This window comes from Hemitrygon akajei, unplaced genomic scaffold (assembly GCF_048418815.1).
Source record: "Hemitrygon akajei unplaced genomic scaffold, sHemAka1.3 Scf000096, whole genome shotgun sequence".
NCBI lineage: Eukaryota > Metazoa > Chordata > Chondrichthyes > Myliobatiformes > Dasyatidae > Hemitrygon > Hemitrygon akajei.
The window spans coordinates 277,322-421,500 of record NW_027331982.1 but is presented as its reverse complement, the minus strand read 5'-3'; the positions used below and the strand labels follow the sequence as shown (position 1 = coordinate 421,500).

The 144,179-nt window shown below is 44.9% G+C and overlaps 5 protein-coding genes and 1 long non-coding RNA gene across 10 annotated transcripts in view; 5 read left to right on the top strand and 1 right to left on the bottom strand.

Moving 5' to 3' along the window:
- LOC140722996 (NACHT, LRR and PYD domains-containing protein 3-like) overlaps window positions 1-495 on the top strand; it is a 725,328-nt gene extending 724,833 nt beyond the window's left edge. The window contains exons 12-13 of the mRNA XM_073037617.1: window positions 1-46; window positions 195-495. The exon at window positions 1-46 is cut by the window's left edge and continues 122 nt beyond it. Coding sequence (XP_072893718.1) covers window positions 1-46; window positions 195-282 — 134 coding nt within the window. The 3' untranslated portion in view covers window positions 283-495. The remainder of the gene's footprint in view (window positions 47-194) is intronic.
- The window catches only part of LOC140722997 (NACHT, LRR and PYD domains-containing protein 3-like), a 299,766-nt gene extending 261,995 nt beyond the window's left edge, over window positions 1-37,771 (bottom strand). The window contains exons 1-4 of one of the 4 annotated variants that reach the window (XR_012097782.1): window positions 37,538-37,771; window positions 35,565-35,715; window positions 26,702-26,827; window positions 19,722-21,588 (exon numbers count right to left, since the gene is read on the bottom strand). Coding sequence is in view for 1 of the 4 variants with exons in the window: in XM_073037622.1 (XP_072893723.1) it covers window positions 23,290-24,852 (1,563 nt within the window). In the remaining 3 variants the exon portion in view is untranslated. Of the gene's footprint in view, window positions 1-19,721; window positions 21,589-22,235; window positions 25,253-26,701; window positions 26,828-35,564; window positions 35,716-37,537 lie in introns of those variants that run through there. The other 3 variants (XM_073037622.1, XR_012097783.1, XM_073037624.1) reach the window with 3 other exon arrangements.
- Window positions 8,522-15,544, top strand: LOC140723006 (uncharacterized). Of its 2 annotated transcripts, none has more exons than XR_012097788.1 (3): window positions 8,522-8,666; window positions 9,553-9,628; window positions 15,378-15,544. It is a non-coding gene; the product is annotated as an uncharacterized lncRNA (long non-coding RNA). The 2 variants fall into 2 exon arrangements; XR_012097787.1 differs by having other exon boundaries at window positions 9,553-9,650.
- Window positions 37,772-48,920: 11,149 nt separating the features above from the next.
- LOC140722999 (uncharacterized) lies at window positions 48,921-73,566 on the top strand. The gene is given in 4 exon segments (XM_073037625.1): window positions 48,921-48,951; window positions 53,823-54,875; window positions 65,820-65,828; window positions 69,733-73,566. Coding segments are annotated over 3 exon segments (2,484 nt in total). The 5' UTR covers window positions 48,921-48,951; window positions 53,823-54,216; the 3' UTR covers window positions 71,549-73,566.
- Window positions 73,567-92,356: 18,790 nt separating this feature from the next.
- On the top strand, window positions 92,357-102,450 carry LOC140722983 (uncharacterized). The gene is made up of 2 exons (XM_073037608.1): window positions 92,357-92,400; window positions 98,842-102,450. The coding sequence occupies exon 2, from the start codon at window positions 99,226-99,228 to the stop codon at window positions 99,925-99,927; it is 702 nt and encodes a 233-aa protein (XP_072893709.1). The 5' UTR covers window positions 92,357-92,400; window positions 98,842-99,225; the 3' UTR covers window positions 99,928-102,450.
- A 6,703-nt stretch (window positions 102,451-109,153) lies between these two features.
- LOC140722979 (NACHT, LRR and PYD domains-containing protein 3-like) lies at window positions 109,154-141,716 on the top strand. Its single transcript, XM_073037603.1, has 12 exons — window positions 109,154-109,191; window positions 117,135-117,229; window positions 119,303-119,584; window positions 121,396-121,562; window positions 126,924-127,095; window positions 127,196-127,261; window positions 137,149-138,886; window positions 139,921-140,007; window positions 140,163-140,333; window positions 140,489-140,659; window positions 140,815-140,982; window positions 141,125-141,716. Exons 2-12 carry the CDS (start codon window positions 117,220-117,222, stop codon window positions 141,210-141,212), a joined length of 3,120 nt encoding a protein of 1,039 aa, XP_072893704.1. The 5' UTR covers window positions 109,154-109,191; window positions 117,135-117,219; the 3' UTR covers window positions 141,213-141,716.
- Window positions 141,717-144,179: the final 2,463 nt, after the last annotated feature.

The window sequence follows — 144,179 nt, the reverse complement described above, 5'->3', positions numbered from 1 at the left end:
CTCTCCGCCACCTCATACTGACCCACCCAACTCTGGAGCGGATCCAGTGAGTGTTTGTGTTACTGTTCAGTGTAAGAAAATATCAGTGGATCCGTGGGTTTTCTGGTGATATTTGTGAGTGTTGTGGAAACATTAACCCCAGTCCCCTGTTACTAACACTGTTTATTTCATCTTTATTCTTCCATCTGTTTCAGGCTGTGGGGGAATCAGTTCAGTGAGGCCGGGGAGAAGGAACTGAGATCTCTGCAGGAACCCAGACCCGGACTAAGAGTGTTCCTGTGAGCATCCGCGCAGAACGGAACCGGCTCGGGTCTCGCGCTATGTGTCGCTCGGAGCGGTCCCTCAGTGACGTGTTTCCGCCTGTTGTCCGGCGGGGCAGCTTCCGCCGGAAGTGCCTCTTCGAGACCTGCACGCGACACCCCGGAGAATTACCCAGACAGGAAGAGCCCGGGGGCCGGGGCTCAGTCTGGGACACCGGTGTCCCGGGGGGGGGGGGGGGGGGTTATCCCGGAAGAGAATCCTTTTGCTCCCTTTGCTGAGGACGGTGCATTCGGCAGCCTGGCCGATATAATGATGTTAAATGGACAAATCCCTCGGCAGTGACCCTGGATCTGCAGCGATCCCGGACACGGCCCTGAAGTGTGATTTTATAATCATCGGTTCCCCGATGCAGAGTGACGGTGAGAAACGGGACTGATTATTCAACCGGTCACTCGTTGTCGCCGGTCAGTTAATTGTGTGCGACTGTGAGTGAGTCGGGAGCAGCTTATTTATTCCCGCACGTCAGCAGCTCACACATTGTTTAATTTACATTTGTCATGATGAAATCAATAAACCGCTGTAACTTCCTGTCCTGGTGCCGGACTCGAGTTTTATTTGAGGTTTCTGCTGCCCCCCGCACCCTGTGCACTGCAACAGTGGGTCGGAGCTCCTCACACTGACACAGTAGCGTCTCAGCTCCAGGCTGAGGGAGGTCGGACTGGCGGAGACAGGGTGCCCAGGATCTCATCTCCACCAAAGCCCCTTTCTGGCTAACTGATCCCCGCAGACAGATAAAATTGACGATAATATCACACGTGAGACCAATAAACAATAGACAGTAGGTTCCATTCGGCCCTTCTAGCCAGCACCGCCATTCACTGTGATCATGGCTGATCTTACACAATCAGTGCCCCGTTCCGTCCTCCTCCCCTTATCCCTTGACCCCACTATCAATAAGAGCTCTATCTAACTCTCTCTTGAATGTATCCAGAGACTTGGCCTCCATCTCCTTCTGGGGCAGAGCATTCCACATATCTACCACACTCTGGGTGAAAAAGTTTTTCCACATCTCTGTTCTAAATGCCCTACCCCTTATTCTTAAACTGTGGCCTCTAGTTCTGCATTCACCCATCAGCGGGAACATGCTTCCTGCCTCCAGGTGTGTCCAATCCCTTAATAATCTTATATGTTTCAATCAGATCCCTTCTCATCCTTCTAAATTCCAGTGTATACAAGCCCAGTCGCTCCAATCTTTCAACATATGACAGTCTCGCCATTCCGGGAAATAAACTTGTGAACCTACCCTGCACTCCCTCGATATCAAGAATGTCCTTCCTCAAATTTGGAGACAAAAACTGCACACAATACTCCAGGTGGGGTCTCACCAGGGCCCTGTACAGCTGCAGAAGGACCTCTTTACTGCTATACTCAATTCCTGTTGTTATAAAAGCCAGCATTCCATTAGCTTTCTTCACTGCCTGCTGTACCTGCATGCTTGCTTTCACTGACTGATGTACAAGAACACCTAGATCTCGTTGTACTTCCCCTTTTCCTAACTTGACTCCATTTAGATAGTTATCTGCCTTCCTGTTCTTGCCACCAAAGTGAACAACCTCACATTTATCCACATTAAACTGCATCTGCCATACATTTTCCCACTCACGCAACCTGTCCAAGTCACCCTACATTCTCATAACATCCTCCTGACATTTCACACTGCCACCCAGCTTTGTGTCATCAGCAAATTTGCTAATGTTACTTTTAATCCCTTCATCTAAATCATTAAAGTATATTGTAACCCACTGAGGCCCCGAGTACGAGACAGATGGGGGATGGAATACCGACATTACATACGGAGTGAAGCTCCCTCCACCGTATGCCATCACACACTCCCGGGGTCAGACGCAGAGAGAAGCTTCCTCCACACTGTCATATCACACACTCCCGGGGTCAGACACAGAGTGAATCTCCCTCCACATCGTCACATCGCACACTCCCAGGGTCAGACAAAGAGTGAATCTTCCTCCACACCGTCACATCGCACACTCCCGGGGTCAGACACAGAGTGAATCTCCCTCCACACCGTCCCATCACACACTCCCAGGGTCAGACAAAGAGTGAATCTTCCTCCACACCGTCGCATCGCACACTCCCGGGGTCAGACACAGAGTGGAGCTGTTCTGATTGCGCTGGGAGAAATCGAGGAAAAAGTGCTTTATGAAGGTCGTGATTTACTTGGAAATTGGTTTGAAACGTCTCTTGAACATCTAAATGAGTGGCTGGTTTAGAGTGGAAGCTTCGTTTGGAGTTTTTCTGCCAGTTTGGACTGGGTTCGTTGACGGCTGCGAACTGCGTAGCTCCCAGCTGTGGCCGCTGGCAACTCGCCGGGAAGCCGGGTCGCTCCAAAAACCGGAGACAAATGCCGTTGTTCCCCCACTGACATCGGGACAACCTCCTTCCATCTCTATCGTCGTGACTCAACTTCGGTGCAGGCGCCGAAGCATCGTTTGAGACGACTCGACCTCTCACGGCCTGGAAGTTCTGCAGGACTAACGGAGCCTTTCCTGGCGTTGGAATTTCTGGCACTGAGCCAGCAAGGTACTGTCGAGTACCAACTTTTCCCGCCAGTTACTCAACTCGCTCCAGGACTTTATAAGCAGCACCACCACTGTATCATTCTCGATTCGGACACAGAGGTAACATGCCGGACCGGTCTACAGGGAGTTGCAGGCCTTCGGGGAGTTATGCAAAGGCGGCAGCCTCTCCAGCCTCGGACAACGCCCTGTTTCGGTCGGTGAAAGTTGAACGCGGGGTGCAATGTATTTTGCGAACTGGAACTACCCCGGAAAGGTGCGCGGAGGCTATGGAGGACTTTTTGGGGAGAAATGGTGTTTTGGCCACTGAGAAAGAGTTCCGGAAGGCAGTGTTTTATCTGAGGAATGATGAGTTGGTGCATCGGGCCCACAGTACGGGGATCACGTTGGAAAATATCATTTTACAGATGGAGCTGGTGACAGCTCCCACCCAACGCATCGTCCTCGGTCAGGTGAAGCCTTTCATCCCCAACGAGGACCTGCTTCCCGCATTAGCACGCTTGGGGCAAGTACGGTCAGAAATAACTGCCATCAGGCACAAATTCAGGAGACGCTCCCTCCATACCGTAATCTCTTTCCGGCGACAGGTATTCATGAAGCTGGAAAAGGAGGACGACGTTGAGGGCCGGTTTACTGTCTGGTACGAGGGGGTAGATTATCAGGGGTATTGGAGCTCTGAGCGCCCACGGTGCCATACGTGCGGAGAGGGGGGCACTTTCGGAGGGACTGTCCTAGCACCCAAAACCCTGGGAGTCCACTTCGGGAACTAGTGCCCCAGATACCTCTGCCCCGATCCCATTCCTGCTCCTACACCTGTGCTGGCCACTGCTCCTGACCCTGACCCTGTCTCTACCCCTGTCCCTACGTCTGTTCCAGTCTCTGCTCCTGCCCTTGACCCTGTTTCTAACCCTGTCCCTGTCCCTACGTCTGTTCCAGTCTCTGCTCCTGCCCCTGACCCTGTCTCTAATCCTGTCCCTGTTCCTACGTCTGTTCCAGTCTCTGCTCCTGCCCCTGCCCCTGTCTCTACCCCTGTCCCTATTCCTACGCCTGTTCCAGTCTCTGCTCCTGCCCCTGCCCCTGTCTCTACCCCTGTCCCTATTCCTACGTCTGTTCCAGTCTCTGCTCCTGCCCCTGACCCTGTCTCTATCCCTGTCCCTGTTCCTACGTCTGTTCCAGTCTCTGCTCCTACCCCTGACCCTGTCTCTAACCCTGTCCCTGTTCCTACGTCTGTTCCAGTCTCTGCTCCTACCCCTGACCCTGTCTCTAACCCTGTCCCAGTTCCTACGTCTGTTCCAGTCTCTACTCCTACCCCTGATCCTGTCTCTAACCCTGTCCCAGTTCCTACGTCTGTTCCAGTCTCTACTCCTACCCCTGATCCTGTCTCTAACCCTGTCCCTGTTCCTACGTCTGTTCCAGTCTCTGCTCCTACCCCTGACCCTGTCTCTAACCCTGTCCCTGTTCCTACGCCTGTTCCAGTCTCTACTCCTACCCCTGATCCTGTCTCTAACCCTGTCCCAGTTCCTACGTCTGTTCCAGTCTCTACTCCTACCCCTGATCCTGTCTCTAACCCTGTCCCTGTTCCTACGCCTGTTCCAGTCTCTGCTCCTGCCCCTGACCCTGTCTCTAACCCTGTCCCTGTTCCTACGTCTGTTCCAGTCTCTGCTCCTACCCCTGATCCTGTCTCTAACCCTGTCCCTGTTCCTACGCCTGTTCCAGTCTCTGCTCCTGCCCCTGACCCTGTCTCTAACCCTGTCCCTGTTCCTACGCCTGTTCCAGTCTCTACTCCTACCCCTGATCCTGTCTCTAACCCTGTCCCTGTTCCTACGTCTGTTCCAGTCTCTGCTCCTACCCCTGATCCTGTCTCTAACCCTGTCCCTGTTCCTACGCCTGTTCCAGTCTCTGCTCCTGCCCCTGACCCTGTCTCTAACCCTGTCCCTGTTCCTACGCCTGTTCCAGTCTCTACTCCTACCCCTGATCCTGTCTCTAACCCTGTCCCAGTTCCTACGTCTGTTCCAGTCTCTGCTCCTGCCCCTGACCCTGTCTCTATCCCTGTCCCTATTCCTAGGCCTGTTCCAGTCTCTGCTCCTGCCCCTGACCCTGTCTCTAACCCTGTCCCTGTTCCTACGTCTGTTACAGTCTCTACTCCTACCCCTGTGGTTCAGGCGAGTGTTCCTGAGGCTACGTGCAGGGAGGTTCAGGCGAGGGACGGGGTGGAGCCTGTGCGGGGAAGGAAAGTGAGGAAGAAATCTAAACACATGAAGAAGTCGGCCCCCGAGACCGCAGAGCTCACGTCCATTTGCCCTGAAGTGGAGCGGGAGGCTCGGGGAAGTGCACAGTCGGACGGGGTGATGGAAGCGGAGAGTAACGCTCCATCGGTGAATCCCGCACCTGTGTGCTCCTCCGGCTTGAAGAGGAGAAGGGAATGTTCCCCCAAGAAAGCTGGGAATGTAGATGCGGGGGAGTCCCAAAAGGGGTGGGAATCCGGGTGGAAGTTGTGTCTAACCCTGAATCCCCAGATGTAGCCACCAGTCCCGTGGTGGGTGGTGTGGTTGTGCAGGAAGCTACTGCTGGGCCTGTTTGCACAACTAAAACAGACCTGGAGCCCTCCACCCAGGACTAAGCAGAATGTGCCTCCCTGGAGGCAAGTGTATTAAACAGTATGAACGGAGAGGAGACCAGGCTCTCTCACAGTCAACATAAGGCTGCCGGTGAATTCCTTGGACCAGAGCTGCTGGGGTCCCCTTCATACTTGTCTCCTGGGAAGGGTGATATAACCTGCATGCCGACCCCCAACAACTAATGGCCTGCAGGGAGTCACTGGGGATTTTCCTTCCATCGTCGTAACTGTGGATAAGACTGATGCGACGGTGGAGCGGGAAGGTATGAGGGAGCTACCCGCTGTGCAGTGTGGGTTACAGGGGCAGCCACCTTATACACCACATGAGGAGGAAGATGGGGAATCTGTCTGCAGTGAGGGATTGGAGGGAGACTCCTTTCTCACCCCTCCTGAGAAATCCCCATTGATACCTGTGGAGGAGATCAGAGAGTTCATTCAGTCCTCTGTGGGTGCAAAGCATCGGCCTAAACTAGCCTCGCTTCGCTGGCCTAGCATGCCGAGGCTAGTGAAGTCCCTGCGAGTCATCGTCGGACGGAAGGGAAAGGGGAAGGGGAATGTTGTGTCGGGAATGACAGACGGCAGCTGAAATCCTTCCTGGATGACCTGGTGAGGGACATCAGGGTGAAAAGCAGCTTCTCTCCTTCGGGAGACGGTGGGTCACAGGGCGACGTTGGTACCAATCGGGCCAAGTCCAGTCTCTGGCTCGGAGTCCTAGACCAGGTACCGAGTACGAAGTTCCTTATCCTGGTCCCGCTTTCCTTGTCTGACTCCTGGCCCCGGCCCTGAATCCTAGTCTCGTCCAGGGCCTGTGTGTCAATGTCCAGCGTCGTTTCTGCCGTTGCTTTCCTGACAAACCGAGCCCTGTTCCTAGCACCTCCGTGTCTGTGTGTTGCATTTGGCTCCACTACCTGCACCCCCCTTATGACACCCAGAAGGTTCATTTACAGGTCGTTTCTATGGTAAATAAGGCAAGTGCAATGTTAGTGTTTATTTCAAGGGGAATCGAATATATCTGCAAGGAGATAATGCTGAGCCTTTCTAAGACACTAGTCAGGCTGCATTTGGAGAATTGTCTACAGTTTTGGACCCCATATCGCAGAAAGGATGAGTTGTCACTGGAGAGTCCAGAGGAGTTTCACGAGGATTATTCCGGGTATGAAGGGGTTAACATATGATGAGCGTTTGCCGGTTCTGGGCTTGTACTCGCCGCAATTCAGAGGAACGTGTGGGGATCTCACTGAAAGATACCGAATGTTGACAGGACGAGATAGTATGGAGATGATTCCTCTGGCGTGGTTACCCAGAACATCCTGTCCGCCCCCTCTCACACCATCTTCACCCTTTCAATAAAATCCCCCCTGTCTTCTGTCGGGATTTCCACAGATGAGCCCCTCCTGTCCCCCCCGGGACAAACATCCTGTCCGCCCCCTCTCTCACCATCTTCACCCTTTCAATAAAATCCCCCCTGTCTTCTGTCGGGATTTCCACAGATGAGCCCCTCCTGTCCCCCCCGGGACAAACATCCTGTCCGCCCCCTCTCTCACCATCTTTACCCTTTCAATAAAATCCCTCCCCGGGGAACCGGCATCAAACCGACGGGCCGAGCGGTCTCGTCCTACCTCTCGGCGACACATCAGACTCCGGCCACAGGAGACGCTTCACAAACGCCCCAACTTCCCTCGGAGGGAAATGGAAATAAATCAGAAAGAGGACATTTACTTTGAGGTTTTCTCCGCTCTGAGGAGGCGGTCGGCGCTCGAGCGGGAGACGAACTCAGCGGGGTAACGCCCACTCAGCTTGTCCGCCTCCACGACTGGTTGTAACCAGTGATTGACATCGCTTCGCACCAATGAGAATAGCGCAGCTCCTGAATCCTCTGTTGACAGCGGTGGGGGAGGGGCTGGTCACGTGATTATTAGCCCAGCCGTTAAACCGATAAAGCTCGAGCACAGCAGCGCGTGGGTGACGTAAGACACCGCGCACGTGAGGGCAGATCCCGGTGTCGGGAGCCCATGTGTGACGTCAGGCGCGTGGGGAGCCGTGTCTGACGTCACCTGTGGGAGAGCGCTGGCATTTAAAAGCACCTTAATGGACTTTTCAGTGGGACAACAACATTAATCACGGGTTTCATCGCTGAATCCAGTGTTGTGGGATGTAAAGTCCCCTGTTATGTGTCCGGCTGTGCCGTGTTGTTGGTGGAGTGGGCAGCGTGGTGTTTGTCTCGATTCGGGTCACAACACCAGAATTGCCAGCGGGGTCCACACACAGTGTATTAGTCAACAGAAAACCTCTCGTCCCTGCAGTCTTTGTCTCCTGGTAAACTCAACACCCTGACAGTGTGGACCATAGATACCCCTTCCTCTCAGAGTCAGGGAATCACTCAGACAGCTGATCGCTGAGAGGAATTATATTTATTGGTCATTAAAGTTCACCCAGATTCGTTTGGACGGATTTGCTGTGGAGTTCGGGGTATCAGAGTGAAAGGGCCGGACGGTCGATCTCTCTCCATTGTTCAAACATCCTTCCAGGTGAGGCGACACTTCACCTGTGAATCTTCCGGGGTCGCCTCTTGTGTCCGCTGCTCCCGATGTGGCCGCCTCCACACTGGTGATACCGGCTCCTCCGCGGTTGTGCGGGGTAGGAGTGTTTTTTATCGGGGGTCGATATTATTGTTCCCTTTTGTGCGGGAGGTGTGGTTTTTGGGGTTTGAAGATTGGGATCCGGTACTTCTTGATCCGGGGGGGGGGTGGGATAGGTTTGATTTTTCTCTGTGAACGACTTTCATGCTTTCTTTGTTTCGTGGTTCTCTGGAGAAGAAAAAAAACTCAGAGTTGTTTCTGGACACCTGCTTTGACAATAAATTAAGCTTTGAACTATCCGCTCCGAGCGGGACTTCCCAGTGTCCAAACATTTTCATTCCGATTTCCATTCCCGTTGCTACCCGGCCTGCTGTGTTCGGCCAGCATTTTGTTTGTGTTGCTTTGGATTTTCACGATCTGCGGACTTTGTCGTGTTTGTGATTTACCTCTCCGTTGTCCCTCCGGCCTCCGGCCACTGGAGGCGCTGTGCGGATCTCCGGCCGTAGGCAACGATTAGCAGACCTCCGGCCACCGGTGGCGCTGCGGAGGAACACCTGCTGAACGCATGCGCGGTGCGGACTGCCGCTTTTTGGCGGTTCTCCAATCCGAGCAGGGGTGAGTTGGGAATGATCCCGGTGTTGTGTAAATGTGGGCCGGTTGCATTGGGAAAGGGCCGGGTCCGAGCTCTACCGGACGGCTGGAGCAGGGGTGCAGTGGCAATTTTTTAGCTGCCTAAGCTGCACGGGGGGAGTAGATTGGTTGATTGATAAGTTCGTGGCCTAAGTTAGAAGGCCTGAAGTTATACAACTCTCGGTACCTGCACGTGTAGTTCAACTCGTTGAATGATTATGCAGAAAGTTTGAAGTTAATAACGTCTGTGGTATTTCTGTTTCACATAATTGAAAATTGCTGGGTTTTGTAAAATTGACTCCTTCCACCTTGGGCCACGAACTTATCAATCACCTCAAGTTTGTGACACCCAATTTGTGTACCTGCTCATTTCATGTACTGGGCAACTGCCTTGCCCCATTCGTGTAATGGGCAGGTACACAAATTGGGTGTAACAGATATAGGGTTTCCTATAATGTCAAGCAGTAAACCAAGATGAAAGAAATATATGAATTCCAGGGCTCCACAGAAATATAGTGATAGTTAAGACATTAACAAGATTACAGCCTATCACTACATTTCAGTGTATAACTGGTACAATTAAGCATATAATACTTAATAATATGACAAAGTATTGCATGGTTGTACTTAACTGATTATCATAGAATATAATTATCAAGCAAGTAAAATAACTTTGTTTGCTTAGAAGCCAAAGGGTTGTTAGTGAGAAAAATTTACTTTAGGATTAGCGAGTAATCCACGGACCACCACAGATGTAGCCTCACTAATACGACTGAGTCAGAGCAGACGGCAGGGCCCGCAGCGCTTAGCAGTGTTCCTCAGAGGTATAAAAATAACAGAAATAAACCAATTCATTTTTTTACACTTTTAGCCACCTAAATTGGAACCAAGTAATCAAGTATGAAAAAAGAACCTCTGATGAACTATTGCTAAAGCCACGAATATTGGTAAATATTAGTCTCAAAAGTGGTAAGTTGGCAACTCTGCCTCGTACAGTTTCTCTCGAAGAAATGGTTGGACGGGAAGTGTACCTGTGAGTGTTGATACTCACAATATCGTCACACATTGAGTGTTACATGGTTAAACCTTAACAGATCCTGTTTAGTCTTTAAATATATAAAAAGTTAAAGAAGCTTGAATCTTTACATAAATTATTATCGCATTTATACGAATAGAAAATTTGGTATTTTGGAAGTGATAAATGTTAACAGGGGAGGAGAGCAACCATTTGGGAGGTTTGGAAATGTGTTTTGTCTCATTCATTGCCTCACTAAATTACTCTTTTTCCTATCAACACAAAGAGAAAAAGAGCCTCTTTCCCATCAGCTACAGTTAGTGGAGCGAGGCTAAGGGGTTGATCTGCTATTAATGATAGTTGAAATGACATAAAATTAGCTTAAAGCCTAGAAATGTCTTTTTTCCCATTTGGCTTGTAAAACAAAACTAAATTTATCCAGGTGTTGAAGAGGATTTTGGATGATTAGCTTGTGTATTTGATCAAAATCAGGACGAAGATAAGCGAGCAGTGAATTTTTCTTTCATTGTTTTTGAATTTAAAACTTAGGTTTCGATGTTCATTCCTTGCTTAATATAGCTCCGTCCTGAAATCCAATGGTAACCATTGGAAAGAGCAGAAAAATGCTTGCACTTCTGTGCAGGTATTTCCCAGCTTCCTAGGACAACGGATCGAGCGAGAAGGAATTTCACAAATACCTAAATTAAAAACAGTCACAGCTCCAGGATTTCACCAAAAGCGATCAAATATCCTAATGTTAATAGTGGTATTTTTCCCCACCAGCCAACACCCCCGCTTCCGTAAAATTCCCTCTATTTAATATCCGGGGTTGTTAAATTCCGTGCTTGTTTATTTTGACTTTTTTACAGAGGTGTCGGAGCGGCTCTCCGGTGAGCTCTGGTAGCACTGCACCCCTGAATGTATGAGACAGTACAGTGTTAAATGCAAAACCCTGAACAGTGGTCATCTCTCCCTGAAAGAGACTGCACAGATTTATCGGATCGATAAGAAGGCAAATGGCACGGTTGTCTTTATTAGTTGAAGCATTGAGTTCAAAAGTCATGAAGTTGTGTTGCAGCTTTGTAAAACTGGTTAGACCACATCTGGAGTGTTTCATACAGTTCTGGTCGCCCCCATTCTCGGAAGGATGTCGGGGCTTTGGAGAGGGCGCAGAAGAGGTTTACCAGGACACTGCCTGGATTAGAGGGCATGAGCTATAACAAGAGGCTGGACAAACTTGTGTTGTTTTCTCCAGAGCAGCGCAGGCTGGGGTGAGACTGGATGGACGTTTATAAGATTACGAGAGGAATAGAGTGGACAGACGATATACTTTTCCTGGGGGTTTAAATGTCTAATACATTTAAGGTGAGAGGAGGTGTGAGGGGCGTCTGTTTATTTCCACAGAGTGCTGGGAAGCTGGAGACTATGCCTGGGGTGTTAGACCCCCACCGGTCACGTGATCCCATTTGCCCCTCCCATTTAACCGCAGATGTAACGATCTCTTTGTGCATGTTCACAATCTCCAGATGGGCGGTCACGCATCCTCCATGTTCTGTTGGGGAATCTGATGTCGGCCACTGAGTCCCGTTAACTTCCCCCGAACTCGCCTCGCTTCCTGAGGCTCCTCACATTTGTCCTGGAGCTTTATGGCTGTTCTGTCTTCTCCCGGACTGGGGTGGGTGATAAAGGAGAACGTCCCAGGTTGTGGGGATCTTTGATTTCACTGCCTGCTTTACCGAGGGACTGGGAAGTCTAGGGGGGAGAATGGTTTCTGTGATGTGCTGATCTGGATCCAAAGGTCTCTGCCGTTCCTCGCAGTCACGGGCGGAGCAGTTACCATGCAAAGCGTGAAGTGTCCGGATGGGAAACTTCCTGTGGTGTGTTGATAAAAATTTTGCTGAGGGTCAAAGTATATCTGGCAAAGTTCTTGTTATTTTTGCTAATTCTGTCATTTTAGAATCTTTTGTACAATAGTATGTACTATTCATTCAGTACCTATGTGTTGCTGGAGGACCATCAGAGATCATCCTTGATCCCTTCTCCCACCTGGTTCCATCTGCTCATCTTGTTCAACCTCTGTCCGGTCTCCTCACAACCCCCAACCCCGCTTCAGTGATATACATCAACCATCTGGGTCATCCTCAGTCCGCCTTGTATCCCACCACCTCAATGTTATGTATCAGCAAACTGATGATGAGAGGCATTGATCGTGTAGATAGTCAGCGGCTTTTCCTCAGGGCTAAAATGGCTGCCACAGAGGGCACTGGTTTAATGTGCTTGGGAGCAGGTACAGAGGAGATGTCCTGGGTAAGTTTTTTACTCAGAGTTGTGAGTGTGTGGAATGTGCTGCCGGCTGCTGGCGGATACGATAGGGTCTTTTACGAGACTACTGGATAGGTACATGGAGCTTAGAAAAATAGAGGGCTATGGGTAACCCTCGTAAATTCTAATTTAGGGACATGCTCAGCACAACTTTGTGGGCCGAACGGCCTGTATTATGCTGTAGGTTTTCTATGTTTATTTTTTTCTTTTACCCCATTTTTGTGGAATCAACAACCAGAGAGGACTGGTTTAAGGTGAGAGAGGATTGAGTTAATAGGGATCCCAGGGGAAAACTATTAATCCACTCTCCCTTCCGTTTCATTGTTTAACTAACACGATGAGTGCACTTTCAGGTTGGAGGAGCAACAACTCATATTACATCCGGGTAGTTTACACCTCAATGGCATGAACATTGATATCTTTAACTTCTATCTCAACGTTTTCATTTCATCAACCCACACGCCAGTCTCTTCCATTCTGTCTCTTCACTTCTCTCTTCTCCACTGAGGATCGTCTCCCTCTGGTTTCCCTTTACTTCCCCATTGTCCGCTCTCCTCTCCTATCAGATTCCTCCTTTTCAGCCCTTTGCATTTTCCACCTACCACCTCACAGCGTCTCACTTCATCTCCCACCTCCCCCACCCACTCACCTTCACTCTTATCTGGCTTCACCTATCACCTACCAGCTTGGACTCTTTCCACTTCCGGCACCATCTTATTCCGGCCTCTCCCGATTTCCAGTCCTGATGAAGGGTCTCGGCAGGAAATCTCTCTTTGGCTTTACCCCCTCTATAGAAGCTACCTGACCTCCTGACTTCCTCCAACATTTTGTGTATGTTACTCTGCATCTCCAACATCTGCAGAATCGCATCGGGACAGAGTGCAGAATGCAGAGACTACATCGGGTCTCTCTAATGTCGTGGACGCCACACCTGCAAAACTGGAAACAGTAGATGACCCCAACAAGCATGATGTTGAAAAGTTGCCTCATATGGAAGGACTGTTTAGGACCCTGACTAGTGGTGAGGAGAGAGGTTAGGGGCATCTCTGGCACTTCATCCACATGCAGTTGGCGTCCAGCCCCTACACCCATTCTTATCGTGGTGATTTACCACAATAACAGGACCCCCTGATTTGTGGACTCCATTGTCACCAGGTGGCGCTCTGGCGCAATAACGCTGAGAGACAGAAATGTGACGCTGCAGCCTGCTGAAATGTTTCTTCAAGATTCAGGGTTGTTTAATTCCATTTCCAGCAGACACGTGTAAATGAGGTCGAAATAATTATTACTCCGGTTCCAATGCAACACAGAAACACAACGGTAACAACATATATCCACGGTTTATATACTGTGCACGGATTGATTGTATGTTCATAAAGTGACGCTCGGCATAGGATGCCTGCATATAAGATGACAGACAGGAAATGATAGAGGTGTTTGGTGTTGTGGAAGTATGGGTTAGTGGGCAGAGATATTTATCAGCTTTACTGCTTGGAAAAAGTAGCTGTCCCAGAGGCTGGTAGTCCTGGTGAGGATGCTGCGTATCTACCCCCGATGGGAGTGAGACAAATAGTCCATGAGTGGGATGGGTGAAGGTAGATTGTGAAAATAAGATTGGTGCTTGATCTCAGGAGAGGGAATTTGGAAAATACCAATGAGATGCCTTTTAGAACAGCTTGGAATTGTGCAGCCGGCTGGTGGCGTAGTGGCATCAGTAGCGGGAGGTCCTGAGTTTGAATCCAGCCGGCACCCTTGCATGCTCTCCATCTGTGCTGGGTTAAGAGCTGGTGATCTCAATAAAAAAATCTCACCCGGTAGAAGGCAAATACAACAATGGCAAGCCATTGCTGTAACTAACCTCACACACGATTTCCCAATATGTCAGAGGAAATCGCCCGCTAAATTGGAAGTTACGCATGTGACCTACCTTCCCTTTGCAATTGTGCCCACTAGGGAAAAGTTAATTTGGGAATGAACCAGATTTGATTGGGGAGCTTTTGGTAAAGGGAGCATGTGGATACATTGATAATAACATGACTGAATTCACCCTTCACTTTGAGAGGGGAAAGGTAAAACAAGATGCATCATTATTAGTGGAGTGAGGGGAACTACGGAGGCACTGGAGAAGAGCTTACCAAAGTTGATTGGAAGGGGACACTGGCAGGGATGATGGCAGAATAGCAATGGCTGGAGTTGCACCACCTGACACCCTCAGGGTTGAAGAGAAACACATCATATTCCAACTGCATAGCTCCAACCTGAAGGCATGAATATCGATTTCTCCTTCTAGTAAAAAAAAAACACTGCCTATAGCCTTTCCTTCTACTTTCTCCCGAGTAACGTAACTTTACACATTCTGACCACTGACATCTGGGACTTCCATATTCCTGCCGGGGTCTTCGAGAGATAAGAGTGATGTACAGTACTTATTCAGTTCATCAGCCATCACCTTTCACTCTCACCCCATTACAACATCTCCAGCATCATTTTCCATTGTTTTGATATCCGCTTCTGTCTCTCTTTTACACTATATGTACCTGAAGAAAAAATAGTACCCTCTTTAATATTGCTGGCTAGCTCACCTAAGTATTCCAACTTTTCCTTCTTAATGATTTTAGTTGCATTCTGTTTGCTTTTAAAAGCTTCCCAATCCTCCAACTTCTAGTAATTTTTGTTCTGTGCCCTCTCTTTGTTTTATATGTTGTCTTTGGTTTCTCAGCCACGGTTTTGTCACCTTACCTTTAGCATACCACTTCCTCTCTGTGACTTCTGAATTGCTTCTAGAAATTCCAGCCATTGTTGCTCTGTTTTCATTCCTGCCCGTGTTCTTTTCAAATCAATTTTCACAATTTTTTCTCTCATGCCTCTCTAATTCTCTTTATTCCAGATCTGTCTTTAGTTTCTCCTTCTCTAATGTCAGGGTGAATTTGATCATATTAAGATCACTTGTCCCGAAGGGTTCTTTGAACTCAAGTGACCTAATTAATTCCGGTTCATTACAGCACCCAATCCAGAATAGCTGATCCCCAAGTGGGCTCAACCACGAGCTGCTCTTAAAAAAAGCATCTTGTAGGCATTCTAGGAATTCCTCCTCTTGAGACCAACACCATCCTGATTTTCCTAATCACCTGCATGACAATCCTCCATGACTATTGTAACATTGCCCTTTTGGCACGCATTTTCTATCTCTCATTGTAATTTGTGAACCACATACTTACTACTGTTTTGGGGTCACTATACAATTCCCATCAAGGATTTTTTTGTACATTTGCTGTTCCTGAATTCCAGCCACAGATTCTACACTGCCCAACCCTATGCCACCTCTTATCTAATGATTTTATTTAATATTTTACCAACAGAGCCACACAACCCCACGACCAACTTGTTATTTCACTAAACATATAAATATCTGGGAAACAGGAGAACCTGCAGATGCAAGAAATCAAGAGAAATTCACACGAAGTGCTGGAGAAGCTCAGCAGGTCAGGCAGCATCTATGGATGGGAAACAACATTTCCGGCCGTGACCCTTCTTTGGGTCTCGTGATAACCTCGTATCTGAAAAATCAACAAGCAAAAACAACAGAAAGTAGTGGAATATTGGGAAAACCTTTGACAAAATTTATTTCAAGGTTTTAAAAAAACTGCTGAACAGAGCTCAATAGTTAACAAATACAACAAAGGCAATAAACACTTCCATCAATACCGACATTGACTTTTTTTAATGAAAATATCTTAGTCCCATTTCAATCAGTAAAATGTACAAAGATAAGTAAGAACTGAAATGACAAGTTTAGAAAAGAGTATTTACACTCAAACCCACTGAGATTAACACTACCTTGGACAGAAGGAGGAAGAGGAATAACGCACATGAGAAAAAAATCACATAAGACCATAAGACACAGGAGCAGAATCGGCCATTTGGCCCATCGAGTCTGCTCCACCATTTCATCATGAGCTGATCCAATCTGCCCTTTAGTCCCATTCCCCCACCTTCTCACCATAACCTTTGATGCCCTGACTACTCAGATACCTATCAATCTCTGCCTGAAACAAACCCAATGACTTGGCCTCCACTGCTACCCGTGGCAACAAATGCCACAGATTCACCACTCTCTGACTAAAAAGAATTCTCCGCATCTCTGTTCTGAATGGGCGCCCTGTAAACCTTAAGTCATGCCCTCTTGTACTAGACTCCCCCGGTCACTCTCGAAATTGCATTCAGCAATGGGGATGGACAAATATCCAGCCTACAGCTAATTCAAACTTTCTCCCCAATGTGAACCCAGTCGTGTGTTACAAGGTTAGATTACTGAGTGAATCCCTTCCCATATTCACAGCAGGTGAACGGCCTCTCCCCAGTGGAACACAATGATGCAGCCTTGGTGGAGACAGTTGAGAGAATCATTTCCCAAAGTCTGAGCAGACGATCAGCCTCTAACTGGTGTGAACTTGCTGGTGTTTTAGTAGACGAGATGATCATGTAAATACCTTCCCACATTCACAGGCCGAAGGCCTCTCCCCAGTGGAACTCACTGGTGTGTTAGCAGATCAGATGACTGAGTGAATCCCTTCTCACAATCTGAGCGGTTGAAATCTCTCTCTGCTGTGTGAACTGACTGGTGAGTCAGTAGGTGAGATGATGTGGTGAATCCCTGTCCACAGTCTGAGCAGGTGAACGGCTTCTCCCCAGTGTGAACTGGCTGTGTGCTTGTAGGCTAGCTAACTGTGTGAATCCCTTTTCACAGTCTGAGCAGGTGAACAGCCTCTCCCCAGTGTGAACTCGCTGGTGTCTCTGTAGGTTAGATGAATGAGTGAATCTCTTCCCACAGACTGAGCAGGTGAAATCCCTCACTGCAGTGTGAACTGACTGGTGAGTCACTAGGTGAGATGATGTGGTGAATCTCTTCCCACAGTCTGAGCCACACAACCCTATCAGTTCCATTATCCAGATCACTGGCAAACCATGTGAGAAGTAGCGGACCGAATACTGACCCCTGAAGAACACAAGTCACTGCTGGCCAACCAGAAAAGGCCCCTTTTATTCCCACTCGCTGCCTCTTGGCTGTCAGCCATTCCTCTAACCATGCCAGTATTACTTCTGACTTTTATCCTGTTAAGCAGTTTCATGTGTGACACCTTATCAGATGCCTTCTGAAAATCCAAGTAAATGATATCCACCGCCTCTCGTTTGTCCATCCTGCTTATGACTTCCTCGAAGATCTCTAACAGACTTGTCAGGCAAGATTTCCCTGTACAGAACCTATGCTGGCTTTGACTTATTATATCATTAGTCTCCTAGTACCCCAAAACCTCATCTGTTATCAAGTGATTCTTAACGTGTCATTACCAATGCATCTGTTATCTTTCTCAGGACTCTGGGATGTAGTCCATCTGCTCCAGGTTACTTATCCACTTTAAGAACCGAAGTTTGCCTAACACGTTTTCCTTTGTAATAGCAATGGCACTCACTCCTGCTCCCTGACACTCACGGATCTCTGGCACACTGGTGGTGTCTTCCACAGACAAGACGGATGCAAAGTACCTATCAAGTTCATCTACCAGCTCTTCCCCATTTGTACCCCATGAGCATCATTTTCCAGTGGTCCAATATCAATTCTCACCTCCCTTTCCTATTTTTTTTTATAACTGGTTTATATTATTGCATAGTTTGCTGTCATATTTCACCTTTCCCCTTATAGTTTTTATTTTAAATTTGCCTGTTGTTGGATGTTAAAAGCTACCCAATTATCCAACCTACTACTCACTTTTGCTACCTTATGTGCTTTTATACAGTCCTTAACTTCCTTTGTCAGCCACAATAGCCTAGCCCCGCTGTTTGAGAACTACGTCTGTGGGACATATCTATCCTGCACATTATGAACTATTCCCAGAAACGTCAGCCATTTCTGCTCTGGCGTCATCTCCACCAGAATCCTCCAATCCACCTGGGGAATCACCTCTCTCACGCCTCTGAAATTCCCTTTCATTCCATTGAGATACTATGCATCTTGCCTGTGCTTCTCCCTCACAAATTGCAGTAGAAATTCAATCATATTATGATCACTGCCTTCTAATGGTTCCTTTACATTGACCTCTCTATAAGATCTGGGTTATTACACAACACCCAATGTAAGATAGCAGTTCCCCGACTAGGCTCAACCATCAGCTGCTCTAAAAAGCCATTTCGTTTGCATTCAATACATCCCCTCTTTTGCGATCTCACGCCAATCTGACTTTCCCAATCCTCCTGCAGATTGAAGTCACCCACTACAGTTGTGTCATTAAATTTATTACATAAATGCCAAACATTCAGCAGTACCTGGGCCAGAAGTAAGGATACATGCTTTTACCAAGGAGAGAAGGTGTTTTTGAAGCTGAAAGGCCTGAAGGTAGATAAGACACCTCAGAGTTCAGAAAGAGGTAGCTGAAGAGATTGTGAAGGCATTAGAGTCATAAAACACTACAACACAGGAAAATGCCATTCGGCCAGTCTAGTCCGTGCTAAAGCATTAATCTTCCGAGTTCCAACAACTTCCACCTGGACCATAGCCCTCCATATGCTTCTCATCCAGTGACCTAAGCAAACTTCTCTTAAAGATTACAATCGTCCCTGCCACTTGCTCTGGCAGCTCGGTGCACACTCTCCCCACCTCTGAATGAAGAAGTTCCCCCTTAGTTTTCTCTTCAAGTGATGAGTAATGATCTATCAGAAATCACTAGATATTGGAACGGTTCTGGTGGACCAGAAATTTGCAAATGTCACTCCACTCTTTAAGAAGAGAGGGGGCACAAGAAAGAAAATTATTGGACAGTTAGTCTGACCTTAGTGGTCAGGAAGATGTTAGAGTGTACTAAGAGTGTGTGTTTTGGGTACTGTAATTGGGGAAATATGATGAAGTAGGCCAAAGTCAGCCGGATTGTTTCGAGGAAATCTTGACTGACAAATCTCTTGGAATACTTTGCGGAAATAACGGGCAAGATAGATAAAGCAGAGGCAGTGTATGTTGTTTGCTCGGATTTTCAGATGATCTTCAACAAGGTACTCCATGCAAGGCTGATTGAGAAAGTAAGGAGGCATGGGATCCAAGGGCGCATTGCTTTGTGCATCCAGAACTGGCTTGCTCACAGAAGACAAAGAGTGGTTGTAGACTGGTCATATTCTGCATGGAGGTCGGTGACCAGTGGTCTGCCTCCGGGATCGGTTCTGGGACCCCTACCCTTCGTGACTTTTATAAATGACCTGGATGAGGAAGTGGAGGGTTAGTAAATTTGCTGATGACACAAAGGTTGGGTTAGGTTGCAGGGGGATGTTGATAGTCTGCAAACCTGGGCTGAGAAGTGACAAATGGAGTTCAACTCAAAGAAGTGTGATGTGGTTCATTTTCTTCGGTCAAATATGATAGAATATTGGCAGTGTGGAGGAACAGAGGGATCTTGGGGACGGAGTCCATAGGACAGTCAAAGCTGCCATGTAGGTTGACTCTGTGGTTAAGAAGCCATACTGTGCATTGGCCTTAATCAACCGCAGGCTTGAGTTTAAAAGCCGAGATGTAATGTTGCAGCTATATAGGACTCTGGTCAGACCCCACTTGGAGTACTGTGCTCAGTTCTGGTCGCCAAACTACAGGAAGGATGTGGAAGCTATAGAAAGGGTGCTGAGGAGATTTACGAGGATGTTGTCTGGATTGGGGTACATGCCTTTTGAGAATAGGTTGAGTGAACTCAGTCTTTTCTCCTTGGAGTGATGGAGGATGAGAGGTGACCTGATGGAGGTGTACAAGAAAATGAGAGACATTGATCGTGTGGACAGTTCGAGGCTTTTTCCCAGGGCTGAAATTGCTAGCACGAGAGGGCATAGTTTGAAGATGCTTGGAAGTAGGTACAGAGGAGATGTCAGGGGTAAGTTTTTTACACAGAGAGTGGTGAGTGCTTGGAATGGGCTGCCGGCAATGGTGGTGGAGGCGGACACGATAGGGTCTTTTAAGAGACTCCTGGATAGGTACACGGAGCTGAGAAAAATAGAGAACTGTAGGTAACCCTTGGCATTTCTAGAGCAAGGACATGTTCGGCATCGCTTTGTGAGCTAAAGGGCCTGTAACGTGCTGCAGGTTTTCTATGTTTCTAAGGTGCTGCACGTGAGGCTGCTGAACAGGATCACAGCTCATGGAATTACAGGAAAGAAACTTGTACTGACAAGGGAGAAAGAGTCAGAATAATGTGGGCAATTCTGTTTTGCTGTCGGTAACTAATGCTGTTCTGCAGGGGTCAGTATTGAGACCGCATCGTTTCATGTTAAATCTGAATGATATGGATGACGGAATTGATACCTTGGTGACGAACATTGCAGTTGATACAAAGATAGGTACGGGACAGGTAGCTTAGAGCAAAGTGGGAGTCTCCAGAAGGACTTCGATAGGTCTGGAGAATGCCAGCAAAGTATCAGTTGAAATACAGTGTATGCAAGTCATGTACATTTGGTGGAAGTAACTGGGCGTAGAAAAAAAATAAATGGGAGAAACTTGAAAAAATTAGAGGTGCATAAGTGCTTGTGAGTCCTTGAGCAAGAGGCCCTAAAGGTTTGCTTGCAGATTGAGTTGATTAAGGATGACAACTGCAATGTTAGCAATATAAGAGCAAGGATGCGATACTATAGCTTTATAACGCATTGGGCAGATCACTGTTGGTGTATGGTGAGCAGATTCCGACCTGTACTTACGACTTATTATGTGAGCAAAAGATGTGTTCGTATTGGAGTGGGTCCGGAGAAGTGTCAAAGAATGATTCCAGGAAGACCAGAAGTGGATGACCTGGATGAGGAAGTACGTGGGAAGGGATTCACTCAGTCATCCAACCTACAGAAATTTATCAATATCCACTGCTGCTGATTTCCACACACAAATAAATCAAAAGGTATATGCCCAATCAAATCGAAAATTAATCGATCAATAGCCCCCAAACAACACGGCACAGCCGGACACATAACAGGGGACTTTACATCTCACAACACTGGATTCAGCAATGAAACCCGTGATTAATGTTGTTGTCCTTCTGAAATCATAAGAAACGCACATTAAGGTGCATTCAAATGCTAGCGCATCCCACAGGTGACGTCACACAGAACCCCCTCGTGCCTGACGTCACGCATGGGCTTCCCACACCGGGATCTGCCCTTACGTACACAGCGTCTTACGTCATCCATGCGCTGCTGAGCTCGGGCTTTATCAGTTTAATAGCTGGGCTAATAATCACGTGACCAGCCCTCCCCCACCGCTGTCAACAGAGGATTCAGGGGCTGCGCTATTCCCATTGGTGCAAAGCGATGTCAATCACTTGTTACCACTAGTTGCAGAGGTGGACAAGTCCAGAGGGCGTTACCCCCGCTGATTTCGCCTCCCGCTCCAGCCTCAAACCCCACATCACATTGGAGTAAATGTCCGTTTTTTGATTTATTTCCATTTCCCTCCAAGGAAAGTTGGGGCGTTTGTGAAGCGTCTTCTGTGGCCGGAGTCTGATGTGTCGCCGAGAGGTAGGAGGAGACCGCTCGGCCCGTCAGTTTGATGCCAGTTCCCTGGGGAGGGAGAGGAGGGATTTTATTGAAAGGGAAACAATGGTGTGAGAGGGGGCGGACAGGATTTTTGTCCCGGTGGAAATCTGTGGAAATGTCTGAGCCCACGGTGGTGGTGAGTAGAGGGATTCACATTTGGGGGGGAAAAACCGGCAGACGGTTGACCTGCAAGTGGGGCCAGTGACAAGGGTGGGAGGTGAGTGGTTGGGGCAACACGGGGCTGCGGAAGATGGACATTTTTTGCACAGAGGATTAACCAAGTGGTTAGAGAGTATTTGTTATAGAGAGTGCAATGAAGTTTCAACAGACTGTTCCCTGAAATGGTTGGGTCATCATATGAAGAAAGATCAAATGTGATAACCCTTTCATTTGGAGAATCGAGGACTGAGAGGTGGACACATTGAAATGCACATCATTACCGGTTGAACCAGGAATCCCAGTCTCTGAAAAAGGGGGTGGATGCCTATATTTTATAATAAAACCCCTATTGTTTTACCTTTACCTCCTCTCCCAGTTTTATGCTTGCCCTGGTCCTTCACACCCCCTTACCTGCTTAAGATTCAGCCCATTAGAAACAGTCAGCAATTCATTCTTTTTGGCTTTTCCTAATGCCTTAGGGGTTGGCGCTTCCAGAAATTTATAAATGTCCATTGCTGCTGATTTCCACACACAAATAAATCAAAAGGGATTTCCCCAATCAAATCGATCATTCTTCGATCAATAGCCCCCAAATTTGTTCATATCCCAGACGCAGGCCCCAAATTTGTTACGAACCATAGTGCTTTAGAAACAAGCCAGCAACAATAGACTACACCTGGAGTCTGGTTTTGACGTTAAATCTGTCTTTATTAGAATCTACTTGTAATATTGCAACTTAAACAAGATAAACAGAAGTTAACAGTGTTAAGTTTATAAATGTGTGTAAATGTAACTCCCAAACTATTGAGCTCGGGGGAAACAAGGCTTGCGGTCTTGAGATGGTAAAGTATGAAAGTTCAGTTCAACTACAGAATAGGTGATGAGAGAGAGAGATTTGTCATCCAGGGTAAATGGCGAGAGAAGGCAAATATGTAGAATTCCTCAGGTTCCACGGTGGTAAAACGAGAGAACAGTCGCTGTAGATTTTATCTGTCATCATTCCAAATCCACATACAAATTATCACCGAAAGTGACTTGTCACAAGGTGTATCATCTTCAAGTGAACTACCACACCCAGCCAGGCAAGGGTTAACATATAAGTGGTCTCCACAGGATACCCCGAATCAGATCCACTCCTATGGATCAAACAAGGTGACAACCACGCATTCGATGTACATGGATCGATTATTAACCCACCCTTGTGGGCATAGGAAACTTCTAAACAGTGACCCTTGGCCACTAGTTCCCCGGTTTCGATCCTTCCATTTCCCTCCTTTGTTTCTGTCTGACTCTGAGTGTCTTTGTCCTTGGTTAAAACTAAACAAGCTGCAAGTCAGACTGATTTGACTTCCTAATCTCTCTCTCTCTTAAAATGACAGTCCACGGCAAACAAAACCTAGAGATTCATAACAACAGCCAGTCCCCACTTTGAACTGACTGGTGTGCCAGGAGGTTTGATGACTGAGTGAAACTCTTCCCACAGTCTAAGCAGGTGAATGGCTTCACCCCAGTGTGAACTCTCTGATGTACCTTCAGTACAGATGAGCTAGTGAATCCCTTCCCGCACTATGAGCAGGTGACTGGCCTCTCCCCAGTGTGAATTCGCTGGTGGACCAGTAGGTTGGACGACTGAGTGAATCCCTTCCCACAGACTGAGCAGGTGAATGGCCTCTCCCCAGTGTGAACTCGCTGGTGGACCAGTAGGTTGGATGACTGAGTGAATCCCTTCCCACAGACTGAGCAGGTGTATGGCTTCTCACCAGTGTGAAATTGCTGGTGTGCCAGTAGTTGGGATGACCGAGTGAAACTCTTCCCACAGTCTGAGCAGGTGAACGGCTTCTCCCCAGTGTGAACTCGCTGATGATTCTGTAGGTGGGATGACTGAGTGAATCCCTTCCCACAGACTGAGCAGGTGAATGGCCTCTCCCCAGAGTGAACTCTCTGATGACTCTGTAGGTTGGATGGATCAGTGAATCCCTTCCCACAGACTGAGCAGGTGAACGGCCTCTCCCCAGTGTGAACTCTCTGATGACTCTGTAGTTTGGATGACTGAGTGAATCCCTTCCCACATTCTGAGCAGGTGAACGGCTTCTCCCCACTGTGAACTCGCTGATGACTCTGTAGGTTGGATGACAGAGTGAACCTCTTCCCACAGACTGAGCAGCTGAATGGCTTCTCCCCAGTGTGAACTCTCTGATGACTCTGTAGGTTGGATGACTGAGTGAATCCCTTCCCACAGACTGAGCAGGTGAATGGCTTTTCCCCAGTGTGAACTCTCTGATGACTCTGTAGGTTGGATGACTGAGTGAATCCCTTCCCACAGACTGAGCAGGTGAATGGCTTTTCCCCAGTGTGAACTCTCTGATGACTCTGTAAGTTGGATGACTGAGAGAATCCCTTCCCACAGTCTGAGCAGGTGAACGGCTTCTCCCCAGTGTGAACTGACTGGTGTACCAGTAGTTGGGATGACCGAGTGAATCCCTTCCCACAGTCTGAGCAGGTGAACGGCTTCTCCCCAGTGTGAACTCTCTGATGACTCCGTAGGTTGGATGACAGAGAGAATCCCTTCCCACAGACTGAGCAGGTGAATGGCTTCTCCCCAGTGTGAACTCTCTGATGACTCCGTAGGTTGGATGACAGAGTGATTCCCTTCCCACAGACTGAGCAGGTGAATGGTTTTTCCCCAGTGTGAACTCTCTGATGACTCTGTAGGTTGGATGACTGAGTGAATCCCTTCCCACATTCTGAGCAGGAGTATGGCTTCTCCCCAGTGTGAACTCGCTGATGTACCAGTAGGTTGGATGACTGACTGAATCCCTTCCCACAGTCTAAGCAGGTGAACGACTTCTCCCCAGTGTGAACTGACTGGTGTACCAGTAGTTGGGATGACCGAGTGAAACTCTTCCCACAGTCAGAGCAGGTGAAAGGCTTCTCCCCAGTGTGAACTCGCTGATGACTCCGTAGGTTGGATGACCGAGTGAATCCCTTCCCACAGACTGAGCAGGTGAACGGCTTCTCCCCAGTGTGAACTCGCTGATGTCTCTGTAGGTTGGATGACGCAGTGATTCCCTTCCTGCAGACTGTGCAGGTGAATGGCTGCCCCCTGGTGTGAACACGCCAGTGTGCCATTAGGTCAGATGACCGAGAGAATCGCTTCCCCGAAATTCAGCAGATGACCAGCCTCTGCCCAGTGTGATCTGACTGGTGTGTCCACAGGTGGGATGCCCGACTGAACCCCTTCTCACACACAGAACAGATGAATGGCCTTGCCCAGTGTGAACTTGCTGATGTACCTTCAGTTGAAATGACCAAGTGAATCCATTCCTGAGCAGGTGAAAGGCCTTTCTCCTGTGTAAAATGACGGGCTTGCTAGTTGGTCAGATGACCGAGTGAATCCCTCCCCACAGTCTGAGCAGGAAGGATGGTAGATTGAATCCCTTGCTCCACTTCTTAAATATCTAGACAGAGACAACAAAACTGTTGTGCCATGTTTGAGATTCCTGGAGACAAATTCCTTCCCGTTTTTAACCTGTAAAAGATTTACAAATCCATCAATGGGTGTAGGACAACATTTCAGATGAGATTACTTGAGTTGCCAAGGTTTGATCTAGTATCACACTGTTACAGTGAGGTTAAACCCAATTTGGAAGATAAATCATCTCCTGACTGGGCAGAGTGCTGGTATCTGGAACGACCATCAATTCCCATATGCGTTTCAAGTTCCAACTCCTTAAAGTGCAGGGTTACAAGCTGCAGCTGGATGCACTTCTTGTAAGTGAGGGCATCAGGGACATTACAGGTCTCCCCATCTTCCCTCCGATACCCCCTCTATCTTGTAATAACCAGTGTGTACATAAATCTTGCACTGTGCATTTTTTTTAATCCAGTGACAAGATGTGCACAGTGAATTTTTTATAGAGAGGTATTCATTTTCACAGCTAGCAAATCACGGTCAATAGGAACTTTGTTCTCCTCTGGGTTCGCTCCAGTTCATCTGCACTCTCACACAACCTATGTAGCAGGCCTGTAATGGGTAATGAAGAATTTTCTGACTAAAGTTTTAGCATATTGTCCATATGTGGTTTGCTTGCAAATTTATGCTTTAAAAAGTCAGATTTCCAAATATCACTCCACTTCTTCCCACTTGCAAATTCTCCAGCAACTTTTGCAACACCAGAATACACACAAGTATCACCAGTTTCTATATTCTACATAAATATTTCCCCAAGCCCTCCCCCACCCCCCCAATGACTGAGAGTGGTGAACTCAGTTTCTATATTCCCCTGAAGCATCCCCTAATTCTCCAGCAACGTTTACATCGCCACAATACACACATCAGACAAAGACTGACAGTGGTGAACTCAGTGATGACAATGCCAATGAATATGAAGGGAAGGGCAGTAGTCTGTCTCATTGGAGTCTGGCACATTTGTGATGTGAAAGCTACTTGCTGCCCAGGGCAAAGGTGCTTGATATCATTAAGTACCCAGAGAGAATGGGACAAAACACATTATCACCAGTAGAAAAGTCCAGAAAAAGAGGTAGAACAGGCAACAGACACAAAGTGCTGGAGGAACTCAGCAGGCCAGGCAGCATATATGGAAAAGAGTACTAATGCTGAATTCCTCCAGCATTTTGTGAGTGTAGATTGGATTTCCAGCATCTGCAGATTTTCTTGTTAGTGATTGGAGGTAGAACAAAGGTGATTTTCTCAACTGGTGATGTAAAAGATTTTGTTCCCTTTCTCTGAGTTCCTAATCCTTGCATTTAGATAGCTGGAGCTCAGCTCTGTCTGAGAGATCCATCGGTTCCCATTCCCTCAGCAGCCGGAAGCTCCCCGGGGCCCGTGTACGGATCGTGGGGCTGAGAGAGAGGGGGAAGAGGGCAGGACCCGGGATTGCGGGTCACAGTGACCGGATTTCACAGGAATTGTCGCGAAGTCAGTGTTTAATATAAAAACACGGAGAATCGCTCTTACCTGCACCCGAGATTTTCAAGGCCTTCTGTGTACTGCGCGCATGCGTGATACTCGGGGACGTCCTCAGCCTGACGCCTGTGCATTTCATTGGCGCTTCAGCCCCAGCGAAATTTTTAACGCATGGCCCTATGGGTAATCACGGTGCCATTAACCATTTCTGCAAGCAGCGGTTCAATGTCCATATCTCATTTTTTTTATAGTGTGTATGGAAAAAATCTGCAGCTGTTTTAACGCAGAAAGTGGCTCACATAAACAATATACTCAATATCAACGTGTATCTAACGCCAAAGTAAAATGCAGTTATAAAACACAGGAGATTCTGCAGTTGCTGGAAATACAGAGACGCACACACACAAAATGCTGGAGGAACTCTGCAATTCAGAGAGCAACTAAGCAGCGGAGTACACAGGCTAAGCATGCTGAAGGGGCTCGGCCTAAACGTTGTCTTTTTATTCCTCTCCACATTTGCTGCCTGAAATTAACCACCTTTTTTTTCATCCAACCAGTTTCCAAATATTTCTGATCTTTCTTTTGTAGCCACATCCTGCTGGTCTGATTCTTCCTCCTCCTCGTAAACTGCAGACCCCATCTCTCTCTGGAGCCCCAAAGCACTGACTCAGGCTGGCAACACTTTGGTTTCTGACTGTGCACCATCGAAGACGAGAGAGAGAGAGCGAGAGAGAGAGAGAGAGAGAGAGAGAGAGAGAGAGAGAGAGAGAGAGAGACACAAGGTCCCACACAGATTAGTGTGTAAACTTAAAGCACACAGTATTGGGGGTATGGTATTGATGTGGATAGAGAATTGGTTGGCAGACAGGAAGCAAAGAGTGGGAATAACCAGGACCTTTTCAGAATGGCAGGCAGTGACTAGTGGGGTACTGCAAGGCTCAGTGCTGGGACCCCAGTTCTTTACAATATATATTAATGATTTAGATGAGGTAATTAAATGCATCATCTCCAAGTTTGTGGATGACACGAAGCTGGGTGGTGGTGTTAGCTGTGAGGATGCTAAGAAGATGCAGGGTGACTTGGATAGGTTAGGTGAGTGGGCAAATTCATGGCAGATGCAATTTAATGTGGATAAATATAAGGTTATCCATTTTGGTTGCAAGAACAGGAAAACAGATTATTATCTGAATGGTGGCCAATTAGGAAAAGGGGAGGTGCAACGAGACCTGGGTGTCATTGTACACCAGTCATTGAAGGGAGGCATGCAGGTACAGCAGGCGGTGAAAAAGGTGAAAGGTATGCTGGCATTCATAGCAAAAGGGTTTGAGTACAGGAGCAGGGAGGTTCTACTGCAGTTGTACAAGGCCTTGGTGAGACCGCACCTAGAGTATTATGTGCAGTTTTGGTCCCCTAATCTGAGGAAAGGCATTCTTGCCACAGAGGGAGTACAAAGAAGGTTCACCAGATTGATTCCTGGGATGGCAGGACTTTCATATGAAGAAAGACTGGATCGACTAGGCTTATACTCACTGGAATTTAGAAGATTGATGGAGGATCTTATTGAAACGTATAAAATTCTAAAGGGATTGGACAGGCTAGATGCAGGAAGATTGTTTCTGATGTTGTAGAAGTCCAGAACGAGGGGTCACAGTTTAAGGATAAAGGGGAAGACTTTTAGGACCGAGATGAGGAGAAACTTCTTCACACAGAGAGTGGTGAATCTGTGGAATTCTCTGCCACAGGAAACAGTTGAGGCCAGTTCATTGGCTATATTTAAGAGGGAGTTAGATATGGCCCATGTGGCTAAAGTGATCGGGGGTATGGAGAGAAAGCAGGTACAGGGTTCTGAGTTGGATGATCAGCTATGATCATACTGAATGGTGGTGCAGGCTCGAAGGTCCGAATGGCCTACTCCTGCACTTATTTTCTATGTTTCTATCCACTGTCAACCCTTTAAATATCATTAGATATCAATCTTAGCTAATTCACATCTCATATCTTCAAAGTTGCCCTTCTTTAAGTTCAGAACATTTGGTTCTGAATTAACTATGTCACTCTCCATCTTAATGAAGAATTCCAACATATTATGGTCACTCTTACACAAGGGACCTCACATGACAAGATTGCTAATTAACCCTTCCTCATTGCTCAATACCCAGTCTAGAATGGCCTGCTCTCTAGTTGGTTCCTCGACATGTTGGTTCAGAAAACCATCCCACACACATTCTCAGAAATCCTCTTCCTCAGCACCCTTACCAATTTGGTTCACCCAATCTATATGTAGATTGCAGTCACCCATTATAACTGCTGTTCCTTTTTCGCACGCATTTCTAATTTCCTGTTTAATGCCATCCCCAACTTCACTACTACTGTTAGGTGGCCTGTACACAAATCCCACCAGCGTTTTATGCCCCTTAGTGTTACGCAGCTCTACCCATATTGATTCCACATCCTCCAGGCTGATGTCCTTCCTTTCTATTGCGTTAATCTCTTCTCTAACCAGCAACGCCATCCCACCTCCTTTTCTTTCCTGTCTATCCCTCCTGAATATTGAACATCGCTGGATATTGAGCTCCTATCCTTGGTCACCCTGGAGCCATGTCTCTGTGATTCCAACTATATCATATTCATTAATAACTATCTGCACATTCAATTCATCCACCTTATTACGAATGCTCCTTGCATTGACACAGAAAGCCTTCAGGCTTGTTTTTACAACACTCTTAGCCCTTATACAATTATGTTGAAAAGTGGCCCTTTTTGATTTTTGCCTGGATTTGACTGCCTGCCACTTTTACTTTTCAACTTACTACTTTTTGCTTCTACTCTCATTTTGCACCCCTCTGTCTCTCTGCACTTGTTCCTATCCCCCTGCCACATTAGTTTAAATCCTCCTGAACAGCAGTAGCAAACGCTCCCCCTAGGACTAGGAGGAGGGACAGCCCTCAGTGATTCCTGTGTATGCACCCTGGAAGACTCAAGAAATGATAATGATCATGAATCAGGCCCCAGATAGAAAAGAAAAACCAGCACAGTTTGCTCAGTGTGTCCACAGTACTACACAAATGTTTAATGCGACTCTGCAAGATTTATTCAGTTTCTGCTGCATGATTCTCTCAGCTGATGAAGGGCAGAAATGGAAGACAGAATTGAGATACCAAACCTATCAGGAGTTACAAGCGGGAAAACATAATGACAAAGAACAGACAGACCAGATTATTCAAGCCTTGGAAAGGGCTCTCCAGCAAACTGTAAACATCACTAAAGTACCTAATGCAAACCTAAGCCTGGGGAATGGGGACCAGACTACTGATTGTGATTTGTGGCCTGCTACGGCACCTTCGCAGGAGACCAAGCGAATCTGTCCCCCCCAGTTCAATGCCCTACTGCTCCAATGCTCACAAACTAAGTTAGCCAACATGATTAAAACAAATAATATGGATTGGCCTGACAATGACCGAAATCGAATGCGACGAGCTTTGACATATTACTGGGACCCGGCTTTTGAATCCCGATCAACCCTGAAGGGAACTAATATTAAAGGTGAATATGCTCAGCGGGAAGAAGGACGCGAGCGGGCTATATCTGAGGAACAGAAATGGGAACAAAAACTTACCAAGGGACAAGTGGGGACAACAACCTGTTCAGAAACTGACAAGAAGATGCTTCCAACCATGAGTGCCAACCCTCAGGAAGAGCCCAATGTAATATTGCAAGTTGCTGGAATTCCAGTTCGGTTTATGATTGATATGAGGGTAACCACAACCACTCTCGATCAGGAAATAGTATCGGAAAAGGAATTCCAGCTATCAGACGCTACAATCACTCTGTCAGGGTTCAGAGGCACGGAACATACGTATTCACATACCCAGCCACTGCAGGTGGAATTCCAGGGGAAGCAGTGTGAGGTTTCATTTACTGTCACCACCAGACGGGGGTGTAATCTCATAGGGAGAGACTTGCTCTGTCCGTTGGAAGTCGAGATTCTATGCACGGACAAGGATATCATGCTGGAACTGTGAACAACTGATAGATTCCTCAGTTTCTGACCACCCAGTGGTGGGCACTTTATCTGGACTCCAGTACATTTGAATCCCGTCTGCCAGTGGCCAGCTCTCATGTGACTCTCTGCTATGACCCTACGTGGTGCTCAACTGAGGAAAGCTAATATTATGCACCCCTCGAGTGACAGAAATTCCCAGTCATGGTGATTGGAGAGGTTAAAGGAAGAGACGGCATTGCATTTCTTACTGAAGTTCCAGATTTCTTTTGGCGACAGACAGGATTGGTGGTTCCTCATACCACCTTCAGGGTTTGCCCTGGGTTCAAGCCAAAGAGCCCAGGGCTCCTTGCCTACACCCTGACAAAACAGGCCTCCAGCACCGAGGGAGACTGGCAAGACTTTGCCGTGGGCCAACTCCGATACTGGAAGGAGTCTCAGGTGAAGACGGGACATCTGGTAAGACATTCTTTTAATAGTGACCGAACCCAAGACGTTATACCCCATCTCTGGGCAATTTCAGTCCATGAAGTCAGCCCTCCTGTCCGGATCACAGTGAAAGAAGGACAGACTCTCCCATCCACTCTGCAATACCCCATCCAGCCCATCCGGATCACTGTGAAAGAAGGACAGACTCTCCCATCCATTCTGCAATACCCCCTCTAGCCCATCCGGATCACTGTGAAAGAAGGACAGACTCTCCCATCCATTCTGCAATACCCCCTCTAGCCCATCTGGATCACTGTGAAAGAAGGACAGACTCTCCCATCCATTCTGCAATACCCCCTCTAGCCTGTCCGGATCACTGTGAAAGAAGGACAGACTCTCCCATCCATTCTGCAATACCCCCTCTAGCCCGTCTGGATCACTGTGAAAGAAGGACAGACTCTCCCATCCATTCTGCAATACACCCTCTAGCCCGTCCGGATCACTGTGAAAGAAGGACAGACTCTCCCATCCATTCTGCAATACCCCCTCTAGCCCGTCCGGATCACTGTGAAAGAAGGACAGACTCTCCCATCCATTCTGCAATAACCCCTCTAGCCCGTCCGGATCACTGTGAAAGAAGGACAGACTCTCCCATCCATTCTGCAATACCCCCTCTAGCCCGTCCAGATCACTGTGAAAGAAGGACAGACTCTCCCATCCATTCTGCAATACCCCCTCTAGCCCATCCGGATCACTGTGAAAGAAGGACAGTCTCTCCCATCCATTCTGCAATACCCCCTCTAGCCCGTCCGGATCACTGTGAAAGAAGGACAGACTCTCCCATCCATTCTGCAATACCCCCTCTAGCCCGTCCGGATCACTGTGAAAGAAGGACAGACTCTCCCATCCATTCTGCAATACCCCCTCTAGCCCGTCCGGATCACTGTGAAAGAAGGACAGACTCTCCCATCCATTCTGCAATACCCCCTCTAGCCCATCCGGATCACTGTGAAAGAAGGACAGACTCTCCCATCCATTCTGCAATACCCCCTCTAGCCCGTCCAGATCACTGTGAAAGAAGGACAGACTCTCCCATCCATTCTGCAATACCCCCTCTAGCCCGTCCGGATCACTGTGAAAGAAGGACAGACTCTCCCATCCATTCTGCAATACCCCCTCTAGCCTGAGGCAACGTTTTATGAGGATGGAAGCTCTTTTGTGGATCGAGCAGGAAAACGATATTCTGACTATGCGATAGTGATGGACAGTGAAGTAAATGAACAGTAAATGAACATCCTCTACATAGCACCATCCAGAGACAGAGAAGCAGTTTCAGCGACAGGTTACTGTCGATGCAATGCTCCTCAGACAGGATGAAGAGGTCAATACTCCCCAATGCCATTAGGCTTTACAATTCAACTGCCAGGACTTAAGAACTTTTTTAAAGCTATTATTAATGCTTTTTGAGTTAGTGATTTAGATGCATATCATATTATTACTGAGTTAAGTATTGTATGTAATGAGTTTTTGCTACAACAAGTGTATGGGACATTGGAAAAAATGTTGAATTTCCCCATGGGGATGAATAAAGTATCTATCTATCTATCTATCTATCTTTTGAAGCAGCTGTCTCCACCCAGAAGGCTGAGCTGTTTGCTCTGACTCGTGCCTGTATCCCAGCAACAGACTAAAGTGGGAACGTTTACACAGACTCCTGTTATGCATTTGGAATTGTACATGACTACGCGGCTCTCTGGGAATGTGGAGATTCCTGACTTCCTCTGGCCACCCCATTAGTAATGTCACCTTTGTAAACAACTTACTCACCGCTCTACAGCTACCTCGAGTTTTGTTCTTCTCAGGGGGACGCCTCTGAGGAGGAGTGAAAACTGTGGTCCCAGATGGGGTGCTAGAAAGACCACGACCTAGGTTTTTGGATCACACCAGTGGGACAGGTTTGTGTTCCTACACAGTTTTTACCAATATTGGCCGATTATATACATAATTGTACACACCTGGGAAAGGAGGGAATGGTTGGTAACCTGTACCCTGCACACCGGGTATGACTCCCTTGACAGGTGGATCTTTTTTGTGTCTACAAGTTGATTTTATTGAATTGCCTAGAGTACATTGCTATAGATACTGCTTAGTTATTATAGATGTGTTTAGTAGATGGATTGAAGTTATTCCAACTACCATTAATACTGCTGTGACTGTTGTGAAGGTATTATTAAGGGAAATAATTCCCAGGTACAAGCCAGAGATGCTGAGTTCAACAATGGCTCACACTTTATGGTGAAAGTAAATGAAGGAGTATGTAACAAACTAGGTATCAAGCAACAATTCCACTGTGTACACCACCCACGGGCCGCTGGCAGAGTGGAAAGAGCCAATGGCACTCTGAAGAGTAAACTGGCAAAACTAACAGCGGAGACTGGACTCACTTGGTTGAAGGTCCGACCATTAGCCTGATTCCACATGAGGGTTACCCCACAGGGGAAAACAAGGTTGTCACCAGCTGACATCATTTCTGGATGGCCCATGAGGACACCCTGGGAACAAAGTCTCAGGATTAAAGGCAAAGTGAATAAGAATAAGGAACCTTGGTTCTCGATAGATATTGGAATTCTGATAAAGAAGAGAGAGATGTATGACATGTATAAGAAACAGGGAGCAAAGAAGGTACTTGAGTAGTATAAAAAGTGCAAACAAATACTTAAGGAAGAAATCAGGAGGGCTGAAAGAAGACATGAGGTAGTGTTGGCAGTCAAGGTGAAGGATAGTAAGAGCTTCCACAGGTATATTAATAGCAAAAGGATAGTTATGGGATAAAATTGGTCCTCTTGAAGATCAGAGCGGTTGGCTATGTATGGAACCAAAAGAAATTTGGGAGCTGTTAAATGGTTTTTTTGTGTCTGAATTTACTAAGGAAATTGGCATGGAGTCAATGGAAATAAGGCAAACAAGTATTGAGGTCATGGAACCTATACAGATAGAAGAGGAGGAGCTGCTTGCGACCTTGAGGCGAGTAGATAAATCTCCAGGACATGACAGGATATTCCCTCGGACCATGAAGGAGACTAGTGTTGTAATTGCAGGGGCCCTGGCAGATATATTTAAAAGTCGTTATCTATGGGTGAGGTGCCAGAGATTTGGAGGATGGCTCATATTGTTCCGTTGTTTAAAGCAGGCTCTAAAAGTAATCCGGGAAATTATAGGCTGGCAAGTTTGATGTCGGTCATGGGTAAATTATTGGAAGGAGTACTAAGAGATAGGATCGACAATTATTTAGATAGACAGGGACTTATTAGGGAGAGTCAACATGGCTTTGTGCCATGTTTAACAAATATATTAGAGATTTTCGAGGCGGTTACAAGGAAAGTGGATGAAGGCAAGGCAGTGGATGTTGTCTACATGGACTTCAGTACGGCCTTTAACAAGGTCCCGCATGGGAGGTTAGTAAGGAAGGTTCAGTCACTAGGAATACATGGTGAGGTAGTAAATTTGATTGGGAATTGAGAATGGGAGAAGTCAGAGAGTGGTAGTGGAGGATTGCTACTCTGAGTGGAGGCCTGTGACTAGTGGTGTGCCACAGGGATCAGTGCTGGGTCCATGGTTATTTGTCATCTATATCAATGATCTGGATAATAATTTGGTAAATTGGATCAGCAAATTTGTTGATGATACAAAGATTGGAGGTGTAGTGCACAGTGAAGAAGGTTTTCAAAGCTTGCAGAGGGATCTGGACCAGCTGAAAAAATGGCAGATGGAGTTTAATACAGACAAGTGTGAGGTATTGTACTTTGGAAGGTCAAACCAAGGTAGAACATACAAGGTAAATGGCAGGGCACTGAGGAGTGCACTAGAACAGAGGGATCTAGGAATACTGATACAAAATTCCCTAAAAGTTGCATCACATGTAGATAGGGCAGTAAAGAGAGCTTTTGGTACATTGGCCTTTATAAGTTGGAATGTAATAGTGAGGTTGTATATTGCATTAGTGGGGGGGGGGGGGGGGAATTTGGAGTAGTGTGTGCAATTTTGGTCACCGAATTACAGGAAGGATATTAATAAGGTTGAAAGAGTGCAGAGAAGGTTTACAAGGATGTTGCCAGGACTTGAGAAACTGAGTTACAGAGAAAGGTTGAATAGGTTAGGACTTTATTCTCTGGAGCGTAGGAGAATGACGGGTGATTTGATAGAGGTGTATAAAATTATGATGGGTATAGATAGAGTGAATGCAAGCAGGCTTTATCCACTGAGGCTAGGGGAGAAAAAAAACCAGAGGACATGGGTTAAGGGTGAAGGGTGAAAAGTTTAAAGGGAATATTGGGGGGGGGGGAGCTTCTTCACAACTGGGTCTGACTGGTACTGGCATAACTGGTTCTTCTGAGCACATTCTGTCTCACTCCCAACTATTTCCTACCTTCCTTTGTACAGGTATGTAATGTCTAAAGGACCAGTGTTTGAGTAAATGAGACTCACCAAACTTTCTCCCGACTGTATCACTGGAATCTCCGAGTCAAATGGGTTTTCTCCAGTTGATGCTCTCAATCCTCAGGCTGGTTCACTTGTTGCTGTTCCCTCGTCTTCAGTCGTGGTTTTTCTTCCAATAAATCTCTCACTGCAGGTCTAACTTTAATATGAAAGATAATGAAGCACGTCAACAATGAAAAGGAGGACCAAACATTTCTGCTTAATGTTACTAGGAACAAAACTCACTGAAATTTAAACGTTGGCAAATATAATGATCTCAGTGAACAATCTTTTATTGTCCCTCACACATCACAAAACAATACGGGATAAGAAGGAGCCATCATTCAGTCATGGTAAGACATGAGACACAGGAACAGAATCAGGTGATTCAATCCATCTAGTCTGTCCCACCACTCAACCTTTCAACCAGGGCTGATTTTTATTCCAACATCATATTCCTGCCTTCCTCCTGTAACCCTGAAGCTACTCAGCAATCATCAGTATATTAATCTTCACAAATATACCCAAATGGCAGCCTCAAACAAATTCTGCGGCAACAAATTCCACATATCAGACAGCTTTTGGCCCAAAATTTTTCCTTATCTCAGTTTTAAAGGGAAGCAAATTTATTCTGAGACCTTGCTGTCAGATCACAGACTCTCTGTCTAATGCAGGGGTGTCAAACTCATTTTAGGTCACGGGCCGGATTGAGCAAAATGCAGCTTCATGCGGGCCGGATCAGTTGGACGCGTGCCAACGCAGCTTTCGTTGCCTCCGTTTTTTCAGCCTGCTCTCATGTGTCTCAGACTCTGCTGTAACTACAAAGTGTTTCACTTTACAAATTCCGTTTCTTATGAAGAAGCCTGCCGAGCAAGACTGCCGAATAAACACAAAAAACCCTGAAAACCTGGTACCTGAATAAACTCAGCATTAGCCATACCATACGCCATAGGCGCTTCGATTACTGGGACCAGCTTTAATAGTAATTAGATATTATCTCGCGGGCCAAAGATAATTCCACCACGGGCTGGATTTGGCCCGCGGGCCTTGAGTTTGACATATATGGTCTAATGGAAACATCCTCTCCATGTCCACTGTATCCAGACTTTTCAGTATTCGGTAGGTTTACTTAACCATACATCCCCCCACCACCCCCACCGTCCCTCTGAACTCCATTGAGCACAGGTCCAGAGCCATCAAATGCTCCTCATACATAAAGCCGATCATTCATGAGATTATTCTTGTAAGCCTTGTTAGGAACAACTGTACTGAACACATTTCCAGGAATAACAGACAAATTGGTTCCAGGATAATTTACAGGGAAAAGTTGTGCTTTCTTTACTGTTATACTATCACTCCATTTCCAGGTTAAAACAGGTCAATTTCAGGAAATTTGCATTACAGATACTAGGATACAGATCCTGTCTTGTACATACTGGACCGACCGCCGTCGCTGGGCTATAAACGTGCAGGAGCAATGTGTGGCTAAATGCCTTGTTCAAGGACACAGCACGCTGCCTGGAGCTGAGGCTCGAACCATTATCTCCCTTGACTTTCCAGTCCCTCGGTAAAGCAGGCAGTGAAATCAAAGATCCCCACAACCTGGGACAATCCGGAAGAAGACACAACAGCCATAAAGTTCCAGGACAAATGTGAGGAGCCTCAGGAAACGAGGCGAGTTCGGGGAAGTTAATGGGCCTCATTGGCCAAAATCACATCACGTGATCTGGCGTCTCAAAGCGGAGGGCGGGGCGAATCTGCGGCACACAGCCTCACGTGACCTGTCGGCGGGACTACCATTTCAACTCTGCGGAAGCAGACAGCCTGGGCTCCTGGTTTTGGATCGTTCAATGCAGATTAAGTGAAGTCGACACATTTCTGACGAGCCCAGATAGTTTGGAAACAAATGAATTCCTGGCCCTCAGTTCGGGGCTCACGGCCAACATCGGATCTCCCCGCTCGGGATCGGTCTCAATACTCACCGATGGGAAAGTGATATCTTCGGCCCGCAGACTCTGACCCGACGCAAGAGACGAAAGTCTTTCCCGTACACAGAGCCGACCCACTTCAGCTCTGAGCGGAGAGGATTACACCGTCCATCCGGAGACTGTGAACATGCGCGAAGAGATTGTTACATCATCGGGAGGCGGGGCCTCGGAAACAGACGCGCAGGTGCTGCCCATCTCCGGTTAAATGGGAGGGGCAAACGGGATCACGTGACATGATTGGTGATCACCCCCCCCCCCCCCCCCCCCCCGGCCCCAGGCAGAGACTCTAGCTACTCATTAGTCTCTGGATAGAAGCAAACTTGCCGCTCACATCTCCTCTCACCTTAAATGTATTAGACATTTCAACCCCCAGGAAAAATATATCGTCTGTCCACTCTATCTATTCCTCTCGTAGTCTTATAAACGTCCATCCAGTCTCGCCCCAGCCTGCGCCGCTCTGGAGAAAACAACACAAGTTTGTCCAGCCTCTCGTTATAGCTCATGCCCTCTAATCTAGGCAGTGTCCTGGTAAACCTCTTCTGCGCCCTCTCCAAAGCCCCGTCATCCTTCCGAGAATGGGGGCGACCAGAACTGCATGAAACACTCCAGATGTGGTCTAACTTGTTTTATAAAACTGTGTTACGAACTGTAACGTTTTAGAAACGAACCAGCAGCAATAGGGTTCACACTGGAGTCTGGTTTTGATGTTAAAACCACTCTCTTTATTAGTATCTACTTATAATATAGTCACTTAACGAAATAAAGGAAAGTTAGCATTGTTATGTGTATATATGTGTAAATATAACTCCCAGACCATCGAGCCTGAGGGAACAAAGCTCAGAGTCTTGAGATGGTAAAGTAGGAAAGTTCAGTAATCCACGGAATAAATGATGGGAGAGAGATATTTGTAATTCAGAGTGAAACGTAGAGAAAAGGCCGTTACTTTAAAATAACCGTCGATGAAGCTCTTATCCGTCGAATCCGTCCACGTACGAGTTATCAGCGAAAATGACCTGTCACAGGAATACCGTCTTCCAGGGGTTACCACACAACATACCCAGGCAAGGATTAACACAAGATATTCCAAAACCCACTCCTATGGATTATACGAAGTGACAGCCACACACGTTCGTTGTGGTTCCGTGTACCGATGATCAACCCACTCTTGTGGGCATAGGAGAGTTCCAAGCCTCAGCTGCGACTAACTGAAGCGATCAGCTTTTCCAGTCTCTCTCTCTCTCTTTAGACTGGCCGACTGCCTGTCTGCAGATCGCTCTCTCTCTCTCTCTTATGGTTCAGTCCACAGTCAGCGCTGTCAGCCTGTGACTGACGTCATAGTCCCGCCTCCTCACGCCGGCGCTCTTAAAGAAACAGTGACAGTACGACCGCAGGCTCGTAACAGCCGCAACATAACTTCCCGACTTTTGAAGTCAATGCTTCAACTAATAAAGACAACCATGCCATTTGCCTTCTTAACCACCCGATCAATCTGTGCTGTCTCTTTCAGGGAGCGATGAACTTGGAGTCTAAGATCCCTCTGATCATCGACACTGTTCAGGGTTTTGCATTTAACAGTGTTCTGTCGCATACATTCGACCTACCGAGCTGCCAAGATGATCATCACTAATCAAATCTCACTGAGATTTCTCAGGTCCTGTTGAATTTATTGCCAAGTGCACAAGTACGGGAAGGTACAGGTACAGAGAAACACTGACTTGTGGCAGCATCACGGGCAAATACATTCAGATAACACACGGAACACAAAATATACGATTCTCTGTCAGTAACAATCTATAAATATGTATTATGTCATTAACAATATATAAAACACATTGTATCATGATCAATACCAAAATGTGTATTTTGTGTCAATAACAGAGTTGGAAATGTTGAATTTGGTCCCTGTCTCCATTCCTCCTGAAATCCACAACCAGCTCCTTTGTTTTCGTCACAATGAGGGAGAGGTTGTTTTCTTGTCGGGGTGATGACTTCTTCTCTGTAGGCTGCCTCGTTATTATTTGAGATCAGACCAGTCAGTGTAGTGTCGTCATCAAATTAAATTAGCAGACTGGAGCTGTGGGTGGCAACAAAATTCATGGGTGCACAGAAGGTAAAGGAGGGGGCAAGGAGACACCCCTGTGGGGTATGTGTGCTGAGGGTCAGAGAAACAGAGGAGATGGAGCCCACTCTTACCACCTGCCGGCGATCTGACAGGAAGTCCAGGATCCAGCTACACAAGGCAGGGTGAAGGCCGACGTCTCTGAGCTCCTTGTCGATACTTCACGCCTTCGTCCGGCTACTGCTCTGCCCATGACTGCAAGGAACTGCAGATAACTTTGGAGAACAGAGAACATCAGAGAAACAAGCCTCCCCTCCATGGACTCTTCCCACACTTCCCCTGTCTCGGAAAAGCAGGCCATGTACTCAAAGATCCTCACAACATGGACATTCTCGCTGCAAATGCGCTCCCCCATCGGGGAAGAGATACAAAAGCCTTAAAGCGCGAACCACCCGGCTCAAGGACGACTTCCTGTCTGTGGTTATAAGCCAAATGAATGATAAAATGGACTCGGCCTCACAATGTAACTCGACGTGACCATGCACCATATGTCTATCTGCACTGCACTTTCTCTGCAGCTATAATGCTTTGTCGCAGTTATTGTTTTGTCGTTTTCATTTTTTTTTTCATTCTTAGAATCTTTTTTTGTTGGTACAGAATCTTCTACAGCTATAAAATGATACAAAACTTCAATAGATTAATACGTATGCAATTAATAAAGGTGAAAATAACTGACCGTAAAATATAAAATCGGAAATATATATATATAGAAGGGAAAAAAAGAACCCCATCTAACTTGGAAAAAAACCCACTAACTACATAAGAAACACACATTTGACCATCATCTAAATATGAAAATAAGAAACATCAAACCGCCATTTCATATTTATAAAAAAAATAAAATTGGAAGGAAACCATATAGCGTAATTCAATTTAAATGATAATATTTGGCAAAAGAACCCCCTCTTCTCAGAAAATCGAATCGAGGATCCAAAGTTCTACTATTTTTTTCCAAACTAAGACATAACATTCCTTGAGAAAACCATTCAATTAATGTAGGGGAAGAAATATCTTTCCATTTTAATAAAATAGCCCTTCTTGTCAGTAGTGTAACAAATGCAATTACATGTTGATCTGAAGATGAAACACCCTGAATATGATATGGAACTATTCCAAATAGAACAGTCAATCTATTAGGTTGTAAATTAATTTTCAGAGTTTTAGAAATTGTAGAAAATAAAGATTTTCAAATCGATTTTAATGAAAAATATGACCAGAACATATGTGACAAAGTAGCTACTTCAGTTTCACATCTATCACTGCATTTGTCTATAGTAGGAAATATTTTAGATAGTCTCTCCTTTGTTAAATAATAACGGGGAACAATTTTAAATTGAATTAAACAATGGTTGGCACATAAAGAAGAAGAATTTACGTTTTACAAAAGTCGAAGCTGATCTTCATTAACAGGGGTCATTTTAAGTTCTCTCTCCCAATCTTGTTTAATCTTTCGTGATAGGTTCGCGTTTCGTAACAAAAATAAATTATAAATTCTGCTAATGGAACCTTTCATTGAGGGATTCAATTTCAAAATGGTATCCAACAAATCAGATTCTTGTAAATATGGAAACTTAGGTAAACATTGTTGTAAAAAATGTTTCACCTGAACATACTGCAAAAATTGTGTATGAGCGAGAGAAAATTTGTTAATTAACTCTTCAAAGTTCATCAATCGACCATCACAAAATAAATCTGTAAAAGAATGGATCCCTTTATTTTTCCATAGAAGAAAAATTGGGTCAGTTGTTGAAGGTTTAAATGAAAAGTTTCGATTTAAAAAACTAGACAACTTAAATTGTTTAAAATTAAAATAAACGAAACTTAACCCAAATCCATAGGGATTGTTTAATAACCGGGTAATGATTTAAATTTGGAATTTTAGAGAGCTGTAAGGGTAATGGAGATCCTAAAATTGAAGTAAAATAAAATTGTTTAACAGCTTTTAATTCCAAATCAACCCATAATGGTTTTTGGATCTTATCATGCCAATATAACCAAAAACGTAATTGTCTAATATTCACAGCCCAATAATAGTCTTAAAATAGGAAGTGCAAGTCCACCATCTTTTGTAGATTTGTGTAAATGATACATTAATTCCTGGTCTCTTATTGTTCCAAATAAAAGAAGAAATAGAGAGTCAATTTGATCGATTTTTTTTTTAGTTAGAAAGATAGGTATATTTTGGAAAATATATAAAAATCTAGGTAGAATCATCATTTCCACAGCACGAATACGACCTATTCAAGAAAAAAATAAGTGGATTTCATCTAGAAAACTGTTGTTTCATGGAGTCCATTAAAGGAACTATATTCGCTTTATAGAGATCTTTGTATTTTTTAGTAATTATAATACCTAAATATCTAAATGTATGAACAATTCTAAAAGGAATATCATCATATATACTAACAGGGACATTTAATGGAAACAATTCACTTTTTTTAAAGTTAAGTTTATATCCTGAAAATTTACCAAAATCTTTAAGTGCTTCCAAAAGATTAGGAATTGATTCCTCAAGACTTGAAATAAAATCAAAAGATCATCCACATAAAGAGAGATCTTATGTATGGTTCTATTCATAGAGATACCATAAATATTTTTAGCTTCACGGAGTGTTATAGCTAAAGGCTCCAATACAAGATTAAACAATAAACGGCTTAGAGGACATCCCTGTCTAGTGCCACGAGAAAGTGAGAAAAAAAGAAGACCTGCAGTTATTTGTAATGACAAGCTCAAGGGCGGCTTTCTGTCTGTGTTTATCAGCCAAATGAATGATAAAATGTTCTCGACCTCACAATGTAACTCGACGTGACCCTGCACCATATGTCTATCTGCACTGCACTTTCTCTGCAGCCATTATGCTTTGTTACAGTGATTGTTCTGTCGTAAATCAGCTCAATGTACTGTTGCAATGTATCTATCTGTGTGGATGGTACGTCAGGCAAAGTTATCACTGTAGCTCAGTACATGATGATAATAAACAAATTCCCCATTTTAATTCTGCGGCAATGTTAGACAGACTGAGTTTCTGCTCTGGAACCACCGAAGGAAACTGAACTGTTTTCATTTCTGAACTGAACTGAACTGTTGTCCAGCCTTTCGTTATAGCTCATGCCCTCTAATCCAGGCAGTGTCTTGGTAAACCTCTTCTGCGCCCTGTCCAAAGCCCCGACATCCTTCCGAGAATGGGGGCGACCAGAACTGTATGAAACACTCCAGATGTGGTCTAACTAGTTTTATAAAACTGTGTTACGAACGGAAACGTTTTAGAAACGAACCAGCAGCAAAAGAGTTCACAGTGGAGTCTGGTTTTGATGTTAAAACCACTCTCTTTATTAGTGTCTACTTATAATATAGTAACTTAACGAAGTAAAGGGAAGTTTACAGTGGTATGTGCATATATGTGTAAATATAATCCCAGACTAACGAGCCTGAGGGAACAAAGCTCAGAGTCTTGAGATGGTAAAGCAGGAAAGTTCAGTAATTCACGGAATAAAGGACGGGAGAGAAATATTTGTAATCCAGGGTGAAACATAGAGAAAAGGCCGTTACTTCAAAATAACCGTCGACGAAGTTCTTATCCGTTGAATTTGTCCACATACGAGTTATCAGCGAAAGTGACCTGTCACAGGAATACCGTCTTCCAGGGGTTACCACACAACATACCCAGGTAAGGGTTAACACAAGATATTCCACAATCCACTCCTATGGATTATACGAAGTGACAGCCACACACATTCGTTGTGGTTCCGTGTACCGATGATCAACCCACTCTTGTGGGCATAGGAGAGTTCCAAGCCTCAGCTGCGACTAACTGAAGCTGCTCTCACTCTCTCAATTTAGACTGGCCGACTGCCTGTCTGCAGATCGCTCTCTCTCTCTGATGGTTCAGTCCACAGTCAGCGTTGTCAGCCTGTGACTGACGTCATAGTCCCGCCTCCTCACGCCGGCGCTCCTAAAGAAACAGTCACAGTAAGACCGCAGGCTCGTAACAGATGCAACACAACTTCCCGACTTTTGAACTCAATGCTTCAACTACTAAATACAACCATGCCATTTGCCTTCTTAACCACCCGATCAATCTGTGCAGTCTCTTTCAGGGAGCGATGAACTTGGAGTCTAAGATCCCTCTGATCATCAACACTGTTCAGGGTTTTGCATTTAACAGTGTACTGTCGCATACATTCGACCTACCGAGCTGCCAAGATGATAATCACTAATCAAATCTCACTGAGATTTCTCAGGTCCTGTTGAATTTATTGCCAAGTGCTCAAGTACGGGAAGGTACAGGGACAGAGAAACACTGACTTGTGGCAGCATCACAGGCAAGTACATTCAGATAACACATGGAGCATAAATTGTACAATTCTCTGTCAGTAACAATCTGTAAATATGTTTTATGTCATTGACGATATTTAAAATACATTGTGTCATGATCAATATTAAAATGTGCATTTGTGTGAATAACAGACTTGGAAATGTTGAATTTGGTCCCTGTCTCCATTCCTCCTGTAATCCACAACCAGCTCCTTTGTTTTTGTCACAATGAGGGAGAGGTTGTTTTCTTGACACCACTGTGTCGGGGTGATGACTTCTCTATACGCTCCCTCGTTATTTGGGATTCGGTCGATTAATGTAGTGCCGTCAGCAAATCTAATTAGCAGATTGGAACCCGCCACTGCAGCCCCACTGTGCACTATGTACTGATTGCAAAGCTACGAAATTGCATGTGAATAGCCTCCCCTCCCCCAACTCCACTCTTTCTGCGTCACCAGCAGACTGGGGCATCTCACATCTCGCTGCCTCCGCCAGGACATTAAACTGTGAACAACTGTGGTCAGGGACTGATCTCTGGGGTACTCCAAACGCTACCTCCTTCCAGTCTGAAAACGACCCACTCATCCAGACACACACTAGCGGCAGTTTATCGATCTCCAACGAAAAAGCCTAGTCACCTACTCCCGATGTTCAATACCATTGCTGACTCTGAGTTTACCACCGTCAAATGCCAGGAGGAACATAATAATCAGAAAGTCTCTAGTCACAGCCGTGTAAATACAATGTGATCTCAGTAGGTGTGTGGCGCATGCTCAGATTGCGAAGGAGACAGACAAACTGAGCCAAGTTACAGACTGATGAAGGGGAGGAATGATCCATTTTGATACAGAGAGGGAAGCAGAGAGTTTGATATTGTGCCTGATTCCGGAACTGTGGCCAGTTAGAAGATGAAATCTTGTTCCTCTAAGTTGTTTTGAGTTGTGACTGTGTTTTTATCAGAAGGCACCATGAAGATTAAAATTATCTCAGCTGACCTATTGTCCTTTACCCACTGAAGTGTTTTGTAAACTTTCAACAGTGTAGAAAATTTAAAGGATTTGTGTACGGGAATCACAAACACAACAACACGTTAGTTCCGCTGTATCTGTCAGTTCACCAGCGCTTGAATGCCGCCGATCCTCAAACGTGGAGGCGGAGATGCTGGAGAAGACAACGCTCCCTCTTGCTACAAGGAGAGCCCGAACACGTGTCCATGTCCGTGACCTGATTGGATACATCACCATGACGTTATAGCAGTGTGATGTCATTCACTGGCTCTCATTTTGGAAGGGATTCAGTCAGCCATCGCAGATACACCAACAGCTTCGCTCTGGGAAGCGGCCGTTCACCTGCTCCGTGTGCGCGAAGAGACTCATTCAGTTAACCCACCTTGTGATGCCCCGGTGAGTTCACAATAAATAGAGGCCACATTTCTGTCCGGAGTGAGCAAAGAGTTTTACTCAATCATCCCAGCTGCTGCAACACCAGCAACTTCACATCAGGGAGGAAGTTCAAATCAGCTCCGTGTTAAATGTTTAACCATCACGGTGACTGAAGGCAGCTGCAGGTTCATGAGGGACTGTTACTGTCAGATTCTGCAGTTCTTGCGGCTGCTCATCGCACCCAGGACTGAACCCTGGTCACTGAACATTGGAGGAGTCTGTTCTGCTGATGATAGCCTTAAACTAGACTGGCGTTTAATATTGTGGATCTGTGAAAGGTAAATCAGTTTGTATCAAATCCCGTGTCTCGCTTGAGAGGTCACTCGGCCCATTGGTCCCTGCCCATGTTTCTGTTCCATATCAGTATATGAAAATCTACCCCTGCCGTTCCCCTCTCCCCCTCCCTGAGATGACAGGTTGCAACTAGTCAGCACTCCGTCGGATAGGAGATTTCTCTTGAATTTCATAGAATCACAGAAATCTACAACATATTACCGATGCTTTGGCCCACAATGTTGTATCGACCATGTAACTTACTCTAGAAACTGCTTAGAATTACCCTACCGCATACCCACCTATTTTCCTAAGCTCCATGTACCTATCTAAGAGTCTCTTAAAAGACCCTATTGTATCCGCCTCTACCACCGTCGCTGGCGGTGCATTCCACACACACACCACTCTTTGCTTATAAAATCTTAGCTCTGACATCTCCTCTGTACCTACTTCCAAGCAGCTTAAACCTATTCTCCCTCGTGTTAGCCATTTCAGCCCTGGGAAAAAGCCTCTGGCTATCCACACGACCAATGCCTCTCATCATCTTATACACCTGCATGAATTTCCTGCATGATTTTCTCCAGGCTGAATAAGACGATGAGCTCACTGTGGTTGTGACGTTCTTCAGGGCTCTGGACGAAGTTGGTTAAACTCCTTCTTCCCTGCTCTTTTCAATGTTTTGGGTCATTTTCACCAATTTTAAAGGACTGTGCCTCAGACAGCTGGGTTGTTGCAATTGTTACGTACCAGCAGCAATAGATCACGAACGGAGTCTGGTTTCGAAGTTAAAACCACTCTCTTCATTAGTATTGTAACGGGGTCCTGAATTACCCCTATGAACTGTGTTTTTGAAAAGAGAGAGGGAGTTGTTGTTCAACACCGAACACCTTGTTGGAGAGAGGGAGAGGTGGGGGGGAGGGAGGGAGGGAGGGAGAGAGAGAGAGAGAGAGAGGAGAGAGAGAGAGAGAGAGAGAGAGAGAGAGAGAGAGAGAGAGAGAGAGAGAGAGAGAGAGAGAGAGAGAGAGAGAGAGAGAGAGAGAGAGAGAGAGAGAGAGAGAGAGAGAGAGAGAGAGAGAGAGTGTTATGGTTTCTCTGCAAGCTTCTTTACACTTTTACAAGGACACTGTCAGCTTCTGTGTTCTTACAGAGAGAGAAGGGAGGAACTGTTTGATAGACAGCTGGGGCTCAGCGCGGTGAGATAAGTAGGAGGTCCGCTGATAGACCTCCAGACACATGGTTTTGGACACTGAATGAGCTTTGTTGTGTCCACAGAAAAAGATGGGTTTTGGAAGATCGATCAGGAGCATCGATCAGTGGCTCTCGCAGTGTGAAAAGGCTGTGACCGGTGGGGATTTATTCGTGTGTCCATCCCTCGCCTGGGTTAATAACTCCACCACAGAAGAACGGTCCCGTTTGTAGTGTCACAGTCGGTGACTTCCAAAGGATTTCGGAGGACGATGGGACTATCGACGGTGTCAGCTTACCTGAAGACTCAAAACTCTCCCTCTCTCTCTCTCCATCACTACTCGACTCAATCCCACGAACTGAACTGAACTTCACTCATCACCGTAAGACGGTATCCATTCACCCCGAGGCGTGAAGAAGCTTGGCTTTCCTATTTCTACACAGACACACAGACACAGACACACACACACACACACACACACACACACACACACACACACACACACACACACACACACACACACACACACACACACACACACACACACGATCATTGCTAACCTGTTTGATATATCTGCATTTATATTGCTGTATCGCGTAGTTACTAATAAATAGCATTAGTTTATAGCAATACCAGACCCCACGGTGTTTTCTATTTCTGCTGGTTCTTTGACCCGTCACGGGGTACGTAACAGTATCTACTCCAAATATAAAAGGTTAAAGGAAATAAACAGAAGTTAACAGTGTACTGCGTATATACAGCTCCCAAACTATCTGGCTTGGGAAACAATGCTTAAAGTCTTCAGATGGTAAAGTGAAAAAGTTCAGTAATCCACGGAATAAGTGAGTGAGAAGAGAGATTTGTAAATCCACACGAAAGTGTAGAGAGAAGGCAATTACGAAGAATTCCACTCACATTCCACGCTGGGTAAACGAAATAACAGTCGCCGAAGATCTTATCCGTCGATTAGTTCCGAAATCCACTTAGAAATATCACCAGGTGACAGTCACAGGAATATCGTCTTCAAGTGGTTACCACAGAACACCCCGATTCCACGTAAGGGCCAACAAAAGTGATACCACAGCATACTCCAGCAAATCCACACATATGGATGATACGAAGTGATAGTCACACATCCGTTGTGCACTGCGTGCCGATGATCAGATCAACCCAACCTTTTGGGCATGGAAGAGTTGCAGCCTATAGCAGTCACACGCTGAAGTTCCAACAGCTTGTCTCCCTCTCCCTCTCCCGCTCCCGCTCCCTCAGGCTGCGGCAGCTTGTGTCTGACGTCACAGTCCCGCCTCACTCAGGCACTTAAAGCGACATTCACAGTAAACGAACCTGCGGTCTCGTAACACAATGCACCTCTAAAGTCTGACAGCAGACTAGCGAGTGAATCTTCGATGGTGCAGAGTCAGAAACCGAAGATTTGCCAGCCTGAGTCAGGGGCTCCAGAGAGAGATGGGGTCCAGAGGAGGAGGACGAATAAGACCAGCAGGATGTGGTCAAAAGTGAAAGATTAGAAGCATTTGGAAACTGGTTGATCCAAAAAAAAGGTGGTTTCTTTCTGCAAAACACAGGTGGAAATAAACAGATCAGGCAGAAATTTTGGAGAGGAATAAATAGAAAACGTTTAGGCAGAACCCCTTCAGCATGCCTAGCCTGTGTACTCCGCTGCTTAGTTGCTCTCTGAATTGCAGAGTTCCTCCAGCGTTTTGTGTGTGTGCGTCTCTGTATTTCCAGCAACTGCAGAATCTCCTGTGTTTTAGCTCTGCATTTTACTTTGGCATTAGATACACGTTGATATTGAGTATATTTCTTATGGGAGCCGCTTTCTGCGTTAAAACAGCTGCAGATTTTTCTAAACACACGATTAAAAAAAATGAGGTATGGACATTGAACTGGTGCTTGCAGAAATGTTTAATGGCACCGTGATTACCCATAGGGCCATGCGTTATGAATTTCGCCGGCGCTGAAGCGCCGATGAAATGCGCAGGCGTCAGTCTGAGGACGTCCCTGAGTTTCACGCATGCGCGCAGTACACTGAAGGCCTTGAAAATGTCGGCTGCTGGTAAGAGCGTTTCTCTGTGTTTTTATCTTAAACACCGACTCCGGTCACCGTGGCCAGCAAACCCGGGACAGTCCTGCTCTCTTCCCTCTCTCTCAGCCCCACGATCCGTGCACGGGCCCCGGGGAGCTTCCGGCTGATGAGGGAATGGGAACCGATGGATCTCTCAGACAGAGCTGAGCTCCAGCTATCTAAATGCAAGGATTAGGAACTCGGAGAAAGGGAACAAAATCGGGTCTTTTACATCAGCAGTTGAGAAAATCGGCATTAGTACTCTTTTCCGTAGATGCTGCCTAGCCTGCTAAGCTCCTCCAGTATTTTGTGTGTGTTGCTTCCTCTACCTCCTCTTGCTCTGGACTTTTCTACCGGTGAGAACATGTTTTGACCCATTCTCTCTGGGTACGTAATGATATCAAACTCCTTTGCCCTGGACAACAAGCAGCTTTCACATCACAAATGTGCCAGACTCCAGTGAGACAGACTACTGCACTTCCCTTCATGTTCATTAGGATTTCATTCACTGAGTTCACCACCGTCAGTCATTGGGGGAGGGTTCAGAGGAAATATTTATGTAGAGTACAGAAACTGGGGATGCCTGTTTGCATTTTGGTGATGCAAGAGTTGCTGGAGAATTTGCAAGTGGGAAGAAGTGGAGTGATATTTGGAAATCTGACTTTTTAAAGTGTAATTTAGCAAGGAAACCACATATGGACAATGTGCAAAAGCTTTGGTGAGAAAATCCTCCATTTCCTGTTACAGGCCTGCTACATAGGTTGTGTGAGTGTGCAGATGAACTCGATCAAACCCAGAGGAGATCAAAGTTCCTATTGACAGTGATTTGCTAGCTGTGAAAATGAATACCTCTCTATATAAAATTCACTGTGCACATCTTGTCACTGGGTAAAAAATACACAGTACAAGATTTATCTTCACACTGGTTATGATAAATTAGAGGGGAGATTATTACAAATTAGAGAGGTATTGGAGGGAAGGAGGGGAGACCTCCAGTATCCCTGATGCCCTCACCTACAAGATGTGCATCCAGCTGCAGCTTGTAACCCTGCACTTCAATGAGCTGCTTGAAATGGGTGAATTCCAGATCATCCAGCAGTTGGAGGGGGTGATAGATATGACATGAAGAGAGGTGAGTTACTCCCAAGGTGCAGGACACATGAAACTGGGTGAGAATCAGGAAGGGGAATGAGGTTAAGTAGGCATCGCAGAGTACTCTTGTGGCCATCCCCCACAACAACAGGTGGACCACTTTAGAAGCTGTTGGGGGGAATTACCTGGCAGAGGAAAGTCAAAAGGCTGATAGGGGATTCGTTAGTTAGAGGAACAGAACAAGAGGGGACGAATATCCTAGTGGTAAGGCTTGCTAGTGGTTGTGAACAGGGGAGGGGGTGATGTGGTTAAAATAATTTGTAGGGGGAATGGGAGCCAGAATGACAGAACAGATAGTGGAAAGGGTGAATTGAATTGACTTTATTAGATACATACTTCATAAACATGAGGAGTAGAAATATTTACGTTACATCTCCATCTGAATGTGCAATGTGTAATTTATATAGATAGTTTGCACATAGGACAGTCAATATAACATTGAAATGCAATTGTATCAGCATGAATTAATCAGTCTGATGGCCTGGTAGAAGATGATGTCCTGGAGTCTGTTGCTCCTTTTGCTGTGGTACCCTTTCCTGGATGGTAGCAGCAGGAACAGTTTGTGGTTCTGGTGAATTGGGCCTATTTGTCCCCGATATTCTTTGGGCCCTTTTTACACACCTGTCTGTGTAAATGTACTGAATCGTGCAATGTATAATTTCCTTGTTTATATTTAGAGACATTTTTAGGTGTATAAAATGATGAGGGGTATTGAGCGTGTGGGTGGCCAGCGGTTTTTTCCCAGGGTTGAAATGGTTAACACGAAGGGGGCATAGTTTTAAGGTGCTTGGAAATAGATACTGAGGGATGTCAGGGGTAAGATTTTTACACAGAGAGTGGTGCGTGTGTGGAATGCACTGCCAGCTGTGGTGGTCCAGACAGATACAATGGGGTCTTTTAACAGCCTCTTAGATAGGTACATGGAGCTTAGAAAAACAGAGGGCTGTGTGCTAGGGAAATTCTAGGCTGTTACTAGAGTAGGTTACATGGTTGGCACAACATTTTAGTCTGAATGGCCTGGAATATGCTGTAGATTTCTATCTTCTATTTTGAACAGTGAAGTAACTTCTCCTCTTTAATCTGTACAGGGTCCACGATTTAAATGCCACTTTTCCACACTCCCATAGACCCTTTGTCCATCTCCTGAGTAAATAGAGATGGAAAAATATTTAAGATATCCACCATCTGCTTTCGCTCCACACGTGGATTGCCATTCCGGTCTTCCAGAGGACCAACTTTGTGCCTTGCAATCGTTTCACTCTTAAACTATCTCTAGAAATCCAAGGTTCCCTACAGTTTCTGTCTTTACCTTTTATTCTGACACACACATACCCACTTTGTACTTTCAAAATTTCGCTTTGAAGGCCTCCCATTTACCAAGCACACCTTTGCCATAAAGCAGCCTGTCCCAATCCACAGTTGCCAGATCCTAGTGTTGATTCCAGGTGTTGATCCATGCCCTGAACACATCCACCTTTCCTACGCTGCTCCTTGTATTGAAATATACAGGGCTCAGCATATTCACTGCACCATGTTCAACTTTTTCATTCCTGACTTTGTCTGAGGCCTGAACAACATCTGTCTCCACAATCCCTCCACTATCTATTCTGTTATTCAGGCTCCCATTCCCCCTGCAACTTTCGATTAACCCCTCTACCCCCACCTCCCACCATGCAGATCTATCACCCCTTTGGCTTTCCTCTCCCAGATCAATAAAAAGGAGGTGCATACCAGGTACAGGCAGATAGGAACAAATGGGGTACTTATGAGATACAGGAAATTCAAGTGAACACTGATGAAAGAAGGCATGAGGTTGCCCCAGCAGACAAGGTGAAGGAGAATCCTCAGGGATTCTGCAGATATGTTAAGAGCAAAAAGATTACATGGGAAAAAATTAATCCTCTGCAAGATCAGAATGGTAATCCATATGAGGAGACAAAATAGATGGGGAGATTATTTTTATTATTATTATTATTAAAGTCAAGTCAAGTCAACTTTTATTGTCATTTTGACCATAACTGCTGGTACAGTGCACAGTAAAAATGAGACAACGTTTTTCAGAACCATGGTTTACATGACACAGAACAAAAAACTAGACTGAACTACGTAATATAAAAAACACAGAGAAAGCTACACTAGACTACAGACTTACACTGGACTGCACAAAGTGCACAAAACAGTACTGGCATTACAATAAGTAATAAACAGGACAGTAGGGCAAGGTGTCAGTCCAGGCTCTGGGTATTGAGGAGTCGGATAGCTTGGGGGAAGAAACAGTTACATTGTCTGGTCATGAGAGCCCGAATGCTTCGGAGCCTTTTCCCAGATGGCAGGAGGGAGAAGAGATTTTATGACGGGTGCATGGGGTCCTTCATAATGCTGTTTCCTTTTCGGATGCAGCGTGTAGAGTAAATGTCCGTGATGGCGGGAAGAGAGACCCCGATGATCTTCTCAGCTGACCTCACTATCCGCTGCAGGGTCTTGCGATCCGAGATGGTGCAATTTCCGAACCAGGCAGTGATGCAGCTGCTCCGGATGCTCTCAATACAACCCCTGTAGAATGTGAGATGACAGAGGTGGAGGTGTTGGCTGTCTTAAGGCAAATTAGCGTGGATAAATCCCCAGGGCCTGACAGGGCTTGGACCCTGCGGAGGACAGGTGCAGAAATTTTCGGGGCCCAAGCACAGATATTGATATCACCCTTAGTGACAGGTGACGGACTGGAGGACAGCCAGTGTTGTTCCGCTGTGTAAGAAAGGCTCAAAAAATAAACTAGGAAATTATATGTTGGTGAGCTTGACATCAGTAGTGGGAAAGTTATTGGAACGTATGAGCAGGAACCGGATATATAAGGATTTGGATCGATGTGGACTGATTAAGTATAAACAGCATGGCTTTGTGCATGGTAGGTCATGTCTAACCAATCTTATAGAGTCTCTCGAGGAAGTTATCAGGAAAGTTGATGAAGGCAAGGCAGCAGGTGTTGTCTACATGGACGTTATCAAGGCAGTTGACAAAGTCTCATATGGGAGTTTGGTTAAGTCATTCAGCATTCAAGATTAGACAGTAAATCAGATGAGACACTGTCTTTGGGAGAAACCAGAGTGTGGTAGCAGATGGTTGCCTCTCTGACTGGAGGCCTGTGTCTAGTGGTTGCCACAGGGATCAGTGCTGGATCTGTTGTTGTTTGTCATCTATATCAGTAATCTGGATGATAGTGTGGTTAACTGGATCAGCAAATTTTTGGATGACACCAAAATTGGGGTGTAATGAACAGCGAGGAGGACTGTCATGCCTTGCAGTGCGATCTGGATCAGCTGGAAAAATGGGTTAAGAAATGCAAAATGGAATTTAATGGAGACAAGTGTGGGGTGTTGCATTTTGGTAGGAACTAGGTCTTAAACAGTGACTGGTCGGGCACTGAGGAGTGCTGTAGAAGAAAGGAATCTGGGAATACAGGTCAATAATTCACTGAAAGTGGTGTCACAGTTCGATAGGGACAGAAAGAAAGATTTTGACATATTGGCCTTCATGAACCAACGTATCATTCCAGATACCAGCACTGTGCCCAGTTAGAAGGTGATTTCTCTCTCCAACTTGTGTTGAAGTTCACTGTGACAGTGTGATGTCAGTTCACAGCTTGACAACTCAGTGATCTCATCTGAAATGGTGTCCTACACCCACTGATGGATTTTTAAATCTTTTTACAGGTTGAAAACGACAAGGAATTTGTCTATGGGAATTCAAACACACCACACCAGTTGTGCTGTCTCTGTCTAGATATTTAAGGAGCAAGGGATTCAATCAACCATCCTTCCTGCTCGGACTGTGGGGAGGGATTCACTCGGTCATCTGACCAACTGGCACGTCCGTCATTTTACACAGGGGAGAGGCCGTTCACCTGCTCAGACAGTGGGAATGGATTCACTCGGTCATCTCAACTGAAGGTACATCAGCAAGATCACACTGGGCAAGGCCATTCACCTGTTCTGTGTGTGAGAAGGGATTCAGTCGGTCATCCCACCTGTGGACACACCAGTCAGATCACTCTGGCAGGTCATCTGCTGAATTTGTGGAGAAGGATTCACTCGGTCATCTGACCTAATGGCTCACCAGCGAGTTCACACCGGGGAGCGGCCGTTCACCTGCTCAGACTGTGGGAAGGGATTCACTCAGTCATCCCAACTGAAGGTACATCAGCGAGTTCACACTGGGGAGAGGCCGTTCACGTGCTCAGACTGTGGGAAGGGATTCATGTTGTCATCTCACCTAATGAGACACCAGTCAGTTCACACCGGGGAGCGACTGTTCACCTGCTCAGAATGTGGGAAAGGGTTCACTCAGTCATCCGAACTACTGGCACACCAGTCTGTTCACACTGGGGAGAGGCCGTTTACCTGCGGTGAATGTGGGAAGGGATTCACTCGGTCATCTCACCTACTGGCACACCAGCGAGTTCACACCGGGGAGAAGCCATTCACCTGCTCAGACTGTGGGAAGGGATTCTCTTGGTCATCTGATCTTCAAAAACACCAGCGAGTTCACAGTGGGGAGAGGCTGTTCACCTGCTCAGTCTGTGGGAAGGGATTCACTCAGTTATCCAACCTACAGAGTCACCAACGAGTTCACACTGGGGAGAAGCCGTTCATCTGCTCAGACTGTGGGAAGGGTTTCAGTCAGTCAGCCACACTACAAAGACACCAGAGAGTTCACACTGGGGAGAGGCCGTTCACCTGCTCAATCTGTGGGAAGGGATTCACTCAGTCATCTGATATGCTGGCACACCAGCGATTTCACACTGGGGAAAGGCCGTTCACTTGCTCAAACTGTGGGAAGAGATTCAGTCAGTCATCCACCCTACAGAGACACCAGTCAGTTCACACTGGGGAGAGGCCATTCACCTGCTCAGTCTGTGGAAAGGGATTCACACGGTCATCCACCCTATTGGCACACCAGTCACTTCACACTGGGGAGAGGCCGTTCACCTGCAGTGAATGTGGGAAAGGATTCACTCAGTCATCCAAACTACTGGCACATCAGTCAGTTCACACTGGGGAGAGGCCGTTCACCTGCGGTGAATGTGGGAAGGGATTCACACAGTTATCTCATCTACAGAGACACCAGCGAGTTCACACTGGGTAGAGGCCATTCACTTGCTCAGACTTTGAGAAGAGATTCTCTCAGCGATCTCCACCAAATGTCTGTCATTGAGTTCACACGGGGAGTGACTGTTCACCTGCTGTGAATGTGGGGAAGGATTCACTCAGTAATCAAACCTTCTGACACACTACGGGGTTCACACTGGGGAGGAAGTTTCAATGAGCTGCATGCTGGATATTTGTCAATCCCCATTGCTGAATGCAATTTCTAGAGTGACTGTCGGTGCTGAACTCTGCAATTATTGCTGCTGCTCACCACACCCAGTTCTGCACCCTGGTCACTGGGCATGGGAGGAGTTTCTTCTGCTGCACATTCACCTTTAATGGGACTGGAGTTTAATATTCTGCATCTGAGACAAATAAATCAGTTCTATTTTAAACTCTGTCTCCAGTACTTAGTGAATTTATAATACGCCTAGTGCACAGTAGAGAGTCAACTCAGGCCAGCTGGACCCGGCCAGTGATTCTGTTCCAAGACAGTCCTTTTAAATCCTCCCCTGTTGTTCCCCTCTCACTGTCCCTGTGGTGATGGGTTCCAAACAGTCACCACTCTGTGGGTGAAGAGGTTTCCATTGAATTCTCTGCAGACTGAAGAAGTTGAGCTGACTGCAGTTCTGTCTGAGATGTTCTTCACCATTCAAATCTCTGGGCTGAGGAAGAATGACTTTGGTAGTTAACCTCCTCAATCATGACTCATTTCCACATTATGGGTCATTTTCCCTGCTTCTAAAGGGTTGTTGAAAACACCACTGTTCTCTAAAGACTGAAAACAGAATGGGAAACCATTTGTTGGATGTTCAACAAAGCAGGGTCAGAAACCAGAGGCGGGTCCGCACAGAGCAGAGTTTGGGGCTCTGGACGATGGTCGGGGTAAGAAAGTACGATGAGGAGAAGGAAATCAGTAGCGGGGCGTGGCAACGAATGGCAGAGTAGCAACATTTGGAAGCTGATTGATGGAGAAAATCTTTTGTTTGTCTGACTGATGACACAACAATACCTGTGGTGAGGTGCACCACTGGTCGAGGAACGTGTGTGTTGGGAATGGTTTTATCTATTGAGGGAGTTGTTCCTGCTTGTTTATCCTGTAATATTATTAATGGCCTTCTAGGTTCCTCCAGCATTTTGTGTATGTGTTGCTTGGACTTCCAGCATCCACAGATTCTCTCCTGTTTTTGATAAGAGCAAAAGCTGGGTCATATAATATAGCAAGAAAACAGTGGGAAGTGAGAGGATTGGAAAGTATTTACATAACCAACAGGAGACAACTAAAAAAAAAACACTGGAGAGAAAAGATGAAAAATTAAGGTAAGTGAGCCAATAATATCAAGTATCAAAAGTTGTTCACATACATAAAGAGTAAAGGAGAGGCAAGAGTTGATACTGTACCGCTGGAAGATGATGCTGACGAGTTAGTAACAGAGCAAAGAAATCGCGGCCGAATGTAATAAGTATTTTGTGTCAATCTTCACTGTGTCAGACACTCGCAGTATAAGACTATCAGACATAGGAGCAGAATTAGGCCATTCAGCCCCATCAAGTCTGCTCCGCCGTTCTATCATGGCTGATCCTGGTTCTCACTCACCTGCCTCCTCGGCATATCCTGTAGTGCCCTGACTGATCAGCAAACTATTAGCTTCTGCCCAAAATATACCCACAGACTTGTCCCCCACCGCCGTCTGTGTCAGAGAATTCCACAGATTCACCGTTCTCTGACTAAATAAAATCCTCCTTAACTACTCTGCAAGGTCACTCCTCAGTTTGGAGGCTGTGCCCTCCGTTATGGCTACCCCGACCATACGAAAAGTCCTCTCCTCATCCACACTATCCAGACCTTTCCACATTCGGTGGGATTCAGTGAGATTTTACACCCTACCCCCACATTTATTAAACACAGGTCAGTGCAGGAGTACAGGCCCAAGGCTGGAAAACGCTTCTCATATCTTAACCCCTTTATTACCGGAATCATCTTCTTGAACACCCTCTGGACTCTCTCCAACGACAACACACCTTTTCTGAGATATGCATCCCAAATACTCTCAGTGCGGCCTAAGTAGTGTCTTATAAAATATTAGCATCATCTCCTTGCTCATAGATTCTACTTCACTTTAAATAAATGCCAGCATTGCATTTGCCTTCTTTACACAGGCTCAACCTGTAAATTAACCTTCTGGGAGTCTTGCCCGAGGATTCATATTTCCTTCAGTACTTCTGTTGTATGAACCTTTTCCCCAATCAGATAATAGTTCACTATTGATCCTTTTGCCAAAATGCATTATCGTACATTTCCCAGTATTGTATTCCATCTGCCACTTTTTTGCCCGTTCTTGAAATTTTTCCATGTCCTGCTGCAATCGGATTACTTCCTCAGCACTACCAACACCTCCACCAATCTTTGTATCATCCGCAAACCTTGCCACAAAGCCATCAGTTCCATTATCCAACTCATTGACAAACTATTTGAAAAGTAGCAGTCCGAATACTGACCCCTGTAGACCACTAGTCACTGCTAGCCAACCAAAGAAGGCCCCTTTTATTCCCACTCGCTGCCTCTTGGCTGTTAGCCATTCCTCTGTCCATGCTAGTATTTCCTCTGACTTTTATCCTGTCAAGCAGTCTCATGTGTGACACCTTATCAGATGCTTTCTGAAAATCCAAGTAAATGATATCCACTGCCTCTCATTTGTCCATCCTCCTTATGACTTCCTCAAAGATCTGTAACAGACTTGTCAGGCAAGGTTTCCCTGTACAGAAGCTATGCTGGCTTTGACTTATTATATCACTAGTCTCCTAGTACCCCAAAACCTCAACTGTTATATTAGACTCAAATGCTTTCCCAGCCACTGAGGTTAGGCTAACTGGACTATAATTTGCTTTTTTTTTCAGTTGCCTGTTGCTGGATTTTAAAAGAAACCCAATTATCTAACTTCCCACTCACTTTTGCTACATTATATGCACTTTCCTTGGCTTTTATACAGTCCTTAACTTCCTTTGTCAGCCGTGGTAGTCTAGCCCTGCTGTTTGAGAACTACTTCTGCCGGACATATCTATTCTGTACGTTATGAACTATTCTCAGAGACGTCAGCCACCTGGGGAATCACCTCTCTCATGCCTCTGTAATACACTTTATTCCATTGCCATACTCCGCATGTGACCTATGCTTCTCCCTCACAAGTTGCAGTGGGAATTCAATCAAATTAAGATCACTGCCTTCTAATGGTTCCTTTACATTATCCTCCCTAATAAGATCTGGGTTATTAAAAAACACAAAACTAAGATAGCAGTTCCCTGCATATTCTCAACCATCAGCTGCTTTAAAAAGCCATTTTGTACACATTCCATCTCTTGCGATCGGACACAAATCTGACTTTCCCCATTCTCCTGCAGATTGAAGTCACCCACTACAATTGTGTCATTAAATTTATTGCATAAATGCCAAACATTCAGCAGTATCTGGGACAGAAGTGAGGATACATGCTTTTACCAAGGAGAGAAGGTGTTTTTGAAGCTGAAAGGCCTGAAGGTAGATAAGACTCCTGGACCAGAAGGTGTACACCCCAGGGTTCAGAAAGAGGTAGCTGAAGAGATTGTGAAGGCATTAGAGTCAAAGAACACTACAACACAGGCAAACCCCTTTCAGCCAAACTAGTCCGTGCCAAAACATTAATCTACCGAGTTCCAACAACTTCCACCTGGACCATAGACCTCCATATCCTTCTCATCCAGTGACCTAAGCAAATTTCTCTTAAAGATTACAATCGTCCCTGCCACTTGCTCTGGCAGCTCGGTGCACACTCTCCCCGCCTCTGAATGAAGAAGTTCCCCCTTAGTTTTCTCTTCAAGTGATGAGTAATGATCTATCAGAAATCACTAGATGTTGGAATGGTTCTGGCGGACTAGAAACTTGCCAATGTCACTCCACTCTTTAAGAAGAGAAGGAGGCAGAAGAAAAAAAACAATGGACAACAAAGGTTTTGCTTCCTGAAAACCTTTAGGTGTATCTTATGAATTTTGGGCTACTGATCATGAAAATCACCATGGAATTTCCCTATCACGCGCCATTTTTTGAAATCACTTATGTTTATTATTTCAATTCATAATTCAGGTCAATTAAAATGTTGCCAGGAATGTAAGCTGGAAAGTTTCCTATCTTGTTCAGGCATGCTTGGGCATACTTAGCCGGCGCGGCTGCTGCAAGGCAGGACAGGTTTCAGTAATAATTATTGGGTTCAGGACTGTAAGGATGGAATTTGCTATTACCAGGCAGAGGAAAAAAAATCTATGAAAGATTTTTCCCAAAATAACTGATGCCAAGGTTAAGGAAAGCATTGTTATTGGTCTACAAATCAAACAGGTCATCAATGACAGGCAATTTGAAGAATTTCTAGTGGGACTGGAGAAAACGACATGGAAGGCATTCAAGGAAGTTGTTGAAATTTTTCTCGGCATCAACAGAGCACCAAGCTTCATGCAGCTGGTTGAAACCATGCTTCAAGCATATAAAACCATGAAATGCAATATGTCACTAAAGATTCATTTTCTGCATTCACATTTGGACTTCCTCCCTGCAAATCTTGGTGCTGTTAGTGACGAGCATGGTGAAAGGTTTCACCAGGACACTGCGGTCATGGAGAAAAGATACCAGGGCAACTGAATCCAGCAATGCTGCAAATTAGTGTTGGGCACTTAAGCGAGAAGCCTCAGACACTGAGTATGAATGAAAATCATTAACAAAATATTTTTTACTTGGTTGCACTATTGCAAAGCAGCAGCACCATTATGCAATTAAAGACAATATGTTCAATAAAAGTTAATTTGTCGTTTTTCCAAATTCCTGCCTGATACAGGTAGTCTTAAATTATATTCGTGTTAATCTTCAAGCAGTTTATCATAAACAAAAAAATTCTGAGGAAGCAACACTTTTGAAAAAACAAAATTGTTGTCCAGTGAAATTATAGGACAGTTAGTCTGATCTCAGTGGTCAGGAATATGTTCGGGTGTATTAAGGGTGAGTTTTTTGGGTACTGTAATTGTGGAGGCATGATGAAGTAGGACAAAGTCAGCAGAATTCCTTTGCAGGGAATCGTGTGTGACAAATCACTTGCAATAATTTGAGGAAATAACAGGCAAGATAGATAAAGCAGAGGCAGTGGATGTTGTTTGCTTGGATTTTCAGATGAGCTTCAACAAGGTACCCCATGCAAGGCCGATTGAGAAAGTAAGGAGGCAACGGATCCAAGAGGACATTGCTTTGTGGGTCCAGAACTGGCTTGACACCGAGGACAAAGAATAGTTGTAGTCGGGTCATATTCTGCATGGAGGTCGGTGACTAGTGGTCTATTACTGGTGGACTAGTGGATGACTTCCATCCACTCCATAAAGTACTGGTTAGGCACAGAAGTGCATTCAGCCAGAGACTCATTCCACCGAGATGCAACACTGAGCGTCAAAGGAAGTCATTCCTGCCTGTGGCCATCGAACTTTACAACTCCTCCCTCGGAGTGTTATTCCACTTGGAATAATTTATTTATTATTATTTAATTATGGTTTTATATTGCTATATTTCTACACTATTATTGGTTGGTGTGACTGTAACAAAACCCAATTTCCCTCGGGATCAATAAAGGATATCTGTCTGTATGTCTGGTGTGCCTCAGGGAACTGTTCTGGGACCTCTACTCCTCGTGATTTTTATAAATGACCTGGATAAGGAAGTGGAGGGATGGGATAGTAAGTTTGCTGATGACACAAAGTTTGGGGGGGTGTTGTTGATAGTGTGGAGGGCTGTCAGGGGTTACAGCAGGACATTGATAAGATGCAAAACTGGACTGAGAAGTGACAAATGGAGTTCAACACTGATAAGTGTGAGGTCATTCATTTTGTTAGGTCAAATATGATGGCAGAATATAGTATTAATGGTAAAACTCTTGGCAGTGTAGAGGATCCGCGGGATCTTGGGGTCCGAGTCCGTAGGACTCTCAAAGCTGTTACGCAGGTTGACTGTGTAGTTAAAAAGGCATAAGGTGCATTGGCTTTCATCAACCGTGCGATTGAGTTTAAGAGCCAAGAGGTAATGTTGCAGCTATATAGGACCCTGTTCAGAGTCCACTTGGAGTACTGTGCTCATTTCTGGTCGCCTCAATACAGGAAAGATGTGGAAACCATTGAAAGGGTGCAGAGGAGATTTACAAGAATGTTGCCTGGATTGGGGAGTGTGCATTATGAGAATAGGTTGAGTGAATTCGGCCTTTTCTCTTTGGAGCGATGGAGGACGAGAGGTGACCAGATAGAGGTGTATAAGGTGATGAGAGGAATTGATCGTGTGGATAGTCAGAGGCTTTTCCCAGGGCTGAAATGACTAACATCAGAGGGAAAGTGTTTATTACACAGAGAGTGGTGAGTGTGTGGAATGGGCTGCCGGGGGCGGTGTTGGAGGCTGAACCGATAGGGTGTTTTAAGAGACTCCTGGACAGGTAGATGGACCTTAGAAAACTAGAGGGCTATGGGTAACACTAGGTAATTTCTAAGTTAAGGACATGTTCGGCACAGAATTGTGGGCTGAAGTGCCTGAATTGTGCTGTACGGTTTCTATGAAGATGCATTTTGTGTCAATAACTGATTTGGAAATGTTGGATTTGGTCTCTTAGCCAAATAGTGGACACAGTTTGGGAACAACTGGGTTCCAAGTATTGGTCCCTACAACACCCACTGGGACATCTTACAGGCCCAGGAAGGGTCTTTAAACAGACCGACTACCAGAACAGACGAAGACCACTCGGCCCCTCCAAACCGTCCTGTCATTCAATAAGTCCTTGGACTGGTCCATTCGCCCCCCACTTTGCTCGGACCATTGGCCCCACTTGTAGATCAATAGACTGCCGGTTTGACCCCCAATGTGGTGAATCCCTCTGCTCGCCACCACTCCAACTTTCCAATAAAATGCACCCCCTTCCTTCCCCTGCTGGGTTCATTTCCTCCGTCCCCGGGGATTCGGCCAGTGTTCTCCTCCTACCTCTCAGCGATACATCAGACTCCGGCCGCAGGGGACGCTTCAGAAGCGGGAAGAAATGAAAAGAAATCAAAAAGCGGGACATTTACTTTGAGGTTTATCCCGCCGAGGAAGCGGGGGAGACGATCTCTCGGCTGTTTCGCCTGTACTATTGGGTGTAATGAGTAATTGACATCGCTTCGCACCAATGGAAATAACGCAGCACCTGAATCCTCTGTTTCTCTGGGGGCCTTAATTATAACCGTTGCTCTACAGATCCCACTGAATAAAGTTGAAATTTCAAAGTTTAAGTCTGAAAAGGGAGAGATTAATGGCGGACAGAAATCGACTGTGTCTTACATGTCCATGAGCGAGAGGCGGAGTCCTGTGTTAAATGTTTAACCATCACGGCGACTGAAGGCAGCTGCAGGTTCATGAGGGACTGTTACTGTCAGATTCTGCAGTTCTTGCGGCTGCTCATCGCACCCAGGACTGAACCCTGGTCACTGAGCATTGGAGGAGTCTGTTCTGCTGATGTTAGCCTTAAACTAGACTGGTGTTTAATATTGTGGATCTGTGAAAGATAAATCAGTTCTGTATCAAGTCCCGTGTCTCAGGTACTTACTGTCTCTACCACACTCACGATGCAAACTAGGGAGGCCACTCGGCCCATCTGGCCCCTGCCCATATTTCTGTTCCATATCAGTATATCAAAATCTACCCGTGCCGTTCCCCTCTCACTCTCCCTGAGATGACAGGTTGCCAACCATGTAACCTACTCTAGAAAATGCTTAGAATTACCCGACTGCATAGCCACCTATTTTCCTAAGCTCCATGTACCTATCTAAGAGTCTCTTAAAAGACTCTATTGTATCCGCCTCTACCACCGTCGCGGGCAGTGTGTTCCACACACACACCACTCTTTGCTTAAAAAAGTTAGCTCTGACATCTCCTCTGTACCTACTTCCAAGCAGCTTAAACCTATTCCCCCTCGTGTTAGCTGTTTCTGCCCTCGGAAAAGCCTCTGACTATCCACACGACCAATGCCTCTCATCATCTTATACACCTGCATGAATTCCCTGCATGATTTTCTCCGGGCTGAATAAGACGATGAGCTCACTGTGGTTGTGACGTTCTTCAGGGCTCCGGACGAAGTTGGTTAAACTCCTTCTTCCCCGCTCATTTCAACGTTTTGAGTCATTTTCACCTATTTCAAAGGACTGTGCCTCAGACAGCTGGGTTGTTGCAATTGTTACATACCAGCAGCAACAGATCACTAATGGTTTCGATGTTAAAACCACTCTCTTCATTAGTACCTGCTCCAGATATAAAAGATTAAACGAAATAAACTGAAGTTAACAGTGTTATGCGTATATATAGCTCCCAAACTATCAAGCTCGGGAAACAATGCTTAAAGTCTTCAGATGTAAAGTGGAAAAGTTCAGTAATCCACGGAATAAGTGAGTGAGAGGAGAGATTTGTAAATCCACACGAACATGTAGAGAGAAGGCAATTACGAAGAATTCCACACACATTCCGCGCTGGGTAAACGAAATAACAGTCGCTGAATATCTTATCCATCGATTAGTTCCAAAATCCACTTAGAAATATCACCAGGTGACAGTGACAGGAATATCGTCTTCAAGTGGTTACCACAGAACACCCCGATTCCAGGTAAGGGCCAACAAAAGTGATACCACAGGATACTCCAGCAAATCCACACATATGGATTATACGAAGTGACACTCAAACATTGCGTGCTGATAATCAACCCAATCTTTTGTGCATGGAAGAGCTTCAACAGTTTGTCCCTCTCTCTCTCTCTCTTTCTCAGTCCGAAGCAGTCTGAGTCTCAGTCCCGCCTCATTCAGGCACATCAAGCGACACCCACAGTAAGCAAACCTGCGGTCTCGTAACACAATGCGCCTCTAAAGTCTGACAGCAGACTAGCGAGTGAATCTTCGATGGAGCAGAGTCAGAAACCGAAGAGTTGCCAGCCTGAGTCAGCGCTTTGGGGCTGCAAAGAGAGATGGGGTCTAGAGTTTACGCGGAGGAGGAGGAGGAGTAGGAGGAATCAGACCAGCAGGATATGGCTACAAAAAAAAGATCAGAAACATTTGGAAACTGGTTGACCGGAAAAAAAGGGGTTAATTTCTGCAAAACACTAGTGGAAATCAACAGATGAGGCAGAAAATGTGAAGAGGAATAAATAGACAAGGTTTAGGCCGAGCCCCTTCTGCATGTCTAGACGGTGTACTCCTCTGCTTAGTTGCTGCCTGAACTGCAGAGTTCCTCCAGCATCTTGTGTGTGTGCATCTCTGTATTTCCAACAACTGCAGAATCTCCCGTGTTTTATAACTGCATTTTACTTTGGCATTAGATACATGTTGATATTGAGTATGGTGTTTATGGGAGCCGCTTTCTGCGTTAAAACAGCTGCTGATTTTTCTATGCACAGGAAAAAAAAAATGAGGTATGGACAATGAACCGGTGCTTGCAACAAATGTTTAATGGCACCCTAATTACCCATAATGCGGTGCGTTAAAAATTTCGCCGGCCCGAAAGCACCGATGAAATGCGCAGGCGTCAGGCTGATGATGTCCCCCGAGTATCACGCATGCGCGCTGTACCCTGAAGGCCTTGAAAATGTCGCGTGCAGGTAAGATCGATTCTCTCCGTTTTTATATTAAACACCGACTTCGGGACGATTCCTGTGAAATCTGAACACCGTGGCCAACAATCACGGGACAGTCCTGCTCTCTTCCCTCTCTCTCAGCCCCACGATCCGTACACGGGCGCTGGGAAGCTTCCGGCTGCTGAGGGAATGGGAACCGATGGATCTCTCAGACAGAGCTGAGCTCCAGCTATCTAAATGCAAGGATTAGGAACTCAGAGGAAGGGAACAAAATCTTTTGCATCAGCAGTAGAGAAAATTACCTTTGTTCTGCCTCCAATCACAAAGAGGAAATCAGCAGATGCTGGAAATCCAAGCAACACACACAAAATGCCGGCGGAACTCAGCATTAGTACTCTTTTCCATAGATGCTGCCCGGCCTGCTGAGTTCATCCAGCATTTTGTGTGTGTGTTGCTTGTTCTGCCTCCTCTTGTTCTGGACTAGAAAAGGTCCATGTTTTGACCCATTCTGTCAGGGTACATGATAATATCAAAAACCTTTGCCCTGGGCAACAAGTAGCTTTCACATCACAAATGTGCCAGACTCCAATGAGACAGACTACTGCCCTTCCTTTCATATTCATTGGCATTACCATCACTGAGTTCATCACCGTCCGTCATCTGGAGAGGGTTCAGGGGAAATATTTATGTACAATACAGAAACTGCTGTTACCTGTCTGTATTGTGGTGATGCAAAAGTTGCTGGAGAATTTGCAAATGGGAAGAAGTGGAGTGAAATTTGGAAATCTGACTTTTTAAAGCGTCATTTAGCAATCAAGTCACATATGGACAGTGTGCAAAAGCTCTGGCAAGAAAATCATTCATAACCCACTATAGGCCTGCTACATAGGTTGTGTGAGAGTGCAGATGAACTCGATCGAACCCAGAGGAGATCAAAGTTTTTATCAACAGTGATTTGCTAGCTGTGAAAATGAATACCTCTCTATATAAAATTCACTGTGCACATGTTGTCACTGGGTAAAAAAAATACACGGTACATGATTTATGTGCACACTTGTCATTACAAATTCGAGGGGACATTGGTGGGAAGGTGGGGAGACCTCCAGTGTCCCTGATGTCCTCACCTACAAGATGTGCATCCAGCTGCAGCTTGTATCCCATCACTTTAAGGAGTTGGAACTGGAAATGGATGAATTCCGGATCATCCAGGAGTTGGAGGGGGTGATAGATATGACATGAAGAGAGGTGAGTTACTCCCAAGGTGCAGGACACAGGAAACTGGGTGAGAGTCAGGAAGGGGAATGAGGTTACATACCCATCGCAGAGCACTCTTGTGGCCATCCCACACAATAACAGGTGGAACACTTTAGAAAGTATTGGGGGGATTACCTGGCAGAGGGAAGTCAAAGGAGTGATAGGGGATTCATTAGTTAGGGGAACAGAACAGGAAGGGGACTAATATCCTCGTGGTAAGGCTGCGAGAGCAAGTGTGGTGGAGGGGGGTGCTGATGTGGTTAAAATGATTTGTAGGGGGAATGGGAGCCAGAATGACAGGACAGATAGTGGAGAGGGTGATTTGAATTGAATTGACTTTCTTACATACATATACATGAGGAGTAGAAGTCTTTACGTTACATCTCCATCTAAATGTGCAATGTGTAATTTATAGTAATTTATAATAAATAGTTTGTGCATAGAACAGTCAGTATAACATAAAGTATTAGCATGAATTAATCAGTCTGATGGCCTGGTAAAAGATGATGTCCTGGAGCTTGTTGGTCCTTTTGCTGTGGTACTGTTTACTGGATGGTAGCAGCAGGAACAGTTTGTGGTTGTGGTGAATTGGGTCCCCAATATCTTTTGGGCCCTTTTTCCACACCTGTCTCTGTAAATGTCCTGAATAGTGGGAAGTTCACATCTACAGATGCTCTGGGCTGTCCGCACCACTCTCTGCAGGTTCCTGAGATTAAGGGAAGTACAGTTCCCATACCAGGCAGTGATGCAGCCAGTCAGGATGCTCTCAATTGTGTCCCTGTAGAAAGTTCTCAGGATTTCGGGCCCCATTCCCAACTTCTTCAACTATTTGAGGTGAAAGAGGTGCTGCTGTGCTCTTTTCACAACACATCCGGTATGTACAGACCATGTGAGATGCTTGGTGATGTTTATGCCGAGGATCTTAAAGCTGTTCACCCTCTCAGCCCCAGATCCTTTGATGTCAACAGGGGTTAGAGTCTCCATTCCTCCTGCAGTCCACAATCAGCTCCTTTGTTTTTGTGACAATGAGGGAGAGTTTGTTTTCTTTACACCAGTCAAATATTGTTCAGACCTCAGATAGTGTCAGCAATCAAATGGTTGAGCATGGTGCGATGAAAGTGCTGAGCTGTGTATATCACAATGCAAGAAGCATCGTAGGAAAGCCCGATGAGCTCAGGACAGGGAATTATGATATTGTAGCCATTATTGGGACTTGTTTACACCCAACAGTCTGAGGGATTTAGAGGAACAAAGTTGTAGGTAGATTGTAGGCCATGTCAATAAACAAAGGTTGATTCAGTAAGTGATTTTAACTTTACATATATTGACTGGAACTCCCATAATGTAAAAGGACTAGATGGGGTAAAGTTTGTCAAATGTGCCCTTAATCAGTACGTAGATTTCCCAACATAGAAGTGAGCAATAAGCTGTTAGGAAATGATCCAGGGTGGTGACAGAAATTAGTGATCATAATGCCATGAGATTCAAAGTAAATATGGAAAAAGAGAGGTCTGGACCACGGGTTGAGATTCTAAATTGCAGAAAGGTCAATTTTGATGTTATCAAAAAGGATCTGACAAGTGTGGTTTGGGACAGGTTGTTTCCTGGCAAAGGAGTACCTGTAAGTGGGAAGCCTTCAGATGTGAATTTTTGAGGATGCAGAGTTTGTATGTGCCTGCCAAAATGAAAGTTGAAAGGTAACTGGTCCAGGGAACCTTGCTTTTGAAGAGAAATTGAAGCCTCGTATATTTTGTTCCTCTAAATGCCTCAGACTGTTGGGTGCTACCGAGACCCATTAATGACTACAAGTCATGATTCCACGCACTGAGCTCATCTGAATTTTTTTTTGTCTTCTTTTGGCTTCTCAAAGCTTCCGAATAGTTTTTGTTCTTTTGTTTGCCCTCTCTTTGACATTTATGTTGGCTTTGGCTTCTCATTTTAGCCACAGTTGTGTCCTCCTGTCTTTCTAATGCTTCCACTTCTGTGGAATCACTCAGCTCCCGAATTGCTCCAGAAACTCCAGCCACTGCTGCTCAATTGTCACTCCTACGCTTTCCCTTCCAAACAAGTTTGGCCAGCTTCTCTGCCATAGAAACACGGAGAAGTTCAGTAAAGAAACAGGCTCTTTGGCCCATCTAGTCAATGCCAAAAAAGCATTTAAACTTGCAGTGTGATCTGGACCACACTGGTTTGAGAAATGGAAAATGGTTTGAGAAATGGAAAATGGAATTTAATGCAGACAAGTGTGAGTTGTTGCACTTTGGTATGAACTTTATTCCTTGGAATGTAGGAGATTGACGGGAGATTTGATTGTGATAGAGGGGCATAGATAGTGTAAATGCAAGTTGGCTTTCTCCACTGAGATTGGGTGGAACTACAACCAGAGGCCATGGGTTAAGGGTGAAAGGTAAAATGTTAAGGGTAACATGAGGGGCAACTTCTTCACACAGACAGTCATCAGGGTGTGGAATGAGCAGCCAGCACAAGCGGTGCATGCAAGCTCGATTTCAACATTTTGTGTAGGTACCTGGATGGTAGGGGTATGGGAGTGGGCAGATTAAATAGTTCAGCACAGACTAGATGGCCCAAAGTGCCTGTTTCTGTGTTGTAATTTTCTATGACTGTGACAATAATACAAAAATTCACTCTAAGTCCTTTTAACAGCTGTGCGGACCAACCAATCATCTCAGCAGGAATTTTTTATATGGCGTTAAAACTGTGGCACTTTAAGTTAATAATACATAAAAGAAAATCCCAGATGCACATCAAGAAAGACTATTTGCGTGAGACTGTTTCAGTTACTGTGGGGCCAGGCACCCATGCAGTTCAGCAGGAGGGGGGAATAATACCAATGGAGAGATTCAAACTAAGGCTCAAATTGGAGATGGCAGAAATGCTCCTTTCTGATAGAGACAGGAAGAGCATCAGGGAATTGATGGTCATTCCAGAAACCAGCACTCTGCCCAGTCAGGAGATGATATCTCTTCTAACTTGTGTTGAACCTCACTGTATCAGTGTGATACCAGATCAAACCTTGTAATCTCATCTGAAATGTTGTCCTAAACCCATTGATGGATTTTGTAAATTTTTTTACAGGTTAAAAATGAGAAGGAATTTGTCTCCAGGAAGCACAAACACGGCACACCAGTTTTGTTGTCTCTGTCTAGATATTTAAGAAGTGGAACAAGGGATCCTATCGACCATCCTTCCTGCTCAGACTGTGGGGAAGGATTCACTCGGTCATTTGACCAACTGGCAACCCATCATTTTACACAGGAGAAAGGCCTTTCACCTGCTCAGACAGTGGGAAATAATTCACTCGGTCATCTCAACTGAAGGTACATCAGCAAGTTCACACTGGGCAAGGCCATTCACCTGTTCTGTGTGTGAGAAAGGATTCAGTTGGTCTTCCCACCTGTGGACACACCAGTCAGTTCACACCACACTGGGCAGAGGCTGATCATCTGTTGAATTTCTGGGAAAGGATTCACTCAGTCATCTGACCTAATGCATCACCAGCGAGTTCGCACAAAGGAGCAGCCGTTCATCTGCTTGGTCTGTGGGAAGAGATTCACTCAGTTATCCAGCCTACAGAGACATAAGCGAGTTCACACTGGGGAGAAGCCGTTCATCTGCTCAGAATGTGGGAAGGAATTTACTCAGTCATCCCAACTACACAGTCATCAGCGAGTTCACACTGGGGAGAAGCCATTCACCTGCTTAGTCTGTGGGAAGGGATTCACTGATCCATCCAACCTACAGGGTCATCAGCGAGTTCACACTGGGGAGAAGCCGTTCACCTGTTCAGAATGTGGGAAGAGATTTACTCAGTCATCCCAACTACAGTGTCATCAGCGAGTTCACACTGGGGAGAGGCCATTCACCTGCTCAGTCTGTGGGAAGAGATTCACTCATTCATCCACCCTACAGAGACACCAGCGAGTTCACACTGGGCAGAAGCCGTTCACCTGCTCAGTCTGTGGGAAGAGATTCTCTGAGTTATCCCAAGTACAGAGTCATCTGCGAGTTCACACTGGGGAGAGGCCATTCAGCTGCTCAGACTGTGGGAGCAGATTCGCTCAGTTATCCAGCCTACAGAGACATCAGCGAGTTCACACTGGGGAGAAGCCGTTCATCTGCTCAGAATGTGGGAAGGGATTCACTCAGTCATCCCAACTACAAAGTCATCAGCGAGTTCACACTGGGGAGAAGCCATTCACCTGCTCAGTCTGTGGGAAGGGATTCACTGATCCATCCAACCTACAGAGTCATCAGCGAGTTCACACTGGGGAGAAGCCGTTCACCTGTTCAGAATGTGGGAAGAGATTTACTCAGTCATCCCAGCTACAGAGACATCAGCGAGTTCACACTGGGGAGAGGCCATTCACCTGCTCAGTCTGTGGGAAGAGATTCACTCTGTCATGCAACCTACAGAGACATCAGCGAGTTCACACTGGGGAGAAGCTATTCACCTGCTCAGTCTGTGGGAAGGGATTCACTCACTCATCCAACCTTCAGAGTCATCAGCGAGTTCACACTGGGGAGAAGCCGTTCACCTGTTCAGAATGTGGGAAGAGATTTACTCAGTCATCCCAACTACAGAGTCATCAGCGAGTTCACACTGGGGAGAAGCCGTTCACCTGCTCAGTCTGTGGGAAGAGATTCACTCATTCATCCACCCTACAGAGACACCAGCGAGTTCATACTGGGGAGTAGCCGTTCATCTGCTCAGAATGTGGGAAGGGATTCACTCAGTCATCCCAACTCCAGAGTCATCAGCGAGTTCACACTGGGGAGAGGCCGTTCACCTGCTCAGTCTGTGGGAAGAGATTCACTCATTCATCCACCCTACAGAGACAACAGCGAGTTCACACTGGGGAGAAGCCATTCATCTGCTCAGAATGTGGGAAGGGATTCACTCAGTCATCCCAACTACAGAGTGATCAGCGAGTTCACACTGGGGAGAAGCTATTCACCTGCTCAGTCTGTGGGAAGCGATTCACTGATCCATCCAACCTACAGAGTCATCAGCGAATTCACACTGGGGAGAAGCCATTCACCTGCGCAGTCTGTGGGAAGAGATTCACTGATCCATCCAACCTGCAGAGTCATCAGCGAGTTCACACTGGGGAGAAGCCATTCACCTGCTCAGTCTGTGGGAAGGGATTCACTGATCCATCCAACCTACAGAGTCATCAGCGAGTTCACACTGGGGAGAAGCTATTCACCTGCTCAGTCTGTGGGGAGAGATTCACTCGGTCATCTGACCTACGGAGTCATCAACAAATTCACACTGGGAAGAAGCTGTTCACTTGCTCAGAATGTGGGAAGAGATACATTCGCTCTTCCACACTACAGAGACATCAGCAAGTTCACACTGGGGAGAAGCCGTTCACCTGCTGAGAATGTGGGTAAGGATTCACTCTGTCATCTCAACTACTGGCATACCAGTCATTTCACAATGGGGAGTGGCCGTTGTTATGAATCCCTAGGTTTTGTTTGCTGTGGACTGTTATTTCGAGAGAGAGGGAGAGATAGAGATTAAGAAGGTGAATCAGTCTGACTTGCAGCTTGTTTACATCGCTCGCAGTTTGTTTTGTTTTAACTGAGGACACAGACACTCAGAGTCAGACGTAGACGAAGGAGGAAAGATGGAAGGATCGAAACCAGGGAACTAGTGGCCAAGGGTCTCTGTTTGGAATTCTCCTATGCCCAGAAGGGTGGGTTAATTATCAATTCAGCATACATCAAATGTGTGGTTGTTACCTTGTTTGAGCTATAGGAGTGGATCTGATTTGGGGTATCCTGTGAAGACCACTGATGTGTCAACCCTTGCCTGGGTGTGGTGTGGTAATTCATCTGAAGACGATACCCCTTGTGACAAGTCACTTTGGGTGATAATTAGTATGTGAATTTGGAAAGATGACAGATAAAATCTACAGTGACTGTTCTCTTGTTTTACGACCATGGAACCTGTGGAATTCGACATAATTGCCTTCTCTTGACATTTACCCTGGATTACAAATCTCTCTCTCATCACCTATTCTGTGGTTGAACTGAACATTCATACTTTACCACCTCAAGACTCCAAGCCTTGTTTCCCCCGAGCTCAATAGTTTCGGAGTTTTATTTACACACATATATACACATAATACTGTTAACTTCTGTTTATCTTGTTTAAGTTACTATTGTTACGAAGGATGAACAGCTCTGATGGGCAGAAGGGTGCAGGGTTGCCCATGTCCCCCTCCCTTGGGAGAATTACAAACCGTTACTCTTGCCAGGCTGCTAATGAGAGAGAAAGAGATGGAACTAAAACATACTTGGACTGGAATATTTGCTTCAGATAAGGGAGAGATAACCCAGGGAGGAAGAGACTTGTTGTTCCACCATATTATGACTCCTGTAAAACTTATGGCTCCGGAGAGGGCTGTTTACTTGGTACTATTCTGTTCATTAAAATTCCTCAGTGGACAGCCGGAGTGGGCTGGTTTGATGGGCTAAGCCATTCAAAACTGATTGACACCTGAGACCCAGTGAGTAGGGATAAAAGAGAGGTCTGGGGAGACACCCCTCAGACGCACCAAGAGACACACTAGTGAGCGCTGCTTAAGTGTTGGAACCCACGAGAAAGTGTGGGGCATCGGAGACCGAATGAAGGATCGGTCAATTTTAACTCATAGTGTTTATAGCGAGGCCGGTGGGGCCTTGTGTGTGTGTCCACCCTTGCCTGGGTGACGAATCCACCATAGAAGAACGGTCTAGCTAAAGGACAGAGGGGTCATACCTGAATGGCCACAACAACGCATCGACTGATCAAGATTGTAAAGGAAGTTTTGACTGGCTGTCACTGTTTGCTCACTCTCTCTCTCTCCAACAATTACAACACATCGACCAACAACTACCTCAGTACGTATGAACTGAACTGAACTTTATATTCACATATGACAATTCATTATCCCCGGACATCGATAGAGCTTGTTTATTATTGATTATTATTATACCCACACTTTTAGGTTTAGTATTGCTAACGTGTATTATCTGTATATTTGCATTGTTGATATTGATTTGTATATTTTACTAATAAACACTGTTTTGATAATAGTACCAGACTCCAACGGATACTTCTATCTTTGCTGGTAAGACACCCAGTTACGGGTACGTAACAAATTGGGGCCTCGTCTCGAGATTTGATACCAAATTGGGGGGCCAGTGAATCGGGCTTTAAGTCCATTATTTGTTCTGGTTGCGTGGGTAACCAGATGGGAAACCAGCAAAGATGGATATAGATGAATTTATAGAAAACTCGACTTTGAAGGCGCTAGAGAGTGCCAAAAAGACGGACTTGGTGAATATTGTGAAATGTTTAAATCTCCCAGAGGTGAAGTCGTCAATGAAAAAGTAGGAGATACAGAGGGCCATAGCCCTGTATTATATATCCGAGGGTGTGTTCACGCCAGGGGTATTGGAACTTATCCCTGTAAAGAAACCAGTTGTTGGGGTGGTTCAGTTAGAGTTGGAAAAATTAAGGTTGGATGCGGAACAGAAGAAAAGGGAGAATGAGCTCCAGCTAAAGGAGTTAGAGGCGCAAAGGGAGCGGGAAAGAGCTGCCTGGGAGGCACAAAGGGAGAAGGAAAAGGCTGAAAGGGAGATGGAGGGAAGGGAAAAGGAGAGAGATAGGCAGCATGCGCTGGACATGGAGAGGTTAAAGCAACAGGGAAAAGACCGAGGGGAAGGCTCAAGAGAGGAGATTAATATTAGTAGGGAGTTTAGGTTAGTACCTCCGTTCGAGGAGACAGATGTTGATAGTTACTTCTTGCATTTTGAAAAGGTGGCAGTGAATCAGAAGTGGCCCAGAGATCAGTGGGTGGCGTTGTTACAAAGTGCATTAAAAAGTAAGGTTCAACGGGCATATGCGGCATTGTCCATGGACGAGTCTGAGGATTATAAGCAAGTAAAGGAGGCTATCCTTCGGGCCTATGAGTTGGTACCTGAAGCGTATAGACAAAAGTTCAGAGATTTAAAGAAACTGTGGAATCAGACGTATGCAGAGTTTGCCTATGAAAAGGGTGTGCTCTTGGATCGCTGGTGTGCTGCAGAAAAGGTGGAGGAGGACTTCTCTCGTTTCAGAGAGTTAATTCTGATTGCGGAATTTAAAGGTTGTGTTTTGGATAATATCAGGATGTATCTGAACGAGAAGACGAATAAGTCTATATCAGAATTTGCCAGGTTCGCAGATGAATATGCCCTAACCCACAAGACAAAGTTTTCCTCAAATAATTAACAGAAAGGCAGTAGGGACGGTAAAGAAAGTCCACCGGCTAAGGTCGAGAATAAGCCGGGAGCTAGTGGTAAAGGTAAGGAGGAGGACAAGCAGGCTGGCAGGAAAGTTCCTGGCTTGACCTGTTATAATTGTGGAAAGGTTGGTCATATTGCATCTAAGTGCTTTGCTCCGAATAAGGAGACAGGAAAAGGGAAAACGGCAGTCCCTACAGGGTGTATTGAGTCGATCGGCAAATCGACGAGGAAGGCAAAGGTAGATAGAGTACGAGACGGGCGTGAGAAATCTATTTCAGAAGGGACGGTGTCTGTGAAAGAAGGAGTGACCCCAGTTCCAGTGAGAATCTGGAGAGATACTGGGGCTGATCAGTCATTGATCCTAAGTAAGGTGCTAGATTTTGGTCCTGAGACTGGAGAGGTAGTTTTAAGAGGTATAGGAAAAGGGACAGAAGCTGTGCCTTTGCATGGGATCATTTTAAAATGTGACCTGGTATCTGGACAGTCGAAGTAGGGGTGCGGTCAGAATTACCGGGAGACGGCGTGGACGTCCTTCTTGGTAATGATTTAGCAGCTGGTGACGTGTGTTCAGCAATGAAACTGACAAGCAAGCCTGTGAGGTCTGAGGACACGCTCCTGGATTCTAAGATCTATCCCACATGCGCATCACTCGCAGCATGTCGAGAAAGGCGGCTGAGAATGAGGACAGTTTAAATGAGTCCTGTGTTGATTTGGCTGAGACGTTTTTACCGACCCTGTACCAAGAGGGGTTAGGGGATGGTAAAGCGGAGAATAGGGAGGTGAAGGATAATAAAGGAGAGGAGGTGGACCTACCCTTAGCAAGAAAATAATTTATAAAGGAGCAAGGACGTGACGAGGAGCTTGTGGCATTGAGAGAGTCAGTTCTTTCTGAGACAGAGCTGGATAAAGAACCTGAAGGACGGAGTGTTGATGAGGAAGTGGAGGCCGACCACGGTGCTGGTCGATGATGACTGGGCGGTAGAACATCAGGTAGTAGTACCGAAGGTGTATCGGGATGAAATTTTGAACTTAGTTCACAAGGGACATCTAGGTGGACATTTGGGAGTAAGGAAGACAGTGGATAGGGTTATGAAAGATTTCTATTGACCAAAAATGAGGAATGATATAGCTGATTATTGTAAAAGGTGCCATGCGTGTCAGGTGGTAGGAAAGCCGAACCAGGTAATCCCTAAGGCACCTCTCAGACCGATACCCGCTTTTGAGGAGCCTTTCTCCCGAATCATTGTGGATTTTGTGGGGCCTTTGCCTAGAACAGCGAATGGGCGGCAGTACATCATGACCATGATGTGTGCCGCTACACGATTTCCAGAGGCTGTGCCCCTGGGGAATATTAGGACCCCTGCGGTGGTGAAGGACCTCATTAAATTCTCTACCACAGTGGGGCTACCTAAGGAAATACAATCGGATCAGGGGAGTACATTTACATCCAGAGCATTTCAGCAAATGATGACACAGATGGGAGTTAAACAAATTTTAGCTTCTGCATACCATCCGGAATCTCAAGGAGCGTTGGAAAGATTCCACGCTACATTAAAGACTATGATTAAAACTTACTGTCAGGAAGACGTTCGAGACTGGGATGATGCATTACCACTTCTGTTATTTGCAGTGAGGACACGGTTCAGGAATCTCTGGGGTTCAGTCCGTTTGAGCTCGTTTTTGGTCACAGACCCAGAGGACCTTTAACCCTACTTAAAAGAAGTGGTCTAGCCCGAACGTTCAAGTCAGTGTGATTGACTATGTTTTAAAATTCTGGGAAAGACTCCATAAAGTATGCACCTTGGCAAAGGAAAATTTAAAAGACTCCCAGATGAGAATGAAACAATGGTATGACAAATGTACCCGAGAGCAAGAATTTCACGTGGGCGATAAGGTCTTGGTCCTAATCCCTGTAGTTACCAACCCCCTACAGGCGAGGTTTCAAGGACCATACAAAGTAGTTAAGAAAATAGACTCGCTGAACTATGTGATTGAAACCTCTGATAGACGCAAGCCGAACCAGTTGGTTCATGTAAACATGCTGAAAGGTTATCATGAAACGACCCCCGCGGAGGTCGGAGCAGTCACAAAAACTGATGAGGCAGAGAAGAGTGTTGAGGAGGACCCAGAGCGTTTTGAAAAGATAAGTATAATACCCACCAGACTAGAGAACTCAGTTATTCTAGCCAACCTTGCTGATAAAGTCAATCACTTAGAGCCTGAACAAAGAGAGCAGGTAACACAGCTCATTAAACGGCATACAGATTTATGTCCAGACGTTCCAAGGAGGTGTAAAGGAACAGAGCATGATGTCATCGTTACCTCGAACCAGCCTATTAAACAATCCCCTTACCGGATGAATTTGGAAAAGAGCAAGCCAGTAGAAAAAGCAATTGAGCATATGCTAGCTGCTGGTATAATTCGTGAATCCTTTTCTGCGTGGGCCTCTCCCTGCGTGGTAGTACCGAAACCGGACGGTACCATAAGATTCTGTACCGATTACAGAAAGGTGAATGCTGTCACGCAGACAGATGCTTACCCTATCCCTAGGGTGGAGGATTGCATTGATAAAATGGGGAAAGCGAGGTACATCACTAAGATTGACTTGTTAAAGGGATACTGGTGCGTTCCTTTAACGGACAGGGCTCGAGAAATTCCAGACTTTGTCACCCCATCCCAGCTTTACGAGTACAACGTCTTGCCGTTCGGAATGAAAAATGCACCAGGGACATTCCAGAGGATGATTGACATGGTGATAAAAGGGTTAACAAATATCAAGGCTTATATTGACGAATTGGTAGTTTGGAATGACACCTGGGAGGAGCGCATTGAGGCTGTAGAAAACCTGTTCAAAAGAATGTCTGCAGCACAACTTACAGTGAACCTTGCAAAGAGTGAATTTGGGCATGCCACAATCACCTACTTGGGGTATGTGGTAGGACAGGGGCAGTTGACTCCTGTGCAGGCAAAAGTATAGGCTATTTCTGAGGTTCCTCTACCAACAAATAAGAGAGCCTTCAGAAGATTTTTGGGCATGGTGGGGTACTATCGAAAATTTTGTAAGAACTTTGCTGATATCGCCCTCCCGCTTACAAAACTCCTACAGAAGGAAGAAAAATTTGAGTGGAACAATTCTTGTCAGGATGCTTTTGACAAGTTAAGAACCATACTGTGCCATCACCCTGTGTTAAAGGCACCTGACTTGTTAGAACCTTTCTCCCTGGCGACTGATGCAAGTGATGAGGCTGCAGGGGCAGTCCTATTGCAGAAAGCAGGGGATGGGGTGGAACACCCGGTAGTATATTTCTCTCGGAAGTTCAATGTGCACCAGAGGAATTACTCTACCATAGAAAAAGAATTGTTGGCACTTGTTTTGGCAATGCAACACTTTGAAGTGTACATTTGTTCAGCACAAAGACCTTTAATTGTTTATACAGATCACCACCATTTGGTATTCCTGGCTAACATGAAAAATAAAAACAGGAGATTATTAAATTGGAGTCTGATGCTACAAGAGTTTGATATTCAGATGCAACATATTAAAGGAAGTGACAACGTAATCGCTGACTGTTTATCTAGATGCTAAGTGAAGGTATATCTGTATTGCTTTATAGTTAAGAACACTTCTGTATTTTTTTTTGCTAAACTCTGTAATCCTGTAAAACGCTGTACTAGTTAATGTTCCCCTTTGGTGAAAATTCCTAGAAGGTTGGGAGTGTTACGAAGGATGAACAGCTTTGATGGGCAGAAGAGTGCAGGGTTGTCCATGTTCCCCTCCCCTGGGAGAATTACAAACCGTTACCTTTGCCAGGCTGCAAATGAGAGAGAAAGAGATGGAACAAAAACATACTTGGTCTGGAACATTTGCTTCAGATAAGGGAGAGATAACACCGGGTGGAGAGAGACTTGTTGACCCACCATATTATGACTCCTGTAAGACTTATGGCTCCGGAGAGGGCTGTTTACTTGGTACTATTCTGATCATTAAAATTCCTCAGTGGACAGCCGGAGTGGGCTGGTTTGATGGGCTAAGCCATTCAAAACTGATTGACACCTGAGACCCAGTGAGTAGGGATAAAAGTGAGGTCTGGGGAGACACCCCTCAGACGCACCAAGAGACACACTAGTGAGCACTGCTTAAGTGTTGGAACCCACGAGAAAGTGTGGGGCATCGGAGACCGAACGAAGGATCGGTCAATTTTAACTCATAGTGTTTATAGCGAGGCCGGTGGGGGCTTGTGTGTGTGTCCACACTTGCCTGCGTGACGAGTCCACCATAGAAGAACGGTCTAGCTAAAGGACAGAGGGGTCATACCTGAATGGCCAGAACAACACATCGACGGATCAAGAACGTAAAGGAAGGTTTGACTGGCTGTCACTGTTTGCTCGCTCTCTCTCTTTCCCTCTCTCTCTCCAACCATTACAACACATCGACCAACAACTACCTCAGCCTGTATGAACAGAACTGAACTTTATATTCACATATGACAATTCATTATCCCCTAGACATCGATAGAGCTTGTTTATTATTGATTATTATTATACCCACACTTTTAGGTTTAGTATTGCTAACGTGTATTATCTGTATATTTGCATTGTTGATATTGATTTGTATATTTTACTAATAAACACTGTTTTGATAATAGTACCAGACTCCAACGGATACTTCTATCTTTTCTGGTAAGACACTCAGTTACGGGGTACGTAACTCTATATTATAAGTAGATCCTAATAAAGGTAGTTTTAACATCAAAAACAGACTCCAAGTGTAGTTTATTGCTGCTGGTTCGTGTCTAAAGCGTTGCGATTCATAACAAAACTGCGGCCTGCGTCCGGGATATGAACAAATTTGGGGACGTATTGATTTATTATTGATTTCATTGGGGAAATCCCTTTTGATTGATTTGTGTGTGGAAAATCAGCAGCAATGGATGCTGACAGATGTCTGGAAGCACCAACCTCTGAGGCATTAGAGGACGCCAGAACTTTTGAGTTGTTGAGTATTGCCAAAAGGTTAAAACTTAATAAGGTGACATTGACAATCAGGAGGGCACAGATGTGTTTAAAGTGGAGGAGTTGGAGGTGTTTCCTGCAAGTAAACCTAGTGAGCTTGAGCTCCAGTACAAGTGAGAAAAATTAAAGATGGAGGCTGCGGAAAGGCAGAGGCAGTTTGAGGCTAGAGAGGCACAAAAGCAGAGAGAAGAGGCAAAAAAAGCAGAGGGAGGAAGCAGAAAGACAGAGGCTGTTCGAGCAGGAAAAGATAGAGGGATTTCAGCAAAGGGGTCGAGTGTTAGACTCTGGTGATAAGTTTGAGGCTAGCCAGGAAGTTAAATTGGTACCTCCATTTGACGAGGCAGAGGTTGATAAATACTTCCAGCATCATCTTTCGAGAAGTTTCTGTCCCTCTCTCTTTCTCTCTCTCATCGCTCTGGACGCCTCCCCCTCTCTCTCATAATAGCAGCAGAGTTCATGGGGTCTATTTTGGACCCCGTTACTAAGTAGGGTTACCCCTAACACCCCGAATAAGAGCTTCCAAAAGAGTAGCAGGGATCACCAGGGTAAACCAGAAATTAAAGCTGGGACTAGTGCAAGAGTAAGGATGAAGGGAAACAGTTGAAGGAGAAATATTCTAATCTTACTTGTTACTGTTGCCAGAAAGCTGGTCATAAGATGGCTATTTGTTCCATCCTGAAGAGGAAAAACGAAAAGAAGGCAGTCCCAAATGCCGGTGTTCAGTATGTTGAAGCACCTATAAACCCATAGTGTTTTGAACATTCTGTTAAGGCTCAGATAAGGACTGAGAGGTCTGACCGAGTTAAGAAGCGATTCGACCATTTTATGTCAGATGGATTTGTATTAGTAAAGGAGGGGTCAACCCCGGTACCAGTGAAAATTCTTCGAGTTACTGGGGCTTCTCAGTCACTTATATTAGACAGTGTTCTAAAGTTTGGTGATGCATTGGGCTTCTCAGTCACTTATATTAGACAGTGTTCTAAAGTTTGGTGATGCATTGATGCAGCATGGTTTCTGTGCCATTGTACAAGGTAACTTTACTGTCAGGGTTGGTTTCGGGACCTGTTAAAATCGGATTGTGCTCCAGTTTACCGGTGGAAGATGCTACTTTGCTGTTAGGGAATGACCTGGCAGATGGTAACGTTGTTCCTGCAGTGCAGTTGACAACTAAGCCAACCACTGACGACCCACAGATGGATTTTAACATTTATCCTTCCTGCCCAGTAACTCGAAGTATGGCTAAAAAGTCTGCCGACGCAGACGGTCTGTGCAGCTTGATTCTGATACCCATGATAGCCATTGAGAGTTAGGGGGCAAAAGTTTAAGGGAAACACGAGGGGGTATTTCTTTACTCAGAGAGTGATAGCTGTGTGGAATGAGCTTCCTGTAGAAGTAGTAGAGGCCAATTCAGTTGTGTCATTTAAGGTAAAATTGGATAGGTATATGGACAAGAAAGGAGTGGAGGGTTATGGGCTGAGTGCGGGTAGGTGGGACTAGGTGAGATTAAGAGTTCGGCACGGACTAGGAGGGCCGGAATGGCCTGTTTCCGTGCTGTGATTGTTATATGTTATAGCCAAAATCGGGATTCAGGTTATGATGACTTGTCAGGGACTTTACTGCCTTCATTGTTTCAACAGGATTCCGGTAGTAAGTCTGATGAGAAAGATTTATCCCTGTCAAGGAAGGAGTTTATAGCAGAACAGAACCCAGACCCTGAGATTGAAGCTTTGAAAATCAGCTCTCTCAGATGATGAGATCAAGAAAATGCCAGTAGGGTATTATCTCAAGGATGGAGTGTTAATGAGGAAGTGGAGGCCACCTGCTATAGAAGTGAGTGAGGCATGGACAATTGTTCACCAAGTTGTAGTTCCTACAGTTTATAGGACTGAAATTTTAACCATGGCCCACAGTATGGCTTTAGGTCGACATTTTGGAGTGAATAAAACTGTAAACAAGATTATGAAATAATTTTACTGGCCGAATTTGAGGAAAGATGTTGTGACCCTCTGCAGAACCTGTCACATTTATCAAGTTGTGGGTAAACCTAATCAGGTCACCCCAGTGGCCCCACTCTGGCCTATACCTGCATTCGGTGAACCCTTTTCAAAATTTATAGTGGATTGTGTTGGCCCATTGCCAAAGACTAAAGCTGGCCATCAGTATCTGCTAACTATTATGTGTACTGCATCCAGATTCCCAGAGGCAATACCTCTCAGCAATATTAAAGCTAAAACTGTGGCGAAGGCTCTTACCAAGCTTTATACTTTATTTGGTTTGCCTAAAGAAATCCAGTCTGAACAAGGAAGTAACTTTACATCTGGATTATTCCAGGAGGTAGTTTATGAACTGGGAGCTAAACAAGTTATATTGTCTGCATACCATCCGGAATCACAGGGTGCTGTAGAAAATTTTCATTCTACCCACAAAACAATGATTAGGACATACTGTGTTGAAAATGGAAAAGACTGGAATGAAGGAATACATTTGTTTTTGTTCGCAGTCAGAGAGTTGGTCCAGGAATCACTGGACTTTAGTCCATTTGAACTGGTATTTGGTCATAGAGTGAGAGGACCTTTGACCTTGTTAATGGAACAGTGGATTGATGGAGATGTACATATTAACTTGTTAGGCTATGTTTTGAATTTCAAAAATATATTACACCAATCCTGTAGAGAAAACTTAATGATTTCTCAAGACAAAATGAAGTGTTGGTTTGATAAACAGGCTCGCGAAAGAAAATACCAGGTGGGAGATAAGGTGCTAGCCTTATCTCCAATGTTGACAAATCCACTTCAGGTGAAATTCAATAGACCGCATGAAATAATATCTCAAATTAATAATCTGAATTATGTTATTAAAACACCCGACCAACGTAAACTAACACAGGTGGTACACATAAATATAATAAAGCCTTAATTTGACAAGCAGGCACCATCTGTGAGTGTTGTTAAAACATATGAAGCTGGCAACCCTGAGAATGAAGGATTTGACTCGTCTGAGAATTTTCACAAGCCAAACGTGGTCCCAGTTAGGCTAATGAACTCGGTTGTTCCAGAAAACATTGATAACAAGTTGGCCCATCTGCAGCCAAAGCAACAACAACAGCTGAAGGAATTAATTCTGAAGTTTAAAGATTTATTTCCGGATATTCCCAAGCAAACCACGGTCGCAGTACATGATGTAGATATTGGTCAAGCGAAACCTATTAAACATAACCTATATCGCATGAACGTAGAAAAGTGTAAATTGGCTGAGCAAGAAATTGAATATATGCTGGAAAATGGTATTATTAGTCCTTCAGCATCAGATTGGTGTCACCATGCGTTATTGTGCCTAAACCTAATGGTAGTGTTAGATTTTGCACTGATTATAGGAAGGAAAATGCAGTAACAAAAACAACGATAAGGTTGGAATAGCTAATTTCTTACAAAGATAGATCTGTTGAAAGGGTATTGGTGTGTTCCATTGACGGACAGAGGTAGAGAAATTTCTGCATTTGTGACACCATCTGGTTTGTGTGAATACAATATCTTAATTAAAAAATGCTCCAGGAACATTCCAGAGAATGATTGATTTTGTAATTCGAAGATTAGAACACACAGATGCCTATATTGATGACTTAGTCACAGGGAGTGACACTTGGGAAGAGCATATCTCTGCAGTAGAGAAGCTGTTTGACAGGCTTTCCCAGGCCAGCCTTACAGTTAACTTGGCTGAGAGTGAATTTGGCAATGACACTGTGACCTGTCTTGGCTATGTTGTTGGGCAAAGCAATTTGGCTCCTGTTCGGGCAAAAGTCCAGGCAATTTCTCAAGTTCCTATTCTGACTGCTGAGAAGGCTCTTAGAAGGTTTCTGGGAATGGATGGATATTATCGTAAGTTCTGTAAGAACTTTGCTGCTATCGCTCTGCCTCTGACCAATCTCCTGAAGAAGGGTGAAAAGTTTGTTTGGACCGAGCCTTGTCAGGAGGCATTTGATCGATTGTTATCAGTATTTCAGATTAGGCCAATCAATGTAGTGCTGTCAGCAAATTTAATTAGCAGATTGGAGCTGTGGGTGGCAACACAAGTCATGTGTGCACAGAGAGTAAAGGAGGGGGCAAAAGAGACAACCCTGTGGGTTATGTGTGCTGAGAGTCAGAGAGACAGAGGAGATGGAGCCCACTCTTACTACCTGCCGGCTATCTGACAGGAAGTCCAGGATCCAGCTACACAAGGCAGGGTGAAGGCCGAGGACTCTGAGCTTCTTGTCGATACTTCATGCCTTTGTATGGCTACTGCTCTGCCATATATGTATGGAACTGCAGAGAACTTTGGAGAACAGAGAACATCAGAGAAACAAGCCTCCACTCCATAGACTCTTCCTACACTTCCCCTCCCTCGGAAAAGCAGGCCATGTACTCAAAGATCCTCACAACCTGGACATTTTTGCAGCAAACCCGCTCCCACATTGGCGGAGAGATGCAAAAGCCTTAAAGTGCGTAACACCAGGCTGAAGGACGGCTTCCTGTCTGCAGTTATAAGCCAAATGAATGATAAAATGGACTCGCACTCACAATGTAACTCGACGTGACCCTGCACCATATGTCTATCTGCACTGCACTTTCTCTGCAGCCATAATGCTTTGTTACAGTGAGTGTTTTGTCGTATATCAGCTCAATGTACTGTTGTAATGTATCGATCTGTGTGGATGGTACGTCAGACAAGATTTTCACTGTGTCTCAGTACGTAATAAGAATAAACAAATACCCCGTTTTAATTGTGTGGAAATGTTAGACACACTGAGCTTCTGCTCTGGAACCGCAGAAGGAAACAGAACTGTTGTCATTTCTGAGGAATGCAAAAAAATAGAAAAGGCTTCAATCTCACATTACGATCTGCAGTAACTGGGATCAGGTGACCGGTGGTGGGTCTCCCATATCAATATCAGAATCAGGTTTAATAGCACCGGCATATGTCATGAAATTCGTTGTCTCTGCGGCAGCAGTAGAACCTAATTCATAACCATAGATTTTAACAATTGTGATTTAATATAATAATATGAATATTACATAGTTAAATTATATAAATAGTACGAAATGAAAAAAAAAAACGATGTAATAAACTATTTTTATTGTGTGGAACTATTTGACTGACTGGGTTGTTGCTTTGGAAGTAGTGGAGTGAAGCTTAACTAAACTGTACATATTTATGAGAAGCGCAGAGAAATGGAAGAGACTAAATTCTCACATAAATGGGTCAGACACCCAGAAACATTGGCAGCACTTCAGCAGATAAAAACAATGAAATGAAACATGCTGAAAATATTGCAGAAAAAAAACATACTGTCCACCCACAACGAGAGGACGTGACCGATCCGGATCTCACTGCCTTGTCTGAACGGGCGAAAGATGTAGAGCAGTGACCCGCAGATGCTGCAAATCTGTGAAAAACGTGAACAGGAAACGGGATCACGTGACAGGATTGTTACCCCACCCCAGGCAATGACTCCAGCTACCCACTACACTGTGGAAAGAAGCAAACTTGCCTCTCAGATCTCCTCTCACCTTAAATGCATCAGACATTTCAACTCCCAGGACAAATATATCGTCTGTCCACTCTATCTATTCCTCCCGTAATCTGATAAACGTCCATCCAGTCTCACCCCAGCCTGCTCCGCTCTGGAGAAAACAACACAAGATTGTCCAGCCTCTCGTTATAGCTCATGCCCTCTAATACAGGCAGTATCTGGTAAACCTCTTCTGCGCCCTCTCCAAAGCCCCGCCATCCCTCCGAGAATGGGGACGACCAGAACTGTATGAAACACTCCAGATGTGGTCTAACTAGCTTTATAAAACTGTGTTACGAACGATAACGTTTTAGAAACGAACCAGCAGCAATAGAGTTCACACTGGAGTCTGGTTTTGATGTTAAAACCACTCTCTTTATTAGTATCTACTTATAATATAGAAACTTAAACGAAATAAAGTTAACAGTGTTAAGTGTATATATGTGTAAATATAACTCCCAGACTATCGAGCTTGAGGGAACAAAGCTCAGAATCTTGAGATGGTAAAGTAGGAAAGTTCAGTAATCCACGGAATAAATGATCGTCGGGAGATATTTGTGATCCAGGGTGGAACGTAGAGAAAAGGCCGTTACTTCAAAATAACCGTCGACGAAGTTCTTATCCGTTGAATCGTCCACATACGAGTTTTCAGCGAAAGTGACCTGTCACAGGAATACCGTCTTCCAGCGGTTACCACACAACCTTCCCAGGCAAGGGTTAATACAAGATATTCCGAAACCCACTCCTATGGATTATACGAAGTGACAGCCACACACATTCGTTGTGGTTCCATGTACCGATGATCAACCCACTCTTGTGGGCATAGGAGAGTTCCAAGCCTCAGATGCGACTAACTGAAGCGATCAGCTTTTCCAGTCTCTCTCTCTCTCTCTCTCTCTCTCTCTCTCTCTCTCTCTCTCTCTCTCTCTCTCTCTCTCTCTCTCTCTCTCTCTCTCTCTCTCTCTCTCTCACACACACACACACACACACACACACACACACACACACCACACACACACACACACACACACACACACACACACACACCTGGCTGACTGCCTGTCTGCAGATCGCTCTCTCTCTCTTATGGTTCAGTCCACAGTCAGCGCTGTCAGCCTGTGACTGACGTCATAGTCCCGCCTCCTCACGCCGGCGCTCTTAAAGAAACAGGCACAGTACGACCGCAGGCTCGTCACAGCCGCAACACAACTTCCCGACTTTTGAACTCAATGCTTCAACTAATAAAGACAACCATGCCCTTTGCCCTCTTAACCTCCCAGTCAATCTGTGCAGTCTCTTTCAGGGAGCGATGAACTTGGAGTCTAAGATCCCTCTGATCATCAACACTGTTCAGGGTTTTGCATTTAACAGTATACTGTCTCATACATTCGACCTACCGAGCTGCCAAGATGATCATCACTAATCAAATCTCAATGAGATTTCTCAGGTCCTGTTGAATTTATTGCCAAGTGCACAAGTACGGGAAGGTACAGGTACAGAGAAACACTGAGTTGTGACAGCATCACAGGCAAGTACATTCAGATAACACACGGAACACAAATTATACGATTCTCTGTCAGTAACAATCTATAAATATGTTTATGTTAATAACGATATATAAAATACATTGTGTCATGATCAATATTAAAATGTGCATTTTGTGTCAATAACAGTCTTGGAAATGTTGAATTTGGTCCCTGTCTCCATTCCTCCTGAAATCCACAACCAGCTCCTGTGTTTTTGTCACAATGAGGGAGAGGTTGTTTTCTTGACACCACTGTGATGACTTCTTCTCTGCAGGCTGCCTCGTTATTATTTGAGATCAGGCCAGTCAGTGTAGTGTCGTCAGCAAATTTAATTAGCAGATTGGAGCTGTGGGTGGCAACGGAAGTCATGGGTGCACAGAGAGTAAAGGAGGGGGCAAGGAGACACCCCTGTGGGGTATGTGTGCTGAGGGTCAGAGAGACAGAGGTGAGGGAGCCCACTCTTACCACCTGCCGCCGATCTGACAGGAAATCCAGGATCCAGCTACACAAAGCAGGGTGAAGGCCGAGGACTCTGAGCTTCTTGTCGATACTTCACGGCTTCGTACGGCCACTGCTCTGTCAATGACTGCAAGGAACTGCAGAGAACATCAGAGAAACAAGCCTCCCCTCCATGGACTCTTCCTACACTTCCCTTCCCCCAGAAAAGCAGGCCATGTACTCAAAGATCCTCACAACATGGACATTCTTGCTGCAAACACGCTCCCCCATCGGGGAAGAGATACAAAAGCCTTAAAGCGCGAACCACCCGGCTCAAGGACGGCTTCCTGTCTGTGATTATTAGCCAAATGAATGATAAAATGTACTCGGCCTCACAATGTAACTCGACGTGACCCTGCACCATATGTCTATCTTCACTGCACATTCTCTGCAGCCATAATGCTTTGTTACTGTTATTGTTTTGTCGTTTTCAGTTTTTTTCATTTTTATAAATTTTTTATAGGTACATAATCTTCTACAGATATAAATTTATACAAAACTTCAATAGATTAATATGTATACAATTAATAAAGCTGAAAGAACTGATCGTAAAATATAATATTGGAAATATATATATAAAAGTGAAAAAAAGAACCCCTTCTAACTAGGAAAAAAAACCACTAACTACATAAGTAACACACATTTGACCATCATCTAAATATGAAAATAAGAAACATCAACCGTCATTTCATATTTATAAAAAAATAAAATTGGAAGGAAACCATATAACGTAATTCAAATTAAATGATAATATTTGGCAAAAGAACCCCAACTTCCCTCAAAATCAAATAGATGATCAAAAGTTCTACTTCTAATTTTTTCCAAACTAAGACATAACATTCCTTGCGAAAACCATTCAATTAATGTAGGAGAAGAAATATCTTTCCATTTTAATGAAATAGCCGTTCTTGTCAGTAGTGTAACAAATGAAATTACAGGTAGATCTGAAGATGAAATACCCTGAATATGATGTGGAACTATTCCAAATAGATAGAGTAGGAAATATTTCAGATAGTCTCTCCTTTGTTAAATAATAATCGTGAACAATTTTAAATTGAATGAAACAATGGTTGGCACATACAGAAGAAGAATTTACGTTTTTCAAAACTCGAAGCCAATCTTCATTAACAAAGGTTAAGTTCTCTCTCACAATATTGTTTAATATTTAGTGATACGTTCTCTTTTTGTAATAAAAATAAATTATAAATTCTGCTAATGGAATCTTTCACTAAGGGATTCAATTTCAAAATGATATCGAACAAATCAGATTCTTGTAAATATGGAAACTTAGGTAAACATTGTTGTAAAAAATGTTTCACCTGAACGTATTGCAAAAAATGTGTATGAGCAAGAGAAAATTTATTAGTTAACTCTTCAAAGGATCCTTTTATTTTTCCATAGGAGAAAAAATGGGGTCAGTTGTTGAAGGTTTAAATGAAAAGTTTCGATATAAAAACTAGACAACTTAAATTGTTTAAAATTTTTTAAAAAACGAAACTGAACCCAAATCCGTAGGGGTTGTTTAATAACCGGGTAAAGATTTAAATTTGGAATTTTAGAGAGCTGTAAAGGTAATGGAGCTCCTAAAATTTAAGTTAAATAAAATTGTTTCAGAACTTTTAATTCCAAATCAACCCATAATGATTTTTGGTTATTATCAACCCAATATAACCAAAAACATAATTGTCTAATATTCACAGCCCACTAATACCGTCTTAAATTAGGAAGTTCAAGTCAACCATTTTTTTAGATTTTTGTAAATGATACTTATTAATTCTTGGACTTTTATTGTTCCAAATAAAGGAAGAAATAAGAGAGTCAATTTGATCGAAAAAATTTAGTTAAAAAGATAGGTATATTTTGGAAAATATATAAAAATCTAGGTAAAATCATCATTTTCACAGCGTGAATACGACCTATTAAAGAAAAAATACGTGGATTCCATCTAGAAAATAGTTGTTTCATGGAGTCCATTAAAGGAACTACATTCGCTTCGTAGAGATCTTTATGTTTTTTAGTAATTATAATACCTAAATATCTAAAGGTATTAACAATTCTAAAAGGAATATCATTATATATACTAACAGTGACATTTAATGGAAACAATTCACTTTTATTCAAGTTAAGTTTATATCCTGAAAGTTTACTAAAATCTTTAAGTGCTTCCAAAAGATTAGGAATTGATTCCTCAAGATTTGAAATAAAAACCAAAAGATCATCTGCATAAAGAGAAATCTTTATGGTTTATGGTTCCATTCATAGAGATACCGAGAATATTTTTAGCTTCACGTAGTGTTATAGCTAAAGGCTCCAATACAAGATTAAATAATAAAGGGGTTAATGGACATCCCTGTCTAGTGCCACGAGAAACTGAGAAAAAAGAAGAGCTGCAGTTATTAGTAATGACAAGCTCAAGGACGGCTTCCTGTCTGGTTTATAATCCAAATGAATGATAAAATGGTCTCGGCCTCACAATGTAACTCGACGTGACCCTGCACCATATGTCTATCTGCACTGCACTTTCTCTGCAGCCATAATGCTTTGTTACAGTTATTGTTTTGTCGTATTTCAGCTCAATGTACTGTTGCAATGTATCGATTTGTGTGGATGGTACGTCAGGGAAGATTTTCACTGTAGCTCAGTACGTGATGATAATAAACAAATTCCCCATTTTAATTGTGTGGAAATATTAGACAGACTGAGCTTCTGCTCTGGAACCACAGAAGAAAACTGAACTGTTGTCATTTCTGAGGAATGCAAGTAAATAGAAAAGGCTTCAATCTCTCATTATGATCTGCGGTAACTGGGATCAGGTGACCGGTGGTGGGTCTCCCATATCAATATCAGAATCAGGTTTAATAGCACCGGCATATGTCATGAAATTCGTTGTCTCTGCGGCAGCAGTAAAACCTAAATGATAACCATAGATTTTAACAATTATGTTTTAATATAAGAATATAAATATTACATAGTTAAATTATATAAATAGTACAAAATTTAAAAAACGATGTAATAATCTATTTTAATTGTGTGGAACTATTTGACTGACTGGGTTGTTGCTTTGGAAGTAGTGGAGTGAAGCTTAACTAAACCGTACACATTTATGAGAAGCTCAGAGAAATAGAAAAGGCTAAATTCTCACATAAATGGGTCAGACACCTAGAAACATTGGCAGCACTTCAGCAGGTAAAAACAGTGAAATGAAACATGCTGAAAATATTGCAGAAAAAAAAACATATTGTCCACTACAACGAGAGGACGTGACAGATCCGGATCTCACTGCCTTGTCTGAACGGGGAAAGATGAAGCTACACGTACACTTAGAGCAGTGAGTGACCCGCAGATGCTGCAGATCTGCGGAAAATGTGTACAGGAAACGGGATCACGTGGCCGCTTTCTTCTCCCACCCCCAGACAGATGTCCAGTTACCCACTACTCCGTGGAAAGAAGCAAAATTCCCGCTCACATCTCCTCTCACCTTAAATGTATTAGACATTTCAACCCCCATGAAAAATATATCGTCTGTCCACTCGATCTATTCCTCTCTTAATCTTATAAACGTCCATCCAGTCTCACCCCAGCCTGCGCCGCTCTGGAGAAAACAACACAAGTTTGTCCAGCCTCTCGTTATAGCTCATGCCCTCTAATCCAGGCAGTATCCTGGTAAACCTCTTCTGCGCCCTGTCCAAAGCCTCGACATCCCTCCGAGAATGGGGGCGACCAGAACTGTATGAAACACTCCAGATGTGGTCTAACTAGTTTTATAAAACTGTGTTTCGAACTTAAACTTTTTAGAAACGAACCAGCAGCAATAGAGTTCACACTGGAGTCTGGTTTTGATGTTAAAACCACTCTCTTTATTAGTATCTACTTATAATATAGTAACTTAACGAATTAAAGGAAAGTTAACAGTGTTAAGTGTATATATGTGTAAATATAATTCCCAAACTATCCAGACTGAGGGAACAAAGCTTAGAGTCTTGAGATGGCAAAGTAGGAAAGTTCAGTAATCCACGGAATAAATGATGGGAGAGAGATATTTGTGATCCAGGGTGAAACGTAGAGAAAAGGCCGTTACTTCAAAATAACCGTCGACGAAGTTCTTATCCGTTGAATCCGTCCACATACGAGTTATCAGCGAAAGTGACCTGTCATGGAATACCGTCTTCCAGGGGTTATCACACAGACATACCCAGGCAAGGGTTAACACAAAATATTCCAAAACCCACTCCTATGGATTATACGAAGTGACAGCCACACACATTCGTTGTGGTTCCGTGTACCGATGATCAACCCACTCTTGTGGGCATAGGAGAGTTCCAAGCCTCAGCTGCGACTAACTAAAGCTATCAGCTTTTCCAGTCTCTCTCTCTCTCTCTCTCTCTCTCTCTCTCTCTCTCTCTCTCTCTCTCTCTCTCTCTCTCTCTCTCTCTCTCTCTCTCTCTCTCTCTCTCTCTCTCTCTCTCTCCCTCCCTCCCTCCCCCTCCCTCCCCCGACTGCCTGTCTGCAGATCGCTCTCTCTCTCTCTCTTATGGTTCAGTCTACAGTCAGCGCTGTCAGCTTGTGACTGACGTCATAGTCCCGCCTCCTCACGCCGGCGCTCTTAAAGAAACAGTCACAGTACGACCGCGGGCTCGTAACAGCTGCAACACAACTTCCCGACTTTTGAACTCAATGCTTCAACTAATAAAGACAACCACGCCATTTGCCTTCTTAACCACCTGATCAATCTGTGCAGTCTCTTTCGAGTTACGAGCAGGAGGAGGAAGAGGAACCAAACCAGCAGGATGTGGCTATAAATGAAAGATGAGAAACATTTGGAAACTGGTTAATTGAAAAACAAAATGGTTAATTTCTACAAAACATTGCAGGTAATCAGCAGATCAGGCAGCAAATGTGGAGAGGAATAAATGGGCAGCATTTAATCCGAGCCCCTTCAGCATGTCTAGGCTGTGTACTCCTCTGCTTAGTTGCTGCCTGAACTGCAGAGCTCCTTCAGTATTGTGTGTGTGTGCGTCTTTGTATTTCCAGCAACTGCAGAATCTCTTTTGATTCACATCTGCATTTGTAAGAGGATTGTACTTTGGCATTAGATACACGAAATGCCTGTTGATATTTAGTGTATCGTTTATGGGAGCTGCTTTCTGCGTTAAGAAAGCTGCTGAGTTTTCTACACACAAAAAAAACTAAGATATGGACATGGAACAGGTGCTTGCAGAAATTTTTAATGGCACCATGATTACCCATAAAGCCGCGCGATTAAAATTTCTCTGCCGTTTGAAGCACCGATCAAATGCGCAGGCGCAGGGTTGCTGCCGTCTCCGATAACTACGCATGCGCGCAGTATACAAAATGTCGGGAGGAGCGGAAAGGTAAGGGCTTTTTCGACTCTAATTGAGTGACAATTGCTGTGAGAACCGGAGACTGTAGCCCGCAAACTCGGCACAGGCAGGTCTTTTTCCTCTCTCTCAGCCCCACGATCCGTACGCGGGCCCCGGGGAGCTTCCGGCTAATCAGGGAACGGGAGCAGATAGATCTCACAGACAGAGCTGAGCTCCAGCTATCTGAATGCAAGGATTAGGAATTCGGAAAAAAGAGAACAAAATCTTTCTATCAGCTGTTGAGAAAATCACCTTTCCTCTATCTCCAACCGCAGCAAGAGAATATCTGCAGCTGCTGTACATCCAAGCAACACAGACAAAATGACGGAGGAACTCAGCATTAGTACTCTTTCCCATAGATGCTGTCCGGCCTGCAGAGTTCCTCCAGCATTTTGTGTGTGTTGCTTGCTCCGCCTGCTCTTGCTCTGGACTTTTCTGCCCATGAGAACATGTTCTGTCCAATTCTCTCTGGGCACATAATGATATCAAACACTGGGCTTTCACATCACAAATGTGCCAGACTCCAATGAGACAGAGTACTGCCCTTCCCTTCATATTCGTTGGCATTGTCATCACCGAGTTCTTCACTGTCCGTAACTTGAGGGAGGGTTCAGGGGAAATATTTATGTACAGTACAGAAACTGGTGTTACCTGTGTGTATTGTGGTAATGCAAAAGTTGTTCGATAATTTGCAAGTGGGAAGAAGAGGAGTGATATTTGGAAGTACAACTTTTTGAAGCACCATTTAGCAAGAAAATTGCATACAGTGATATGCAAAAGTTTGGGCACCCCTGGTCAAAATTTCTGTTCCTGTGAATAGCTAAACGAGTAAAATGATGACTTGATTTCCATCCTCTTTTCATCTTCAGCTTTTTTACAGATGGTGCGATGTGTGCTTCAAGAACTTGCTGGTATTGAATTGAATTAATTTTTCCCTCTACCAGTGAAACGTTCCCCGTCCCACTGGCTGCAACACAAGCCCAAAGCATGGTCGATCCATCCCCGTGGTTAACAGTTAGAGAGGTGTTCTTTTCATGAAATTCTGCACCCTTTTTTTTCTCCAAACATACTTTGCTCATTGTGGCTAAAAAGTTCTTTTTTTAACTTCATCAGTCCACAGGACTTGTTTCCAAAATGCATAAGGCTTGTTTGGATAACACACACAAAATGCTGGTGGAACACAGCAGGCCAGGCAGCATCTATAGGGAGAAGCACTGTCAACATTTCAGGCCGAGGCCCTTCGTCATTTCGCTTGTTTAGATGTTCCTTTGCAAACTTCTGACGCTGAATTTTGTGGCAAGGGCACAGTTAAGGTTTTCTTCTGATGACTCTTCCATGAAGGTCATATTTGTACAGGTGTCCCTGCACAATAGATCAGTGCACCACCACTTCAGAGTCTGCTGAATATTACTGAAGGTCTTTTGCAGTCAAACAGGGGTTTTGATTTCCCTTTCTAGCAATCCTACGAGCAGTTCTCGCAGAAGGATTTCTTGGTCTTCTAGACCTCAACTTGACCTCCACTGTACCTGTTAACTGCCATTTCTTAACTACATTACGAACTGACGTAATGGCTACCTGAAAATGCTTTGCTATCTTCTTATAGTCTTCTCCTGCATCATGCATTTTAATTTTCAGAGTGCTAGGCAGGGGCTTAGAGGAGTCCATGGCTGCTGATTGTTGGGACAAGGTTTGTGAAGTCAGGGTATTTATAAAGTTTTGAAATTTGCAACACCTGGCTTTTTCTGATGAAGATTGTGAACTAGCCATAGCCCTAACAAGCTAATTAAGGTCTGAGACCTTGGTAAAAATTATCTGACAGCTCAAATCTCTTGGGGTTCCCAAACTTTTATAGGGTGCTCCTTTCCTTTTTTTCCACTCTGAAATTGTAAAAACAAAAATAATACACTAATCTTGCTTAATATGTTGAAAAGAATGTTTCATCTTTAACTTTATGACTTTTGGAGATCAGTTCATCTTCCACTCAGTTAACTATTAAGAATAACAGAAATTTTGACCGGGGTGCCCAAACTTTTGCCTACCAATGTATATACGGTGTGCAAAAGCACTGGCGAGAAAATCCTTCAGTACTGCTACAGGCCTGTTACATAGGCTGTGTGAGAGTGAAGATGAAGTCGATGAAACCCAGAGGAGATCAAAGTGCTTATTGACAGTGACTTGCTAGCTGTAGAAATCAATACCTCTCTATATAAAATTCAGTGTGCACATGTTGTTCTCACTGGGCAAAAATTTGCACAGCACAAGGTTTTTGTGCACACGGGTGATTACAAATTGGAGGGGACATTGGTGGGAAGGTGGGGAGACCTCCAGTGTCCCTGATGTCCTCACCTACAAGATGTGCATCCAGCTGTGGCTTGTAACCCTACACGTTAAGGAGCTGGAACTTGAAATGGATGAATTCTGGATCAGCCGGGAGTGGGAGGGGGTGATAGATATGACATGAAAGAGAGGTGTGTTACATCGAGGTGCAGGACACAGGAAACTGGGTGAGAGTCAGGAAGGGGAATGAGGTTAAACAGCCATCGTAGAATACTCCTGTGGCCATCCCCCACAACAACAGGTGGACCACTTTCGAAACTGTTGGGGGAGGGATTATCTGGCAGAGGTAAGTCAAAGATGTGATAGGGGATTCGATAGTTAGGGGAACAGAACTAGAAGGGGACTAATATCCTAGTGGTAAGGCTTGCAAGTGCTAGTGGGGGATTTAAAGTTGCAGGCAGGGAGGGAGCCAGAATGACAGAACAGATAATGGAGGGGGTGAATGGAATTGAATTGACTTTAATACTTATATCCTTCATATACATGAGCAGTAGAAATATTTACATTATGTCTCTGTCTAAATGTGCAATGTGCAATTTATGGTAATTTATAATAAACAGTATGTACAACAGGACAGTCAACATAACATAGAAATACAGTTGTATCAGCATGAATTAATCAGTCTGATGGCCTGGTGGAAGAAGCTGTCCCAGAGCCTGCTGGTTCTGGCTTTTATGCTGCGGTACCATTTCCCAGATGGTAGCAGCTGGAGCAGTTGGTAGTTGGGTTGACTGGGATCCCCAATGACCCTTCGGGTCCTCTTTACAGCCCTAAATAGTGGGAAGTTCACATTTACAGATGCACTGGGCTGTCCGCACCACTCTCTGCCGAGTCCTGCAATTGAGGGAAGTACAGTCCCCATTCCAGGCAGTGTCACAGCCAGTCACAATGCTCTCAATTGTGACCCTGTAGAAAGTTCTTAGGATTTAGGTCCCCATTTCAAACTTTTCAATGCTCTGAGGTGAAAGAGGCACTGTTGTGTTTTTTCCCACCACACAACCAGTATCTATGGACCATATATTATGATATTGTAGCCATTGCTGGGACTTGGTTCCAGCCAACAGTCTGAGGAATATAGAGGACAAATCTTTCTCCAGTGATCACAGACCATGCCAAGAAACAAAGGTTGATATATTAAGTGATTTTAATTTTCCATATATTGACTGAGACTCCCATACCATAAAAAGACTGTTGGGGTAGAGTTTGTCAAATGTGCCCTTAATCGGGACGTAGAATTCCCAATGTAGAAGTTGCATATGCAATTGCGTGTGCAATAAACTATCAGGAAATGATCCGGGGCTGTTGACAGAAATTAGTGATCATAATGCCATGAGATTCAAAGTAAATATGGAAAAAGAGAGATCTGGACCATGGGTTGAGATTCTAAATTGGAGAAAGGTCAATTTTGATGGCGTCAGAAAAGATCTGCCAAGTGTGGATTGGGACAAGCTGTTTTCTGGCAAATTATGATAATTTGCTAATTTATAATTTTACTAATTTGATAATTTATGATAACTACCATAATTAGTTGGTGAGTGGGAGTTCTTCAGAAGTGAAATTTTGATGATGTAGAGTTTGTAATTGCCTGCAAAACTAAAAGTTGAAAGATAACTGGTGCAGGGAACCTTGGTTTTCAAGAGATATCGAGGCCCTGGATATTTTGCTCCTCTCAATGCCTCAGACTGTTGGGTGCTACAATATCATAATTCCACACCGTGAGCTCATCCGACAATTTTTTCAGTTGTCTTCTCTTGGTTTCTAAAAGCTTCCCAATAGTTTCTGCTCTTTTGGTTGCCCTCTCTTTGACTTTTATGTTGGCTTTGGCTTCTCATTTCAGCCATGGTTGTGTCCTTCTGCTTTTCCAATGCTTCCAGTTCTTTGGGATATATCTACCACGCACCTCCTGAGTTGCTCCCAGAAACTCCAGCCATTACTGCTCCGTCGTCATTCCTACCAGATTCCCCTTCCTGTCAAGTTTGGCCAGCTTCTCTGTCACAGAAACATGGAGAAGGTCAGAACAGAAACAAGCCCACTCTGTACGATCAGAATGGTAATCTATACGGGAGACAAAATAGATGGGGGAGGTTTAAAATAGTAGTTTAGCATCTGTATTTGCTCAGGAGATGGACACAGGTGAGGCACGGCAGCATCAACTTCATGGACCCTGTACACATTACAGAGGTGGAGGTGTTTGCTGTCTTTAGGCAAATTAGCATGGATAAATCCCCAGGGCCTGACAAGTTGTTCCCTAGGACCCTGCGGAGGACAAGTGCAGAAATTATCGGGGCCCAAGCACAAATATTTAAATCATCCTTAGTGACAGGTGAGGTACTGGAGGATTGGAGGACAGCCGATGTTGTTCCACTGTTCGAGAAGGGCTCTAAGGAGAAACGAGTAAATGTTACGTTAGTGAGCTTGAGATCAGTAGTGGTAAAGTTATTAGAACATATGTGCAGGAACCGGATATATAAGTATTTGGATTGATTTGGACTGATTAAGGATAGACAGCATGGCTTTGTGCATGGTAGGTCATGTCTAACCAGTCTTATAGAGTCTCTCGAGGAAGTTATCAGGAAAGTAGATGAAGACAAGGCAGTGGACGTTGTCTACATGGACGTTAGCAAGGCACTTGACAAAGTCTCATATGGGAGGTTGATCAGGAAGGTTCAGTCATTCAGCATTCAAGATGAGACAGTAAATTGGATGAGACACTGTCTTTGGGAGAAGCCAGAACGTGGTAGCAGATGGTTGCCTCTCCGACTGGAGGCCTGTGACTAGTGGTTGCCACAGGGATCAGAGCTGGATCTGTTGTTGTTTGTCATCTATATCAGTAGTCTGGATGATAAGATGGTTAGGGATCAGCAAATTTGTGGATGAAACCGAGACTGGGAATTCAGCGGACTGCGAGAAGACTATCATGGCTTGCAGTGCGAACTGGACCAGGTGGAAATATGGCTTGAGAAATGGAAAACAGAATTCAATGCAGACAAGTGCGAGGTGTTGCATGTTGGTGAGACCTACCAGGGTGGGTGTTACACAGTGACTGGTAGGACATGGAGGAGTGTTGTTGAGGAAAGGGATCTGGGAATACAGGTCTATATTTCACTAAAAGTGGTGTCACAGTTTGATAGGGACAGAAAGAAAGATTTTGGCACATAGTCCTTCATAAACCAAAGTACTGAATGGTATGTTATGTTGACTTTGTACAAGACATTGGTGAGGCCTAATTTGGAGTATTGAGTGCAGTTTTGGTCACCAACCTACAGGAAAGATGTCAAGACTTTGAAAGAGTTCAGAGAAAATTCACAAGGATGTTGTCAGGTCTGGAGGACTTGGGTTATAAGGAGAGATTGAACAGGCCAGGACTTTATTCCTTGGAATGTAGAAGATTGAGGGGAGATTTGATGGAGTTATATGACTATTTAGAGGTTTATAGATAGGGTAAAAGCAAGCTGGCTTTTACCACTGAGATGGGGTGGGACTACAACCAGGGGCCATGGGTTAAGGGTGAAAGGTGAAATGTTAAGGGAAACATGAGGGGAAACTTCTGCCGGGTGAGTTTCCAAAGAGATCACCAGCTCGTAACCCAGCACGGATGGAAAGCGTGTACGGGAACCGGCTGGATTCGAACTCAGGAGCTTTCGTCCCGAAGTCTGGCACTGATGCCACTACGCCACCAGCCAGGTCAGGAGATATTGACATGGCATTGAAACTGTGGCACTTTAAATTAACATTACATAAAGGAAAACCCTAGCTGCACATCAACAAAGGCTATTTACGTGAGAGGGTTTCTGTTACTGTGGGGCCAGACACCCTTTCAGCTCAATGGGAAGAGGGAATAATTCAAATGGAGAGAGTCAAACAGTGCCAAGTCACAGATTGGAGATGGCATAAGTGCCCCATTCTTACAGAACATCAGAGGGTTTGAGGATCGTTCCAGATACCAGCACTGTGCCCAGTTAGAAGGATAATTCACTCTCCAATGTGTTGAACTTCACTGTAACAGTGTGATGTCAGATCACATCTGGCAACTCAAGTGATCTCATCTCAAATGTTGTCCTTCACCCACTGATGGATTTTTAAATCTTTTTACAGGTTAAAATCGACAAGGAATTTGTCTATGGGAATTCAAACACAACACACCAGTTGTGCTGTCTCTGTCTAGATATTTAAGGAGCAAGAGATTCAACCAGCCATCCTTCCTGCTCAGACTGTGGGGAGGGATTCACTCGGTCATCTGACCAACTGACACGCCCTTTACACAGGGGAGAGGCCGTTCACCTGCTCAGACTGTGAGAATGGATTCACTCGGTAATCTCAACTGAAGGTTCACGCTGGGCAAGGCCATTCATCTGTTCTGTGTGTGGGAAGGGGTTCAGTCGGTTTTCCCACCTGTGGGCACACCAATCAGTTCACACTGGGCAGAGGCTGGTCATCTGCTGAATTTCTGGGGATGGATTCACTCGGTCATCTGGCCTAATGGCTCACCAGCGAGTTCACAACGGGCAGCAGCTGTTCGCCTGCTCAGAATGTGGGAAGGGATTCACTTGCTCATCTAAACTGAAGGTACATCAGCGTGTTCACACTGGGGAGAGGCCGTTCACCTGCTCAGACTGTGGGAAGGGATTCACTTGCTCATCCACACTGAAGGCACACCAGCGAGTTCACACTGGGGTGTGGCCGTTCACCTGCTCAGAATGTGGGAAGGGATTCAGTCAGTCATCTGATCTACAAAAACACCACCGAGTTCACACTGGGGAGAGGCCGTTCATCTGCTCAGACTGTGGGAAGGGATTCAGTCATTCATCCACCCTACACAGTCACCAACGAGTTCACACTGGGGAGAGGCCATTCGCCTGCTCAGAATGTGGGAAAGGATTCAGTCATTCATCGACCCTACACAGACACCAGCGAGTTCACAATGGGGAGAAGCCATTCACCTGCTCAGAATGTGGGAAGGGATTCACTCAGTCGTCTGATCTACAAAACCACCAGCGAGTTCACACTGGGGAGAGGCCATTCACCTGCTCAGTCTGTGGGAAGGGATTCACACAGTCGTCCAAACTATTGGCACACCAGTCAGTTCACACTGGGGAGCGGCCGTTCACCTGCTCAGACTGTGGGAAGGGATTCACGCTGTCATCTAATCTACTGAGACACCAGCGAGTTCACACTGGGTAGAGGCTGATCACCTGCTCAGACTTTGGGAAGAGATTCTCTCGGCCACCTCCACCAAATGTGCATCATTGTCAACTCAAACTGGAGTTTCAGGAAGGTATTAAGAAAGAGCAAGAATTCACTGGCAGAGAGGACGGAACCTACTGCCTGAGGGTGGTTTCCGCCCAGAACATTTGGGCAGAACCCGCAGCGTCACAGGGACAGTCCGAGAGCGGCATCACAACCCGCGGTAAGATGCCGAACTTTAAATAATTGTTGAGACTTTCAGGGAAAGGAGCACTGCTGTCACTGCGTTTGGGTTAACTCCGCCATCGGGATCATCGCACACAGGCACTTCTTGAAAACGGCACGAGGCTTAAGAAGAGCTCGCAAACGTTTGAGAGAGTTCACCCAGTTTGGAGCCATAACGATCCAGTAGAGAAACGGAGGTGCAGCTCCGAAATCGTCTACGAAGTCCGACAGGCAGCCAGTTTTTCATCTAATCCTAATGCTAAGGTGGATGCTAATGCTACTGCCTTATGACTAACCTTGACTAGACTAATAACTGACATGACTGATTATTTATGTCTACTGACTAATAACTAAGAACTATGAGCTGCCACACTTGCAAAAATAAAAATAAAAAAGGAAAAAGAAGGAAAGTTGTTTGGTCATTGAATGTAATCCGGTTAACCTGGAGTCCTGAAAAAGGAAGGAAATCAAGTTCAGATAAAACAACATCAAAGCATCACCAAAAAGTTGTTCTCTCACCTGTGAACAGCCTGCAGAGAGAATCAAACATGTCTGATCAAGCTATTGGGAAATTGGTTGAGCAACTCAAGCTGGAGAGAATGACAGCAAAAAAGATTGTTTTCTCGTCTGGCCAGCAGCATTACCAGGACCTATGAAGACATGTCTGAAGAGGAGCTCAGAGTGAGTTTCCATAAACTCACAATGGAAGCCGAGAGAGTCATGGAAGCCAATGATGATGCGGAGGCCGGACTCACTGCAGAACGGGAGGCGGAGCTGAACACAGAGAAAGTAACTGAACAGCAAAAAGCCGAGCTGGCAAAGACGGCAAATGAGTGAGAGTTGAAACTAAAGGAAATCAGAAGGCTGATCCAGGAGACTCTTTGGACCAACTTTGGAAATGTTGAGTTGCTCACAGTACTACAAGCAGCAGAGGATGAATGTGAAGACGTCGCTGCTGTACAACCCGATGGCCACCAGGAGGCGTATGACTTCATGCTTAACCACCTGCAAGGACTGGTAAAGACAGCAAAGGAGGTTCATGGTCGGTAGGAATGATGGATCCCGCCAGGGGATTGGAAGGACCTTCAGAGTCACCTAAAGGGGCTCGAACTCCACGTCCCCAAGTTGGTTTCCAAGAAGGCCCACTTCGTACAGGCAAGGAGAAAGGAGGATGCTGAAAGACTAACACCGACGGCGTTGGGCTTTTCCTCCAATTTTCCCACACCAGCCATCAGACTGAAACCGACGGCCCTTCCCAAGTTTACTGGCAGCAGACGTGATTTTCACAGGTGGAGAAAGGACTGGGAAACACTCCAGAGGCAGGGAGAGCCGACCGGTTCAAGAGAGGTGAAAAAGGTTCAACTGCTGGACAGTCTTAACGACAAATTCAGAAGAGACCTTCGCCTCAAAACTTATAAAACTGCAGATGACATCTTCCGTGTTCTAGAAAACCGCTATGGAAATCAAACGTGCATTGCTAATGCAACAGTAGAAGAGTTACAGAAAATGCCAGCTGTCAGCAATCATCAGCCACGGAAAATAGTGGAATTAATTCAAACTGTGGAGAAGGCACTTCAAGACTTGAGTGACCTTGGAGACATGGGTGCGATCAAAAATCCGCTGGTGACGAGATCAATTGAAAGTAAACTTCCAGAACTCTCAAAAAGGAATGGCCGGTCTATGTCGCTGACAGGGGAAATGCTGTGGCAGCAGATAATCGGTTTGACGGTCTCTTGGGATTCCTCAAAGAGCAAGAGAACATAGATGAGCAGCTCGAGCAACTGAGGGATGAAGAGCCGAGTAGAAGAGAAACCAGGGCTGAGCCAAAACATGACAGAACCAAGTCTACCAAGTCGGGCGACGACCATGCAGGGTGTGTAGTCTGCGCTAGTTGGCGTTGGGGTTCTATGCCACTGTGTTGAATTGACTCATGTGGAGTTGGGAACGATGGCGACTGCTGAGTACATCTTGTTGGGAGTTGGAGCTAATCGATGTTGAACAAGAGTTACTCTTATTGAAATTACTGCAGCACAGAAAAGAGAGAAGCTTTTCCATTTCTTTGTGCAGTCCGTGACGTCCAAACTGATGTTTGTGGAAATTTATTTGCACGAATTTCGTGCCATTTGCACGTCTTTATAGTATACCAATGAAGAGTCGTACAAATGTACATATTTTCTGACTTCCTGACTTAACCTCTCCTCGATTTGGTCCATTTTCCAACATCGAAGCAACAGGGAATCCCTAGGACGAATGTGCTGCTACCAAGCAGACCGATCACAGTTCTCACGGTCTGTGACGCACAGTTACATTTTTGTAAGGTGCGCATTAGGCTACGGCGTACGGTATGGCCTAGGGTGCCGCGTCAGGTACGCGGCTACGCGGAGCGTACGGCGTAGCTTCCATGGTGAAGCATAATTCAGGCTTCAGTGTGTGGGAAGGGATTCACTCGGACATCTCAACTGCAGAGACACCAGCGAGTTCACACTGGGGAGAGGCCGATCTCATGCTCAGACTTTGGGAAGAGATTCTCTCAGCGAAATCAACCTAATGTGCATGACTGAGTTCACACTGGGGAGAGACCGTTCACCTGCTGTGTATTTTGGAAGCGATTCACTCAGTAATCTAACCCTATGCAACTCTTTCTTCGGCTAACAGCTTAATACAGGGGGTGATATCCCCCCAGCCCGGCCAAACTTAAGAAATCTTGTTTGGGTGGATGCTGTGTGATGTGTCCCCTGTTACAATTCAGTACCTTGAAATAACAAACAGTACACAATATGTGATTAAATGACTGAGATGTATAATTCTTACTTCGACTATATGGTTAGTGAAGTAATCAAAAAGAAAGAAAAAGGGCCCACTCTCTCTTCTTCTCATCTCTCCCCGCAAAAGACCACGGAAATCTCTCTTCCAGACTCACAAGAAAGAACATTTCTGTCATTGGATAGTCCCACACTCCAAAACCCTGTTATCTCTAGTCGTACCATAAACATTGCTGCAACAGGGAAGCAAATAACTCAGCAGTGAAACATTGCCGAGAGTCCATTACATCAGCAGTGAAACCTACTTACGGCACACTACCGGGTTCAAACTGGGGAGAAAGTTTCAATGAGCTGCATGCTGGATATTTGTCCACCACTGTTGCTGAATGCAATTTCGAGAGTGACTGTCGGTGCTGAACTCTGCAGTTATTGCTGCTGCTCACCACACCCAAGTCTGCACCCTGGTCACTGGGCATGGGAGGAGTTATTCTGCTGCATATTCACCTTTAATGGGACTAGCTCTGTGACAAATAAATCAGTCCTATTTTAATCACTGTCTCTGGTACTTAGTGAATTTATAACACACCTAGTGTACAGTAGAGAGTCAACTCAGGCCGGCTGGACCTGATTCTGTTCCACAACAGATCTTTCAAATCCTCACCTGTTGTTCACCTCTCGCTCTCCCTGTGGTGATGGGTTCCAAATTGCCATCAATCTGGGTGAAGAGGTTTCCCTTGAATTTCCTGCAGACTGAAGAAGTCGAGCTGACTGCAGTTCAGTCTGAGATGTTCTTCGCCCCTCAGATCTCTGGCTGAGGAAGAATGACATTGGGAGTTAACGTCCTTATTCAGGGCTCATTTGTCACCATCTCGTCTGCTCAGATTGTTGGGATGTCTCCCATGGAAGGTCATACTCATTCCACTCGTTCATGTTTTCTTCCAGAGTGGTGATTCATTTTTCTGAGCTGGCCTCTCATTTACGTTTTCTGTTCTGTATTTCTTATCACGATTGCATGTACACATATGGAGTGCTGAATCCTCTTCACTTTGGATGAAAATTTATATGAGGGGTGATTGATATATTCGTGGCCTCAGGTGGAAGGGGTCAATTTCGGAAAACCTAGCGCATTTATTTTTCAACCTGGTCCCGTCCTACATTTACACACTTAGTCCAGCAGTGGCTTGCAAAGGTCTGGGCACCCCTGGTCAAAATTTCTGTTACTGTGAATAGCTCAGTGAGTAAAAGATGACCTGATTTCGAAAAGGCATAAAGTCAAAGATGACACATTTCTTTAATATTTTAAGCAAGATTACATTTTGATTTCCATCTTTTACAGTTTCAAAATAAGAAAAAAGGAAAAGGGCCCGAAGCAAAAGTTTGGGCGCCCTGCATGGTCGGTACTTAGTAACAACCCATTTGGCAAGAAACACAGCTTGTAAACGCCTTTTGTAGCCAGCCAAGACTCTTACAATTCTTGTTTGGGTAAATGTCTGGGTTCAGTCATAAACAGCAAAGTACTGACTGTGGAAATTACAGATTACTATATTATTAGAGTCACAGAGAGCAGCAGCAATGTAACAGGCCCTTCGGCCCTTGCAGTCAATGCCGACCTGTTTTTGTTTTTACTGCCTAGTTCCAACTACCTGCACCAGAGCCTCCATACACCTCCCATCCACGTCCTCACCCAAATTCCTCTTCAGTGTCTAAATCAAACCCACATCCTCCACTTCCACTGGCAGCTCATTCCACACTCTCACCAACCTCTGAGTGAAGAATTCACCTTCAGATTCCCCGAAAATAATTCACTTTCACCCTGAACGTATGTCCAATGTCAGGGTGAGCGGGAGGACGGGGCAGAGAGGGAAGACAGTAAGGGGAGGGGGTGGTCAAATGCAGAGAGGGAAACAGAGCAGAGAGATTATACTGAATATCTTTCAGAAAAAGTAATTGTTTGAATTTGCTGCAAACCTACTCTCCATACCCTGTACATTCTTAATCAAATTATTGATCTAGATGACAAGTAGCAATGCGTGATGTTCAAAGTAAATTTTATTATCAGAGTACATATATGTCACCACATACAACCCTGAGATTGTTTTTCCTACAGGAACACTTAGCAAATCTATAGAATAGTAACAGGATCAATGAAAGATCAAGTGGAGCATAGAATTCAACAAACTGTGCAAATGGAAATATCATTAAACATCAATGAATAATGAGAGCAATGGGGTGTAACCCTGGGGAACCTCAATAGGTCCGGGCCTCGAGTCCAATAAACAGCCTCCCGCCATCACTCTCTGCTTCCTACCATCAAGACAACTGTGCATCCAGTGAGCCAGCTCTCCCTGGATCCCGTGTGATCTGACTTTCCACAGCAACTTACCATGTGAACCTTATGAAAGGCCTCACTGATGCCCATATCGGCCCCGATCCTGGGACAGAGGTGTCACCGATCAGAGGGCATAGATTCAAGCAAAGGATGAAGAGGTTTAGAGGGATCTGAGGAAGAGACTTTTCACTCAGAGGGTAGCTGAAATCTGGAACACACTGCCCGAGGTGGTGGTGGAGGCAGGTCCCTTCACAACATTTACGAAGAGGATAAGCATTGAAACTGCCGATATACAGTCGGCTGTGAACCAAGTGCTGATAAATGGGACCAGTGTAGACAGTGAGTGGATGGTCAGAACAGGTATGGCCGGCCAAAGGCCTTTTTCCGTGCTGTGTGATCCACCACTCCGGACATGCTAAATTAATGATGCTGGCACTGCAAGACATTGATTTCAAAACTCCACACCCCTCTCTAACCTGAAATAAACAAGACTGCACCCCTTTGTCACCACTGGGAATATCTGTTTCTGTCAAGGTAACATACAAATTGTTCACTTTTGCTAAACAACTGACAATTGATGAAATTTCTGTGTCTTCTTCCATTAATGTTGCTGCCTTACAGCAAAACTAACCCTCTCACTGTGTCAGAATCAGTGATTAAATCAGACCCCAAACATTGTGCTTTCATCCCTGCACGTTATAACTGGAACCATCTCACTGAGTGTCTGACGGAGACATGGGATCACATCTCCCCTGCTTCTGACATTTCAAATACCCTCAGAATGGTTTTCTGATTCAGTCTGAAGGTTATGGTACATTCAGCTCGTCGTCAGACCTGACAAACCATGTCTTCCCGCAGCTGGTTCCACCTGTTGGTGTGTCCTCTTTCCTCCACCTCCAGGGAAGCTGCATCTCCACACAAACTCCTCACTTGAGACGACTGTCTGTACCCGTGACACAGGAAATCACATCACTGTCACTCTCCTGATACCGTGTCTGACCTGCTCACCCCCGGGTATCCTCCCTCAACAAGCTTCTCCCTCAGTCACTATCTGTGAGATTATATAAAAATACAATAACTGTAAAACGATCTATCAGACAGCTCCTGTACCCCTCCATCCCGGACGATGGTTTGCTGATTAAAACTCTCTCTCCTCAGACCCTTCACTATTCCCTTTCCCTTTGCAAACTCCAGATATGCCAGCTGATCCGAACCCACTGTGAGGACATTTATATCTCAGAGGAGGATGTAGAAACCCGTGTTGTTCTCTGATACAGAGGTCACTGACGCCCCACCGCCATCCCAATCTGCAGCAACAGCCCATGACGGTAACAGCTCTTCCAGACACTGGGGCTTTGTAACAAACAGCATGTTAACAGCAAGATTAAACAGCAATTCATTTGAAGAGAGAATTGCTGCTTCCTGAAAGGACGCGCGAGCGTCCGATACAACGGAGCAGATCCTCCCCCGTTCACAACTTTATTTGACCCGGGTCACGGAACGTCCGATCATCCAACTTTCTCACAACAGCAACCCCAACCCCCAACCCCCCCCCCCCCCCCGACTACGGTTCCACACCTTCCTTCCCTTCACCCCACACCCAGAGTCCACCCATAACCTCTACCCATACACACAAACAGATCCCCCTTCACCCCAAACAACTCCCAGCCTGGGAACCACAGCTAACTGATCCCACAGCCCGGGCTCGGGCGCAAAGCTAAAACCGGGGCTGCGGGACCGGAGAGCCCGGAGCCTCCAGCCGTCCGGCAGAGCTCGTTCCCGACACTTTTCATAGAAACATAGAAAACCTACAGCACGATACAGGCCCTTCCGCCCACAATGTTGTGCTTCCACGCCAACCGGCCCCTGATTTCCACAAACCCGTGATCAGACCCTTCTTCACAGACGCCTGAACAGAATAATAGCTACGGTCGGCACTGCGCCTGCGTTTAGCAGGAGGTTCTGGGCTGCTCCAGCCGTGGCCGGAGGTCCCTACAGAGGGACCAGTGGCAGGCGGCGGGAGGGACAACGGAGAGGTAAATCACAAACACGACAAAGTCTGCAGATGCTTGAAATTCAGAGCAACACAAACAAAATGCTGGAGGAACTCAGCAGGCCGGGCAGCATCTATCGGAAAGAATCAACAGTCGACGTTTCCAGTTGAACCCTCCTTCAGGACTGAGATCGAATGGGAGAAATATCTGAATAAAATCGGGGCGGGCGAGGAAATGTCTGGCTGGAAGGTGACAGGTGAAGCCAGGTAGGTGGGAAAGCTCGAGCAGAAGAAAATAGAGCCTATTAGGAGAGGAGAGTGCAGAATAGGAGAAAGGGATGGAGCAGCGGACCCAGAGAGAAGTGATAAGCAGGTGAGAGGACGTGAAAAGTCAGAGGAAGAGAGGGAGTGGGAGGGAGGGGTGTGAGGGAAATTTGTTCACCGGAAGGAGAAATCTATATTTAAGCTATCAGGTTGTGGGGGTGGGGGTGCCCAGACGGAGTATAAGTTGCTGATCCTGGACCCTGAGGGTGGCTTCATCTTGGCACAGGATGAGCTGACACGTCGGAACGGGAATGGGAATCGGAACTTAAATGTTTGGACACCGGGAAGTCCCGCTCGGAGCGGATAGTTCAAAGGGTAATTTATTATCAAAGCAGGTATCCATAAATAACGCTGAGTTTTTTCTTCTCCAGAGAGCCACGAAACAAAAAAAGCATGAAAGTCGTTCAGATAGAAAAATCAAACACCCACCCCAGCCCCCGCATAAAAAAGGACAGCATCCCGATCATCAACCCCCAAAACCCACCCTTCCGCACAAAAGGGAACAATAATATCGACCCCCGATAAAGAAAACAACCCAGTGTACGTATTCTAAGATAACAACCCTACCCCGCACAACTGCGGAGGAGCCGGTGTCACTAATGTAGAGGCGGCCGCATCGGGAGCAGCGGACACAATGGGCGACCTCGGAAGATTCACAGGTGAAGTGTCGCCTCACCTGGAAGGATGTTTGGACAACGGAGAGAGTTCGGCCGTCCGGCCCTTTCACTGTGACACCCCGAACTCCACATCAAATCCGTCCAAACGAATCTGGGCGAACTTTAATGACCAATAAATATAATTCCTCTCAGCGATCAGCTGTCTGAGTGATTCCCAAACTGTCAGGGTGTTGAGTTTACCACGAGACAAAGACTGCAGGGACGAGAGGTTTTCTGTTGACTAATACACTGTGTGTGGACCCCGCTGGCAATTCTGGTGTTGTGACCCGAATCGAGACAAACACCACGCTGCCCACTCCACCAACAACACGGCACAGCCGGACACATAACAGGAGACTTTACATCCCACAACTTTGGATTCAGTGATGAAACCCGTGATTAATTTTGTTGTGCCACCGAAAAGTCCATTAAGGTGCTGTTGAATGCCAGCGGTCTCCCACATGTGACGTCACACAGCTCCTCCCCCCACGCGCCTGACGTCACACATGGAGTCCCCACACCGGGATCTGCCCTCATGTGCGTGGTGTCCTACGTCACCCATGCGCTGCTGTGCTCGAGCTTTATGGGTTGAACGGCTGGGATAATAATCACGTGACCAGCCCCTTCCCCCACTGCTGTCAACAGAGAATTCAGGCGCTGCGCTATTTCCATTGGTGCGAAGCGATGTCAATGTGAAGAGTGAGGAGCGGAGTCACCGGGTCACGTGAGAGGCTCTCAACCCGTCACGTGACCCGTTTTGCCGCGGATCCGCACCATCTACGAGTTTGTTTCTGAGGCCCCGCCCACCGTCCTGATGACTCGCTGACGACATCGCGCATGCTCAGTCCTGCATGAGCATCGTTTCTTCGTACTTTGTTCAAGCGGGTGGGATCGGGTTCAGGAGGGGGTCCTTGCCTCCTGCGGTGGGGAGCCGGAGACGGATTATTCTCAGCGGGACAACACCAACATTCGGTGAGTATTGAAGTCAGTCCCAAGCGGTGAGGTCTGATGTTGGGCAGTGAGTCCCTTTACCTTTCCCGAACTCAAACAAGAGAAAATCTGCAGTTGCTGGAAATGCGAGCGACGTGCACAAAATGCTGGAGGAACTCAGCAGACCGGGCAGCATCTAGGGGAAAAATACAGTCGAAATTAGCGGCGGAAACCCTTCGGCAGGACTGGAGAATAAAAGGTGGGGGTGGGGAGGGAGAGAGAAACACAAGGTGATCGGTGAAACCTGAAGGGGGAGGGGATGAACTTTCCCGAACTGGCGGCCTCGCCTCGCTTCCTTCACAGAATCTGCCGGGGTCGGTCCGGGTTGTGAGACCTTCACACCGAACCGTCTGAGATGAGCCGCCGCTCGGCCCCTGTTGTTCTGGTCCTATTAGTAGGATGACGTACAACATGTTTCTATTTTGTTACTGACAGAGAATGGCTGAAATGGTTGCCACAAGAGGACACGTGTTTAAGGTGCTGGGGAGTAAGTACAGAGGAGATGTTAGGGGTAAGTTTTTCACTCAGAGAGTGGTGAGTGTGTGGAATGGGCTGCCGGCAGCGGGGGTGGAGGCGGATACAATAGGGTCTTTTAAGCGACTGTTGGATAGGTACATGGAGCTTAGAAAAATAGAGGGCTGTAGGTAAGCCTAGTAATTTCTAAGGTAGGGACATTTTCAGCACAATTTTGTGGGCCGAAGGGCCTGTATTGCGCTGTAGGTTTTCTATGTTTCTATGTTAATGACATAAATATATTTCTATATTGTTAATCACACAGAATCGTAGAATTTCTGTTCCGGGTGTTATCTGACTGTACTTGCCTGTGATGCTGCCACAAGTCAGTGTTTCTCTGTACCTGTACCTTCCCGTACTTGTACACTTGGCAATAAATTCAACAGGAACTGGGAAAACTCATCAAATTTGAGAGGTGATGATTGTATTGGCACCTCGGCAGGTCAAATGTAAATAAACCCTTAACAGTATGGATGAACAGAGGGATCTTGGAGTCCATCTTCATCACTCCCTGAAAGTGGCTACACAGTTTGGTCAGATAGTCAAGAAGGCAAATAGCATGGTTGCCTTTAGTAGTCGAGGCATTGAGTTCAAAAAATCAGGAGCTTCATAAAACTGCATTTTGTCAACATCTGGAATATGTCATGCAGTTCTGGTTGCCTCATTCTGGAAAGGGTTCGATGGCTTTGCAGAGAGCACAGAAGAGGTTTACCAGGATACTGCCTGGATTAGAGGGCATGAGCTATAACGAGAGGCTGGACAAACTTGTGTTGTTTTCTCCAGAGCGGCGCAGGCTGGGGCAAGACTGGATGGATGCTTATAAGATTGCAAGAAGCATAGATAGAGTAGATAAACAATATTTTTCCCCAGAAGGTTGAAATATCTAACACCAGAGGCCTTGAGTTTAAAGTGAGAGGGGATAATTTTCATTGAGATGTGAGAAGCAAGGTCTTTTATGCAGAGTGTGTTAAGTTCCTGGAATGCGCTGCTTGCGGTAGTGGTAGCGGCAGATGCATTGGAGACTTTTAAGGGACTTTTAGATAGGCACATGTTTAGATAGGCACTTTATCCCTCTCCCCACAACTGTCCCTTAACTGCTCGGTAATTCCCGTGCTTTTTAAAAAAATTACATTCACCCTGGAATGATTTTAGTCTCCTGGAAATTGGCCTGTGCACAGGCGCTTGTTTCGTGCTAGTTAGCAGAACAGTAAAGAAACCACAGTTTCCCCCCCCCCCCCCCACTAATTTATTCTGATACCAATTTGCCTCTTATTCCCGGGAATTTGTGCAGCATCGTGTTGCTAACAATGTTCACAAGGAGTTTGCAAGTGGAGTTCAGAATGCTGGTCGTATCTTAAACCCAACAAATGCTGAAAAACTTGGAGACAGTGGACATGGAGAGGATGTTTCCATTAGACGTAGAGTCTGGGGTCTGACAGTAGAGGCTCAGAATAAAGATGCTTCGCTTTAAAACTGAGATGAGAAAAATATCTTAAGATAATAGACGGTTAATCTGTGGAATTCGTTGGCACAGATGGCGGTGGAGGCTGTCATTGAGTATATTTATGCAGAGATTAATTTCTTATTGCTAAGTACCATCAGTTACAGGACGAGGGCAGGGATATGGCATTGGGGGAAAAATCAGTCATGGTTGAATGGTGGAGCAAACTCGATAGACCAAAGCACATAATTCTGCTCCGATATCTTATATCTTACCATGACTGAACGATGATTCCTTCATATCCCATATGAGGTTTGGTGAAGTGCGAGGGACAATTACAGATTTATTCACAGAGATATTTGCCTTCAACATTGAAATTTCAGTGAGTTTAGTTTTTAGGGACATCGTGCAGAAATGTTCTGTTCTTCTTTGTATTTTTAACCTGCTTCATCAACTCTCTGGTTAATGTTAAACCTGTGGTGAGATATTAATTGGAAGAAAAGCACATAACTAAAATAGAACCACAACTGAAGATGAGGGAACAGCAACAAGTGAACCGACCAGAGGACTGAGAGCATCAACTGTACTTCCTTAGAAGGTTGGCGTCATTCAATGTCTGCAGTGAGATGCTGAAGATGTTCTATAGGTCAGTTGTGGAGAGCGCCCTCTTCTTTGTGGTCTTCTATTATTAATGCTTTTTGAGAGAGTGATTTAGATGCATATCATATTTTTACTGAGTTAAGTATTGTATGTAATTAGTTTTGCTACAACAAGTGTATGGGACATTGGAAAAAATGTTGAATTTCCCCATGGGGATGAATAAAGTATCTATCTATCTATCTCTATCTAACTGGAGAGAACCCATCTGACTCTGAGATTCCAGTGAATCAGTCAGGAGAAAGTTTGGTGAGTCTCATTTACTCAAACACTGGTCCTTTAGACAGCACATGTCTGTACAAGGGAAGGTACGAAATAGTTGGAGTGAGACTAAATATGCCCAGAAGTACCAGTTATACCTCTGTCAGACCCAGTTGCAATCACCCCCGAACTGCTAATGTGCTGTCAGCAGCCCGGCTCTTAAAAGCCACTCCAACTCCTTCAGTGCTTGCTCATTTCAAGATTTTGCATCTTCTGCAGCAGCTTTTGGTCAGTTTTGATGTTTCTTTGCTTAGCTGTGTTATGTCACAATCATCTCAAAATGCATTGACAATTTGTCCCTTTATAAGATGCCTGAAATGCTTCGAGCTGTCCTGGTTTCAGAAATGTGGAATTACCATGAAGTACAGCAACATGCTATTGTTTCATCCGACTGTTGCAAGCTGCAATGATTTACTTACCTTCGAGTATATCATTCTGCAAGCCTCTGCTGAGAACCAACCATTTTCAGCAAAGTGTTGAACAGCGAACAGTTAGAAAATATAATTACTTTAAAATATTCAGCAGTTGGTTTTCTTTTCTTGAAGGGTCAGTTATAATGCCACCACAATCTCTACAGCTAACACTTGCAGAACCCTGAGATGTAGTACACCTGGCCCAGGTGAGATACATAAATGTGAACCTTCTAAAGCCAAGTACCTTCTCTTTAGAACCTCTTTACAGGGAAGAGATGGGAATTTGATTGGTAAAAGAGATACATGGCTGTGGAAGGTCAATGGGAAGAAATTGTTCGACTATTGAATAGTGGAATTGTGGCAAATTCACTCTTGAAGGGATTAACTATTTCCTTCAGATATCTGAAGCAACTTTCTGAGCAGTTCCATCGGGAACCCGGTACTATTGGCCACACCGCACTTTCTGTACAGTTCCGAATACAGTGCAAAGGAAGTGGAGGTGGATTCTATCCATATTGCTGATATAAGGAGTTGATGTGTTCATTTCATTGCCTGTTTCTCAGACCTGATGGGGGTCACCGCACGCCATGATGTTTTATTTCTTTTTTCAGAATGAATGCCGTAGTTCAAAGAAGAGTTAGTACATTGATAGCTGGTTTGTGTGAATTCCTTTGTCAGGAAGTATCTCTGAGTTTTCGTTTGTTTTCACTGAATTGGAAGAATTAGAGTTGACTCTAACTGATGTACTATTAGTGGATGAATGGAGAAAATGCCTGTATTTGTGGTATTAGGTAAATATGGAGACTTGGCTGTATTTGATGATAATTGGATAAACGAGTTGAGCGCTTGCTTGGAACACACAACATCAAGCGGGATCTTGACAGGAATGTGGAGAATATGTTTGCTACTGCAGGGGGAGATGAAACAGTTTTTTGTCAATGTGATTAATTCCACTGAGCACAGATCCTTGACAAGAAATGTTCTTGCAGGCGAAAGCAGGGTCTGGCAGCTGAGCTGACAGTTCAGCATATAGAATGATGGAACAGGATCGAGCGGCCGAATGTCCTGCTACTAATCCAATATTGCAGCATCAGGCTCAGACAAAAAGGAGACAAAGTGAATTTAAATTACAGCCATTTCCCATAACTGACTGATGAGAACCAGTTGAAGTATCTGTAAAATAAAGACGATGTAAGGCAAATTCAAAGTAATTTCATGATTGCTGCTCTGCCATGATAACCTGTTTCCAGTAATTGAGCAATAAACTGAAGGAGAAGGGCACATTTCTCCTGCTGTCGACTTTGACCGGTTGTTATCCCTGGGAGATGGTAATCTCAACACAGCTGTTCCCCAACTGGCCCATTTCTCTTATGATCCAACGGCAGACGACTGTTGGAAATGACTTTCTAAAAAAGCTGAACTTGAGGTGACAGCATCTCCAGGCAGCTGCTGCACAGTTAAATCTGGAGAAAGGAAGTGTGCAGTGTTAAATGCAAAAGATTATCCCAAATATATAACTTTTCGCCAGAGTTCACAGCGCCCTTCCTTCTACTATCTATGTGCCATAAACCCACAGCGACCTTTGCCCTTAGCTGGTGCTGCGGTTTATAGTCTGGCGATAAACTGATTCTAAGGTGAACAATGAATCAGACTGGACAGATAAACTGAACCTGGATGCGGGATATGATTCCACTCTGGAGCAGAACAAATTTTAGAGAGGAAGGTAACCATTGCAAAGGTGTACTGAAGTAGTAATTCTGGCCTGATCCACATGTTAGGAAGACATTTGAGCAAAATGAGTCCCTGTGTGGTTTAACACAAGCATTGTGGAACAAGGTGTGGCGTTACATGCAGAATAGACAAGTTCAGGATTATGAGCGTGTTATCAACTGAACATTGCTCAGGGTGTGTTCACTTACTGTTAGGGCCAATAAAATTCAGATGCTCGGATTCGCTGAGAACAGAGTCAGGAGTCCGGCACCAGGTGAGAACAGGGTTTGGTGTTTTAATAAGCCCACCTGTCACGGCAACCATAGCATTGCAACCATATCAATATTGACTTTAAAATCACGCGGCTTTAGGGTCTGTGTGCTTCATTATTCACTGCACATTTTTTTAGTAAAGACAAGGTAGATCAGACAGTGATATTTATATTAAAAAATATTGTGGTTATTCTCACTGGCCGAAGACAAAAAAAAAGCCAATTCTATACTCATTGGCCACTTTAGTGTGTACCCCCTGTACCTAATAATGTGGCCACTGAGTGCATGTCCGGGGGCTTCTGCTGCTGTTCCCCATCCACTTCAATGCTGACCACTGACTACCGTCCGCTTCAATGCTGACCACTGACTACCGTCCGCGTCAATGCTGACCACTGTGTTACAGTCCGATTCAATGGTGATCACTGACTACTGGCCGCTTCAATTCTGACCACTGACCACCGTCCACTTCAATGCTGACCACTGGCTACCGTCCACTTCAATGCTGATTACTGACTACCGTCAGCTTCAATGCTGAGCACTACACTACCGTCTGCTTCAGTGCTGACCACTGCACTAACTCCAGCTTCAATGCTGACCACTGCGTTACCGTCCGGTTCAATGCTGATCACTGCACTACTGTCCACTTCAATGCTGATCAACGCGCTACCGTCCGCTTCAATGCTGACCACTGCACTACCGTCCACTTCAATGCTGATCAACGCGCTACCGTCTGCTTCAATGCTGACCACTGCACTACCGTCCGCTTCAATGCCGACCACTGACTACCATCCGCTTCAATGCCGACCACTGCACTACCGTCCACTTCCGTGCCGACCACTGACTACTGTCCGCTTCAATGCTAACCATTGCGCTACCGTCCGCTTCAATGCCGACCGTTGCACTACCTTCCACTTCAATGCCGACCACTGACTACCATCCGCTTCAATGCTGACCACTGCGCTACCGTCCGGTTCAATGCTGACAGTTGCACTACCGTCCGCTTCAGAGCTGACCACTGACTACCATCCGCTTCAATGCTGACCACTGCGCTACCGTCTGCTTCAATGCTGGCCACTACGATACCGCACCACCACATTTATCAACCTCAGCGTGTTTTCATTGACTTAGTAGAAATACAGGTAGAATGATTTTACCCTCGGGTACTGGATGGATGGGGGCATTTGACTGTATTCGCTGGTATTGAAAGGAGATTTACTAGAATGTTACCTGGGTTTCAGCACCTAAGTTACAGAGAAAGGTTGAACAAGTTAGGTCTTTATACTTTGGAGCGTAGAAGGTTGAGGGGGGACGATAGAGGTATTTAAAATTATGAGGAGGATGGATAGAGTTGACGTGGATAGGCTTTTTCCATTGAGAGTAGGGGAAATTCAAACAAGAGGATATGAGTTGTGAGTTAAGGGGCAAAAGTTTAGGGGTAACATGAGAGGGAACTTCTTTACTCAGGGAGTGGTAGCTGTGTGGAACGAGCTTCCAGTAGAAGTGGTAGAGGCAGGTTCGGTATTGTTATTTAAAATAAAATTGGATAGGTATATGGACAGGAAAGGAATGGAGGGTTACGGGCTGTGTGCAGGTCAGTGGGACTAATTGAGAGTAAGCGTTCGGCATGGACTAGAAGGGCCGAGATGGCCTGTTTCTGTGCTGTAATTGTTATATGGTTATTAAAAAATCACGGGAGTTGAATGTAGTCACTATTATTTAGATGGAGAGGAGATTTTATAAATATATATATTATAAATGAATTGAGCCCTTGCTGGATACATTGAATAATAAGTGGAGTCCGGGCAGGAATGTGGAGAACAAGTTTGCTGCTGTAGGGATAGCTGAAACTGGCGAAGATACATGAGGTTATTGTTATGAGGTGGAAATTCCGTGCATTTGGAATTCTCGTCCTCAAAGGGAAAGAGAAGGAGAGTTTTTTTTTCAATGTGTTTAATTCTGCAGACACAGATTCTCTACAGACAAGGGAGTGAAGTGTTGCAGCCGGTCGCAGGGATGTGCCACTGAGATCACGGTCCAGCTGTGATCATAGAGAATGGTGGATCAGGAATGTCCTGTTAATCATTCAACACTCTAACAAATAAGAGACCCAGTGAATTTAATGTCTGGTGTTTTTGCATCATTCTCTTGCGAGTGCACAACGCTTGGCCAGTAAGTTCGCGGATGACACAAAATTAGTAGACGGTGCTCACCGTGAAGATTATCGGAGCTTATAGGTGATCTAAGTGGGCAGGAGTGGTAAATAGATTGCAAAACCCACTACGGTTTCATGCAGATGTTAGTGATTATGTAGAGGGAACTGCCAGGGGAAGTATATGAGGCAGGCACAATTGTCTAATTACAGAAGTAGTTGGGATGTGTGGATGGAGTGAGGAAGCCAAGAGAAAAAATGGACCCATCATAGGAAACTGGGGCCATCTCGGTGGTCACTGTGGTCAGCATTGTCTCATTGGGCTGAAGGGTTTGTATCAGTGCTCTGTTGATCTGTGACTCTATCGATAGGAAGCGTCAGATATCACTGGAACGGGGAAGGGTTGGCCTCCTAAGCCAACTGCTGCTCTGATACAGGGGATAGACCTATTGCCATATTTTTAGTCATACTCTCTCTGACTCACCGTCTGCTTGTTGTGTAATTCACAGAATCACCAACAGGTGGAGCTTCCCTGCACTGGAAACAAAGTGTAAACAAGTCGATGACTATTAGCAATCTTCAGTCAGAATCAGAATGGCTACAGGTATGTTCACTCGGATCTTTATAATTAACCTTATGTCCTGTTAGTTAAGATGAAGAAACTTGCACAGTTGTTAACAGGGCACAGAAAAGTATCATCCTGCAGGGCCATTGATCCTACTGGTATTGCGGCCTTGAGTAATTGATCAACGTAACACTTGCAGCTCAGGGACCTGTCACCAGAAATGGTGAAATCACTCCGCTCGCCATGCAAAGCTTCAGTTGTGTAAAAGGAGCAGGACGTCCTGAATTAGGTGGTGGTGAGTGAAACACAGTAATGCAACAGTAGGCTTTTAGGTTATATAAAAGTCAAGAGTCAGGGTCTGTTTTGCCTCCAGAGAGGTACTGATGTGTGAGACATCTCCAACTTTCATCAATAAAACTCAGTGCCAGCTGATAGGAACTTTTCCACAATTTCAGAAATTGTGTGATAACACAGCATTTCATGTTTTGGACAGGCAGCTATCATACCCCCCACCCCCGGTTTTCTTGGCTGCTGTGGAAAGGAGATGAGGGGAGTTTACGAAATGTATTTTTTGTAGCCAAGCCGAGAACATTGCCAGCGTTGGGAATGGCAAAGGATCAGGAGACGACTTACTGTAGATATGTAGATATACTTGTGGTTTGTTTCAGTGTTTTACTACCCCAATGAATGTCTGCGCTGTTGACAAATGGTGAATTTGGTTTCTCAAAAAAAAAGTTTTTACGACGTTGAATGCTGAAATGCCACAGGAAAAATAAAACAGCTGGAGACAAACATAGAATCAAATAAGGAATCGGGTCAATATAATGTTATCGGTGTGTAGGAATAAAATGAATCCCACTGCATTTCAAGATGGGATCTAGAGCGGGTAACACACACACACACACACACACACACACACACAATGATGGAAGAACTCAGCAGGTCAGGCAGCAACTATGGAGGGAAATGAATAATCTAAGTCTGAGCTGAGACTCTGAATCAGAAAATGTGCTCATCCAATCCAATCTCTTGTCATTGAAATGTTCAATTTGCAATCTCTCGGGTGCTAATACATCCTTCCTCAGGTATTATTACAAGATCCTATTATTACAAGATCCGCACACGCTATTCCAACTGATCCAACCAATAGTTTATAACCTTGTCACAAGATCTCCCTGCACCTATATTCTGCGCTGCAGCTAATAACAGCAAACATTCTGTCGACTCCACACATTGTATACCTGGAAACTTTGGGGTTCAAAGTTAATTGAATTTATTATCAATGTACATATAGACACCACAAAAAATACTGAGGTTATTTTCTTGCGGGCAAGCCAGCCACCTGGATACAAAACTGGCTAGGAGGAAGAAATACAAAGGTTAATAATTGGCGGGCTATTCAGTTTGGAGGCTTATGACCTGTAGTGTGGATGGGCACAAGGTCTACTGTTTGCTCCTTATTTTAAAGATTAGGTAGGTAAAGTTGTTAATATTGTTTGGAAGTTTGCAGGTGTCAGCAATATTGGTGGTAGAACGGACAGTGAAGGGGGTTATGTAAATTTACAAGGGGCCTGAGATGAACGTGAAAAGTGCACCAAAGAATAGGTTCATTTTGTAAAGTTAAAGAGAGCAGGAGATGCATAGCAAATAGTTGTTTTAAACCCAGTGGTGTGGGCAGTTTGTTGCACAGTGAATGAAGTATGTGTGATCAAACGGATAGGACAGTCTGTAATCCAGTGACTCATCTGTGTGTGACACAGGCGATTGGACAGCGTGTAACCCAGGGATTTTTCTGCTTGTGGAAAATGCACTCAGTAATATTACCCGGTATCACCTGACGCTGTTCCCTTTAGATTCCCTGGTCATCAGCACCAAGTTAGTGATCAGTATTACTGTGTCTATCCTGTTCTTTTTCTGGGAGTGCATGTGTCCTGTCACCGGCTTATCAGAATCAGTAACTAGTAGGACGTGCAGTTCACGTTCACCAGCTCAGTCCCAATCCAAATCTGGTCAGCCAGAGTTTCGGCTCAGTTGTACCCACCCATTGTGAATCCTTGTTCTGCTCAGCTCTAAATCACTCCAGTATAACCTGCAATTCATCATTTATTTCAGGTGGGAAATGGTTCTGGACAGCAGTCAAGAGATTCTTCCCAGGCAATGCATCGCTGGAAGATAATCAGGACACGGGAAGCAAGGTACCAAAGCAGCGTCGGATTGAGAGCGGTGTCCCAGGCGGATGCAGTCCGGCCGCAGAGAAAGCCGAACAAAATCAGCCCAGACACAGAGGTATCAGGGACACTGATCCGTACTCTGGAACCAGCACAAGTGGGGTCACTGTCTGTGATCTTGGAAGCTCATTAAAGACGGAATTGTCAAATCCCCAACAAGGAGCGGGTGAGTGAAATATGAGGGTGATGTGTTCGCAGAATGTGGCAGGGAGGAGAACATAAAAACATAAGAGCATAAGAAATAGGAGCGGGGTAAGGCCATCCAGCCCATCGAGCCTGCCCCGACATTCTATTAGATCATTGCTGATCTGTCTGTAAACTCAGCTCCATCAACCTGCGTTTTCCCCTGAACACTTAATTCCCTTACTATGTAAAAATCTATCTAACTCTATCTTAAATATATTTAGTGAGGAAGCCTCAACTGCTTCACTGGGCAGAGAATTCCACAGATTCACCACTCTTTGGGAAAAGCAGTTTCTCCTCATTTCTTTCCTAAATCTTCCCCCTGAATCTTAAGGCAATGTCCCCTAGTTCTAGTCTCACCGACAAATGGAAACAACTTTCCTACTTCTGTCTTATTTATCCCTTTCAAAATTTTGTATGTTCCGATAAGATCCCCTCTCATTCTTCTGAATTCCAGAATATAGTCCCAGGCAACTCAATCTCTCCTCATAGGTTAACCCCTTCATTTCTGGAATCAACCTGGAGAACCTCCTCTGCACTGCCTCCAAAGCCAGTATATCCTTCCTCAAGTATGGAGAGCAGAACTGCACGCAGTACTCCAGGTACGGCCTCACCGGTACCCTGTATAGTTGTAGCATGAGTTCCCTGCTCTTGAATTCAATCCCTCCAGCAATGAAGAACAACATTCTGTTTGCTTTCTTAATAACCTGTTGTACCTGCAAGCCAACTTTTTGTGATTCATGAACAAGCACTCCCAAGTCCCTCTGCACAACAGCATGCTGTAATCTTTCACCATTTAAATAATATCTGCTCTTCTATTATTCCTTCCAAAGTGGATGATATTGCATTCAGCATTGTTATATTCCATCTGCCAGACATTGACCTACTCTCTTAACCTATCTATATCCCTCTGCAGACTCTCCACATCCTCTGTACAATTTGCTTTTCCACTCAGTTTAGTGTCATCAGCAAATTTTGCTACTCTACACTCAGTCCACTCTTTCAAAACATCAATGTGAATGGTAAACATCTGCGGGCCCAGTACCGACCCCTGCGGCACCCCACTCACCACAGACTGCCGACCGGAGAAACACCCATTTATACCAACTCTCTGCCTTCTATTCGTTAACCAATCCACTATCCATGCCAATACACTTCCTCCAACTCCATGCATCCATATTTTATTCTTAAGTCTCTTGTGCGGCAACTTATCGAACGCCTTCTGGAAATCCAAGTATACGACATCCACCTGTTCCCCGTCTTTTGCTACATCCTTTTTTCAAAAAGTGATGTGACATTTGCTGTCTTCCAATCGGGAGGGTAAATGTGAAGTCTTATTGGAGGGTAGGTCAGAGGGGAGGGGAAATGTGTGGGACTGGTACATGTGATGTAGTGGTGCACCTGTTACCCCACTACTGGAAATGTGTATTAGAAAATATGGAGCTGTACAAATGAAGAGTGCATTTCCGGTATGAGAATTAAGGGACACCTGCATGGATAGAGTATCTCTGGGAAGTGAATAGCATTGGCAGCCCCATCATTTATTGCCCATCCTAAATTGAACCGAATGAGGGGGTGGCGTGGGGAGGTTGATTTCTCGCAAATGTGGTCCTTCTGGTAAAGTAACTCCCAGAGCGTTGTTGGGTTGGCTTAAAGGCTAGTGTTGGAGTTTGGGAGAAAATCTGTGTTTGTAGCTGAATGCAGGAGTTTCGAGACATGATGTGAGTGCTGTAAAAGCGGTGGAGAAGAGGCATATTTGGGTTGGTGCCCACTTGCTCCTTTTTATATTTGCAGACTCAGAGTCTACAATCTCTGACCTCCTGGCAGAGGGGGCTGAATATCGACTATACCAACTGACAAAATTCTACAGGGACAGACTGAAACAAGCGATAGAAGAAGGTGTTGAAGGACTCAGTTGGATGTTGAGACAGGAGGGGCATTTCACTGCGCAGGAACATGGGGTGAGTCTATTTAATGTATCGTCACTGGTATCAGAGGGAAAAGTGATATAAATTAATCTCTGACATGTTCTAACATTTCTACGTGGCCAACGAGATCCCTGAATTGTCTGCAGAAGATCTGGCCTCAGCTGTAAAACCTGGTAAGGTGTGGAGCGTTGGGAACTACAGTTTCAGTGTCACATTTTCCTCTCGCACCGGTATTTATCAGTGGGGTTTAAGAACAGTGGCTGTATATCTGGACTGTTGGAAAGGCACTCAGACTACAATTCAATCCTCATCTCGTCAGGGCTGTCAGTCAAAATCAGTTGACCCTCTGGCTTCACTGCAGTCAGTGAGGGAAGGAGGGAGGGAAAGCTGCCAATCACTCCTGCTCTGCTGTCCATCTGAGTTCCCAAACAAATGGGTGGCTGACCATTCAAAGAGTCATAGAGGAGTACTGCGCCAGCTATATCATGCCGAACCATTTAAACTGCCTACTCCCATCAACCTCCAAACAGACCACAGCCCTCCATACCACTACCATCCATATCCGTATCGAAACTTCCCTTAAACGTCGAGATCCACTTGGCTTGCTCCACTTTCATTGACCGCTTGTTCCACACTTTCACGACCATCTGAGTGAAAAGGTACCTCCTCGTGTTCCCCTTGAACATTTTGTTTTAACCCATGACCTCTAGTCGTAGTCTAACCGAACGTTAGTGGTAAAAGCCTGCTTGCGTTTATCGTATCTGTAAACATCTATCAAATCTCCCCTCAGTCCTCTACACTCCAAAGTATTCTGTGCGAATTCATTTAGTATTTCCTTATAATTCATGCCCTCCAGTCCCAGTAATATCTTGGTCAAATTTCCCTATGCACCTTCACTCTTATTTGCATCTTTCCTGCAGATAGATGACCTAAACTGCACACAGTCCTCCAAATTAGGCCTTACTGGCATCTTATACAACTTCAATATAGCATCCCAACTCTGTAATCAATATTTTGATTTATGATGCCAGAGTTCCAAAAGATGATTTACGAACTATCTACCTGTGCCGCCTCTTTCAATGATTTATGTACCTCTATTTCCAGATCCCTTTCTTCTACCACACTCTTCAGTGCCTGGCCATTCAGTGTGCAAGACTTACCCTGGCTGGTCCTTACAAAGTGCAACACCACAATTGTCTGCATTAAATTCCATCTGCCATTACTCAGCCCATGTTTTGAGCTGGTCCAGATGCCACTGAAAGCTCTAGTGTTCCTCGGTGTCCACTGTAGTACCAGTCTTTGTGTCCTCCGCAAAATCTGCAGAACCAGTTAACTGCGTTATTACACAGATCATTGATATTGTCTGCAAACAATAACAGACCCAGTACCAATCACTGCGGCACTCCACTCGTCACAGGTCTCCGGTCAGAGAGGCAAATATCTGCTACCGCTCTCTGGCTTCCCCCATGAAGCCAGAATCTTATCCATTTTATTAACACATCTTGAATGCTGAGTGAATGAACTTCCTTGACCGACCTCCTATGTGGGACCTTGTCATGTGCATTGCTAAAGTTCATGTGGACAACATCAATGTCTTGCCTTCAGCAACTCTCCGGGTAACTTGCTTGAAAAAATCTATGTTTTTTTTTCTAAGAACCCTACACTTTGTGATTTTTTATAAATGACCTGGAATATGAAGTGGAGGGATGGGTTAGTAAGTTTGCTGATGACACAAAGGTTGGGAGTTTTGTGAATAGTGTGCAGGGCTGTCAGAGGTTACACAGGACATTAATAGGATGCAAAACTGGGCTGAAAAGTGGCAGATGGAGTTCAACCCAGATAAGTGTGAGCTGGTTCATTTTGGTAGGTCAATAATGATGGCAAAATATAGCTTTAAGGGTAAGACTCCTGGCAGTGTGGAGGATCAGAGGGATCTTGGTGTCTGAGTCCATAGGTCTCCCAAAGCTGCTAAGCAGGTTGACTCTGTGCCTCTGTGAAGGCATACAGTGCATTGACCTTCAAACTGATTTTAAGAGCCGAGAGTTAATGCTGCAGCTATACAGGACCCTGGTCAGACCCCACTTGGAGTACTGTGGTCAATTCTGTTCGCCTCACTAGGCGAGGGACGTGGAATCCATAGAAAAGGTGCAGAGAAGGTTTACAAGGACACTGCCTGGATTGGGGAGCATGTCTTAAGAGAATAGGTTGAGTGAACTCGGCCGTTTCTCTTAGAGTAATAGAGGATGAGAGGTGACCTGATAGGGATGTACAAGACAATGAGAAGCTTTGATCGTGTGGGTAGTCAAAGGCTTTTCCCCAGGGCTGAAACGGCTAGCACGAAAGGGCATAGTTTTAAGGTGCTTGGAAGTAGGTACAGAGGTGTCAGTGGTAAGTTTTTTTTTTACACGGACAGTGGTGAGTGTGTGGGATGGGCTGCCAGCGGCTTTGGGGGAGGCGGAAGTGATAGGGTCCCTTAAGAAACTCCTGGATGACTACATGGAGCTTAGAAAAATAGAGTGTTATAGGTAAAGCCTAGGTAGTTCTAAGGTAGGAATGTGTTCGGCACAGCTTTGCAGGCCGAAGGGCCTGTATTGTGCTGTATGTTTACTATGTTTCTATCCGTTAGACATGACCTGCCACACATGAAGCCATGCTGACTACTCCCAATCACTCCACGTCTATCTAAGTACCAATATATTCCATCCCTTGGAATACCTTCCAGTAACTTTCCCACGACTGGTGTCAGGCTCATCAACCTATAATTCCCTGGGTTATTTTTAGATCCTTTCTGAAACAGCAGAACAACTTTTTTAGGTTATGAGGACACTCAGTCCTCGTTTATTGTCATTTAGAAATGCACGCACATATTAAGAAATGATACAATGTTCCTCCAGAGTGATACCACAAAAAAACAGACAAAACAAAGACTCACACTGTCAAAACCACATAATTATAACATATAGCTACAGCAGTGCAAAGCAATACCATAATTTGATAAAAGCAGACCATGGGCACTGTTAAAAAAAAGTCTCAAGTCCCGATCGACTCCAATAGTCCCGATATCAGGCAGCAGAAAGGGAGAAACTCTCCCTGCTATAAACCTCCAGGCACCAACAACTGATGCATTGGAAGCACCCGACCCCAGCAGACTCTGAGTCTGTCCGAAAACATCGAGCCTCCGACCAGCCCCTCTGATAGAGCCTCCCAAGTGCCATCCTCTGCCGAGGGCCTTCGACCTCGTCCTGGCCGCCGAAACAAGCAAAGCCGAGGTCTCAGAGGCCTTCTCCTCTGGAGATTCTGGACCGCACAGTAGCAGCAGCAGTGAAGCGGGCATTTCAGAAGTTTCTCCAGATGTTCCTCCACGCTCTCACGTCTGTCTCTATCAAATCAGAATTGTGCACGGTAATCTACTTAACAAATAACAGATATCGTTCACCGGAGAGACCACACGCGCTGCGTCGCAGCACCATCTTCTCCTCCCTCCAACTTTGATTATCCTCTAATCCTTTGCTTCTTCTGCTATCTCTAAGGATGATTTTATTATCTCTGCCCAGGCCGTGGCAATGTGTACACTTGCCTCCCACAAGCAACACCTAGTCAGGCTTTCGGGATTCACCTCAAAATAGCAGACACCTTATCTATAATGTGTATAGATCTTATGAAGTTGATGCAGTTTGGGCTCACTTCAAAATACTTTGTCCGTCTCCTGAGTATATATAAATGCAAAGAATGCATTTAAAATCTCCCCCATCTCCTTTGGTTCCATGCATGAATACCCTTCTGGTATTCCAAAGGACCAATTTTGACCCCTGCAATCCTTTTGCTCTTAACATGTATGAGGAATCCCTTGATATTTGGAATCACCTTGTCTGCTCAAGGAACCTCGTGCCTTATTTTGGCCCTCGTAGTATCCTGATTAAGTGCAATCTTGTATTTTTTCATGCTGACACAACTGTATTTCCATGTTGTATTGACTGTTGTACATATACTTATTATGACAACAAACACCAGAAAATCTGCAGATGCTGGAAATTCAAGCAACACACACAAAATGCTGGTGGAACGCAGCAGGCCAGGCAGCATCTATAGGGAGAAGTACAGTCAACGTTCAGGTCCAGACCCTTTGGCAGGACTAAGAGTCTCGACCCGAAACATCGACAGCGCTTCTCCCTATAGATGCTGTCTGTCCTGCTGCGTTCCACCAGCATTTGGTGTGTGTTGCTACTTATTATCAATTACTTCAAACTACACATTGCACATTTAGATGGATACGTAACGCAAAGATTTTTACTCCTCTAATATATTAAGAATGTAAGTGGTAAAGTCAATTCATTCGATTCATGTCATGGATGCCACACAAAACATGACTGTAAGGGCAGGACAGGGGCTGCATGTCTCTCGTTTAAGTGAATCCTTTCATTACTTTGAAGATGTGAGTTAGGAGTGCGATGGTGCCGCCGGCATTTGCCTCGGCATGTTACCCCTGCAACAGCTGAAACTGAGCATCACGCGGAGTAGATGGTTCTGGCATCAAGTTAATGAATATTATGTATCCTTTTGCTCCGTCAGGAACTGTCTGCAGTTTGTGCAGAAGTTCAGCAGCACTGATTGCATCTCCCAAACCTGCAAATCCATCAAATCACGGCTAGGCAGTGGAAATGTTGCTCACTGCCACCTGGCGCATCCACTTCAAGTCTCAGCTCACCCTGACTTTGGGAAATCTCACCGTTCCTTCATCAGCACCGGGAATTCATCCTGGAGATCCCCACTCATGGCTGCGTGATTTATCTTCATTAGCAGTTATAAACAGTTACTCCTCAACGGACAAATAGGGATGAAGAGTCAACAGTGGGTTTGTAATGGTAGTTATTTAACATGCATTTTCAGATATGATTCCCACCCGTATCTGTTCCAGGCCATGCTGAATGCCTGTTAATCTGAATGTGGCTGTTCTGATTACCTGCATTGCAGCTTCTGAGAATTCAATTTTCTCCCAATGTGTCTGAGATTCGGTCCCAAAATCCATTTTTTTTTGCTCCCTCAGTCCCCCCTCTCTTTTGCTTTTGTTGTTACATGCTGGTTTACTCTGCTTTGTTTCCGCATAATTGTGTTAATGCAGACCCTATCAGGAACGTCCCTGGAAATTTTTTCTTTGGATGAAAAATAACATTCATAGAATTCTTTGCTGCACTAATCCTCAAACCTATGTCTAAATATGTGGTGTAGGTTTTATATCAGCAGTTGTTGTGCCAGAAGAAAACATCTAACATGTCAGACATAAATTCTTAAATGTATTCAATTCTTATTAAAGCAACAGGAGCTGACAGGATCATGTGAAAACTCTTTATGATTTTCTATCTGCTCCACAATAAATTCATTGTTTTCCTTTTGTAGAAAGTCACTGAACTGACAGAGAAGGGAAACCGGACAGAGAGTTCCAGACTCTTCCTCAGTTTGGTGATGGGCAAAGGCTCCCGGGCCCGGAGGGCGATGTGGGAATCCTTTGTGACGTGGAGGACTGAGTTACCGAAGTTGGACAGAATACTGAGGGAAATACAGGAGCTCGGTATGTTAAAGCCAAGCACTGAACATAAATGCACATTGAAATAAACAGTTTACATTATTTTAGTTCTGTTTTCAAGGACGTTCTTCTTTGAATTAAACAGACCCTGATCCACAGGAGTACATTAACATCGCCCGAGGGTTATCTGAATTACCCACTCAACTGATAGGTGAGCGATGACATTCCCAGTCTTGGGTCACTTCTCTATACGTTATCTGTCTTTTTTAATCATTCAAAATAATGCAAGGGCAAGTGAAGCGATCATTCCTCAGGCCATCATTGCTGTGAGTGGGTCAGAGTGTGATGTAGTTTTTCTCTTCAGGCTTGGACTATGGGAAGTTTCTGGTAAGATTCCATTTTTGTTCTTAATACTTCATTCCTTATCTGATAGGGCATAGGAGTGGAGTGTGGAGTGACAGTACCTCCAGGGGCAGTCTTTTGTACTGTGCTGAGATGTGCGAGTTCTTGGAGACCTCCAGTCTCCTGGACAACAACAACAGCGGCAGGAGCACCCAGCTACAGCACTGGAGTAGCAGCTCGAGGACCTTTTGCTCATACGGGAGAATGAGGAGGTGATAGATAGGAGCTGCAGGGAAGGGGCAAGAGACAGGGAGCTTTGTGACTGTCAGGAGAAGGAAAAGAAATGCACAATCAGTGCAGAGTATACTTGTGGCCGTTTCCCTCTATAATAAGTATACCACTTTAGATACTGTTGAAGAGAATGTCTAACCAGGGGAGAGCTGCAGTCACAGGGTTTCTGGGACTAAGTCTGGTGTTGTGGCTTAGAAGATACGAGAGGTGAATAGGATGGCAGTGGTGATAGGAAATTCCATAGTTGGAGGATAAGCGACGAGGTTCTGTGGGCACGATAGAGATACACAGATGGTATGTTGCTTCCCAGGTGTCAGTGTCATGGATGTCTCAGAATGGATCCATAGCATTCTAAAGCAGCCAGAGGTCTTGAAACAAATTGGCACAAATGACACAAGTAGGAAATGTGATTAGGTCCTGAAGAGAGATTTTATGGAGTTACGTAGAAAGTTGAAAATCGGGACATCTAGGTTAGTTATCTCAGAGTAAGAGTACAATGAATTGAAAGGTAAATTTCAGAGGAACTCACGGAAGGGGCAGGGGATTGTCTTGCTGCTTGATCCTAATCCAACTCACATACTTTCACTTCTTCATTGGGCAGAAGATACATAAACCTGAAAGTATCAAGGACAACTTTAATTCTGCATTTCTAAGACTATTAAAAGGTCACATTCTATGTTAAGATGAGCTCTTATTTACAACACATATAATAATATCAAAGTAAAAAGTAAGTTTATTGTCACCACTTATATGTCACCATATGCGACCCAGAGATTCATTTTGTTCCTGGCCTACTCAATAAGTACAATAACCATAATAGGGCCAGTGAAGGACTGTACCGAACAGGTTGAACAACCAGTCTGCAAGATACAAAAGACTGCAAATACAGAAGAAATACATAATAATAAATAAAAAAGCGGATTCATAGGATGTGGGAACAATCCTATGGGGCAAGTTTAGTTTCCGCTCTGTTTGAAGAATTATTTGTTGAGGGATAATAACTGTTCCTGAACCTCTTGGCATGAGTCCTGAAGAGGTTCAGTGTTTTAAATGTAATGTAAAGCAAAGTCTCAGTTCTTTTCTCCATAAATGTGATATGATGCTTTGTTGAAGAAGAGCTGAGAGGTTCTTGCAACGTCAGCACCACTAATCCTTCAGCAGCACTTGTAAAAAAACTGACCATCTGATCAATTGATTCATGCATCTGTTATTTAAATTACACTTCTTGCAGAGTGTTGGATTCCATCGAATTGTATTGTCCGTGTTGTTGATGGGTTTTCTTTCCCTGATTTGCAATTGATGCAAATTGATTCAGGAGCAGCTTCTTCTTCTAAGTTAGTCCTCTGAACAGTCCATGAACATGACCTTGCTAATCCTGCTTTGCGGTATATAGTTCTTTCATTTCTTATTGTCAATTATACTAGTTTTTATGTCCTGCGCTCTACTGTGCCAAAAAGCAACACATTTCATAACGTTTCTTAGATATAATAAGGCGTATTCTGCGAGTTGTAAGCCACTGACATAAAACAACAGAGCAAATGACCTATTCTGGAGTTTTATTCACATGATTTATGAAGGAAGACTGAGTTTATACTTGTTGGAGCTTAGACATTTAAGATTAGATTTCAGTGAAACATAAGATCCTCAGACATTTTATTAGGGTGCATCTGAGGGGAGTGGGGAGGACGTCCCCTCCTGTGGGGTTATCCAGAAGAAACATCTGCTCTTTAATATTAATAAAGTCCATATTTGAAAGAGGTAAGATAATAATAATTACTTTTGAATAATAAGATAAAACGGATCTTTTGCCTAAAGGAGAAATCACAAATAACCCATCAAAATAGCCTCCTATTGTTTTACAAACTAAATATGAAATTGTAACATCATGCATCTCACTAATAATCACCGCTCATTTAGGTAACCACAGTATACTTGCGAAGAGCAGAAAGTGTGCAGTAAGGGTATGAAAAGCTGTAAGGAACAACTGAGAAAAGCCAATTCAAGCCAACAGGAAAAGCAAAAAGTCATTCACTTTGTTACATTGACTATCAAAAACATTCGATTCTGTCCCACACTCATTGTTAATAGAAGTTCATAATGTACACAAATACACCCAACACTTGCGAAATTCGCACAATATATGATGAAGCATTGGCGTGCTCTAATCGCTCTGTCTATTCTCAATCAAAAAAGAACAACCACCAATAAATAAAACGAGATATTTCTCAGTGCGACTCTTTAAATCCACAGTGGTTTTGCCTGGTTTTAAATTTTCTCACTAATTTACTGAATTGTATAAAGATAGGGTAACAAATTAGCAAAATGAAACATACAAACAAATTATACCTTGGCATACCTTCTATACATGGATACATGGATGAATTAAAATTATACTCTCCATCCATAAAAGGTAAAACAATTAATTCAAATAGTAGAGCTATTTTGAAAAGATAGAAACATCACCTTTGGTCTTGATAAGTGCAGAACATACAACAGATTTTGTAGTACCATTAAGAAGGCCACTCATGCAAGCAGCCCTGATGGAAATAAATCAAATATTCTCATGTTAGATTTCCAGAGCTGGAATCCACAACTAAACACTTAAATAATGCAGCAAGCAACATCATGTTAAGGCGGTTAAAATCTCTATTGCTACACTATTGCTACTCAAAGCTGATAAATATCGGATGGTGGTCTCCAGACGCTAGAGCGTTTCCCCTTTACGGAAAGCAGAAAGCAGAAACTGGGCTGGATTAAAAGTTTGTTTACGGAGAAGAGGTTTCTTACTTGCATATGCTATTTTGCTGACAGATATACAGTTTCTGGAAAATATAATCGAAGTTTGCAGAGGATGATTGTTGTTCAGAGGGATATTCCGGATTGTTGTGTTCTTCTGCTTTCGGGAGACCTGGATATCCCCGTCACTCTAGATGCAGTTTTACAGATCGCGGACATCACATTTACTATCAAGATGGGACTGATGAATATTTCAAAGGCAGAGGAGTAGGAGCATGCTTCATTATCCACTGCTGGTGGTGTACAAACATGGCAGTTCTATTCCAGTCCTGCTCTCTGAACCTGGAAGATCTTGGGAACAACTATACTCCACTTTATCTCTCATGGGAGTTTTCAGCCATCATCTTGGTGGCGGGGTATAGCCCACCACAGGCCCGAGTCCAACAGTCTCTATTGAGCGGGGCGACAGGCATCAATAAACAGCACACCCTGATGTTTTCCCCGTCATCTTGGGGAATTTTAACCGAGCTAGCGTGAAACAGTCTCTAAATAGTTATTAACAACATATCACTTGTGGAACCAGAGGAGTAACACATAGGACCACTGTGATGCAACAATCATCTCACTTACTGTGCCATTCTACACCTGTAATTTGGAAAGTCTGATCTATGGATAGATATTGAAGACCACAGCAACAGTAGAGGGGACCAATTAGGTTTAGATACAGGAGACACAGGAGCACTTACAAAACAACTTTGAGTTCATAGACTGGACTGTTCAGCATTTTTATTCAAATCTGAATGAATACTCCCCAGTTATTACTGACTCTAAAAACCTGTGTGGATGTGTCTATGCCTACCAGAATATATTATACATAGCTGAATCAAAATCCGTACATGAACCAAGAGATTTGTAAACGTCTGGGGAAGGACAATATCGGTGCATTAAAGTCTGGTGATCCAGGACTGGGCAAGAAGGCCAGGTATGACGTACGGAGGATTATCTCAAGAGTAAAATAACCATTCTGATTGAGGTTGGAGGCGTAATTGGATGCACGTCAACTCTGGCAGTGCTTGCAGGCCATTACTTCCCACAAAGCGCAAACACAATCAATTGCGGAGATGTTTCGCTCCCGGTGGGGATTAACAGCTTTTATGCGCACATTGAAAAGGAGAATACAACTACTGCAAGGAGAGTCTCTGCAGCATCCACTGACCCTGGGATCTCTGACTCGGAAGCCGATTTCGGAAGGTCTTTCAATACGTTAAGTGCTTGCAAGGGAGCAGTCCCGATGCCGTACCTGGTAGGGCTCTGAAATTCTGTGTCAACTAACTGTCGTGTGTATTCAATGGTATTTTCAACTTCTCTTTGCTCTGATTGTAAGTTCCCACCTGCTTTAATAGGGAGAAGTCATACCAATTCCCAAGAAGAACAGGGTGAGATGCCTTAATGACTATTGTCCCGCAGCACTCAGTTCCACAATGAAGGACTTTGAGAGGTTGACTATGGCTTGAATCAACCCCTGCCTCAGCTAGGACATAGACCGAATGTAATTTGCATATCACCACTATTTGTCTACAGCGGATGCGATTTCATTGGCTCTTTCCGCGGCCATGGATCACCTGGAGGATAATAATGCTTACGTCAGACATAACACGATCGTTTGAACAGGTATGATCAAAAAGCTCCAGAACCTGGGCTGCCGAACCTATCACTGCAAATGAATCGTTAAGTTCCTCACCAGAAGACCACTGTCTGTGTGGAATGGAAATAATATCTCCACTTGGCTGATAATCAAGACTGGCGCAACTTAATGATGAGTGCTTATCCCACTGTTCTTTTCTCTCTGCATCCATAATTGTGTGGCTAGGGGCAGCTCTAGTGCTATCTCTAACGTTGCTGAAGACACAACTATTATTGTCAGAGTTTCAGATGGTGATGGAAGTGCGTAGAGGAGCGAAACACTTCAGCTTGTTGAGTGGTGTTGTAGCAAAAATCTTGAGCACAATGTCAGTAGGACAAGGGAATTGATATTGGACTTCACAAAGATTAAGATGAGGGGGCACACACCTGTCCTCAAAAAGGTGTCAAGATCTCTGAGCATCCTACCTGATCCCAACATTGTCTACCTTCAGATCGTTCATCTTCCAAAGAACCTTCTCTCTAGTAATGGTAACTTCAGACACTCATGACCCGTCAATACCTGGAACTTCCACCATACTGCTGATGTCTTCCACATGAAGATTGATGCAAAATACTTTTTCAGATCATTCACCATTTGCTTGTCCCACATTAGTACATCTTCAGCCTCATTTTCCAGCGGTCCAATATCCATTCTTTCTTCTCTTTTATGCATCTGAAGAAACTTCTGGAATCAACTTTTTATATAATTGTCTAGCTTACTGTCATATTCCATCTTTAACTTCATGATTTTTAGTTGATATTTATTGATATTTAAAAGCTTCCTCTAATTTCCCACTGTTTTTTGTTCTGTTATGCTCACTCTCTTTGGGATTGACTTCCTTTGTTAGCCACGGTTGTGTCTTCTTGTTTTTGGAACACTTCTTCCTCCATGGGACGGATATATCATGTGCCTTCTGAATTGCTTCCAGAAATTCCAGCCATTGCTGCTCTGCCGTCATTCCTGCCAGTGTTATTTTCCAATCAATTCTGCACACCTCCTATCTCATGCCTCTATAATTTCCTTTACTCCACTGTAATATTGATATATCTGACCTTAACTTCTCCTTCTCAAATTTCAGGGTGAATGCCATCATATTATAGTCACTTACCCCGATAGGGTTTTTTACCTAATGCTCTCTAATCAATTCCAGTCTATTGCACAATATGCAATCCAAAATAGCTGATCCACTTGTGGTCTCAACCACAGGCATTCAAGAGATTCCCCCTCTTGGAATCCCACAACATCCTGACTACCAATCCTACCTGCAAATTGAAATCCCCCATGACTATTGTAACATTGTCCTTTTGGCATGCATTTTCTATCTCCCGCTGTAACTTGTCGATCACATCCTTTTACTGTTTGGGGGTTTGTATATAACTACCATTAGGGTCTTTTTACATCTTCAAAGCCCGATGCTCCAAAGAGGCACATCCATCAGTTAGGAACCGCATCACTCATGCCATGCCCAATTCTTATTGCTACAGTTGGGGAGGAGGTACTGGAGCTTGAGGACATTCACACAAGGAACCACTTTTTCCCCTGTGTCATTAGCAGAATACAATGCAACCGATGGATGAATATGAAATATATAAGGATTGTCGATATCAACAAACAATGAAAATACCTCATTCTGCAATAAAGGGAAATGTTTAATTGGAATTTACTTCAATGCTTAAGAAAATCTGCGATGCAATCGTCAAAATGCAGCAAAGTGATAAACGCTTTCGCTATACCTATATTAATATTCTTTTGGTGCAATATGTTGGCCTGTTACCGATCTGGAAAACTTACAAAGAAAAAAAGAGGGACTGAATGAAAAGTTTTAGGAATACATTATGTGCACTCGAACGCACTGAGGTTAAGCAATAGCCTATAACTTTCCTTTGGACTTGGAGGAAATTTGATGCGGCAGGGCTGAGGCCGAGAGCCAGGAGAATCCCGAAGTCCAATTCACTTGTGCACCAGGCCGAGTTGGAAATGTTGGGTACAGTTCCCCGGAGTATTGAAGCGACAGAACCAGATCTTTGGAAGGCACTGGGTGCCGGGTTGAAATTGAAAAGTTGGGTACAGGACGATACCGGAGTCTACGCCCCCAGACCGTATCGAAGTGAGTGAAGTGGTGCTTGGATGATGATTTAAGCTCTTGGCCAGACTGATAAACGTTAGAGTATCAGGGTCTGAGGCGAAAGAGAGGGGCGGTTCAACACTGAGGAGTCCAGTAGAACAGAGGGATCTAGGAATACAGATACAAAATTCCCTAAAAGTGGCGTCACATCTAGACAAGAGTAGTAAAGAGAGCTTTTGGTACATTGCCCTTTATAAATCAAAGTATTGAGTATAAGAGTTGGAATGTAATGGTGAGGTTGTATAAGACATTGGTGAGACCGAAATTGGAGTATTGTGTGCAGTGTTGATCACCTAATTACAGGAAGGATATTAATAAGGTTGAACAAGTGCAGAGAAGGTTTACCAGGATGTTGCTGGGACTTGAGAAACTGAGCTACAGAGAATAGTTGACTAGTTTAGGAATTTATTCCCTGGAGCGTAGGAGAATGAGGGTAAATTTGATAGAGGTGTATAAAATTATGATGGGTATAGATGAGTGAATGCAAGCAGGCTTTTTCCACTAAGGCTAGGGGAGGAAAAATAAACAGAGGACATGGGTTAAGGGTGAAGGAGGAAAAGTTTAAAGGGAACATTGGGGAAGGTGCTTCTTCTCGCAGAGAGTGGTGGGAGTGTGGAATGAGCTGCCAGATGAAGTGGTAAATGCGGGCTCACTTTTAACATTTAAGAAAAACTTGGACAGGTACATGGATGAGAGGTATATGGAGGAATATAGTTCAGGTTCAGGTCAGTGGGACTAGGCAGAAAAATGGTTTGGCACAGCCAAGGAAGGCCAAAAGGCCTGTTTGGTGCTGGAATGTTCTATGGTTCTATGGTTCTAAAAAGATAACGAATGGAAGAGCATGTCCTTCCATGGAAGATATCGCCACGATTTGAGCAGACTAGATTTTGACAAGAACGGCTGGCTCTTAATTGAAGGTTTCATCCCAGAAACAGAAGGATTTCTTATGGCAACATGGGAACAGTTGGTTAGCACGAAAATATCTAAAATACAAAAACAAAAGACCAACAAATTGAAGATGATAAATTCAGACAAAGACAAGAGATACAATCCAACACATTACAAGATCCTGCAGCATTGATTAATTACAGTGGAAAGCATCATTCATCAAAATATTGCTTCACAGTGCACATTCTTAAAAGACACAGTACCTTACTATAAATACAAACCTGATTCAGTTTTAGAATCAAAGTCCTGCAAATTACACTATGGCTGATCCATCATTACAGAGAGGACAATGTATCCAGGATAAAAAGTCAAGAAGAACTTACTTACAGAATAGACATAACCATTCCAAACACACGTGACATACAGAAATCAATTGCTGAAAAACACCAGAAATCTGCTGAATTAGCAAAATAAACTGAAAGACTGTGCAGCACGCTGTCCCAATAGTAATATCTGCAACTGGTATCATCCCAAAGTCACTACATAATAACATTAAACAATTAGTTCTACAAAGAAATATTTATGTAAATCCACAGAAAGCAACAATGTTAAACACCACTAGAGTAGTCCGGAATTTCCTATCAATTGAGAGATGAGTGTGTTTGGCTTGCCTGCGCCTCAGGAAAAACCAGTTTGAGCCTAGAAAAAATAAATCATAACCTATTAATAAAGCAATTCTTACCCTGACGATGTAGTTCATAGTGCATTACAATGGGATAAAGTGCAAACTAGGAAATAAAAGACAAAATGAAGGTTCAATATAAAGGCTTTGCATTGGTGTTTAAAAGTGACAGCTTCAGTCTGCATCCTTTACACATTAGTAGCAAATATCCGAGTCTATGCGGTTTATATATATGTGTTTATCTGTACCTCAGACATTTGCACAGTACAGTAGTTTTAGGTGAGGATCTCTGCAGTTTAGGAGCGTAGTTCAATTAAAATCTGACCTGCCAATGACCCTTTGGCCTTGTACCTTATTGTCTGCCTGCTCTGCATTTTCTCAGCAACTGAAACACTGTTTCCCTGAGCTATTCTATTCTCTTTTTCCTTGTACGGCCTCATTGCACCGATATGATGAAATGATGTATTTGCATCTCATGCAGAAAGGTTGTCTATTGTACCTCGGAGCATGTGCCAATAATATGGCAATTTACTGATTTATTGTTGTCATCAATACAGCGCCTCACAGAGTGATCGTCACCAGTTGCCAACACTTCACTAAGCTCTCTGACAAATACGACGTCCATCACTGAGACGCTTCTGGTCTCTCCCATTCATGGAGATTCATCTCCACTTTTCCACCCCTCCTCCATCACTGAAATTGAAAACTATCAGCTTTCTTTCTTCTCATTCCGTTGGGTTATCATTACAAAACATCACTGTGACTCTCTCCACAGAGGCTGCCCGACCGGAGTATTTCCCGCATATTCTGCTCCTGTTTTGATGCAAGAGTAGTGGACACTTACCAAAATGCACAGTGTCCTGCTCTCCATATTTCCACAGCAGATGAACATTAACATCGTCTGATAATGATGCAAACAATGTGTTAAATAGTGTGAAATGTTGTTGTGTTGGATGTGCAGTCAGGATTGCAATAGGATATCAGGGGAATGTTCGCCTTCACATGTAACTAGATAGATAGATAGATAGATACTTTATTCATCCCCATGGGGAAATTCAACGTTTTTCCAATGTCCCATACACTTGTTGTAGCAAAACTAATTACATACAATACTTAACTCAGTAAAAAAATATGATATGCATCACAATATCAGTATTGTATCTTTTCTAAGACATACATCGCTGTTAGTTCCGATGTCTGTGAACAGCATTTTATTTTATGTCCTAATATCCATGGATGCAATGAATCAATTCATGTAATCTCAAACACTGAATCTTGAAATGCAGTTATAATATTCTTTGTCAGTTGAGCTACTGAACTTTTTGACTATGTTCTCTGTTCCCATGAAAGACGTTCAACAGATACACAAGGAGACTCTGCGGGCACAGACTGAAACACTGAGAGTGAACACAATCCTGATGAGGGAGAAGGTGAAGGTTTTCCAGCTGGTTGATCGATACGCTGAGCTCACGGTCATTTCTACTGTTCAACATCGGAGTCTGGTGGAACATGAGCTACTGGCAAGAGGCAGAGTCCACGAGGAGTGGAGACAGAAGCATCTCAGTGGAGAGCTGGAAAAAATCGGCATAGATCACTTGTTCCAGAGCACCTTTTCCCAGATTAAATCCAAATCTGGGAGTTCTGCAGCATTGGTCGGAATCCCTGGGATTGGGAAAACAACAATGGTGCAAAAGATTGTTTATGACTGGGCCGCAGGGAAAATATATCAGCAATTCCAGTTTGTCTTCAGTTTCAGATTCCGGGATTTAAACACCATTAATTGTCGAATAAACCTGAGGGAACTGATTCTGTATCAGTATCCTTACTTTGGGAACATCCTGAGAGAGGTCTGGAAGAACCCAGAGGGATTGCTGTTTATATTCGATGGTTTGGATGAATTTAAGCACACAATTCATTTTGCTGACAATCGAAGAGACACAGAATGCCACCACCAGTGCTCAGATCCCGAGTGGTGGTGTGAAGTGTCTGACATTGTGTACAGTTTAATCCAGGGTAAGCTGCTCCCAGGGTGTTCAGTGCTGGTGACCAGCCGAACCACTGCATTACCCTTACTGGAAAAGGCAGAGATTAGTGTCTGGGCTGAAATCCTGGGATTGGTTGATGAAAAACGGAAGGAATATTTCATCAGACATTTTGAAGATCAGACAGTGGCAGCAGCTGTTTTCAAATATGTGAAGGAGAACGAGATCCTGTACACCATGAGCTACAACCCCTCCTACTGCTGGATCCTTGCTCTGGCACTGGGTCCCTTCTTCACACAAAGAGTCAGGGACCCGCAGCGATTTCCCAAGACCATCACCCAACTGTACTCCTACTATATTTACAACATCCTGAAAAACCACGGCCGTGAGATTGAGAACCCCCGTGATGTGTTACTCAGGGTTGGTCAGATGTCCTTCAGAGGAGTGTATGATAGGACGATTGTGTTTACAGATGGAGATTTGATCAAGAACAATCTTCAGCCTTCCCAGTTCATGTCCGGGTACTTGATGGAGCTATTGGAAGGAGGGGATGCTCCCCCATGTGTGGTGTACACATTCCCACACCTCACTATCCAAGAGTTTGTAGCTGCAGTCGCACAATTCCTGAATCCACATCCCGGGGATATCCTGAAATTCCTCACTGAAGCCCAGAACACGACAGATGGGCGATTTGAGGTATTTCTCCGTTTTGTTGCTGGTCTCTCCTCCCCAATGACAGCTCGGGGCCTGGAGGAGTTTCTGGGTCCATTTCCTCATGAAACAACCTGCCAGGTGATTGACTGGGTGAAGGAGGAGGTTAAACGCCAGAGTGGAAACACGAGGAGTGAAGCTGGTAAAAAGAGCCTCCTGAACACATTGCACTACCTGTTTGAGTCTCAGAATCGCTGGCTGGCTCAGGCCGCACTGGGATCTGTGAAAACACTTTCATTCAGTGAAATGACACTGACTCCGATTGACTGCGCAGTCCTGTCTCATGTCATCGGAATCTGTGATACAATAAAACACCTTGACGTGGAGAACTGTCACATTCAGTGTGAAGGAATCCAGCGGCTGGGACCCGGGCTGCACAAGTGCCAGGAGTTGAGGTAACTTGATTTGTATCTCTGAACTATGAAACTGTTCCATTGTGCTGTTTCAATGTAAAACGATTTGGGTAAAACTGTAGGATATCAGGTAATAAAAGATTGTGTTAAATGACCAGGGTATAGGTCAGTAATTCCCAAGGACCGGAGGGTTCTGTGGTTCCTTGTGAAGGGATGTTGGAGACTTCATCAGATCAGTGGACAATGGCCATTGGTTTAATGGTAGTAAATCACAGGAATGGCCGTGTTTCTCACTGCCTGTGACACGTCCATTGACAATATTCCTTCTCACTGTTACTGATACCCAGACCGACACTGACTGCAGCAGTGGGTCTGAGATTCACTCCCCCTTCCCGGTGAGGGCCAAGAGACCGTCAGCAGACTGTCCCAGTGAGAAGGAAAGAAATATCATTGTGAAATTGTCCTCCCCTGCCCTTCCCCATGTGTGACTATCACCAACACTCACTACTAGATATTCAGACTCCATGGGCTCATCTCCCCTTCCAAATTTGGGTCTCAGTTCAGACACACCCCTCCCGTGCAATATTTTACTGGATCAACCTATCATGTTGGACTCTTCCCCATTCTCCTTCCTCCTGTTGGATCTCTCTTCCCCATCCCCTTCCACCTGCATGTTCTGTCTTCCTATCCCTTTTCCTCAGGTGGTGCCTCTTCCACATCTCCTATCGGAATTATAATTTGTGAATTTATAATTCACAAATCCTCCTCACTGTGGGTATATCTCCCACATTTCTGCCCTGACCCTACCAATGCTCTCAAGTCAGTAACACTTCTTTTCACCGTCTGGGAGTGAGACAGAATGTGTGGAGTTTACAGGGTCACACCGACAGACTAAATTACTGACATTCGGTGAATACCCTGGAGCTGGTCAGTGAGGGACATTGACAGTGATGGGAACTCCAATCAGTGATTTACTGAAGATTTTAATGTTTCCTGAAATATCCGAGTGAGAGATGTTTTCTCAGACTCATGGTTTTTGAATCACTTTTTTCATCAATTTGTCTGTTTGGCTTTAGACTTGGGGCAAATAAACTGGGAGATTCTGGAGTGAAACTGGTGTCTGCAGCTCTGAGGAACCCAGAGTGTAAAATACAGCAACTGTGGTAAGTACCAGGCTGTCGGAGATTGTGTTTACCGTCACTGGGTGTCTGACACTGAACATTAATGTGATCAGTAATTGTGTTACTGAAAAACACTGGGGATTTGTACTGTCTCCGGTCTCTCTGTGTCCTTCACCCTCACTCTCTCTCATCTCCAGGCTGAACCATGTTGGTCTCACAGATTCTGGTGCCGTGGATCTCGTCTCGACTCTCAGAACAAACCGATTACTGACGGAGCTGAACCTGAGTGAAAATGAACTGCGTGATTCAGGAGTGAAACTGGTGTCTGCGGCTCTGAGGAACCTGGAGTGTAAAATACAGACACTGGAGTAAGTACCAGACTGTTGGAGATTTTATTTACAGTCACTGGGTGTCTGACACTGAACATTAATGTGATCAATAATTGTGTTACTGATAAGCACTAGGGGTTTGTACCGTCTCCTGTGTCTCTGTGTTATTCACTGTTTGCCTCCCTCATCTCCAGGTTGAGGGATGTCGGTCTCACAGATTCTGGTGCTGAGGATCTCGCCTCCGCTCTCAGTACAAACCCATCACTGACGGAGCTGGACCTGAGTGATAATAAACTGGGAGATTCAGGAGTGAAACTGGTGTCTGCGGCTCTGGGGAACCCGGAGTGTAAAATACAGAAACTGGAGTAAGTACCAGACTGAGGGAGATTGTGTTTACGGTCACCGGGTGTCTGACCCTGAACATTAATGGGATCAGTAATTGTGTTACTGATAAACACTGGGGATTTGTATCGACCCTGTCTCTCTGTCTTTCAATCCCACTCTCTCTCGTTATCTGCAGGCTGAGGAAGGTTGGCCTCACAGATTCTGGTGCCGAGCATCTTGTCTCCGCACTCAGTACAAACCCATCACTGACGGAGCTGAACCTGGGAATTAACTCCCTCACAGACCGATCTGCACCCGCTCTCTGTCGCCTCATATTGACCCTCCCAAATCTGGAGTGGATCCGGTGAGTGTTTGTGTTAACGTTCAATGTGATAAAATATCAGGGGTATTGGTCTGTGAGCATGTTGAAACATTATCCCCGTCCCCTGTTACTGACACTGATGTGTAAACTGTTTATTTCATCTCTGTTCTTCAATGTGTTTCAGACTGGTGGGGAATCGGTTCAGTGAGACCGGGGAGAAGGAACTAAGATCGGTGCAGGATCACAGACCTGGACTGATAGTGATCCTTTGAACATCTGAATGCGTGAACATCCCCACACTTATGGTGACATTTTCACCGATTCCCCAAGCTCCTCTTCAATGCCCGCACTCCAGGTTTGATTCCTAATGATTCTAACGGAACGGGCTCTAGTCTCGCGCTTTGTGACTTTTGAAGCTGTCCTGCAGTGACGTATTTCCTCCTCTTGTCCAATGCCGCTGATTCTGACGCATGACCAAGTTCGAGATCTCACACAAGTTAGGCTCTGCGGAATTACACAGTCAGGAAGAGCCCAGTGGCCGGGTTCATTCTAGGACACGAGTATCCCGGGGTGGGATTATCCGGGGAGAGAATCCTTTTGTTTACTTTGCTGAGGACAGTATTTTCGGCTGTCTGGCCGATACAATGATGTTAAATTGACAAATACTTCGGCAGTGACCCTGGATCTACAGGGATCTCTGAATTGTGATTTTATAATCATCGGTTCCCCGATGCAGAGTGACGGTGAGAAACAGGACTGATGATTCAACATGTCATTCGGTGTCGTCGGTCAGTTAATTTTGTGTGACTGTGAGTGAGTCGGGAGCAGTTTATTTATTCCCGCACGTTACAAGCTCACACATTGTACATTTGTCATGATGAAATCAATAAACCGCTGTAACTTCCTGTCTTGTCGGACTTTAGAGGAGAAACAGTGACCTGGGGTTACTGCTGCCCCCCAGCACCCGGTGAACTGAAATAATGGGTCTGAGCTCCTCACACTGGTACAGCAGCGTCTCAGCTGAGGGATGTCAGTCTGGTGGCGTCTGGTCTTCAGGACCTCTTCACTCCTCATCCCCCAGTCAGTCTGACACACCACTTCCTCATACCCCAGAATCACGCACTCCCCTAACCCCCGCCTTCCTGCGTGCTCTCCTTGCCCCCGCAGACAAATACGACAAAAGATATTGGAAGCTCATACACTGTATGATATCTGACCTGCATCGACAAAGGTTGCGAACAAGACAGGGATGGGGAATCGAACAGAAGCAATCAACACGGAGTGAAGCTCCCTCTACACCGCCCATCTCATACTCCCGGTGTCTGACACTGACTAAGCTCCCCACGAAGGATCCCATTACACACTCCCAGGTCACACACATAGTGAAGCTCCCTCCACGCCGTCCCAATACACACTCTCCGTGTCAGGCTCAGAGTGAAGTTCCCTCTGCATCTCCCAATCACGCACTCCCATTGTCAGACACTTACTGAAGCTTCTCCTGCATATTCCCATGACACACTCTGAGGATCAGTCACAGTTTTAATCTTCATCCTCCCCATCTATTCACACAGTCCCGGTGTCAGAAATAGAGTGTACCTCTGTCCACATCATCCCATCATACATTTCCGGGTCAGACGCAGAGTGGTTCATAAAACACAGTCCAATCACACATTCCCAGGGTCAAACACAGAGTAGACCTCTCACAACGGCATACCATCACACACTTCCGGGGTTAGGCAAAGGATTAAGCTACCCCCAACCTTTCAGAACGCACACTCCCAGTGTCAGACATAGTGTTAAGCTCCCAAAACACTGTCCCAACAAATAGTCCTGGAGTCAAGCACTGAGTGAAGATCCCTCCGCATCGTCCCATCATACACTCTGGGGCTCGGATGCAGAGAGAATTCCCTCTACCCTGTCCCATCGCACACTCCCAGAGTCGGACTTTGAGAAAATCTCCCTCCAGACAGACCCATCATAAAATTCCTGTGTCAGACACAGAGAGTGGCAGCCTCCATGACATAGGAAGGGAAAGCAAAGAGGTCCTGAAAAGAAAATTTTTAAATCCAAGTCGAAAGCTGAGAAGCAGGACCTCCCAGTTGGTAATTTCTGGATTGGTGTCTATGCCACGGACTTGTGCAGAACTCTGTGAATGTTAATTTGCATGTGGAGTCAGTGGCGAGGAAGGTTCTAGAATGCAAGAGCAGGGATGCAATGTTGAGGCTTCACAAGGCACCTGAGAGGTCTCACCTTGAGGATTGTGTACAGTTTTCGGCTCCTCATCTTAGTAGAGATAAGCTTGTGTTGGAGAAGTTCAAGAGGAGGTTCATTAGGATAATTCCAGGAATGAAAGGTTTATCATACCAGGAACTTTTGATTGCTCTGGGTCTGCACTCGCTGGAATTTAGAACGAAGAGGAGGATCTCGTTGAAACCATTCGAATGGTGAAAGGCTGAGGCAGAGTAGATGTGGAAAGGATGTTCTCCATGTTGGAAGAGTCTAGGACAAGACGACACACCCTCAGGTTAGAGAGGCGTCCCTTCAAAACAGAGATTCAAAACCAAAGGGCGGTGAATTTGTGGAATTGCATATGTAACCCCCTGGGTCGCCTCAGGCTCGCTCAGCTCGTTCTCGTCTAGAGGGAGCAGCCTTCGGCCCCGCCAAACTGGGTAATCAGCTTGTGTGGATGCTGTGTGATGTCCCCGCCTCGCCATAAACAGACAGTACACCATATGCGATTAAATGAGTACAATTTATAAAGGTTACTATAACTAAGTGATTAATAACGATACAGTATATATGAAGGAAAATCAATAAAGAAAAGGCGCCAAACTTATCAAAGTCCAAACCACTTCGTGCACAACCGTTGGAACTCAATTACTGAAGTCTTCTGGCCACCATTCGATCCCCTCCGAACTCCTCGACTCGCAGCTCAGGACCACCCGAAGTGGTCAACCAAACACATCTATCGTCGTCTCCTCTCCTCAGGGTACCTCCTGACCTCGGACACCCCCCCCCCCCACTTGGGGTCCGTTCCTCGCCCAGTTTACAGCATCGCGTCCTCTCTCTCTCACCCCCTCGCGCCGATCTGCCCAAAAGCCTGCCAACAATAGCTTACAGACTCAGAAGAAAAAACAACATTAATCCCAATTGGTTTACAAAGGAATACTATTCTCGTTATCAGTAAATTTTAACCCAAACAAGCTTCTAGCACTCTCTCGCAACAAAGAAGTATTCCT

Bases quoted from the DNA above. Each gene is read 5' to 3' on its own strand.
- LOC140722983 (XM_073037608.1), top strand. From the start codon at position 99,226: ATGGCTCACCAGCGAGTTCACAACGGGCAGCAGCTGTTCGCCTGCTCA.
- LOC140722979 (XM_073037603.1), top strand. The intron at 119,585-121,395 runs GTGAGTGAAATA...TTATATTTGCAG, and splicing joins AAATCCCCAACAAGGAGCGG to ACTCAGAGTCTACAATCTCT. The intron at 121,563-126,923 runs GTGAGTCTATTT...TTCCTTTTGTAG, and splicing joins TCACTGCGCAGGAACATGGG to AAAGTCACTGAACTGACAGA.